A 144179-nucleotide genomic window follows, 5' to 3' on the forward strand; every position below is an offset into this window, starting at 1 on the left:
TCTATACTTTTTCTATACTTTTCCTATGTACTTGTATAATAAGAAACGAACATGTATTCCTTGAAATACAAGTTACTTTTACAAAATATGCTTATATTTGACGTTCATTATGTTGAATATTTAACACAGATAATTACACAATTACATATTTACACGTTTACACGTTTATTGTTCTAAAAATAAAAGAAAAAAAACTTTACATAAAAACAGCAAAAACTCACAAAAACGAGGCACTATCAGTTATCTATCATGTTTCGCGACAAGAAGACTGTGCATGCAGGATCGCGGCGTCAGTCGACAAGGACAAGCGCACAAACATCGTAAGTGCAAAGCAATTATGGGCTTGAAATAGACTTCTAATGGTCATCAAAAAACCTAAGCAGCACAAGCTCAGCAATGCTCGGGGAAATGGAGGAAAGTGAATTATACCGTCGGACCTCAGAGCCGTCTCTTTCGCGGTAAGCCAAATTCCAACTCACTGCACTCGACATATTATGTACAATTATGTACATCTGCTGTAAAATAGGGCTTATGCGAATTAAACTGCTGTTTTGTAAAGAGTTCCTTATGTCCGCTACCACAGATTGTGAATATGTTAAGAGCTTCTTTCTGATCTTTCCGCTAGAATTAATAAAATAATGGGCTGCTAGTTTTGTCAAAAGCAGCAGAATATGTTTTAACACATTTTTGTATAATTTTGATTGTTTAATATTTGTATAGCTGAAGTAGAAAGAAGAACGTTAACAGAGGACGAGTTTTGTATATAAGAACTACACGTATTTTATTAAAGTGCCAAAAAACAAATCCATGTTTGTTTATTGGTGTGTTTTTTTTTGGCTTCTAAAATTAAAAATCAATATGTAAATACTAATGCCTTGTGTTATCTTCAAAACAGCCTTTGACAGGGACAGTCGCTGATCAGTTAGCTCGTTGTAGAGCAGATTTTTCGAAATCAAACGTTTCTTTCAGTGCATTATAATTCAATGGAAATTATTGTTCATTTGAATATTTGTTTAGTTAAGCATTTTTATAGCCTGTACCCAAAGGGTGAAAGGCTATACTAGTTTTGTGCGCATGTATGTAACACACAGAAGGAGGCGTGGCAGACCCCACAAAGTATATATATTCTTGATCAGGATGAGAAGCCGAGTCGATATAGCCTTGTCCGTCCGTCCGTCTGTCCGTCTGTCTGTCCGTCTGTCCGTCTGTCCGTATGAACGCAAGGATCTCAGAAAGTATAAGAGCTAGAATAACCAAACTTGGTTTCCATATTCTCCTAAGACCGAGAAAGTACGAGTTTGAGTTTTTTTTCGATGCACCCCCCCACTCCCCCGCAATTCGTGTTTTTTCTTATAACTTCCGTAATTCTCGGAATTTTGAAATCAATTTTGGTAGGTACATCCAGTTAGTACTAATGTGTCCGTGTGACAAATTTCATCATGATAGGTCAATTCTGAAGAAAGTTATAGCCATAAGTAAAATCGCTGCTCATGCGCTGCCTCTGTCGGCAGCGCTGCCCGCAGCTGTTGTTGTTGTTGCTGCTTTGGTTCAACTTTGTGCTGCATACGTACACGCATATAAACACGCATAGGTACGTGATGTAAATGTATGCTGTTAAAACTAAACATAAACATATATTCTAATTTAATTTAATTAATTAATTCATTAATTTTTTTTAATAATTTAATTTTTTTAAAAAAATTTTTTTTTTTTAATTTTTCTTTTTTGTGGAGAGTACAGGCTATTTTACTGTCGGGCTTGCTCGACTGTAGCGTTCTATCTTGTTTACTATACATCTTTTGGACAGCGTTTCATTCGGAATAGTCACAAAATGTGTACTTTGGTTTTAATTTATTAATAAATTAAAAAAATAAAGCTAATTAACGTATACCGGAAATCTGTAAGAAGTTACGGTATTTGGGCAGCTGAGGAAATTTTAATAAGTAAAGAATATTTCACTGTCAGGTTGGCTTGACTATAACGTTCCATCCGGTTATTGAAGTACTGTGGTTTAGGAAAGGTATCTAATATGTAATATAAATACATATTATACATAAAATATATAATAAAAAAGTATGTAACCGTCATATACAGGCAGTATAATGTACAACTAATACTGTTTTTACACGGTCTTTTTTTACACGATTTTGATTTAATACTTTATTCCATTTACCAAGATTCAAAATAACATATGATCAATGTATTTTTTTGCACGGTTTTTCTTTTACACGTCTTTTTCTGAAACCAATCTACCGTGCAAAAACAGAATTGGTTGGCTAGCCATATATGGCTTTCTTAATCATGATGAGATATCGATCTATAAATCGCCCGTCCATCTGGAAGAATGCCTGGATTTCAATATCGCCTCAGTTCCTATTTACAAAAACTCACTATGTATACGGTCCTTGGACAACTTTTTAATATATTTGCTCTACTTTCCTTCCCTCACTGGAGAATTTTGTTAATATTGTTGTCAATTACTCATGCATATTTCGCCGCTAACAAAATCGCTTATGTGTGTACATTTCCACTTGAACTTACTCTCTCTCTCTCTCTCTCTGTATCTTTATCTCTATCTTTCTCAAAAACTGCTCCAAAACTACTCCTTCTTCAGCTTTAGAGGAGCTATGGAAGATTGCTTCTTAATCAGTTATGGATTGACTTTTTATAAACTTTTCAAAGATATATATAGGTCGGAGCCACTTCTTTTATTATCGTTAGAGCTATCGATCTGCGCAGATGAAGATTACTTTTTTACCAGTTATGAATTCACTTTTTATAAACTTTTCAAAGATATACAATATATAGGTCGGAGCCACTTCTTTCATTATCATTAGAGCTATCGATCTGCGCAGACGAAGATTGCTTCATTACTAGTTATGAATTGACTTTTTATAAAATTTGTAAAGATAGCTTACATAGTTTGGAGCCACTTCTTCCATTATCTTAGTTTCCCCATCTCCCCCAAATCATAGAACCGAGCTGCTACTCTTGGACTATAAACAGTTTTTAGCCGCCAGACGCATTCAGGCCCTCTTTCGAGGCTTCTATGCGCGCAAGCAGCGGAGGTCTCGGGAGAAGGCGGCCATTACCATCCAGCGCTGGTGGCGGGGATTCTACGTGCGCAAGAACTGGTTCGGCTATGTTGAGAACCTGTTGCAGCAACGCTGCGTCGAGCACTTCAATCGGTCGGCCACAAAGATTCAAGCTCTGTTCCGTGGCTGGCGCACGAGGCAGTTGCAGCACGATATGCACAGTCTGCGTCGCATTCAGGTGTGTGCTGCCGAGGACCTGCTCAATTGTGTGGCTTTCAAGCTGCACCATCTGCTGCGCACCTATTCCATACCTGGAGTGTATTCGCTACGCAACACACAGTAAGTTGTTTGTGTGGGAAGGGCCATCACATTGGGGCTTAAACACAATCGTTCAATACGCAGCTGCCTGTCACGAGTGGAGAGGTTGTTGGCCAGCATGAATTTTCGCTTCCACAATGAACGCGTACGCAGTGCAATGAATCGGCGAATCGCCCGGACTGAAGAAAATCGTAAGGAGTTCAGCAATGCCCGGTTCCATACAAAAGTTCCATATGGCGGACCGAATATGAAGCATCCGTGTCCGCCGCACTGCGATGAACTGTTGCGCATGTCCAAGGATATGGATCGTCGAATGTACAAGATTATAGAGATGTACGAAAAATCTCAACAAGAGATGGAAGCTACCGCAGAGGGGAAAAAGTCGCATTTGCGATTGTCCGAAAGTAAATAGTTCTTCTCTCATTGCTTCGCTTATCTTTAGTAGCCGCAGCTATCGTTTAACTCCTTCCTACAATCTGCGTTTTACCTTCACTATTAGCTTCTATTTTGCTTCCGTTTGACTTTTTTTATTGTCACTTAAGAACCGCTTGTTGATGTCCTTTTCAATAACAATCTCTGCCCACAGGACGGCGTTTATGGCGCCTAAAAGAAGTTCTTGCTCGTCAGGAGAGTAGCAAGCGCGACTTTTGTGGCGATGTTATTGCCAGTATGATGAAGTGGAAAATACTCGACAAAAGCAAAAACATCAATAACGATATATTCCGCAATCCCGCGAATCTGGAGAAATTCCTCGATGAAATTTCCCACGTCCTAGACGAAGTGAATGAGGCCTCGTGTCATTGTAAATTCGATCCCCGCGATCCGATTCTATGTCACTAAGTTCGCAACACAAGTTCTTAAACTCACTCAACTATTATAATACTTATTAGAGCCTGCTTCCAAAATTTAAGTAATAAAGAACAGAAAATTAATTTTTTTAAATACTAAGCAAAGATAAGGAAACATTTTGATTTAGGAATGAGTGTTGGCCCAATTCCTGTATATTTGTGACACGCCAGCAAAGCATGAAGGGGGAAAACACTAATTAAATGAATGCTACCATAAATTAATATTGATTGAAAACGGGAAATTAAAATCGAGCTTCGGGGCAGTGGCAGCAGGGGAGTGCCGCAGAACAACAGTAAACCAAAGCTGGCAACATGTGTATTTGATGGCTCACTAATTACTACTCATTTATTTGGCTTTGTTTTCTTCAATTTTTCTTGCACACACAAACACACACACATACGTACGTATGTATACTTGGGCAACAACAACAACAAGAACATGCCCCATTCAAGAATTTTGCCTTTGTTTTGGGCAACGGCATTTCATTTATCTTGCTGGCCAGGAAGAAAATTCATAGACAGCAACAACAACAACGCACACATGAGTAATTTTTGAGCTGAATTTTTTGCCTTGCGTAGTAAATCTTGGCATGCTTACCTATAAATATTTGGCATAGTCCACCTCGGGCAGGTAACACAATAAAACAAACCCAAACTCCTCCTCCATGTTGGTGAGTGTATGTGTGTGTGTCTCTTATATCACATATTTCTGCTAGGGATGGGGCAGTGATATTGAAGTTTCCATCGAAACATTACAGAAACCTTTTTTGGGTTCGTTTTATTTCAATAATTATATGTGATTTAAAATATGCTCGTTTTATTTTCAACTTGGACGTTTTTAAGGTGCGTGAAATAATTCAACAGGACAGTACGTTGCAAATTATAACAACTGAAACGTTTAATATAGTTCAAAAAAAAAGTTAAAAAATAGTCAATAGACTTCAAGCAAATAAAACTTAAGAGAATATAATAAAAAAATTAAACAAAATATATTCAAACAAAATAAATAACTAAGACAAATTCTTTGTTTGTATATTAAATTAAAAAAAAGAGCACAAAGAATTTTAAATGATGTTTAACACCTTTATCAAAGTTTTCCCATTCTCGAATAATGGATTCTCTAAACGCTTTTAGAGTTCCAAATTGTTTTCCGTTGGCGTAGAAATTATTGTGACAAGACTTAAGACATTTTTATAATCCCCAATGATTTTTAATTTAATAATAAATAATAACATAAATATCCACAAATGGGTAGAAATTTGAATTAAAAATAAATAATTAAATAAATTTACACAAATGTGTAGAATTTCATAATAATACACTTTTCATAAAAGTATACGTATACGTAATATATGATTGATCAAATAATTATTAGATTTTTCTGGTATATAAAAGAGCAGCATAGAATTGAGATACGATTTAAGACATTTTTATAATTCCCAGTGCTTTTTAATTAAATAATAGATAATTAAAAAAAGCAACAAATGTGTTGAAATTTGTGCAACATTTTTATCATTCCCAGTGCTTTCTAATCATACAACAAATAATTTAAAAATATACACAAATGTGTAGAATTTCATAAAAGTATACGTATACGTAATATATGATTGATCAAATACTTATTAGATTTTTCTGGTATATAAAAGAGCAGCATAGAACCCATTCAGATAAGACTTAAGACCTTTTTATCATCCCCAGTGCTTTCTAATAGTGCAATAAATAATTTAAGAAATATACACAAACGTGTAGAATTTCATAAACATATACGTATACGTAATATTTGTTTATTATGTCAAATATTTATTAGATTTTTCTGGTATATATTTTAAAACTCTAAATAGGAATAGGAAATAATCAATGCCGAGTCACGATGTCACCTCCAACTCGCACCTACATACTTACTTACTTACATGGGGCATAAGTATTTGAAGCGCCTGGCGAAAAGAGCAGCAATGACATTCAACTTGAGGCAAGGCAACGCGTGCCAGGAGTGTAGCCTCCGTTACGTGACTGCCACGCCTCCTTCCCGGTTACCATCCCAGGCCATAGCATACCATATTAGTGGGTGCTTGGGCGCATGTCTTCCGAAATTAGATTTACCCATAATTAATATGCACGATATGTGGCGTTAAGTTGTGTGAAAATTACTTCTGTGTTGACGTGACGTTCGTTCACATATAGAATAAATATATAGGGAGGGACTCGGGAGGGTGGTGTTTGTGGCAATAGAAAAACTGTCGGCGGCAATTGTAATTCGATTACGCGTTTTTCGTGCGAGCTCGCTAATTAGTTGTTGATGTTCAAAGAAATGTTTAGGTGGGGAGAACTAACAAATTCATGATTAAGAAGCAGAGAATGTTTGAGTAGGGCAAGCCCTCCTACCTTTGGCCCTTTGTACATGGATTGGGAAATATAGAGAAATGATGTCTTCCTTTTAGCAGAAGGTTACTAAGAACTTAGAACTGAGAAAATGCTGCCCAGCTAGATGCAACTTAAATAAATCCATTTCATAAGAAACATATACTATATAGTAGCTTATAAGCTGAATTAATTAAAAACAAATCGATTAGTTTAACATCCTTCAAGTTGTTTTGATTGATTAAGATTATAATTTACTGGATAAGGATTATGAATAATTGTCATTATCTGCTTTTTACGATCTATGTTTCCATTTCAATCATCGGATGCTTTATAGCTATAGAAAAAGTTATTATTTTTTCCTGAACCTGATTATGTTCATTTCTAAAAGAAGCTTTAGAACCATGAACTAGAAAACCCTAAAACTATAATACTAAAGTGAAGCTACCCTCTACAGAAACCACATATACCCTTACGCTACAAATACAAGTATAACATAATTATATCAACATTTTTAAAATAAATTAGTTTAGTTTTATCTGCGAAGGGTTTCGAAAATAAATTTGTAGTCGACTTGAGTGTAGTTACTGTGCACTAAGCTATAGAGAAGTTATTTGGCGCTATTCCCTTTTGAGAGCGTAAGACATTTATAAATAATTTTTCGTGCTTATACAAATAAATTTATTTAAAATTTTCGTGAAATTCAATCAATTTGTAATTAATTATTGTACAATTCGCCATGCTATTCAAAAATAAAGGCTGAATCTGAAACGAAAAAGTTATTTTATATGAACTGATAAATTGATAATAAACTACTCCAATTACTGGAGGAGTTTTTCCCAGATACTATAGACATTTGTTGATCGGACGTATCATCATGCGAACCAATCTGTAGGAGTAGGCAGTACTGCGCCACTGGTACCAGTAAATGCCCTTAGTTGTCAATTTACTGGCGTACTCGTAATTGCCATGCAAGTAGAGTCCGTTTAGATTACTGGAACAGGAAGAACACTGTAGTCAGTTGGAGAATTAATTGCATTTACTGACCTACCTACCTGTGCATGCAATTTTTGTACCACCAGCCGCCCATGTGGGAAATGGCGCAATTATCACTACTCTCGTCATTATCCCTATCGTAGGTGGTAAACCTTGTGTTCCGCGAATAGGCAAGCGCGTCCCCAGCATTTCCAGAGAAGGTGCCCAACTTCTTCAGCGCATATGACTCTGCTTCGCTGCCAATCTCAAACTCGTCATAGCTCGCATATCGGGTCTGGCCCTCAAAGTCCTCGAGGTGCACATAAAGCGCATGGGGCTGCGATGCAGTTATTGCATGCACATGGTCCAGACCCATGGAGAACTCACCGGCGAGATCACCAAAGCCCAGCTGGTGCTCTGTCCAGTTGCGGAAGAAGTTCAGTTGGCCATCAATGCGCTGATGAATTACCAACCAGCCGGCTCCCGCGATTTGCGCGTTGCACAAAACCTCGAATTGCTCCAAGTCGGACAGTTTTATGGTGTAGATGCCATCCGCACCGGCAAATCGGGGACACGAGGCGGGGAAGCTCTTCAGCAAACCGGTGGCATTAGTTTCGATTAGAGTGGAAATGACGTCAGCAATGTTGATATCCTGCAGTCTCTCACCAAATTTCTTCTCGACAATATAGTCAATCGCCACAGAATTCAATGCTGCCAGCTCCTCTTTCAGCCTTTCAAACAAATAGATGGCGATAAAAGCAGGGAAAAGATTTGCAATGCATACCTAGATATTGTCGGATCATTATGGGCGCCCTGCAGCTGTTTAGTGTTCTGCAAATGTGATATTTATTTTGGTATTTGCGCTTCCAAGTCAAGGCCTTGTCTTCATTACCCTTCGCTCAAACTTAGGCGTCTTCTTCCCCAGACAGCAGTGAAAACTAAGACCCACTAGCACACAAACGATCCAAAGAGCTCTCATCGCCGCGTTTTGTTTTATACTGTCCGTCTGGTGCGGGGCCCTAAGACTTTCTATAAGAATTTTTATACTTGTATTTCTGTGCCATGTATTTTTAGAGAATTGTGATGCACTTCAAGCTCTTCAACATAAGTACATTTGGATTAAATTGAAAAATACAAATTTGAATACGCTTTGAGTCTGATTAATTCTACCGTACAATTTCTGAATATAGCTATGGCCAATCAAAGCTTTCAATCAGCTTGTCTAACTCTCTATTAATATCTACTCTAGAAGTATAAAAGTTAATCAGAATTTAATTTCAAATTATTTTAGTTATTAATTTTCCATTTGAACTTGAGTGTTGGAATAGGCTTCATTCAGTTTTCTCATATTTTTTACTAAAGCAGCAGCAAGCAGCTTGTCTAATTTCCTATTAATATCTACTATATTGGAATAAAAGTTAATCAGAATTTAATTTCAAATAATATAACAATATTGTTATTAGCTTTCCATTTGAACTTGGCCATTAAAATAGGCCTAATTCACTTTTCTCATATTTTCTACCAAATCGATCTCGAAGAGTGTACAAAGTGCGAAGCTTGATGAAAACCATTTCTTCTCTTTTCGCAAAAAGTAAAAAATTTGCATTTGTGATCATCGCAGAGGAAACTAAAATTGTAAAGTGCGTTTTCAAGGTGTTTGTCGTATCTTTTATAATTAAATTCATAGCCAGATCGTAAAACGAAATATAATTTTCAGTCTAGAATCAATTGAACAACAAAGTTGCAAATATTTTTGAAAGAAATGAACTTTTTGTTCCGAACTATTCTTCCATTCGTCTCTTATGTCAATTAAAGTAAATTAATTAATAATTACTTCTAGCTGGCTATCAGGCTGCTCCTTTATTCTCCGAAACTCACAGGAAATTACGTGAAAAAAGAAAATTCATTATTAAACTGTCTTTTTGTTGTTACGTTGTTATGCTGTTCAAAGCCAAGGAGATAAATAATGAAAAAGAATAAAGTATAGTCAACAAAAATATCTGTTTATTAGGTTTTCAAATCCACTGCAAGGTTCAGTTTCATTTTAGCAAAATAATTATTTATTTATTTATTTTTCAATCATTTGCGAGACAATAGATTACAGATATGCTCTCATTATAAACCCTTCAAGATCTCTCAGTTAATTTGTGCTGCTTTGTCTTTAGATCACAGATAAATAAACAAATAAAGATTCTGTGGATCCTTTAATTTTTTAATTGCTGAGAAGAAAAATATATAAGTCGTGTGTGATAAGCAATTTTTTTTCGACTAAGTTGAAAGAAAAACAATTCAATATTTCGAGTTTCCCAGGCAATCGTTGAAATTATAGCAGAAGTATATTTGTATAGTGTATGTGTTGAAATTTATATTTCCTTTGTGGATATTAATTTTTTCCAACTCATATGTATACAGCTATGCGTCACAAATAATTTTATTCGACAACTAATATTATGTGCATTGATTAAGGTAGCGAAAAAGTTGATCTTGCATTAATGTTAAACCAATAATGATTAATGTTTTTCTCAATATGCTGAATACGCTTTGACCTAAATAAGTAACTGCCCACAAATGTTTAAACACTTTCTGAAACTCCACCCAAATCAATTGACAATCAGCTCTGCAACTCCAAGAAGCAGGCTTCACAAAAACTCAAACACAGCATTTTCAGCATTTTCAGCATTTCCTGTTCTTGGACAATCCGTCCTGGTCATTCTTAGAGAGACGACGCTCTTTACTTGAGGCAAACTTTTAAGTTTTTAATTAATTTGTTTTGCTGCGGCCCGCTTCGATCACCATCTTTTCCGCCTGGGCTCTGCTCATTTTTCTTTGACCACAAAAATAAGGTTAAGTGGTTTCATTTGGCAAACATTCCCCGCCCCTCTACCACCGCCACCACGACGCCTTCCCGATGCGCGGTTTTAATAGGCTTAATGGGTTTTAATAGGCTTTTGTGTGAAAAATAAATTGATGTGGTGCACCTGTAAAATTTTCAACCTGCCTGCAGCACAAACAGACCTTAAATGTATGGGCACGGTTCGGGTGAGGGGGCAGTGCCGGAGTATGTGTCTGAGTGTCTAAATGTGTGTGTGTTTTGGGGCGAACCGCATGCTAACCAACCGAACTACTGCCAACGAAAATTTCAGTTAATTTTGGGTAAATTGTTAGAAAATTGTCTGGTTAAAGACTCCGTGTGCGTGTGTGTGTGTGTGTGTGTGTGTGTGTGTGTGTGTGTGTGTGTGTGTGTGACCTTGAAGGAGATAGTGATGTGTAAGCATGTTTCGGCAATTTTTGGTGTGAATGGCTCTGCTCCATTTATTGTGAAGCGGAAGCATTTTAAGATTTATAAAACAGTTTGTCTGTTTGCGTATTAAATATTTAAAATGCCGCTGCACGCAAATCGCTTAAAATGCTGTCTGGTTGACCCTCATACAAGTATAATCAATAATTCACGATGATAAAGGCGCACGGAAAATATATAATGAAAATAAATCACTTATTTTCGACTAAAGAATATAATACCGAACTTAAATTAAGCAAGTGAAGGAAGACTTAGTTCAAGAATAAAATGGAAATTAGTTTTCTCTCATACGAGAGAAAAGAAAAAGAAGTAAATAAAATGAAGCCAAAAAAGGGAGGAAATTCTTGCCCTGAAGCAACAAAATGTATGAAATTATATTCATATTTAGAAATATAAGTAGAACCATCTATTTATCTATGAGTGTACTGTTGTTTTTAATGAGAGTTTGAATTTGAAGCTAATTTGAAATGCATCCACAATATTGCTTCAACTACATGTAACATTTTTATATTCATTGCCGCCCAGAGATAAAGCGGGTCTTAATTTGAAAAAAATAATGAATGACAGCTAATAACAGGGCTATGTTAAAAAATAATAAATAATAAATTGGTGCCCCATTTTCTATTCCAATAATTTGCAAAAGACTTTTGTAAAAACTCTGATGTTGTAATTAGTTTTACTTAAGAAGTTGTGGACTTTAGTTTCTGCTCGGAATGCTGTTTTTTCATAGTAAGTTTCTATCAAGAGTTCCGCTTAAAAAATGCTATAACTATTCCGATTGATAAACACCATGAATAAGCTTTCGATAATGTATGTTTGGATATGTTTGCTAACATAAATTCAATGGAAATTAGCCTTCCTGAACAAAATAAAATCCATAATCTATATGGCGTGCCAAGAATTTGGTAAAAATAAACCAAGAAATAATGACTGTAATTGCTGATATTATTTATAAAATCAAATAATTCAGTGAATTCGATATTCAATTAATTCCCAAGCCAACACAACTTTTTGGCGAATATTTTTAAAGCTGCATTTAAGTGTCAAGTGTGTTTTTCAAAACTCTCAGTTAACAGATAAAGCTCAGCCAAAGTTGGTAATTGTGCGCAAAATATGGGCCATAGCTGCCGGGTTGTCCTGCTGCACCAGATGTCCTGCTCGATAGACCCAGAACATGCTGAAGCGGCCGCCCTCCTTCTGATAACCCTCGAGCACGTCATTAATGCGAAAGGGCAGCCGAGGAGCTGTCATATATTTGTGCTTATTTCGCCACTGCATGCGATTGATCCAGTTCACGGTGCCGGGAGTGGCGCAAAGTAAGTCCAAAATTCCCGAATAGACGCCCACACGCAGTTGTGTCTCGTCGAGCAATTTTGTGACTGCAAGCAATAGAATAACAGTTGAGTTAGATATAATAAGTTTCATATATTCCTATCCGGAATCACATTCTTCATCCACGATAATTCACTAGAACTTGATTGCTTGATTGATTATCTAAAGTTTTTTAGAGTGCATATTTTTTTTACTTAATTGCTTTTTTACTCAATTTAGTCAGCACTTTCATCTTACAAGTAACTTTTCCAATATCTAATTTGAAGCCAAAATCCTTTCTCTTTCATGAACATAAAAGCTGTCCTTAGAAAGCCCCTTTTAAAATCGTATCGTTTTGGTGCAAAGTAGCTCCAAAACTGTGAGAGGTGTGGGAATTGACAGAAAACCGAAGAAATCGTGATTTCGACTCGACTCGACTAATCATATATGTAACTATAATTCTATCTTATTTAGAACGTTAAGGTTATTGCATAGCTCTTCAATTCAAATACGCTTTGCTGGACATTATGTTCAGATTATGTCTACATACGTGTTTGCCTGATATAGAGCGGCTTTTGCTTTGAACTGTGAAATGAAATTTCACATTATTTAAAGCATTTTTAAATAATGCATAATTTGCTTAATTTTCCTATTGCTTCAATATTTTCCACACAAAATACTGCCTTGCGTATTGGAGATTGGAATTGTATTATTTGTCTAGAACTTTGTTCTTGGCTGAGATCACTTATCTTTGCATTCTAAGCTAATCTTTTAGTTGAAAGTTTTCGACAAAGAGAATTCTTTGATCTATTTAAAGACAGTTGAAAATAGTTTATGGTCTAAGAATGCAATATTCATGAGCTATATTTTCACACTTCGCAATTGCAAGGAGCAACGAATTAAATTCTAAGTCATAACTTACTTATGTGGACTGCTGGCTTCAGTATTTCCCTGCCCAGTTTGATGAAGACCGTGGCATTCTGAGCCATCCAAACGGGCATATGCGTCAAGCCCAGGGCCTCTGTCACATTGCTGAGCATAAAGTCGCGCAACTGAGGATCCTCGCCATAACGATAGTCGTCGTCGAGGCGCACGGGCCGCTGTGTGTTGTACAGGAAAACGCCTCCAGTATATGTGGCAATGACTTCCTGCATCTTTGAGCTTTGTTCCATGGCATGCAGCCATTTGCCGGCATAGATGGAGGCAGCCAGCTCGGCTGCCACAGCCGCTATGCTGGCATAACCATCCTGATCCACAATGCCCAGCTGCAGCAGATAGGGCGCATAGGCCAGTGTCGTATCGAGTGGCGAGGTCCAGGGATTGCCAACGACCACGGAGCGCAGATTGCACCTGAGCTCGTGTCGCTCCTTCGCATAATGCAGTTCCAGAGCGAACTCGGGCGCCATTTTCCCACCATAACTCTCGGAGAATATGTGCAATGGTACGCTCTCGAACTTCTTGTGGCGGATTAGAAACGATTTCATAAACGTGACCAGATCCAAAGCTATTTGCGTATTATTCTCCACATAGCGGCCATGTGGCTCCACATAACTGTAGCCTGTGCCCACAGGACTGTCAATGAAGAGCACATTCACATGCTGCACCCAATTGCTCTCGCGACTCTTCCCGTCAATGTCTATGGCGCCCAACTGCTCAAAGCAACCGGTCCCCGTCGAAGCAATCCCAGGTCCGCCCTGCAGCCAGATCACCAGCGGCCGCTCCGCAAACGCACTCACATTGGCCGTAGTATAGTGCAGCCAATAGAACATCTGGGAGCCTTTGCGTACCTCCACATAGCCCCAGTCCTGTTCCCCAGGTCCCAAGCCACGACGAGCTGTTGATGATCAAAAACTTGCATGTTAACAGCGGGGGAAGGAAGAGTCTTACAAAAACTAGAATATTCAAGAAACTACTTTAAAACTTTGCATATAAATACTCGTAATATCCATTTAATCTTTGTGATGTCAACTAGATAGTTTTTTTATGAACTCAATAGACGATATTGATTTCATATTTTGCAGATGATTTTAAAATGTGTGGCTGAAATACAAATAAAATACTTCATCTTAAAGTTGAAGGATTAAAATGCTGCTGTTGTATACATCGGCTAGAAATTGTATTTGGAATATCTAGTTATTATCAATTATTGTTCTCAATTGAACCCGTTTTGGATGATTTCTGGCGCCCAAACAAAAATTAGACACTGATGCATGCATCCTCCATATAGCAGCGCTCTATATACTTTTATATATAAAGCAATTCGCTGAAGTATTTGATTTTCAAAACTAATATCTGCACACACATGGGTAAATCCTAATCTAAAACAGCTGTATCAATCAAATAGATCAATTAATAGTATTTATTTGAAACCACAGTCGATTGTGCATGAATATATAGAAGCACATCTTTAAACTTCTTCGATTAGTGTTTGTTAATTTGCCATTGATTTTCGATATAAATAAAAGCTACTACGATTTATCGCATTAATATTGATTATAATATTAACAATAATATTAACAATGCATTTTTGAAATACTTCAGTCCTGAATTACCTTCCATCCGATTGAGGAACTGCAGCAGAAGCAGGAAACAGCTTAATCCAATGCCGTGAAAATTGATTTCCATTGCCACGCCCACTTTTCGTATTAGCTAAGTCTTAAGCAATATACGAGTAGTTGGTTTCTTTGCCGCTAACAAATGCGCACTGAATTCGCGGGCAGCTTTCAATGCTGCTATTTATAAATGGAAAACAATTTGTATACAATTGGAAGAGTTTTTAAAAAGTTTTTGAAAAGCTTCACCAGCCATTATCTTGCGCAAATCCGAATGCAGAGTGCGCTACGACTATTGGTTTAGATAGTTCAACATGTGTGTATTTGATTTTAAATTAATTTTTGCATAATACTTTGTTGTTTCTTTGCTATTTACTTTTATTGTGACTTCTTAGAATTTTAGAAAGTGTCTAATTCACTCAAATTAAGTTTTCTAGTATCTGTGACTAAAATATTTTAAAACGTTATGTTATTTAAAAAAAAAATTGTTTATCAAAATTTGTTTAAGATTCAATTGAGTTTTAAAAGTATTATTGTTTTATGCCTTAAGATTAAACAATGTCTTCATTCTTCATTCTTAATCTTGTCTACATACAAGTATGTAGAGCATTTTTTGCATATGCCCACAATTCTAAAATACTTCTGTTTTCGATCATTTTGCCGGTGGTTTGCACATAAATACACGTATGTAGTGTACACGAGTACTACATACAAGTATATACAAGCAAAATTCCAATTGTGTTTACAGCATTTTCCAAAGCAGCGCACACTTCTTATGAATATATACACACGCCATGACGTCACACAAAGCACGTGTTTATTTTACAGTGAACTCAAGGCATCGCAATTGACTTAAAATGTTTAAATCTCAACGCCAATAAAACAAACAATGGCAAAACTTAAAAAAATAATGTAGAATTCGTGCGTCCCACAAATTTTCTACACAAGTGTAAACAATAATTAAATAAAAGTCAATTTGTAAAAATAAATAAATAAAAAAATAAATAATATTTTAAAGAAACATTTCTTAATATAATAATACTTTACAAAAAAACAATGTTGGATACTTGTGTCGTACCAAGTTTCTACAAATCTGTTACAAATAACAATAATTAAATAATAAAAATTTGTAAAAATTAATAAAATTAACTAAAACTTAAGAAAATAGAACTTTACAAACAAGAATGTTAGATTCGTGCGACCCACCAACTTTCTACTTTCTACACATGTATACAAATAACAATAATTAAATGAATGTAAATTTGTATAAATAAATACAAACTTAGATTCAACTTATGTTAGTAAAACAATTGGAAATTGTAGCATACATGCTATATAGATGTATATATTAATATATATGTTGTTACATACTTCTACATATATCTGTTGATCCCATAGATCCCGAATTATATTTGGTAGCATTTGTCTAAGTAAATTAAAAAATAATTGGTATAGTCTTAATGTCGAGAATTTTTTAAACCCACTAACCATTTACCTTTACTTTGTTGCACCAGCCGTGTACTAAAGGAGCCCCATTTCAATACACCTTTCAAAAGTTTATAATTCAGTGATATGACAAATATATAAACTAAAAAAATATATATTTATACAAAATAGATAAACATGGTTTTGTGTATAGATATAATCATACTGGATATCAAGTTTTATTTTCTTAGTTCTTTTCGAATGTTCGGTAATTCGTAGAGTATGAAACAACAATTTGTTATATTTAAGAAACATACAATACCTGCGTCTCAAATATATATAAATTCTTTAGGTCCCATAGTGCATAGTGATTCTATTTTAATTCCTGAAACTCTTGCTTTTCTACAGATTATGGAGCAATCGTACAGACAGGACGCCATGGCTATATCGGCTTATTTTGATCAAGGAAACATATAACTTGAATTGCACATTACATTCCTTTTTGGGTGTTACATACGTTCGCACTAAACCGCTTGGATTAAGGACATATACAGATGCTCAATTGAGTAAAGATTAATGGGCAAGTAATTAAACTATATAAAATATAAATATAGTAAATGTTGGGTTCTTTAATTGCATGCATCTCTGTAGTGTGTTAAGTTTGAAGTTATTTAATAATCAAGCAAAATTTATAAGAACTTAAAACGACTCTCCCTCAACTCATTCTTGACATTTATAGTAGTTGAATGTTTTCAATTGGATTATCGCCTTATCAGGTGTGCATCCGCGCTTATTTGTACAGTTCAGACTCTAAGCAAACAATAAACAGCAGCTTTTAGCTGAGCACAGACATATATGCATTAAGCAAATATTTTAGTTGTTTTCTGTTAATTTGTCGACTCCATCATTCCATCCTTTTTCAACAACAAATAGTGAACATGTAACGAATTAAACCACAATAACTTAACTGACGCTTAACGCAAGTTGTAGACAATTACGAACTCAGAAGGAAAACAAAAATCGTTTGGGCACAGCATAACAGAATAAATGAGAAATAAGAGGAATAATAGCGGCAGGAGCTTTTGGTCGGTCACCCATCGAGCTGGCTTGTCTGCTTTTCATGTTCAGCGCCGATGTTTTTATATCGTAATTGTCAAAGTTAAATTGCTTAATTTCAATTTCAACGCCCTGACAATGCCTGCCGTCCATGTGCCCCCAAAAATGGAGCCCCAACTCGTGCACTTGACTTGGCAGCAACACAAAAAATGTTAAATAACAAAAAAAAAAATCAAGACAAAATTTTGCGGCTACGTTGGCAGGCACACGCACACAGTTGAGAATGTGCGGCGAAAAGTAATTAACAAATGTTTTTATGCAACTCAAAAAGGGGGAAAAAGCAAGAAAAACAAAGAGGAGAAGAACAGAGGAAACACCAAAAGCAAAAGAAAAAAAAATAGCGACAGAAGAACAGCAGAACAGCACATTTGCATGTTTTTGACATATTTTCAGGCAGAGGCGTTCAAGTTGCGTCTTAATGACGATGACACCTGATGCGGGGAGGGTCGGGGAATCAATTTGCCACATACTAGGGAGGAGCACGCGCAGGATGTGGAGATGTCGGCGCCAATGGGTGAAGCCAAATTGCCAGTTGAATGCGTTTTCGATTGTCCATTAGGCGGGCATGGTGGCAACCTCGTGAGTCCGGGAGTCAGAGGGTCCGGGAGTCCAGGAGTCCCGGAGTCTGGGCGTCTGCTGTCGTTGCTTTTTGCACGCGCTGCTTGCCAAAAGTCATTTTCAAGCAATTGCCTCTTGCCACTCACACACATTGCCACACAATTGTGGCATAAATTTACAACAGTGCATGGCCACGCCCATGGTGCAGCTGCTTAGCAAGAAGTGCACATACACTCCCACATGCTTCCACACACACACACACACACAAGCACGCACGCACACAGCGACAGCGATAGTCATAGAAATGCATTCAACTGCGAAATTGCAAACAGAGCCGCGCTAAAAAGTATGCAATGGAAATGGAAAGCGTTGCAGCAGCCCTGCAAATGTTGCCTTATATGAAAAGGGGATTTGTTTGGAATGGGCCGAACAGGACACGGCAGGGCAGGGCAGGACAGGACAGGGCAGAACAGAAAAAAGGGCTTGCTATTTGTTGCCCTGCCGACAGCAGCATTCACATTTATGCTGTTTTTCGTGTAATTCTCGAATGTGTGGGTGCGAGTACATCGGAATGTCAGTGCCGGAGCCTGTCTGTGTGTGCGCATCTATCTGTGTTTTTATTTTGCTTTACCAACGTAAGCTGCAATATAAGTATATAAAAATAATATACAAATAAATATTCGCTGTTTATTCTAAACTAAACGCACCGTCAGAATTCTGAAAGACTTTACAAATTGACGACCACTCTGCAAGCTTCCAATACAGATTATACAAGTATGTGGTAACAGATACCAATAATTTATTTACTTATTTATTTACTTATTTTTTTAATAAATCAACAAGTAGTCCTTTCGATACATAAAAGAGCACTGACAATATTTGGCAGTTTGTCAAAACATTAATTAGATATTATTGTTAATTGATTAGATTTCTCCTTCTTAGACTTTTCTAGCTTAAAAGACGCCTTCTATAATTTATATATATTTTTCTCCTATGTGGACAGTCAATGTTTGTTGACATAAATAAATAAATAAAATAAAATAAATTAATGAAGTCTTCGATTAGAACAATGGCAGCTAATAATTTTCCATGCATTTTAAATATCAGAGCGAAATCAATGAAATATTGAACAACAAAGATTTCCAATTCAGCTTTGGATAATGGATGCAGACGGAATGACATGTCTAGATCGATGATGAGACGCATAATGCTGCTTAAGAATAAATATACTTTATTGGGTCTTAGGTGTTTCCTTCTGCTTGTTACATACTATACTTTGCACAAACCTAATATACAGGGTAATACAGGGTACACTTAAATACAAAACTCCTAGAGCTATACAAATTAAAAGCAATAGTGGAATATAGTATTTTTTTAAGAACCATTTTATTATTAATTAATTGTACAGCTTCTATTTAAAAATAAGCTTATGAAATTAACTGATTAATTTTATATACTTATAGTGCATACAAATCTAAGGACATAGTTTCATACACAATGCGTCGCGTTGAAGCATTTATTGGATTAATGCCAATGTGCTAGCGCTTTGCCCGCATTTCGAAGCCCTGCAGGCACTCCCGCTCTAAATCTGTGCATTTCTATAAGCACTTGTTTCTGGCCACGATGTCCTTGTCATCTGCGTATGTTGAGATGAGCACGGCCTTTGTATCTTCAATGGGGATCGTAGAGCCACTGGGCGTATCGTAAGTGAAGAGGGTATAGAGAATGGGTCGCAGTTTCAGAAGGGAACGAGATAGGAGCACTTACGCAGCTGCGCGCACCTCAAGGATAACTGCTATGCTGTTCTTATCCTTGTTTATCAGCTACACACTAAGTGTCTTGCAATGATGCTCCAAAAATAAATTTCTATTAATTAAATAAATAATTAAATAAGTTTTAAGTTATATGTAAATGTCTAATTAATTGTTATTTTAGTTTGTATACAAATAAGAAGTTTATTGATGTATATAAATAATTAATTAATTATTTAATTAAATAAGTTTTAAGTAATAAGAAATTAATTATTACTTTTATTATAAAATACGTAACTACAAAATTAATTGTTATTTTAAATTGTAAACAAATAAGAAATTTATTGATATTATTATAATAACATGCTAGTGTTCCTGTTCGTCTTCTTGTAAAAGGAGCTGTGTTTATCCTTTATCCTTAAAATTGTCACTTACCATAGGTAAAATAATTTATACTGTTTTATTAATTTAAAATAAAACACCTTTTAAAATCTAACAACGTTTCTCATTTGCTGCAGGAAGCAGAACCTAATCCTTTAGAAATCCTTCAACTTCAGGCAAACATAAATCAGCAGCAAGTCCTAAAAAGTGTCCTTTTTTATTTGCATTTGTATCTAGTTGTACCGCTGCAACTTATTTATTTATTTAATAATTAATTGGCTTGGAACCCGGTTTGAAACCTGCTGCCGTTAAAATAGTGTAGCATATCATACAGGGGCACAATTAAATTATTAATTTAAAAATTGGTTTGAAGACCGGCTGCAAAATGGTTTGAAACCTGGTTAAATTGGCCGAATTGGTTTGAGCCCCAGTTGCTAAAAGGTGTTAAGATCGGCTAGTGTAGCATCTTTTAGGCGTCCGAGTTTAATTTTAAATATAAAAAAAAATCATCTTCCTGCTGGTTTATGTTTGCCTGGTACTTCAGATTTTGGATTTTAGCTTTTGCAGGCGATTTTATAAATTTTAGGAAAGTCGCAGCCGCCCAGAACTTAGTTTGCAAACTGGCATCTTTGCTACGTACTAGGCGAACATAATGCAGCAGCAAGACGATTCTTTAAAAAATGTAAAATAAATGTGAGCCAGGCTTCAAACCATTTAGCAGCTGGGGCTCAAACCCGGTTGCCAAATAGGTTTGAGCCCCAGCTGCTAAAAGGTGTGAAGATTGGCTAACATTAGGAAGAGTGCATCATCTTTTAGGCGACCGAATTTAATTTAGAATTTAAAAAAAAAATCATCTTGCTGCTGGTTTATGTTCGCCTGGTACTTCAGATTTTGGATTTTAGCTTTTGCAGGCGATTTTATAAATTTTAGGAAAGTCGCAGCCGCCCAGAACTTAGTTTGCAAACTGGCATCTTTGCTACGTACTAGGCGAACATAATGCAGCAGCAAGACGATTCTTTAAAAAATGTAAAATAAATGTGAGCCAGGCTTCAAACCATTTAGCAGCTGGGGCTCAAACCTATTTGGCAACCGGGTTTGAGTCCCAGCTGCTAAAAGGTGCGAAGATCGGCTAACATTAAGAAAAGTGTGGCATCTTCTAGGCGGTCGAATTTAATTTTTAACTTTAAAAAAGAATTCATCTTGCTGCTGCTTTCTGTTCGCCTGGTACTTCAGATTTTGGCTGTTAGCAAACGCAGGCCAATTTGGCCATCGGTCAAACTGAATTTTGTTTACCTATGAGTCGGCCATGTGGGTACTTCGTATAACCACCCTCTTCACCCCCCCTAACCAACTGCAATAATAACAAATTCATTAAAAATTCATTCTCTTTCCTTTTATTTACAAATTTAAGAAATCGGCAATTATTATTAATGTAAATTTAATACACACATAGAACAAATTAAAGATAGGAAATAAAATATACACAAAAAAGGACAAAAAGGACATCAATATATTATTATTATACATTTTATTATTATTATAATACTTATAATCAATTTTTTCGTTTAAGCCACGAAGGCTTAAACTTTCGTTTGCCATTTTCACTTTTCTCATTTGGCGTGCGGGCGGAACTTCAAAAGGACATCCATTATCATGAATACATATACATATAAATAAATACATACATATACATTTTATTATTATTATTATTATTATTATTATAATTAATTTTACTTTTATTATAATATAAGCAATTCCTTCGTTTTACCATTCTAATCAAGCCGACTTCGGCTCGGATGATTGATTCTGCCGTTGGCTAATCGCAGGATTCGTCCTTGGCGACGAAATATCATACTCTTTTGAGTTATCTCCGGAGCCGCGACCACACACGGCTGTCAATCGGGGCATGGCTTGCAGGACAGGCTGTAATATACAATTTGAAATATGTAAACAAGTAAATATAAGAATATATTTTATTACAAGTATCGTTTATATTGAACAATTACTTCAACAAAAATTGAACCGCTTTTTTAAATATTTATAGAGTTTTTTTAAAATTATGAACTGTTTTATACAAACGCCAATGTTACAGAAATTCCAGAGAAGCTTTTAGTATTTTCAAAATCTCCAATTTAAGGATCACAGTTCGCTGGGGTCCGTCACGCCGGGTGGATGGTTCCTATAGACCATGAAGTCCTCCGCCATTATATTCTAGTTTGATTTTGAGGTGCAAATCATCTTGAAGGACATTTGCAGCGGCTGTAATTCCGGATGGCTTACCACACCCTGCTGGAGGATAATTAACCTTCAAAATATATTATATTATAATTTTGTTCTGCAAACTCTCTATTCTGTTCAATTCAATATTCAATTTGTATAACAGTTGCAGTATTTCAAATAAAAAACAAATACCTTTAAATGCCTACTCATACACTCTTTAAACTTATATATATCACTATTTCCGTTATATAAAAGAACAAAGATCAGTTTTCGGTTCAAATAAAACAACTTTTATTTGGCTTGCACAAATTACAGACACTTTCCATTAAAAATGTGAGAGTTGAGAACTGAAATTGAAACAGAAAAGTTTTACACTCAAAGAGTAACAGGGACTTAAAAAGGTTCTGAATCGTACGCCAATTTCAATTTATATATAAATGTATAGTATATGTATGTACGAGTGATGCTTAGCTTACGTTTAGTAGATGCTTAATGTTTATTTACATTCGACTTATGTAGTTACAAATATGTTATGTTGCTGCTAATACATAGATACAGATACAGATTCAGATGCAATTACAGTTACGGTTACGGTCAAGTAATTTCGTCTTTACAGTTCTTAGCATACAATTAGGTAGGTATGTACTTTGTGATACTAGTATATATGTATATAGCTTTGTGAAATAGTAATGTGCAGATAAAACACACTTTTCCCAACATGACATTCCAATTTGTGAATATATGTGTATATTTTTTTGAACTTTTTGTTTTGGATATTAGAATCTATGCGTAAATAGATTGCTCTGATTTGTATGCAGACCCTGTTTTGTAGATGTTCCTAAAGTTTTAAGGCTTCTTTGTGAGTTCTCGTTTAGAAACTTAAAACTTAGCAATTGATTTGAATGTTAAAAACATGTGCCTTTGTAAACTAGCATATATATATATTTTTTTTTTTTGGAATATTATCATAATATTGAGTAAGCGAGAGATATAGAGCTATAAGCAAAATGATCCACATAAATGTATAACTTTGTATATACATGGAAATATTTGGAATGCATGAGGTACTCTGACCTTTTTGGCTCCACAATTATCTGCCTGGAATTCAACTAATTTTATAACTATTGTTAAATATTGTTTCTGATAACATTATCTTTTCTCTCAACACTATTAAGAAACTGAACACTTCATTATTAGTCGGCTCAATGAATACAGTGGCTTACCAAAAAATAGACGAAACAAGAAAGACTCCATATTCGTTCGTTGGTATATCATCAAAGTACCATATATACTTGTATATGTATGTATATACATATATGTATTTGGTGCTCATGTGTCGGCATGCCTATTTCACAAAGCCATATACGTACGGGCAAGGGAGATGGCTGTCTATGACACTTAACAAACATTCATTATGACAATTTCCTAATTGATTTTCACTATATATATAGTATGTATATATGCTTGTATATGCCTTTATAGTTGCTGTAATAATTATTATAATGAGCTCATCTCTTTCCATTGCCAATGAAGTCTGAATCTCGCGTCCCGTCCCAATCAGCTCATCACCGTACACTCACAGATTGTCCTTCATCATAATCCTTACAGAAGCAGTTACTTCGTGGGGTGCTCGGCCACAGACTCCTCAGCTCTTTGCTGTGCACACCCTTAAGACGCTTAGTTCTCACACAATGGCGCTGTGAAGCATTTACCCGGCCATCCGGTCCCATTAACCTTAGCACAATAAGAAAGGTGCACAGATGTAGGGCCAATATCGAATTCAACTTCGCTATCGACAGTATGCTGGGGGCCGAGGAATCAGCGTCTGCAGTGGCGCGAGTACAATAGAGAGAAAGCATATGTGAGAAAGTGAGTGTGGGGCTGAGAAGGTGTTGGGTTTACTCAGAGAGCCCCCGCTGGTCAAATTAATCTTTGAATTAATTGCTTGTAACCTGGCGCTCACAGCATTAATAAATCGTTGCCCAACCCATGTGCAGTTTGGCTGGGCAGCTAATAATCTTTGTTCTTATCAGTATTAGCGCACAGTGGGTCCTTCTGATTGCCTAATAACGAGATTTCTTTATGTTTTCGGATGAAATATATTTTCTATATAATTATTAGACTATTCAATCAAATTTTTCTCATACAGAGAATAACCAATCACTCCAATTTAAATTCTAAAACAATTTCTTGCTTCCTAATTAAACAACGCTTTCCGAATAATTGAAGTCATTATCATATTTCAAAAATAATTACTTGAATTGTAATTTAAAAATCATCTTCTTTAAATTATTTTGAATTACAATTATTTTTAGACACAATTTAATGATGATTTTCATTTATTTTATTTTCATATGAACCGCATGAATTACAAGAAGAAATCCCGCAAATAAACTGGCCAGGTCCCTTTTCCTATACTTTAATGGAATAGTTTATCTCTCGGCCCTGTCTGCCTGAAACAAACTCATCCAAATAAGCAAACGAGCAATGACTTGAATTTGGCAAAGACGAATCACAGCAATCAGTTTGTTTCCCTAAGCTTAATTCAATGCTCTTTAATTTATCATTGTAATGGTGTCGATTGTACGGCCTCAACAACATTCCCCATTTAGCAGGGCGCTCCAGCAAAGGTGTCATTAGAAAAAGACAAGAAAATAACACACTTTGTTCGAAGCAGAGGCACATTGGAGTACCGCATTGAATCAGCATTTTGCCATCGTTACGAGCTGCCCGTTTAGCATTGGCCTAAATGCGATTAAAGCCTTCTATACTTGTATGTAAAAACTCACTGGGAGGAGATTTTCTGAAATATTTGTCTCTTTAGCACTAATCTAAAAATATATCTGCAGATTCATTAATTTTGAAATTTTTTCCAGCTCATTAATGTCAACAATTAAATAATCATTAGGCCTTTTTAATACTCACTTTTATGCGTCAAGAAGAGCTCGTTATGCTCATCAGCATCCCCAGGCTGATCGAATGGATACATATTCATATCGGGCGAGCGACCCGAAGCCAGAATGCGTGGACGATCCTCTTCAATTAGCTTCTCGCTCTCCTGCGCATAAATATCGTGTATGCGTGCAGAACATTTCAGCTGCAATGCAATGAAGTTAAGGCTTCCAAATGCATCTGGGTGGCGAATCAGCATATATTTACCTTTAAACGCCCCTTGATGAAATGGTGCAGAGTTACAACAAAGTTCAGTTCCAAGACAGACGACTCGAGGTGTTCAGCAACGTGGCGTTGTATGTCATAGACGCGCAAAAAGTTTGGAGGTACCTGACAACAAATGAAATATAAACATATACTTGAAAACGGTTTCTAAAAGAACTGCAACAAAATTATTATTAAGCAATTATATATGGATAAAGTGATCAACAAATTATAGTAAAAAGGAATACAATCTCTTAAAAACTTCAGCCAGGTGAGTTTCGGAATTATTCCATATTGACATACCCTTACCTGTATGTCATTGATCCACCAGGTTAGATTGGCGGCCGGTTTTGAATAGTCCGATGAGCAGTTGCCATTAATAACATCGCCGAGGCGATAACGCGAATGAATGCCCGTTATGATTGGACGTTGAGTGGGCAGCTCTATTCGAATGAAATGCGATGTCAGTCACTATTTGCATGCCACGGCGGCGTCGGCGGCGGCATTCGTTACTCACCCACAACTTCCATATCGGCAGCCACAATCGATGTGTCAAATGTGGGGGCGTCAGCGGACACTTCACAGGCGAATTTACCAGATATTGAGGTGGGAACGTTTCGCAGCAGCACGTGGCTGGCATTCGATTTAGTGGTCTGCAAGTGAATGCCAAAAACGTAAGCACATTTCGTGTTAGTATTAAGTGCAGCCTAAAAGTATACACCACTTATTTGCAAGCAGCTTCAATTGAAACACCATAGTTTTAGAGCATGACACACATTTCTAGCTGTGGCATTAACTATACATAACTCTTCCGGTTAAAGAACTGAACAATTTTAATTTGAAGCACAGGACTGCCTAGAAACACATTATCTCCCTGCATCATATCAATTGCTGTGCTTATGCCAGCACGATAGCAACGAAAAGAAATTTTTGATTTGAACCCAAAAGCTTGATTTCGAGCTGCAAACAAAAGTTGACTCTCCTTGAAGGCTTGACTTTCTACTTCTTTGTCATTAAAACATTCAAAATTCATGCATTAAAGATGTAGCAGTTGAGCTATTTTTTGGTAAATGACTAATATATTCAAACAGCAGAATTAAATATATAGTATTGTGCCTTGTGTGCTCGTTTTTCAATTCATTATAAGATGCTGGTAGTTACAAATTGTGTTTGTTTAACAATACGTACATACTTTGGCATTTAGCTGCAGTTTTGAGCTTTTAAGTCTGCTTTTCTACTTCTTTATTATACAAGCTTAGATCGCCATTCGCAAACATTCGTTAAAAATCTGTATTCAACTAAGTCCTTCATTATCTTAGCTCCCTTACTCTATCGACTTGAATGAATAAATGAACATTTAATTAAAAAGACGATAATTTTTGAGAGATCTGAATAATATAGTTTCCACATTTACTAGCTGTTTTCTTTATTTTACAAATTCAGATCGCAATTCACACACATTCTTTAAATATCAATATTACATTAAGTCCTTCTCTAGATCTCTCACTCTATTAGTTTGGATGAATAAATGAACATTTAATTAAATAGCCGATTATTTTTGAAAGATGTGAATAATAGTTGTATAATGTTGACATTTACTAGCTATTTTAAGATTTTAAGCCTGCATTTCTATTTCTTTATTTTACCAGTTAAGATCGCAATTCGGACACATTCTTTCAAAATCTGTATTAAACTAGGTCCTTCATTACAAAAGAAGCGTATGTCCTTGTCCTAGGTCCCCTCTCTGGATGGATAAATAAACATTTAATTTAAAGGCCCATATTTTTTGAAAGATCTGAATAACATTATTTTGACATTTACTAGCTATTTTACAATTTTAAGTCTGCATTTCTATTTCTTTATTTTACAAGTTAAGATCACTATTCACGCACATTATTAAAAAATCAGTCTTAGACTCAGTCCTTTACTTCAAAAAAAGCGTATGTCATTGTTTTATGTCCCTCATAATTGAATATTTAATTGAGAAGCCCATATTTTTTGAAAGGCCTATGCATTTCTGTTACTCTGAGTAGAAGACTATGTCTTAGATCTTTCACTCTATTGGTTTGGCTGAATAAATGAACATTTAATTAATAAGCCTTTTTTTTAAGATGTGAGTAATTTAAAGAATGTGAATGTAAAGAAAGCTGACTTTTCTACCTTCATTTTAAATTTGACTTCGCACTCGGCTTTAATTGTTGCTGTTGCAGCAAAGGTAATTGCATTAATATTTGTTTTGCATTTCGAACTTTTTGAAATGTTTCTGGTTTTCGGTTCAGTGTTGCTCAGCGAGCGCGAACTTGCACCGCAATCCATTAACATTAACAATGTCCATCATCAAACGCATTGTTCTTAATAATTACGCGGCATTAATTTTCAGCGCGCATATACGATATAGCGCTTAACAGACACTTATGTACATAAGACCCATATGTAGGCATACAATATATCGTGTATGACTGTATACAAACATGCTGCTTGTATATAAGTATACTATGTACATACATGTTCGTATGTGCTTACACTCTCGTATTTGTGTGCATTATCAATGCATGATTGCGTGAATGTCAAGTAAAATTGAGAAAATTAAACTGCGGCCTGCCAGGCAAAAAGTTAAACAAATTTTGCATTGCAGCTGAAACGAAGTGTGTCGTTTTTTATTTTTTATTTATGCATAATGTCAGCAAAAGTCAACATCGAATGCGCGACAGCCACTGGAAGTGCAGTGAAAGCAGCAGCAGCAGCAACAGCAGCAACAGCAGCAGTAGGCGGCCCAAGTGAAAAGTCAAAATTGTTAATTAAAACTTTTTAACATGCATAAAATAAACATTGATACAAACACGCACACCCACACCCACAACCCCAACACCAACACACACGCACTCGCATACTCGTATGATATGCGACGAGTGGTTTACACTTGTGTTTGCGGTAATTGTTGTTGCTGTTACTGCCGTTAATGCCACCAACAACAACAACAACAACAACAGCAACAGCAACAAAAACAACATGCGCCTCATCATAGCAACATTAAACAATATTCATGAACATTATGCGAGCACTCACCTCGACGTCGATTTCATTGGTTTTCGTAAATATTTTCCAGGCCGGATTCTCCTTGGGCGTATACCTGTAGAACTCCCGGCGTCCCCGATACCACTTCACCGCATAGAGCGTATCGTTCTCGATGTCATAATTGCAGATTAAGAGCGCATTATCGCCACGTTTCACAGCCGATGGAATGCGCACGTTGACATTTCGCAAAGCCACAGCGAGCTCTGTAAAGAAGGCGTGTTCGGGGGCAGAGAAAGACAATGAGAAAAAGAGAGAGACAGAGAGAGAGAGAGAGACAGCGATGAGATATATATGTACATAAGTATGTAGCTAAGTTAAGCTACATGGGAGCAAGGTACTTATACCTCGTAAGTAAAAGCGAATGTCGCTTCTGGGCTTAAAACTGACGCGTTATTGCGTTTTAATTATGACAATGGCGCTTACACTCGATTTCCCAACTCCAGACAAAAGCTAGTTATGGCAGACACGAGATTAACGATTATAGGTTTAATTTGTATGGAGGTTAAACATTTTAAATACAAACTAAAAGCTGCATTTGCGCATGCTATCCAACACGAATAAAAATAGATATTAAGCCCGCAGTGTAAAAGGAGAAATTGTTAATATTGTTAAACTATAAACTTTTTTTGTTTAAGTTTTCCCGCTTTACACTGTCGATTGTTGTTAACCATTTTCATTTCTCAATTTTGTACAATTTAGTATAAAGGCTAAGCTGTCTGTACTCTTAACATTAAGATATCCTTACCTCACTTGTTAATTCATAATGTTTTTTAAGAAATGTGAATAAATGGAAATTTAAATATACATCCATAAAATGTTACATACATAATACGTGTATACTATAGATTTGAAGTTCAACATTTTGATAGAGAAAGGTCGTCAAATAGGAATACTATACTTCATATGTATGTTAAGTGCTGCTGCTTACTACACGTCTATTTTGGTCAATTTATTTATAAATTAAAGGTTTAATATGATAGCCTTTAAGTCTGCTTTCTACCGCCCCCTGTTTCAAGATCAAGCTAGAAACCTAATTATGCTGGAAGCTTAATTATTTCTAAATTAAGCTTAAATAAAAATTTTTAGTAGAGTTTTGAGCCACCTTTCTGCTCCTTTCTCCCCAGCATTCGATATGCTCGTTACCTTGCCTTGATGCCACATTTGTTATGCGATTTAACAATCATCGTCGTATGTATAATTAAAAAACCTTAATCTTCATTGATTCATAATATCATTGTTCTTTAAAAAGTTAGTCTCTTGTCGAAGGAGTCGTTAAGTTCACTTCAATGGCAATTTTGGTCAAATGCAAATTCATTTTTCAACAAATCGAGAATGGTGACAAACAAATTTATGTAATGAATTTAATTATAATTTAAGGAAATAATAACATACTATTGTACTAACTATACAAATCGCCCATTTAAATGCATCACATTGTCGTATGAAATGGAAGCGAAGTTTGGAAAACATAGATTTTGAACTATACTCGCTATACTTATTAGATCAGAAAGCTTAATTACATTCCTACTGGGCCGTCGCCTTCGCCTATTACCATTCGAAGGAGGGCAGTTTATTCCAAATGCAGGATGTAAAGCCCAAGCGGATAGCCGTTAAAAAAAAAAATACTTCGTATTAACTTTTTGGTACTAAAAAGGTAAATACTCTCGATAGACTGAAATGGATTTGTTTTTTGATTTGCAAAGTCGTTGGAAAGAGTCAAGAATCAATTGTTTATTATCTTTGGCTGTTATTTCGGAAGCAGCATTATAAGAAGTATCACTGTACTCAGCACGATATATGTTTGTATGTATTTTGTAAACAGACGCAGCAAAGAGAAATTTGTACCAAAAAATAAAAACGAGGTCACAGCTTTGCTGCGACCATGAAAGGCAGCGCAAGTTCAAAAAAACCCAGAGAAACTGTTAAATGCGAGATCGTTACACACACACACACACACACACACACACAAGCGAATGAAAGAGACAACAGTAGCCCTGGAAAGATCGGTGGCGTCGGTTGAAAATTATACTTATACTTATGTACATAAATATATGTATATGAAGTGTGTATGTTGGAGCTCTTTTGAGTGGGGCCCTTTGCTGCGGATCGCTGTACGCCTGTTCGAAATTATAAAAACTTCCTAGTACATTTAAAAATCGAAAGTGACTTTTGTGAGGGCCTGACTGGCCAGACACTTAAGCCATAACTCATAACAGCCAGCACATAGTAGCTAGGAAATCATGTTGTGGCAAGGGCACAGGGGCCCAGCAGTGTCTGGAGAACAACTTGTTCCTCATATTTCTAGCTGGCAAGAGCGTTGGTCCGGGTTCGTTGAACTTCTTGGTGCCATTCAACATGAATACAAAGAAAAGCAGGAAGAACGCGAAACAGAAAACAAAAAACAACATATCATTAAAAACAAAAAAAAACTATTATTATATGAGGAAGTAAGTAATTAGGGAGTAGATTAAGCTTTAGCCACAAAGTGAAGAAACTCTTATGCGTGTTTTTGCTTTTTTTGTGAAACTGCTGTTAATAAAAATAAAAATTACATTTAATATATTAATGTGTATCAGCTCTCCAGTGTAAATAGAGAATATAGTTATGTATACTTGTACATATGTATGTATATAAATGAGAAACAACATTAACATATTAATAGTGTTGCAGGCTGTGGACCAGTTGATTAAACACAGATATGACGTCAAGCCCACAACATCAATTAAACGAACTATAGATCTTTTTAGCACAAACTTTGTTTAAATTCTGCAATGTTTAAACAGAAAACTAGTATACCCCTTTACCCTTTGCGTACAGGATATAAGCAGTATGTTTTAAAAATGAGAAAACTTTTTAAGATATTTGTAATGTATTGTAGAGTCCATTAGACGACATATCCATGCCCGTTGAGAAATGCGTTTCATAGCTTTTAATGAGATGGGTATGTGAACCATGAGTCGCGCCATTACTCATGCGAAAATATTTATAAACAACTTTCGGAGAGTTAATATTTAAAATAAGAGAGAAACACACGTTTCGATGAGTCATCCTTTCGGTAGAGAGTATTGAAAGAATTGCAGAATTTGTTCTCTATTATGAATACTTTCTAATAAAGTAATATAGTAATATATGTAGTAATATAGTAATATAGTAATATATGTATGTAGTAATATAGTAATATATGTATGTAGTAATATAGTAATAATATAGTAATTAACTGTGATACAGTTTATATTTTACATCTACTATCACTTATGGACACCACTTTAGCATATAGAACGTAGAATCGTGAAAAATTTTACAACAAATTCCGCTCATATTCGTGAACGTCGCTTCCACAATGGATTTTAAAGAAATAAGAAAACTAAAAGTTATTTTGGATAAAACTTTGGAGCTCTGTCAGTCAGCCAGTTGAATATTTACTTGGCCGCTTCACTAAATAAGTTTATGCTTTTGCTCGATATGCTTAGTGCACGATCAACCGGTTGTTGCTGCTTTGGTTAGTGAGAAGCTATGGCCAGAAGGTAAAACAATTGCTCGGTATCTGTATCTGTATCTTGGCTGTATGGCGAGCCTCTGTTGTCAACGCGTCGTGCGTCGCGCGTCGCTCGTTTTACGATTATTTCTGGTTAACCTTGAATGCTAATTGTTGTTTCACGTATGCACGAGGCTTCGGCCCCCGCCCCTACCCCTGCTCATGCCCCGGCATGCGAGTGTATTTCTGTTGATATAGCATTGTAGCAATGTAGCATTGTTCATTGCTGTTGTTTTCATATCAACATAAAAATTTCATGCTACCGCAGGCACACCTCACACGCCTCCTCGAAGCTGTGCGCCGGTTCAAAATAGTACGAAAAAACTAAGCACGCGCAGTTGCCGGCGAGTCTAGCAGACCAAAAATTTGCGTAAACAGAAACTATTTGTTTTGCCGAATACTAAAAAATTGGTTGCCGGCAAGAGGCCAAGAGCAACACGTTGAGGCAACGAATCCCCACGACTCTGCCGTCCAGGTACAGAAATGATTTAGAAACCGTTTTCGTTCTATTTTGGCCAGGCCAACAGAAGACGCATACAGTTGATATCATATACTTATTTTTGTTGCTGTTTTTGTTTCAAGCGAACCTTGAAATTGTTGCCGACGCAACGCACAACTGGCTGATAATGTACAATAAAACGTGAAAACCTTGGAAAACCTTCAACTGTACAAAAACAAAAATAAAAACCGAAACAAAAAATAACGAAGCATTCGCAATAAATACAAAAACATACAAACATTGGTATGTCTCGTATACTATACTATACTATACTATACTCGTACATACATACATACATACATACATACATATGTACGTGGAGGTAACAATTTTAATTAAAAAAGTTCATAAATATGTACAAGTATATGAGAAATAAACATGTGTGCGTATTAATAATGCAATGAAGAAGTTTGAGCAAATTTTAACTGGACATACTTGTAGTGCTCCTACATTTTTTTACCACATCGCGTCTCAAAGTCGAATATTTTTGTCTAAGCACCACCTGCGAAAGGGGCTATGCGTAGATTTGTGATTTGTGATAAGACTCTTGATATATGTGTTCTCTGATACATATGTTCTCATCGATTAAAGGTCGAGAGTGCTTGATATTTCTTTAAATTTAAAAACGGAAATAGATTTCGAAAAAGGCCCGTCCTTATCACTTTTCTAGACAACAACAAAGAACACACGTGCTATTCATCTTATGAATGATATAAAGATTTATATACAAGTATAAATAAAGTAAAGTATAAATAATTAAATAAAACGAAACTCCTAGTTTAGCTGTATTTGTATTTTTCTATAAGTTTAATGTAAGTTATTGTAAATACCAGCAGTACAATAAAGTTTTACATTGATAAAAAATAAAATATGAATGATTTAATATTGGCTTTAAAACTATGCGGGAAAAATGAAAAAATTAAAAAAAATAAACAATATTGGAAGAAAAAACAAACGAAATTTTAATAAAACACATTGTTGTTGATTGATTATACATTGTTTTAAAGGGTATATGTATGTCTGCACATTTACAACGGAATTGTACATATGTAGTAGAGAGTTAAGCCACAGCAACAACAACAACAAAAACAGCAGCTACGGACAGAGATTTGGCAGAGATTCTGCTTTTACACTTATGACTATAACTTTTTTCAAAATTGGCCTATCAAGTTGAAACTTGACATAGGGATAAAATTTAAAAAATTCCGAGAAAAGGGAAAAACGAAACCGTTGCGATGAATTAAATATAAAGAAAATGCATTTTAGCAATTGTGGAAACATATATATAATTATAAAGCGCGAAAAGGATGAGAAAAAAGAAGGGTAAAACGAAAAGTCCCAGAAAAAACAAATTTGTTTATAATATCGATGAAAAAATAATTGTTCTTAGCACTAAGAGAGATTTTTCGACTTTTTGATGTTGAAAAATTGTATGAGTGCTTGCTTTTGGTGTACGATCTCTGTACTCTTCGGACAAAAGGTATAAAAATAATTAGTTTCAAATGTTATTTGAAACCATAGGAAGTGGAATGAATATATGTTACGCTCTCAAACTATGTAAATACCCCTATACTATGTACATATACACCTAATTCTGTTTTTAATTCTGTGATTACTAAAAATGTCGTGTAAAAAAACCTTTTAAAAGAAGATATTGAACATATGCAAAATGAATCGTGCTAAATGGAATAAATAATCAAATCAAATCAAGTATAAAACTTTTAAAACTCAAACCATTTTAGATGAAAACCGTGTAAAAGCAGAATTGGTTGTATATATAAATTTTACCACGTATATGTAAGTACATAGTTTAAATATACTTATTTGATTGTAAGTAAGCAAATTTGGTGTATCTAGCTCTTAACGTCTCTGATATTCAAGTGTTCATGTGGGGTCTGTCACGCCACCTTCTGCCAGTTATATTTTTCACTTTGCACAAACCTTTGATTTTATCAATTGAGCTACCCATATTAGCGTTATGTATGGGTGCGGGAAATAGTAAATCAAAGTTAACCAAAAAGAACAACTTTAAATTAATTTCACCAGCACAGTTTCTTAGAACTCTATCGTCAGAACATCTTACTCTCGGTGGGTTTTTTTTTTTTTTTTTGTAAACTGGACACTTTAAAAAACTTGATAAGAGTGGCTATAAAAACCCTAATATTGGTCGTATCAAATCAACAGTACTAACTATTAGCTTACCATGAGAACTCTTTGGATCGTTTGTGCACTAGTGTGTATATATTTTCAAATCAGTCCTGCACTCCCCATATCACCCAATACGGGATGTGACGGCTGGATGGTGATCCATCAACGTATTGACGGTCATCTGAACTTTTTCCGAAACTGGTCTGAGTACAAAAAAGGTTTTGGAAGTCCGTACAGTGAGTTCTTCATTGGCCTGGACAATTTGTATGCGACGACCGTTTCGCAGCCACATGAGCTTTATGTGCAGCTGGAGGACTTTGATGGGCAATGGCGATATGCGCTATATGATGAGTTCCAGATTGGCAGCGAAGCCGAATTCTTCTCCTTAAAAAAGTTGGGCAATTATTCGGGCAATGCTGGAGACTCACTGAGGTATTCAAAGCACATGAAGTTTTCAACCTACGATCTGGACAACGATGATAGCTACGAGAATTGTGCATTGAGTGAAAATGGTGCCTGGTGGTACGACGATTGTTCGAATGGGTATGCAAATGCAAATAATCCTTATCGTGTGTGTTACTCTATTTTGTATTTTTAGCAATCTGAACGGACTCTACCTAAATGGCAACTATGAATATTCAAAAGAGTTTGACAGAAAGGGCATGTACTGGATGGGCTGGCGGGGCAACTATTATTCCTATAAATCTGCACGCATGATGATACGCCCCAAATACAACTGCCCCTAATTTAAAGAAATTCACATTATTTCAAGAACTCGAAATAACAAATATTAATAAAATAACAAATATAATAAAATATTCCTAATGTAGCGTACTTTTAATAATTTAAGAACAATGTAGTGCTAAGAAACGTCCTCTCTTGTGTTGATTGCAATTGTTTGGAAAGAATAATCGGAAAGACCGTTGTTTTGAATGAAATTTAAAGAAAATTCTGTTCTGAAATTTTCGAAACATAACACATAGTTTCAGAACCATCAAATTTTCGATAAAAACAGAAATGTTTTTAGTACTAAGAGTGAATCAGTTGTGAGATATGTATAGTGAGTCGATTATCTATGTCGATAATTTGTATGGCTGCTGTATAAAATAATAAGGCAGAGGCTTATAATTAAGTTACTTGCTGTATGGGGTATAAATATTTTCAAATGTCATTATAAACATCCCGACAGCCATAAGGGAAATGAACATGTACATACATGTACTTAATAGATAAACAAGTACAGTCGCACAAATATTTAGATTTAACTTTTCTAGTGCAAAAATATTTGATTGTAAGCTGTAAAATCCATTTATCGCTTTGTCCCCTTTACCTGAATCCGGCATACGTCCATGGATAGTTATAAAAACGTACATTCAACATGCAACTGCCCTTCAAGTTGTTAAAAATTTGAAGCTTTCAACGAACGGTATTTGCTTGTGTGTCTGCATTCCTGTTACTTAAGCAAAGCAATCGATTTCTACATAAAAAACGAAAGTGACTGTCACACCACGCCACATGGCGGCCTCTCTGTCACGCTCCGTACGCTCGAATCTCGCTCGTTGTGGGCCTGTCATCAACTTGACCCAGATACCCAAGACTCTACCAATGACCCCGCGCCAGGTTCAATGCGCCCTTGTGCAGTTGAATGGCCGCCAACCATGTCATGTCCACGGACCCGCCCATGACCCAGCCATGCGATCGCACATTGATTGAAAGAAAAATCAGATTCCTGTTGTTCGTAACAGGCGCGCAGAGAAAATAAGCAGCGAATTTTTAACAAAACTGGTGACTGCTGCGGTTGAGTGTTGATACCCTTTCATCGGAAAAAACGGGAAGCATATTGAACTTCTGATGCTACATGCTACATGCAAAGGCAAACAATTTTACAACTTTGTTATGATAGAAAAAGCATTCTACTTATACAAATACATGCATAGGTCCGATATTCGATGATTTATAAATGCATACAAATAATCGTTATTTCGTATATTTAATTATTTTTCGATTTCTTTACCTACCCATCTAAGTACATATTTCTTCATAATAAAAATAATGTGCATTTGACTTTATAATAAGTACTTTTAGTGGGATAACCTACAAGTTTTAAATATAATCTAGATGTACAAAATGTTTTTACAAATACACAACTTTTAAAATAATCCACATTAAAAGCATATGTATAGTATGTATTTAGCAACAAAAATCGAATATTCCCAAAATCAGAATATTGAAGAGCACCTCTTTTTTTTTTTGGAATATTTAGCTAAAACTCATGTCTGGCCCAAACCAGTATTCCTACATGACAGTCTCTGTTTGGTTTTATCTTAAGCAAATAATATGTCATACTAATATTATTATTTTCGAGTCGGCTCAGTGTATTCCACAGTCGGCTCAACGTGCGCTTCTCAGTCTCGGTTGTTTCATTTTTTGGTGGTTCAATGAACTTTGTTCGCCTTACCATTTTTCGGGGATCGTTGACCGATCGCAGCGAAGCGTGCGAGTGAACGAAACGGCAGCACAAAAGAGAAACTCTGATAGGCGCTCGTGTGCTGACGTCAGCGCCACAACAGCAACAACAACAACAGCAGCAGCAGATCGAATGTCGGCAGCGTGCTCCGTAGCCGTAAGCGAGTGGGCTGTTGTTGTGTATGTACATACATACGTGTATATACATATATACAGTATGTATTTATGTTTGCATGCACGTAAATACTATTTTATCTCGCACGTAGACAAGAAATAATACAATTATATATATGTACATACATACATACTTGCTAATATGTATGTACAAGGGGCCTTATAGCGACACCAAAACACAAAATGCCATCCAGTTAAATAAACTTTTCTTTGATGCTCGCTATAAAACATTAATTTTTTTGTTTAATACAAAATTATAAACTTTTTGTAACAAGCGCCCAGCAATCGTTTGAAAGTCGTTTGTCGTGTGCACTTTACACGTGACGAGCGTCGAGCGCCGACCGCCGAGCAGCGAGCTGCCGACGATCGCAGTCGCTGCGTGCTGCTGAATAGATAAGCTGCGCTAGCGTTGACGCTGACGTCACACGAAAAGTGGGTGGAGCTTTTCTACAATACAAGGTACATAATACTCGTACTATACATACTGCTATAAATAGTTATGAATCAGACAATAACTATTAAACTTATTTAGCAGCTGTGTTTAGTTTGTGTCTAGGTATATATGAATGTACACACATATATAGTGTGTATGTATTATAATTAGTTTAAATCATTAATAAATAAATGCAATCTTTGTATATATGTATGTATGTATTCATGTACAATTGTATGTACATACATATATGTACATATGTGTATAGCAGATCACACTTGAACTTGAAATCGTGAAAAATAACTCAAACAAACACTCTTGCTTTCGTTGAAATTTATGGCAACTCACGATGTTAAACATTTATCCAAAATCACAGGCGTGCAGTAGCTACGTGGATGTGTTTATTATCCGTTGCTCTGCTATCGAGTTTTGGATAAATTGTGCCCATACACTTGTAAAAAACAAATGACTTCGCAATATGCAATACATAAAGTTCGCATTGAATCCGTTCAAAACAATTGCTTTTGTTTGGAGTAGAATTAAGATCAAGTAGAAATTAGATTAAGAATAAAATATTTGAAATATTTTAATCACTACTACATTTTAAAGAATTATTGTAAATAATTTAAACATTTTTTCATTGTTTTTTAAATTTGAATGAATAATTATTATTTTTGTATGTTTTCATGTCTTCAAATTGACAGTTCTCTATCAGAAATTAATAAATAAAAAAATAAATAAATGTTTACTGCTAATTTAATGAATGGTGAACGGTGGGATTTCTATTAATTGGTAGGGCAGGGATTAACAATATTGTCAAAAAGTTATAGCTGTAATATTATTATGTTATATTATCCAAACTTTTGAAAGCCAACTGATCACTTTTTGACTCGGCTTTGATTTTTCAAATGAATTTCAGAAGTCAGTTTAATTAAAAAATAATTATTTGAAAATAAAAAATATTGTTTCTGCTACAATATACTTAATGGGCCACTAAAATACTATTGAAGTTGGCTCATGCAAGATCTGACTAGATCTTTATTCAATAATATTTAATATTTAATTAAGAAAATGCAGGTTTTGCAGTGTATTTATTTTTTAATGCTCAAACAAATGTCGCGTGAGCTTTGCGAGCATTTCAATATACATATGTATGTAAGTAAGTATGAAAGCGCAGAGGCAAATTAGCCGATGACCCTTTCAATATCACACATACATACATACGAGTATATGTAGATACATATGAGTGTATGTATGTATAAAAGCAAAAGCAACAACCAGCGACTTATCAATGCCAGCAACTGACGTCAAGGTCTCACCAGAAATATCGAAGTGAATGCGACGCCTTCTCTTCAAAGCTGTCCGCCTATTCGAATTAGTACAAAATAATACCGTATTTCCTAGAGTTTTACGGATTTACCGTTACGCCGTAGCGGTGCGGTGCACAAAATAAAAGCAACAACACCATCGGTATACGCGTAAATGCTGCGGAGTAGGGCGAGTGCCACACATTCCATCAAAATATCAGCAGTCCGTGAGCGAGCACTTGAGAGAAGGTGTGTTGTTTGTGTTTATTTTATTGTTGGATGGGGGTGGGTGGAGGTGGGAGAGTGAAGCAGACAACAAGCAACTGTTTTTGTATGGCAACACTTGCCCGCTCGCTCGCTCGTCAGCACAATAAAAACATTCACACATGCATACACACATACATACATATGTACGTATACTTGCTTGGCAGATATGTAAGAGTGTATATGAGTAAGCATGTAGTACGTATTTTTATTTTGTTTATAAATTTAACAACACGAAGCGTAAAAAAGTTTAAAACATTTTAAATAGTTTGCTAATTGAACAGGCGCTCAGCTTCTCCAACAACTGCTCTGGCCGTTCAAGTTTTGGACGCTTGCCCAAGCTTGGACAGCGATAAAAATACAACACACCAAAATCAGCAGCAACAACAACAACAACGTTTTTCGGCAAAAGCTACGCGTCGCTGAAAACGCTCACTGATAAGCGCTATTGACGCCGATCGTCAAAATGTTGTATTGTTGTTGTTGTTATTGTTGTGTTGGTGCTGCCGTCGCGTAAGATCGCGCGGCGTTCATGCGTACGCATGATTGTTTGAGGCATTAAGTGGGTCAAGCACACAGCAGTGGATGCATATGTATGTATGTACATACATACATATATAGAGTGTATAAATATATATGTACATACCATGTACAAACGTACGCATGTATGTATGTACTATGTATATACAATAAGCGAACGTTCGTGTGTGTTTATGCAGCGCACATACCTTTGATTACAGTACATCCTCAGTATGTTGGTTATTTACCAACTAAACAAATGCATATTTAAATTCATATACCCCTAATTCTGTGTTTACACGATCTTTTTTACACGTTCTTGATTTAACACGGTTTGAAAATTAAACATTTTGTATATGGATGCACGACTTTTTCCATTTAGAACGATTCAATATATTACAGCTGGTAACAACTAATTAACAACGACTGGAATTGGAGGGATTTTTCGACTCTCAAAATAACTACAGTTGATCTAACGGTACCTAATCACCACTTATTTCTTCCTTAGGTATTCCTTTTTATAAATGTGTCGCAGTTTTAATACGAACAGCAACGTTCAATTATTAATTTGTATTTTTAAGTTGAGTTGTGTGATTTTTCCGTGCCACGATTTCAAAAAAGGGTCAAATTGATCAATGTCTTTTTTTGCACGGTTTTTTGTGGAAAAACAGAATTAAGCGTACATACATAGATCTAATGAACATACATACTTAATATGTGAGGTGATTTAGTATTGGCAAAAAATCCCCGCCAGCGAGTGGGATTTGTTATTGGATATTTTTGTAATTTCTAAAGGCTTTTTTATTCTTTAGTTATATTTAGTTCAAGTTCTCTATTGTTTTAATTTTTTTAAAGCTTTGTTTGTCGAAAAAATAAATAAAATAAATAATAATACATACTATACTACATACATATGTGTGAATAAAGTGTCAATTAAAATTTTTATAAACGTACTTAAAGCGTGTAAAATCAGTATTAAAGCCGGATTCTTTCACACCCTGTAACTCTCCATATCTCTTTTTCCACAGCGCAAAAAAAAAAAATAGTAGAGACTGTATTTATATCTTCAGTTTTGGACACACATAATTTCCACTTTCCGATTTATTTGTTTTTTCGCTTATACAGAGAAACAGGTAGATAGATATCTGTATTAGTTAGTTTCCTGAAGCCTGTGAACCGATTATGGATTATACAAATAGGAAAAGTGATCTCTAACAAAGGCTGGCCAGTTATTTACAAATATCTGGAAATTCAATTTAACTACAATTGGCAAACATACATATGTACACCAGCGCCGTCTATAGTGCTTATTGGCAAACGTACAGCCCATTTTACAAATCAGTTAAATTCTTTCGTTTGTAATAATCATAATATTGTCTGTTTCCCCTCAAATATTCCCTCCTTTTCTTTTGCTCTTGCCTTGCGAATATCGAGTAATCGATAGTTTTTATAATGGAGAGCTAAATTCGACCATGAATTATTAATTACCGAAACAGATCAATTCGAAGCGGAGAGTGTTTTCTTCTAATGCTCAGAACAGAGAAAACAGCCAGTCTTAGCCATTGCGTTGACATGAAGGTTCTTTGGGTTTGTTTTGTACTGATCGGTGTGAATTGTTATTGCTGCCTAGCTAAGAAAAGTTCCCCTCAGACTAAAACAAAGGTAATTAGGAAAACGGCGTATTAATAAAGCAGTAATCCAACTAAAATTAAGTTATTACAGGTACTGAAGTAATGATATAGCTCATTATTGGACACATTTAAAGACATTCATTTGTTTTATACAGAGCGGCACTAATTCTTCAGACAAAGGTGTCGAGGCGGCATCCGCCAGGTACGTATTTATGTGTCATTTGTTCGTTGTATGCCACTTTCTATTTGTCAGATTGAGGAAGGAGCTGGAGGAATTAAGTTCAATGGCAATCAGTTATATTTCGATAAACAAGTTCGGCAAAGCGGTAGAAAATATAAGCATTGCGGAAATACTTTCCAAAATCATAGACACCAATGTCACAGGAGTATTGAAAAGATTTCCACCGACTTGTCCAAATTTTTCGGGGGCAGATGGAGTTCGTACCATTAAAGTGTCCGACTTGGAGCCATTCGAGGTGCTTTGTGGCTCCAATTTGTTTGGTGCCGGCTGGATGGTGATCCAAAAACGCATTGATGGAAATTTGAATTTCTTTCGAAATTGGACAGAGTATACCTTGGGCTTTGGCAATATATCCCACGAGTTCTTTATTGGATTGAAAAAGTTGCATTCCATCACTTTGTTGCAACAACATGAGCTCTTCGTATACATGGAGGATTTCGAAGGGGGTTGGCGATATGCGCTTTATGATGATTTTGAGATTGGCAACGAAGGGGAATTTTATGCTTTAAAAAAGTTGGGACATTATTCGGGCAATGCTGGCGACTCCTTGGTATATTCCAGGACTGCAAAGTTCTCCACATACGATAAGGACAACGATGACTACACCGAGAGTTGTGCGATTAAATTTATGGGGGCCGGCTGGTTCAAGAAGTGTATGCAGACGTATGTGTGCAATTAATTCCTCTTAGATCTCATTGTTTATTGATTTCTTCTGTGTTGCCAGCAATCTCAATGGACTGTATTTAAACGGCAATTATTCGAGTGAAAGCGGTATGAAGGCGAAAGGCGTGTATTGGCATCACTGGCATGGTTCATACTACTCTTTAAAAACGCTTAGCATGATGATACGTCCAAAAAAAACATGCCCATTTTTCGATGGACAACCCTAATTGATAACGCCAATAGAAACAAGTCCATTCTTTAATTGTCAATGTTTTGTAATTTCTCAATATTCAATATATATTATTGTTGATGCTATAATTCTGACTCCATTTAATTGTGTTATTAAGAAAACCAAGCAAAGAAAGTAAGGAAACTTGAAAATAAAATGAAGTAAGCTCATTCTGCCTAGGAAGTAGAAGAAGTAGATACCAAGTAAGCTAGGCGTTTAAACAAGCGGACATGTCTGATTGCTGTCCGATTTGTCCCACCTTGCTGATTAACAATATAAACAGAAGCTTCTTTCTGCCTTTACACGACCTCAATATACTCTTATCACCCTTTATGTACAGGCTATAAAAAGCAACAAACTAAATCCTCGCACAATGTTGCTGGCTGGTCGCTAACCGGCCGATCTATCACAGCCACTAATCTGAAAAAAGTCCTTGTCTCTTAGGCAAGGCTTATTAACTATCATTAGCCACTACAAAAGAGAAGCCTTGATGGCGCAACAATAAACTTAAAAAAAAGTGGCCAACAGACTAGGGAAGGGGCAAAGGACAGAGCGGAAATAAAAAATCACATGTGAGCTCAGCTGCCAACTGTCAGCAAAGGTGAGTTGATGCTGCAGCTGCTTCGCGCTCCTCCTCAGCATCCATTGCTAAAGGGCTACTTCACGGCACTGTGCACAATCACACACACACACAAACACACATGGAGGGTAGGGGCAGGAGCATTGGGATTGTCGCTGGCTGCTTGTTGCACTTTTACACATAATCATGTCATATGAAAGGACGACAGGACAGGATGTCAACAGCAGCAAGGAAAGCGGTTGTAATTCTCTGCTGAAGATATAATACTCTTCAATCGTACACTGTTAAGTACAAATAAGAATAAATGGCTATCATGCTACTGCACACAGAGAAGCAAAGTAATTTTAAATGTCTTTAAGAAAGTATTTAAAACAAAATGGGAGAGATTTTTCAACAACTCTTCTGTGAATAAACAAAATGAGTTCCCCTTAATATATTTCATAATTATTATAATACTTACTTGTATATTCAATACAATATTCAAATAAGATAATGTAATCATATTTAATATTTAAAAGTCAACTTTTCGAGACCTGCTGTTAGAATTACATTAATTAAGTATTAATTAATATATCATTTGAAAAGTGTTTAGTAGAATATAATGCTACATATGAATAGCGATTAGTTATCTGATTAAGATATGGCCAGATAGTTCCAAAAGCCAAACAGAAATGCCCAAAAAAGCACTTGGCATGCGTATTTTAATCCAGGCTGATATTTTGTTAACTTATGTATAAATAATTATAAAATATAGACTATTGGAATGCCTGGTTTTTATACATCACCTACAACTTCTTCCTAATCCGTAGATTCCTAAAAATATTTGTCTTTCTAACATTTTTGTATTTGAAACCACCCTTTATTCTTCATTATAGTATCTGAAAAAGAAAAACAGTGACATCTGAAGGGGTCCTATACTATATACATGTACTGGTAAACTCGTTAGACAGTTTGTTGAGAAGCGGTTGTGCAGGGCAAAGGAGCCTCGGAGTCGGAACAATTGCCGGCTCGGTCGGGCGACGACGTGTGACGCTTGACTTTAGATGACTTGGGGCATTGCTGACTGTGCTTGTTTCCCTTTTGCATTTTTGTTGCTGTTGCTTTTATTATTATTTTTTTTTAACTTTCCACTTCATGTTTATGTTGTATGTTGTGGGCTGTGACATTGGCCACTGACATGTTACGCTGTCGCCTGTCTCGCACTTGCGAAAAGGATATGACCAACAAGGACCACGACAACGGCAACGATGTCGACGATGACGACAGAAACGGTAACGTTAAAGGTAATGGTGACGGCGACGGTGACGACGATGGCAGCTAACGGGGCACATGGCGTTGGCGTTGGCGTTGGCACCTGCCTGACACATGGGTGTTAAAATAACAGCCCCTCGAACATATTGACTTTTAAAATAAGCATTATGGCTGTAAATTTTTATGAAACCTTCGCTTGTCCAACCCAATGCCGGAGGCTGAAGCAGCAGTTGCCCGAATGGAGACAGCTGAGTGATTTATATATATTGTTTAATATTATTATGGCTGGCAGGTGACTGGATAGCTGGCAAACACACTTGCTGTCTTTCTGTCTTGCCGTCTTCCTGTCTGTTCCGCCCGCTGGCTGTGCAAAATGCGAAAAATTGAGAACATTACATGTGCGAGATGTGGAGATGGAGGATGGTGGATGGAGAAATGTATCCCTGTCCAAATGCATGCACATGTCCTGATGTCCCAGTATGTGGCTGGCAATAATTGTTAAAATGTGTGGCTGGTTGGCCGTTCATCGGTCGACTGCTTGCTTGCATGTCCGTAACTGGTGATGGTAATGATGAAGCGGTTGATGGCAGCTAAGGGTTAATTTTAAGTAAAATCTGTTGTAGGCAGCTCATGTTATATATAAACTTTTTACATATACCAAAGAAACCAACATATCAAGATAAAAAGATCACGAAACATACTATACTTATATTCACTAGACTCGCTGTCACACATACTTACTATACTTTTAACGGGCATATAGGGATAGCATTCTGAAGTATGGATTTGTATTGCAATTGCTTATTAATTTAGCAGATGATTCTCAGACAGAAAGATGCTATAAAATTCCCTGACATTCAGCGACATTGTATTTAAAACATGCTAATTAAAATCCATACAAGTCATTAAACTTTGATCAATACATTTTCAAACGAGTTCTTTTTTTGTTGTGGCCCCGTAATTAAATCTCAATCACAGGCATTTTCCGCACAAGAGAACGTGCGTTTATTTATAGCCATTACGTGTATATACTTTTTGCAATTAATCAAGCCACGAATTTGTGCTGCTGGCATTGCCATTGTTTCACTTTTAATGCATTGAAATGGCTTTTGTTGTTTCTGTTGTGCCTTTTACTTAAATAAACCCGCCAAAAGCAAATTAATATTCAATTAATCGAAAACAGGCGCGAAATGTGCGCATAAAAAAAGATAAAAACAAAATGAAAAACAAGAATTGAATACGAAAAAAAATTACGCTAAAATATTTATTAAAATATTGTGTGCATCTACATATATGCATGTACATATGTATAGTGTATGTGCATTCATAAAACAAGAATAATTTTTAAGCGCAATAATTAATTTCGATTTTGCGCTTCCACGCGTTTTTGTTTGCTGTGTTGAGTTCGCTTGATTGATTACATTTTAAATGTATTTGTTATCGCGATGAGCGGCAATTTATGCACCGGCCTAAAAGTATGCTACGCATTTTTTAAACAGCGATATAAATAAATACTGCATTAAGGCAGTAGTGAACGGTAAGTGCCTTTGTTGAAAGCTAATGTGCATTGACTGTCTGGCATAAATCTTAAAGTTATATATGAAACTACCCTAGATACACACTATAAATAAATATAAAAAAAGCCATTAGAAAATATCTCTCACGCTATTTCTATTTCTCTAAAAATAGCAAAACAATCTACGCCTACTCTTAGATCGTATTATGAACATTGGGTATCCATTGTCTTATTTGTTTGCCTTTCCAATTTGATGTTTGACTCATTGTTCACGGGATTTGGCTTAAGCTGATTGTTGTAAGCTTAGTAGGTGCGATGTGTGGGTAATTTGTAATTACAAATTTGTAATTACAAATGGTGCATCCATGGCAGGAATTTATTTATATTTCAAGCAGAAATGTATTTATTTCTCTACAAAATTTGATTGTTGTTGACCAAAAATTGGTTCAAAGTGTTTTATGACAAGCTTGTACTATAATGTGTGAAATATGCATAATGTGGCAGTTACAAAGGTCTTAATTTTTGTTTTACTTGTAAATTCAAGTATTTTACAACAATTTCGATTGGTTTGGGAAATTGAAATTAAAACAACACTGACAGCATACAAATTAAATTATTTTAACAATATTTTTTTACATATATATAAATAAATCAGCTTTTTTTAAAGAAGCCACAAAATTTTCGTATAAGGTTGAGGCATTGTGGTAAGAAGCTCGCAGTTGGATGTAATTTCAAAATTTTCACCAAATTAAATTAAAAATTATGAAAGTTAGGGAGCTATATACAGAATATATAGTATGAAACCGTGACAAGCACTGATTTATTTTACATTTCTTAAATTTAAGTGCATTGGAGTCTGCATTTGGTTGCTGGCATAAATTTGTAATACCTCGTTTCCCATTCAACTGTGGCATGCAGCTCATTAATTTTCTATCGAGCTTAAATTACTGTGTAAAATTTTGTTGCTGCCAGGTGCTTATACTACTCCAAACTATATCTAACAAAATTCGCGAGGGGTTGAGAAACTATTCCATTTTCAAATTAGCAACGTTTTCCCAAAAATCGAGTTAATTAGTGCAAGCAGTGAACACCGACGGCAACAACAGTTATGGAAAGCGCAAACTTTTAGCGAACAGTGAAAATAGTTGAAAACTACATTGCAAACATGCCGCCCAACGCCCAGCAGTCAACTGACAATTCTAACTAAAAGTATGCGCCCTGAAGGTATGTAACACATTTCGCTGAAATCCAAAAGCCCTGCCAAACATTTCCATGAATCAAGTAATTAACAAGCTATGTATGTATATCGGAATGGTAGTGGGCTAATAGTAGAGATGAGATGGATGAACAAATTATAGAGCTGAGCCGTTGGGGAATATCTACATATAACCATAACAAATGATGCTTGACTGTCAGTAGAAGAACAAGCTAAAATATTTATGGATTTTCCGATTACATTGCTGTCTTTGTTTAAAATGTGCAATGAAAATTCCATCAATTTTTGAAAATAAGTGTATACTTAAATTGCAAAAAGTAATCAAATCAACGCTCAAATGGAAACAATCCCGTATGACAATATTTAGGGTCTTTCAGAAAGCCTTATTTTCTTTACCAAGTCTTAGAGGTTAAATTAAAAAATTAAAAACTGAAACAGGACGAAAAACAAAGGGCAGGCTGATAAGAAATCCCTGCTTTTTGAAGTGCTCCCTTCTTTGCAATAATCATTCACATATTTGATGAAAGATATTTAGAAAGAAATATAAATTGCAATATATTAAACCGAAAAACGTATTTAAAAACATATCGATTTGAAAATATTTCTAAGTATTAATATGTCCTTTTTTTATAGTATTTATATTTGATTCTTTAATAAGCAACCAAATGAATAATTGAAAGTTTGAATATATCATTAGTTGTAGGTTGTTGTTATGGTTAAATGAAGTATATGATCAGCATAACAATTGAATCGAAATGGCAATGTCTGTTGGTCGAACCGTTTGCTTGTTTCAATTCTTATTTCAGTCTCAATATCACATCAAAACTTTCCACCAATGCTTCTTTTTGACAGATGCCGGTACATCATATTGTTTAAAAATGAAAGATTTGTTTTAAGAAGGGATTCTGCTAGGAAGGGAAGGGACTCTGTAATAACAATAAAACTATTTGAGTGAAACTGCATATCCTTATGACCCTTTCAATCAACTCAAACGACCATCTCTAATAATTGCATTCTACTACGCTTTCGTTGCTGTCCTATTTGTTAAGGGTGTTGTAGTTGTTGACTTGAAATTGGGAGAAAATTTTGTGCGATTTAAAGCCAAATACCGTCGCATGATTCGCATCAAAATTGCGTAATTTGTGTGCCAGGGCTAATTGATACGAAAACTCGTATCATCGACAAGGTCTTTGGCATGATAATTGCAAATGGCTGCACAGTATGGTACATAAATATGGCCAATAAACGAAATTTATCGTACAAGTCCTTACCCCATCCCCTCGACTGCTTTTTGGTACATTGCTTATTGATTATTTTTACTAATTTATGTGCTAATAAAATTGTCAATTTGTATGCGTGCTCTGCTATGCACAGGCATGAGGATGTGCGATAGCAGGAGGAGGTAGGACAAGCAGCTACCAAAGGAAGGCGATGGGCGTGGCTGACAAAACCATTAGCCTTAAGTGTTTGGCCAGGCCACGTTTGTTTCTTCGGTTTCCCCTACTGTTGGCTTTGGTTTTTTGGTTTTTGTCGCAAGGGCAGAACGCCAACGGCTTTTACAAATTGACGCTGCAGGACATTTCTGGTAATGATTTCTCGTTGAAAGCATTAAAGGACCTTTCGGCACTGCCTGTTGGAGCCGCTTTAACGAGCGTGAGAGTGCGATTCTTAGAAACTTATTATGCAGGACTAAAGCTTAAATATGAAACGAAAGAAGATATGGAATTGTGGGAAGAAGCAGACGCAAATTTTAAAGTAGGTTTTTAAAGAAGAAGCAGATTTAAAATGCTACTAGCCAAGGTCAATACTGCAGGGAAAGCGGTGGTCCTTATCTTCATGTTGCCTCAGGAGCTAGAAAATCAATTGCGTATAAATAAAACTTGATGGGATGATTAAGTATATCTATTGCTAGATTTGTGGAGAAAACTTGCTTGATTTTTATCAAGAAAAAAAAGAATAATATTATATTAATATAGCAAAAAATCTTGTTTTATTTCTACTAGATTCGTCAGATTTGAGCAGGAAACTTGCTTGATTTTTACCAAGAAACATAATTAATATAGCAAAGAGACATGTTTTATTTTGGAAAGTTACTTGGCTTAATGTTTTGAAAACTTATATTTGGATCTCTTTGGTATAACACTATTATTTGTTATTCAATAATGATCTTGTAATGTTTATTTAAGTTGTGTTCAGAAACGGTAAAAAGTTTAATCAGAAATGTATCAAATGGCATACGTATTCTGATTTTGATACTAAAATTTTAAGGTTTTCTATAACAACAACTCTCTAGGGGACTTTGGTTCCATGACTTTTCCACATAGCTTGTTTTTTCGCTTCAATTAGAACGTCCGACCAAAGCTTAATCATTGAACACACTGGCAAGTTGAGGAGCAAAGCAATTTACTTTGCTTGTCGTCTGCCTACGACGTGTCCGCCCACAGATTTCACGCTTTTTGCCAACGCATATAGTATATGTATCTATATTCATGGCATACTCGCACTCCTTTCGTTTCTTTTTCTGCAAGCAGTTGACACAATTCGACTTTTGACATCGTACATCAATGAACTTTGCACTAATCTATTTGTGTTTGTTTAACTTTGTAACGATTAACTTGGAGGCGTGTGTGCTGAGCAACATTTCCACACACGCTCTATGACTGTCGCAGAACATGGCCGGGGCAGCTACCTTCACCCCCGAAACTTGTTGTTTGCCCTTATTGGGAATAGGGCGACCTTCGGCCAGGTGATGTGGGTTTCAATTCAGCAGCTGACAAGCTCCTGATGTTCTAGCATTTCATTTCTGTTTGTGTGCCGCCTTTGTTTACTTTTGCTTGGAGGGTGTAGTTCAAAAAGTAAAGCAAGCAATATGGCCAGCAATAAGCAAAACATTTGAACATATTGTAGCTTGTCAAAGATTTGACCAGCATTTCGAAATGCGCTCTGGAAGGAGTATGGTTTCTTAGTCAAAAAAATTGCCAAAAGCTTGGGTGGTTTTCTAATCTCCTGTAATGAATAATTAATTTTTTATCAGCCCAATACAATCCATTTTTAGTAAAGTGTTTAATAAACAATTCTTCTTTTAACTAACTTCTAACCTAAAGAATAGCTTTGGAGTAAAGTATTCAAATTTTTGTCTTATTTTCTATATATCTCTCTTTATCTTTATTTGTCAATTTACTTGTAAGACTACCGTTTTTCAAATATGAAGCCTGCTCACAAAAATTAAGCTCCCTGGACATTAAAAATGTAATATTTAAACTATGGTTTTTAACTTTAGGAACAACGTCTGAATAAGGTATTCTAAATTCAGTCTCTTTCTACAAATCCCTCTTTATATATATCTGCCAATATAATTGTATGACTAACGTTTTTCAAATATGAAGCCTGCTCACAAAAATTAAGCTGCCTGGACATTAAAAAAGTAAATTTTCAACTATTTCCTCAATGATAATAAAATTCAGTGCCATTTTTTCTGTTCAATTCCCGTCTTGGCTTGGCGTTGATCGTTTTGCCTCCGAGAGGCGTTTTATTTGACACCTCTGTCCTTGACCCGCACAAATACTAGTGGTGTTGCAGGAACGTGCCGTTGATGCTGCCTCAACCTATCGTGCGCCTCATCGCCTGCCAATTATGAGCCGATTTCATGCTACTCGGTAGCTGGCCATTAATACCGCAAATTAGCGAACTATGTTTGCCAGCTAATAACTTCTAGTTCCATGGATACGGTGCTCGGCTCGGACTGGCTCGACTCGGTTATGGCTTGATTAGTGTGCACACCAATGCACAGGGCCTTGGCGCTGATTAAACGATTATAATGTTGAGTTTGAATCGTGTGGTGTGGTATCGCGTCGCATCCATTTGAGTTAAAGGCAATGCGAAACTGAGACCGAGAGATTTGTTAATTATGCACGTTATAATTAATGCCGTTGGTCTCGATGGGCATGCTCAGCAAATCGCCAATAAATTTGCTTGCTGCAAATATTAGTTTGCTCTCCCACCTCCAATATTCCTTTAGTCCATGGCGACAACACAACACTTCATCTGTCAGACTGTCCGCCCGCCCGCCTGCCTGCCTGCCTGCCAGTTGATTTTAATGCTTAAACGAAATCTAATCACGTTCTAATTTCAGTTAAATGTGACAGCAATTTGTGTCATGTTGCTACTCGTATTTGCTTTGGTATATCATTTCCATTTCCTGAATTTGAGTGTTTTGCTGGATATTTGGTTTGCTCTGATTTATTGAAGAGATAATTAACTGCGGTATTGGGCTAGCTCTTAGGTGTGAGAAGGTAGAGAACCATTTCTTGTCAAAAAATGCCGAATATTTAAGTTACAGTTGAAGGCATACACTTTAAGCTTTTTAGCATTTTGAAACTTCCTTTATAATCCTTTTGTAGAGTAATGTTGCGTTGCTACTAACCAGCTGCAGGAAGAAGGGAAAAATTAGGTTTTCCTAAAGACAGCGGACACTCAACCAGATTAGAATTATTGAGTGGTTAAGGAAGTTTTTTCGAAATCATGTGCTCTTTATTTCTTAATAATCAACTAATGCTGTGCATAATTTGTTATTTCTACATTGAGATTGAGACACCATTGATCACATCAAGAACTAATCTACATCTACATCTTAAAACACTATGTCTTCCATGAAGAGCCAACAATCAATTTGAGACAAAAGAGTTTCTGTTTGTTTGGAAAAACTTGTAATATCGCAGGTTGGTTAATTCTGATTGGTACTCAAGCATTTGTTTGCCAGAAATTTTGGGAGAACCGAGAAAAAACTATCGCGAAGAAAGCCTTTTAAAAACTTGCATCCGAGCGAACAAAGTGATTCCAGCAATAAGCATTTCAGAAGAAATATCGTTGTTTTTGTTCGCTATAGCAGTTCATTAACAGAGCAGAGGTTTTGGAAAAAATTAAGATGCCTTTACAAAAGTGGTCTGCATACTTTAAAAGAAGGTGTAGACTCTTCTCATCAACAGAAAAATTAAAGCTTTTGTTTTGTATACACGCACTTCAAAAAAATAGGCAGAAGGCCCCGTTCTGCCCAGAGTATTGTGACATTAATTGCTTATTATACTTATCACGTGGAAAATGAAGGCCTCATCAACATCAGAATCAGCATCACTACCACCACTGCCACTGCCATCGCCATTGCCATCGCCATCATCATCTTTATAATCTACATCGTCAACGTCAACTGTCAGACACCGATTGCTGTTTATCAAAATAGCAACGTTCAGTTCTTTAGCCATTATTTTGTATTTATACAGGAACCTAATTAGCTTACAGACATTGTTACATTTCATTTAACAAATGCTCCCTCGTGTCTAATTTTAAGTCGCAATTACAAGCATTTCAGCGCCACTCAATTGTCTGATAGTCAGGAGTGCCTCCCCCCCTTCCCACTCCTTGAGCCTGTCCCCATCAACACAAGCCACGCACAGGGCTCCTAAGCCAAGGCAATAAATTTCATTTGACGATGCTCATTTTGAGCTGCTTGGTTACCTTGATTTTGTTGTGCCAGCATTTGAAATGCGAAGCCAGTCGTTGCACGGTTGCCTAGTAGCAGGAAGCCAGTAGCTGGGGAGCTGGAGAGCTGGGGAGGGGGTATGGTTTTAAATTATTTGATAATTTATGCGAAAATTATGTGACAATTGAGCGAGAAAGCAGCTCTGTTCTGTGTTGTTTACTGCTATTTGTTGCCTGGCAACCGATAACCACCCACAAAAGCCCCGTAGTCTTAGGCCAATATCGAGAATGTTCTTTATTGCAAGCTGCAATGGAACCATCAATCAATTAGTTGCCATGTCAAATCTCTTGCCAAAGATTACGCCGCTCCTCTATCTGCCTCATTTGCTCCGGCTCCGACCCGAATATGCGAAAGAGGCGCACTGGGCATATAAATCGGTAGAAACGCCAGAACACAAAGTACAGAGTGCTGCCGAACATGGCGACGCAAGTGAAGATAATGTGGCCAGACGACAGAAGTCGCACAGATTGCAGTGAGAACAGTAGCCTATATAGTGGGGATTGAAGCCGTCAATGGTGTGTGTCCGATGTAGCGGACAAGCTGCTGGACTGCCCAAATATGCGAAGCTCTTGCCGATGGCTGTGTGTTGGAGTAAACGTAATAATTGCTATTGAGCGAAATGCCACCTTGGCCCACTCACCACTGGATATGAGCTGGAGGACACGCCTAATTGATTTGAATGGCTTGATTTGTTTCTGATACTTGAATTTCATTATAATTGCTCACAAAATAAACTGACAACGAATTTTACAGACAGCCTGCTTGTATTTTAGTTGAGGCCCAATTAAAAGTACAAAATTATTAATTAATACCACAGCAATTCAAATTAAAAATAGTCATCATATTGCAATGGCCATCTCACAAATTCATTGTAAACTGTGTAATTGTGGAGCATTCAGACCAGGGTAAGCAATGCTCTGCTTGTTAACGCCATTTTGATTTCCACAAACATACCAGATAAATTTGCTTAAAATAGTTCCAAGAAGAGAGCTTCTTAGTTCGAATTTATTGTAAGGCCAACCTCTACTATTCTCTATTTTATTTAATAACAGATTATCTTTCTCATAATGATCAATTTTATTTGCTACATTAGATTTCGGATGTAAGAACAACGCCAAAAATATCACAAATTAAATAAAACCCCCACTCCATGAACTCTAATTTGAATACCCTGTAACCAATGGGTAAAAAGCTATACTTTTACGTTCATTAAACATGTAGAACCCCACAAAGTATACAGACATGTTCCTAATCAGCATAGAAATAAAACGCGACTATGTAGAAATGTCCATGTGTCCGTCCGTTCAAACATCTGTCTGTATGAACGCAAGGATTTCAGAAACCATAACAGCTAGAATAACCCAACTTGGTATACAGATAAATCTGAAAAAGGACTAGTTTATGGTTTATTCTGATAAATTTCCCAGATGCCCTTGTAAAAGTAATTTTTCATAACTGCCTTAATTCCTGAAATTGAAATTATTGTTCTAAAATTCGACAATTACAATTAGTTCGATTAGATTATGGATTAGTTCGCTATACAGAATAATAAATTGTGTGGTCGTTAATAATTTTTTAAATAATTTGGATTTGTCCCTTAAGGAAATAGAACGGGAAGTAGAAGTAGAAAGGCAAAGTGTTGAATAAAACATATTTAGGGACTCTACATACAATTATAATTCGTTCGATTAGATAAAAGATTATTTAAACTATTGGAACATTTCTAAAAAATTGTGAGCTGGTTGATAATTTTAAAAACAATAGAATTTGAATAAAACCTATTTATTGACTCTACACATATAATTAGTTCGATTAGATCAAAGATTAGTAAACTACCCAGCATTTGTGCTGAAACTATTCGCACATTTCTAATAAATTGTGTGGTCGTTGATAATTTTGAAAATATTATGGATTCGTCCCTAAAGAAAACAGAAGGGGAAAAATCATGTTACAGTGTGTAGTCAGCCGGTTTAGAGCCCTTCCAAAAAACTTTACCTATAAACAACTTTGCTTTCTGGCGCAGGCTGGCAACTTAAGCCCAACAGCACATTCAAGGATGCTGTTCCAACCTGACATCAACCCTCGCATAAACAACACTTAAGCGCTCACCCACATAGTCTCGCCCATTTTCACTTAGAAAAACCTTTTGGCAGCACAAACAAGCGTCAAGCTTTTACGCCATTTGCACCGTATATAACGTTACCGTTAGCGTTACAGTTACCGTTGGAGCATAGCATAACCATAGCCATGGCTAAAGCCGAAGCCGAAGCCAAAGCCACTTGATGATGAAGACATTTTTCTTGCTAAAAATTGTATTTACAACATCATTTACGCTTAAACATTTTGCCTGCCTGGTCGGATCGCGACCGTGCCACAAAAACCCATTCAAAGTGCCGCCACTCAAGTGCCACTTTTTTCTTTGGGTTTTTCTTTATTTTCCATCTTTTTTTTTTTCTTCATAAAGCAGCAGACGACGTCATAGAGTGGCAGCATCTTATGCCGTTTTATGGCAACTTTAGTGGTCAATGCAATAACAACAACTACAACTACAGCAACAACGGCAACAGCAATAGGAACAGCAAAAAGCCCATGAAGTAGCCCCATGAAGAAAATTGCAGACGGCTCACTGACCGAGCTAAGCGCGCCGTGACGAACGCTTCTAGCCTTCCAAGTCCCAGTCCCAGTCCCAGGCCCACTCCCAGTCCCGGAACCGTTTTGCTCTTTCCTCATCTTGTTAAATTATGTAAAAATGTAATTTTCATAAAAAAGAACTGCGATCCGATTGTGTGGGCGAGTGGGTGTGTGGCTATGTCTTGGCGGTACTTATAAATTGTATTACAAGTGGTCGAGTGTTTGCCGTGGTCCGCTGCTGTTTGATGTTGCCGGCAAATTGAATCGAAATAAAATTGTAATGCGTTCAAACTGTTACTGGGTCAGTGTTTTCCTCTTTTCTTCCACTCCTGTTACTCGAATTTTGTGGCTGCTGATGCGCAGCTAAGACAATTTCGGCTTAAGCTGAGCAATGAGTTTAATTTAAAACGCATTTTCAGGCTTCCTTTGCAACTAAAGTATAATTTTGGAACGAGAGGAACAGATTAAAGAAATCTCAGTTAGGCTCTGTTCTGTAAGTTAAGCTACAAATTGTAATAATTATTTGGTTTCTCAACTGAACTATAATGAACCAAAGTGCAATAATACAATCGAAGAAAATTTAGGTGATTGCTAATATTAGAAAAGTGTGTTTTCAAATACATATGTATATGTAAAAGTATGTATATTTTAGCTCTTAATTAGGATAAACAAACTCTTGCTTAGCTTTTTTAAGCCTTGGGTATTCTTTCCAACACGCTACGGCTCATAGAAATGATAATCTTTTAAATGTGCCAAGAATGAATTCGGTTGGAAAATGATGTCAGTTTTAGAAGTGATGGGGTTTGTCAAGAAAATGTTGTTTAGAAATCGTGAAAGTAGTATTCGAATAAGAGTTAATTGCTAAATATTAGAAAAATGTGTCTTTTCAAAAACATATACATTTAAGCACCTAATTGGGTTAAAAACACTCTTTTTATATAAAATAAAAGTTTAGTTAATTGCTAAATATTAGAAACATGTGTCTTTTCAAAAACATATACATTTAAGCACCTAATTGGGTTAAAAAAAATTTTTTATAAAATAAAAATTTATTTAATTGCTAAATATTAGAAACATGTGTCTTTTCAAAAACATATACATTTAAGCACCTAATTGGGTTAAAAGAACTCTTTTTACATAAAATAAAAATTGAGTTAATTGCTAAATATTAGAAACATGTGTCTTTTCAAAAACATATACATTTAAGCACCTAATTGGGTTAAAAGAACTCTTGCGTGGAACTGGAAGAGTTTTTTAAATCCGTGTAAAGATTACGGCTACGTTCCAATACGCAGAAAGAATAAATTCGTTTGGAAAATGCCTGTCAGTTTCAAAGGTGATAAATACAGCTTACATAATGTATAGATATGTCACTATTTCGAAATCTTAAGAGCCATATTCGAATGTGAACATTTGATTTCTGTATAAAATGTGAGCTCAAAAAATTGCATCTAGCTTAAAGTCTCGGCCCTTGTTCGAACCTTAAGCAGCAGCATCTCAATCAAAACACTATTAGTGCCTGTTTTTTAGCTTTTATGTACACATGTATTTTGCATATTTGTCTTGGCTGTCTGCCCGTCTGCTAGTCCACTCGTATGCAGTATATTTTTCGACCCTTGTATTAGCACTACTTTTGTGTTTATGTTCGAGTATCTATCGCTACCTGTCCTTGATGTCTACGGTTCTTCATTAGGCTCTTTATTGAGCCACACGCACAAAAATTGCCTTTTGGTCTTAGCACTTGGACAAATGTGGGTCGCATTTGAACCTTATTGCTTTTAGCCAGCTTGTTTGTGTGTTTGTTTGTTTGTTTGACTGATTTGCTGTTGTTTATTTTGATTTCCGGCTCGAATACTCGAACGAGGGCGGCGTCGTGTATCCACATTGATTGCGTTGTCGTTGTCGTTCCCGTTGTCATTGCCATTGTCCTTGTTGTAGTCATAGTCGTTGTCATCGGAGTCGTGTGTCCTTTGCCTTAAGTGCGGGGTACACGGCAGCCAGATTAGTGTTGACAAACAGCAAAAGGCAAGCACGTGCTATCCGGATACAGACATCTAGGTAATCCCATAAACACCCGCCCACACACATCCATGACATTTGCGGACTATTGAATTGAATGAAACTTTCCCTTTGTTTGGTTCAACAGCAAACTTCAAAGACTTAATGTTTACACTCGTATACTATATACAAGTATACATAATCATTTGGTTTTTTTTTTTTTTGCGGGTCAAACTGATATTTCAATTGGCCAATAAACAGTTCATAATGCCTTTTTATGATTCAATTGAATTCAATTGAATTGGAATTCAAATTTGAACATTATTATTTAACATAAAAAATGCATTTATAACGAATTTATGTTTTTGTTTTTTCGCCCGCGTATTTATGCGTTTATTATTAGCATTAATGTTGTGTAAAGTCATAATTCCCAATTTATCCATCAAATGCTAAAAAATACATAATGAAAGCTCGCAAATATTCTGCCATAAAAGGCAAGCAAAAAAGCTCGCTCGTTCTGCGGCTGACACGAAACAACTTTTAGCGTCGTCATAAAAATGCTTGTTATATTTTCATTCTACACACATTTAATATTTGTTTTGAGTTGTGTTTTTCCCATTTTTTCCTCATTGCTTGTATTGTACATACGAAAAGAGAATTTACGATTTGTGATGCGCATTTAAGTGCTGTGATTAATTTGTATAATTGCGGCTTGAAGCAATTAAACTCTATGTCAGCAAGTTAAAGGTCCTCTACAGGAATTACGCGTAAGTGGAAAAAAATGTATAACATTTTTGTGCACCTTTAATATTAATATTAATAAGTATTAGCTGGCTTTTTCTCATGAGTTAGCAATTATGCGTATTTTTTGTGTAGCTATTGTTCCTATATTCTTCTAAATGTTCTTAACGAGAATTCAGGGCGTATCTTCCATTTTATTTTCTTTAAAATTAGAACTTTGTACCCAAAAAATTGAAAATAGTTACTGCGAGGAGTGTGGCTGACCCCACGAAATATATTTTTTATAAGTTAGCATGGATATAGCCATGTCTGGATGTATTATCCCACATTGTGTGTAGTACAGAAGTAAACCATAAAAGAGAGTAGAAATACGGAAATTAGGAAAAACATAAATTGCGAAAGCCACAAAGACGGATCACAAACTGTCCCGTTTAATGGCTTAGTAGATTCTGGCTGTTCATTAGTCAGTTAGTCATAAGGAGGCGCATATATGAGATGGATGGTTTTTTTCCGATTTTCAAACAGTACCACGAAATAAAGGGTTCTTTTAAAAGTATGCAATAGGCAAATGGAAGTGTCCCTACACCCATAGAATAACTCTAATATTGATCTGCTTCATGTGACAAGTCATTTACCTTCTGCCTGACCATCTGCCTGGCTGTCTGTGTGGGTAAAGGTTTTCCAAATGTGTAAGTGTTGGATTCACGGATTCAGTACGGATGAAGGCAAGTTTATTTGCTTGTTTTTAATGCTCTCTCTACCCTAAGACACACTCAAACGTAATTGTTTTCACATTAATTACAATTGAGATATAATGGTGTGCTTATAACAATTAGTCTGCTACGCCAGCCGAGCTGCAACAGTCCTTTGCAAGAATAAGAAAATATGTTGAAAGGAGTGCCCGAATTTAACATTCGAGCCCTTGCCGAATTATGTTTTTGTCAAAAATTTTTATTAAATAATTTGCTTGACGATACGAATAATGACCTTTTAACAGTAACACGAATTCGTTCACACTTGTAATTTTCCAAGAGTAGAATGTGAATAAAAAAAACAATAATGCTGCAGCACTTAATGAGAAATTTGAGTAATAAAGCATAATAACAATGCAACTTAATGAAAACTTGTGCGCGCTGCAAAAATAAAATAACAAATTAAAGAAAATGAAGCACAAGAAGACGAATAAGCGAGTGAGAAATTATGGGAAAATGCATGCCCATTTTTGGACCGCACTTGCAGCATTTCAGTATTTTCTGCCCCTCCACCCCTCTACCAAACACTTTCAGCCAAAAGCGAATGAAATTAAATTTTAATCACTTTTATCGTGCATGTGGTTGCCGCGACCACAGCGGCCAGTGTTGCTGCTGCCTCCGAAGACGCGTCCCGGTGGCTATTAAAATGTTAATGCCGCTGAAATTATGTTGCAGACTGTTGTATTTTTAAGGAGCATTCCACTTACATTTCTACTGTGTACATACTCAGTAGAGTATATATATGGAGCGATGCAAGGTGTTGGCTATGGGATTGAGTTAAAGAAAGCAAGCAATGCTGGTTCTATTAAATTAGGTAGAAAATTAATTAGAAAAAAGGTGTAACCAGTTTCTGGTTCAAGAAAATTCACCTTTCAAAATAAATATTGAACATTGTTGTTGTCTAAAACAGCTCTCGCATAATTTCATTTCACCTTACTGGGTTGCGTCTTGATTTAAAATTTGTTCGCACCAATGCATCCATAATAAATCGGACGATTTGGAAGAGCAAATTAAAATAATGCACGAAAACTTTTTCAAACAATTACAAAAGTTCACATTTCAAAATGGCAGACAAGCAAAGTTGTCAAAAACTGTAAAAACCGCAGAAAATGTCGCCATGTGTGCGAGTGTGTGTGTGTGTGTACGTGTTGCTATTGGAGCGTGGCTTCCCCCTAGCCACAGACAATTGCAACTGGAACTGCAAGTGAGCATTACTGGTTTTGGCTGTCAAACCTTAAGCTGTGTGGCATGTTTTAACTGTTGGCCTTGCCTCTACTTCTTAACAACTCTTTGCGCCCTCTTATTAAATGCAAAACACCCTCAGCATAAACTTGGCTGCCAGTTGCGGTAAGGTTGCTGTCAAAAGTTTCTCATTGGGAGCAAAGTGTGCAACTGTTGTTGAAGACTTGTTAAGTGCAACAAGAATACTTTTGTCGTTATACTAGCTGGGCGAAATAGCTGACGGGCTCGTTACAGCTGCGGCAATACTCCGATTAAAATTTATAAGTTCATTCGTAATACAATTAAAATATGCTAATACATACATATTTCTAAAATCTTAACAAGCAAACACGATTCTGTGAATTTGAATGAAGTCAATAGCTGCTCGCAGAAACCCATGTATAAAAGCTTCTAGCAGATTGTGTCAAGCCTGCGTATGCGCCATTTATTAAATATTTTGTAGCATACTCTTGGGCGCATGATGAAAAATCCTTCTAGTTGTGGAACTTGACCGGAAAGCTGTTGAAAGCCGACAGCAGAGTTAAGAACAAAAGAGAGAGTAGTTTAAACAATTGACGCAAATTAATTAGCCATCTTCCTCATGTACTCTATTAACCAGATAAATAAATAAATTTCCAAATCAAAAAATACTTCTATTATAATCTGTGTTCTTCTGTAAACCATTCAATTCATTCGTCAATTGCATGCTACATTTTTTTTAGCCTTCTGCAGCCAAATGGTAAAATGTTCAACCAATTTTGTTCGAAAGTACTTATGCTCCACATACTTAGCCCTCTGCGTGACAGATCACACAAATGAGCGCTTAGTGAAATTTAATGAAAGGCAACTGTATATATGCATTTGCAGCTTTTTTTTTTTTTTTTAATATTTTTATAAAACTGCATTTTTTTTCGTATTCCATTGGCGCTTTCTATTAGTGCGAGAGCTTAGGACCAACTTGTAGATTACACAGCAATTTTATATATACATACATATATTTTTTTGCCATTTCCTACCTCTAACCGAAGCACATATATCCCCAGGGACACTCCGTGCAGCCAAGTGGAATCAATTAATCTTTTCTCCGTAAACATTTGCCAGTTCCAACAGGCCACCACGCCACCAAACCTAACAAAATATCAGAATGTCTAAGCAGCCAAAAATATGATGTTGCTCAACTCGTGGTGCGCCATTTTCCACCTCCCTCCTCCCACCTGCCACCCATTTGCCCAACATTGCCTGCTGCTGAGTAAAATGTTTCAGAAAGTGCAGCTTGCAGCTATGAAAAATGATAAATTTCACTTTGTAGCCGTAGTAACCCAACGCTCTGCGCTTGCTTTCCAGCGCAACTTTACTTACTTGCACTCTTTTATTATTTATCAAGCTTATTACAAAAGCAGCAGGACCAGCAGCAGGAGTAGTAGTAGTTGTAGAAGCTGAAGTAGCAGCCACCAAAAGTACAGTGGCACGTTTTGCTCATGGCTGGATATAAAATTTCGACTTATTTTTAATGGCAGAAGTAAAGAATTTTGCGAATTTTTGATAAAAATGCCTGTTTTTTTGAAGCAAAATAAAAAAGAAACTGAAAATTTCGACCTATTTTTAAAGTCAGATGTTAAGAATTTTGCGAATTCTTGATCGAAATGCCCATTTTTAGAAGCAAATATAAAAAAAACTGAAAATCCGACTTATTATTAAAGTCAGAAGTTGAGACTTTTGCGAATTCTTGATCGAAATGCCAATTTTTTCAACATAACTAAAAAAATAACTGTAAAATGCAGTTATATTTGGAAGGTTAAGTTTGAAAACGTTTAAGGAATTGTTTCTGAAAGTGTTTGTTTTTTAATTAGAATATATTAAATGCTTTTTAAGCAACTACTTTTTAGTAAAATCTAAATTTTATTAAACAGCTGAACGTCTTAGCTTGTTCCCCTCTCTTACTCACTGCAATAACTTTCGCTTTAGGTTAAGTAATTAATTAAAGTTTTTGATAATATATGTAGCTTTGAAACTCTGTACAGAATAACAAAGAATGCAGGAGATAAAGACTAGGAGAGCTTAGCTCAGCCAGCTCCATCCAGATGTTGGATAGCTGGGCAAAAATTGCCACCCAAATTACAAATATAAATATCGTAAAATGGTAGAGTGCTTCACGCATCATGTAGTAAAAAATTAATAGAACTAAGGTATATACTTTTATGCAACTAAAGTGCCAAAATGTCCCACTGTTCAACAGTCAACAGCCTTCAACTGCAACTGTGCGAACGCTGTCACCCCTTTTGCTTGCTTTGCCGCTTCGTTTGATATTGAAAAATTATTGCTTTTTATGAAATAATGCCATAAATTATTCGTAATACATTAACAATTATTTAGTAGTTGTTTTTCGGAGTCGCCATCGTCTGACCAACTGTGTGTGATATATTGAATGTACTTACTCACATAGATACAAGTTAATTTCATTTTGCAATCAATTACCTAAAACGAGAGCAAAGAGAAAAAGTAAAATGTAATTGATAATGACTGGCAAGTGGATGATATTTTTTAATAAGAGTCCTCTACCGACTTTTAATTATTTCAAAAGTAGGAAACCAGAATTGAATGCCAAATTAATGGCGGCCCGATTCTTGCAGCCACTTTCAACCAAACATATATGAGCGTTTTGTAAATAACATTTTTTAATTAGTAATTTATAACAGCTGTTAATATGCATACATTTTTCTGGGAGTATATATAGTATTTAGTAGGGACTTAAACGAAATCAGTTGCCTGCAGGGCATGGACAGAGATTACATTTATGGCTGCCACTTGTAGCGTGCAGCCTATGTGGCTATGCAGCGGATCGTCCAGATCTATTTTCAACGCTCAGATGTTAATAATCATGAATTTTGTTGAACGAAACGAACTACATATATTGTCCAAAGGTTCGGGGTGTGCACCTCTAGCTATGCTCTAACTAGCTCGCCGGATTGTCGGGGTTCTTCCTACACTTTAGACACATACACTCTCGCACAATATTTTAGGTGCACTAAACGGTAAAAAGCAATATCAATAAAACCAACTAAAACCTACTGTACTACCCGACAGAATAGATCGCCTAATCAGATCAATTACTTGTTGTTTGGGAACCAAGGTGTTGTCTGTTCCCTTTCTTTACCCACCCAACCAATGCAATTCATCTACCGGAACATCACAAGCCGCTCTAATTTCGGCTGCTAAAGTGTTGTTTGTGAACGTTAGCTGTCCAGTATTACAAGCTGTCTTACAAATAGGACAATTTGGAGAGGCTTGTAAAGCGTCACACGCGCATTGACTATGGAATTTGTGCTGGCAAGGTGTGGTTGCTATTAATTGGTCTTTTCGCATAACTTCATGACAAACAGCACAAAAGGGATCTTGTGTGTTAATTGCAAGAGAGATATCTTCTGTACTTCGCCGTACAGCCATTGTCACAGAATTTGTTTTCAAAATTATAATTACGTTTGTCCTTTTGAAGCATGAATCCGTCTACTAAACATCTAACAACAAGAATATTTTGATCTGTTAAGCACAATATGAATTACCATTCTATTGCAATTTAGCTAGAGAAAAAAAAATCAAATTTGGACAACCACCAAATGAAATTATCTAGATGATTGTAGTTCCGAAACCTGAACTAATTCTCATCTAAATTGATAATTAAAAGCAAATCCCCAAAAATCTGGTTAAACCAAGTATGCGATTTATATTTCGGTCGGCAAACCAAGAAATCCTCGATTATCATCCGCTTATTCCAGAAATAACCATTGCAACTGGCCAAACTGAATTGAAGAAAATACTAATAATTTGATTTGGGAAGTATTCCTAATAGAATTCATATCCAGATATCATTATCGGCTTTACTGAATATATTCCGGTCGACATATCCAACGTTTGTGAATAATATCGCAAATTCCGCAAATAACATCAATAACCGACACTAACATCCAAAGTCATTCACTAGGAATATTACTATTTCGCTATTTGGATGGAATAAAGCCAGAGCTTACGTGGAGGAACATGCATAGGGTGATCTTATGCATAACTTTTTGGTGTTCTGGTTTTAATGTCGAGGCCCCACGTTGGGCGCCAATTGTGTAGCGTGCACCCTATGTGGCTATGCAGCGGATCGTCCAGATCTATTTTCAACGCTCAGATGTTAATAATCATGAATTTTGTTGAACGAAACGAACTACATATATTGTCCAAAGGTTCGGGGCGTGCACCTCTAGCTATGCTCTAACTAGCTCGCCTGATTGTCGGGGTTCTTCCTACACTTTAGACACATACACTCTCGCACAATATTTTAGGTGCACTAAACGGTAAAAAGCAATATCAATAAAACCAACTAAAACCTACTGTACTACCCGACAGAATAGATCGCCTAATCAGATCAATTACTTGTTGTTTGGGAACCAAGGTGTTGTCTGTTCCCTTTCTTTACCCACCCAACCAATGCAATTCAATCATGTATATATATCGATTGTGAATTGACCCTAATACAACTAAAAGCTTTCTTGTCTAGTAGAGCTTCATCATGCTTCAGTAAGGACACTTCAAAGGGTTTAAGTCATCATTTCTTATTTAACTTCATTTATTAAACATTTTCATAGTATTTGGCCAAGCCACTAAAAGAAAATTATTTCGAATGTTCCAAAGGAGGCAAAGAAAATAATTAAAATTACGTATACAGAATGGAGATTACTTAGAATAGAAATAAACAGATCTAATGGTCGTTTCTAATTGGCCAAAAATTCGCTATTTAATATAATAATCTTCTGTTCAGTGTTGTATCCAAAGTAACAACCCAATATTAAATAATTAATTTCAATATAAAAATTATAGAAAATATAAATGCACTTCGGTATTAGTTTTCATGACATACTCACTGCGGCGTGGTGTTCGTTGAGCTCAATGAAGACGCAGCACGTTGATTATATATGCTAGATCATAAGTATTAAATATATATATATAGCCATACAAAAGTGCAAGTACCGAAGTTGGTATACAAATTAAGGTGATACTAATATTAATTTTAAATGAACAGGAGATTATCATATTAAATAGCGAATTTTTGGCCAATTAGAAACGACCATTAGATCTGTTTATTTCTATTCTAAGTAATCTCCATTCTGTATACGTAATTTTAATTATTTTCTTTGCCTCCTTTGGAACATTCGAAATAATTTTCTTTTAGTGGCTTGGCCAAATACTATGAAAATGTTTAATAAATGAAGTTAAATAAGAAATGATGACTTAAACCCTTTGAAGTGTCCTTACTGAAGCATGATGAAGCTCTACTAGACAAGAAAGCTTTTAGTTGTATTAGGGTCAATTCACAATCGATATATATACATGATTGAATTGCATTGGTTGGGTGGGTAAAGAAAGGGAACAGACAACACCTTGGTTCCCAAACAACAAGTAATTGATCTGATTAGGCGATCTATTCTGTCGGGTAGTACAGTAGGTTTTAGTTGGTTTTATTGATATTGCTTTTTACCGTTTAGTGCACCTAAAATATTGTGCGAGAGTGTATGTGTCTAAAGTGTAGGAAGAACCCCGACAATCAGGCGAGCTAGTTAGAGCATAGCTAGAGGTGCACGCCCCGAACCTTTGGACAATATATGTAGTTCGTTTCGTTCAACAAAATTCATGATTATTAACATCTGAGCGTTGAAAATAGATCTGGACGATCCGCTGCATAGCCACATAGGGTGCACGCTACACACTTTATTTGAATTCAGAACGACATGACGTAATTATCGACATGTGTTCAATGAAAACATATCAGACGGATACCATGATGAAGAATATACTCGTATGTAATTTATGGGATCAGTCACTAGTGTTAAAAGCATTACCATTTATAAATAGGTTCTACGGTTAATCTACTTTAGTTTTACCTTTTCGATAAGCTCATCAATATCTTAATGCCAAAATATATCATGAAACTATTTACTTTTTTCCTAAAATACTTTGCATAGATTGAGTTGATAAATTGCGTCGGGAAGACCGATATACATAATTAGATTTATGTACGACAATAAATACATAAATGAGCCTTTTCTGGTCTGACTGCCTGCTCCTCAGCTCCTTGGCTCCTGTCGCTCATCAGCAAGATTTATAACGCCTTTGCTTTCTGGTACTGCTGTTGACATTGTTGTTGTTCCTGTTGTTGCTGCTCTAATGGTTGCTGCCTCTGTTGCTGTCAGCACTAACGGGACTTAAAGCCTTTCGCTTGCCACGCTTTCTAGTGCAAATTATGTGATTAGCTGCGAAATTGTAATTATAATTGACGCTTTATGCGTGCGCGTGTCTGACAAAATTTTGATATGCCTTTCCAAGTGATTTTCAAGAGATTTATTTGGCAAGTAGACTCCTCTCGCTGCGCGCTTCAACGCTGTAACGTCAACTGTCTTAAGTAGTCTTAAATTTATTAATTATGTGTAATTAATTTCTTCATCTAATGTGCGAGCCGGATGGAACAGAGCTGCTTAAGCAGGGGATTTACAATGGCGCCTGGTTTAATTACACGAAATGATTGCATGAACTTGCCAATTATATTTTCTGCAAAACACAAAGCTAAAGTGCCCGAGGCAGATATTTATTGCTCCATATTCGCTTTGAAAGAACCTCATGTATATAGTACAGGGAATATAGGAAGTCATATATAGATAAAAACAGGTTTGGGTGGTAAAGGTATTAAAATTAATGTTGCCTTAGTTTTAAAAGGGGTTGTACAGATTTTCCCATATGCTTGTATATGCCAGATTTTGAATTACAGATTGTGAACTTAATTTATCTGCTTTTCTTTTATAAATACTCTTATTACAGCACTGAATAAGAGAAATAAGTGAACACACATTGAAATAATTGAATTTAAAGGACTCATGATTTTTGCTCTTTGCAGGTTGGACAATTTTTTGGGAATATTTGTTTGTGACACAATTTACAATTTAAAAAAAAACACTTGCAGTGAAATTGAAAAGTGTAAGCAAATTATTTGTAATCATGCTGCTGGCACCTAAATAAACAAATAAACAAAAACGCCCAAAACATTGTTTATGTCCAGGCGCAGTGCACAGTGTGAAACATTTAGTTAGCAATGCCTTAGTAACATTTTATAAAATTTTCCACAAAATGTGCATATGCTTGAAATAAATAATGAAAAGACGATTCAAATTATTGATACTTTAGCTTCCTTTGCATAAAGAATCAGCACAAGGAGATGAATCGATATCGCAATGTATGTATGTCTGTCAGTGTTGTGTAATTTTAGTCTTTTAAAAGGATATCAATATTGGCTTTAACTTCTTTGTTTTCAGGACATCCTAACCAGATTTCATATGCTAAAACACATATTTGAATTTCGAGAAATCGGATAATCATATATTGTAGCTGTTATTAAAATAAACGGGTCTTAAACAAAATATTTAATTAATTTAAATGAACAATAAACATATTCGAGTATACATATCTATATGTTTTAGGAAAGCGAAGAAAATATTTGGCTGTATAAGCTTTAATGTAAGACAACTTCCAATGAATGATAAATAAATATTGAATGATTGGTTGTAAAAAATGTGTTAACTTTCTATTATTTGTAGAGCTGTATAGGATGTCTTCCGTCTTTCTGTATAACGTTATTTGAATTTCATCACAGTGTGCAAGACCGGACAATTTGCAATGTATCTGGATGGCGCGTACAGATACCTTTAAAAAAAAATAAAAATAATGCTGGCGCAGAAAAATGCCAACGGTACATAAACAAAACCATTTTGTCGCAAACACGGCTGTAAAACTAAAAACAATGAAGCGCTGCCACCCCGATATGGTTATAGCGGAGCATCACCGTACATTCAATACCTTAGGAAAAAAAAATCATGGTTTGGTGGAGGACGTCATTTGTATGTATATATATTCAGAAGAATTGTAGGGGAATGGATACATGCCGAAGTGTGTGGGCATTGCTATGTCATCTGTTCTCAACAAACTGATCAAAGCCTTTGAAGACTCTTTTCCGTTGAATTCTGAGTGTAACATAAAACGCCAACAGTCCAGCATACTTTTCCGTGCTTTGGGTGTAGCGTATAACAAAGCACCAATAGAAAGCCGTTGACAAAGCGCCGAACGAGGATGAGAATGAGTCACCAATGACCCTTCAATTTAATTGTTTGGTATTTTCATTTCATTTTCCCAACGCCGCATTGCCAATGAACATATCAAAAATAACAAAGTGCTGCCTAAAAAACAAAAATAAATAACCTTAAAAAGGCAAAAAAAAAAATAAGACCCCAAAAGGCCATGTCATGACGGCTGTCGTCATTTTGATTTGTTTGCTGGCTGTCTGGCTGGCACCGTTAAAGGTTTTGGCGACCCAATCAAACGTCTATCTATACTCACAATCTGTAGCAAGCTTTTTTCAGTTTATTTTCCATTTTCAACTCATATATGAACACACAAATACTCATGTATTCATTTTCTCATACAGTCGGGCATCAAACGTTGTTGGCGGCAAATTAAATTTAAATGAGTCTTTGTTATTTGTCGCCGCCTTTGACCATCAAAATTTGTGCGATTTTAAACAAATATTTTGCTCACATTGTTCTACATTTAATTTTATACACGAGTATATTTTTATATGTGGATATTGTGCTGTGTACTTGACTTTTTACGGTTTATTGTGATTTCGTTTTGGGGTAACGCGTCGCTGTGGTCATTTATTTTGTTTACTTTATTTTCCACCCATTTCTTTATGGCGGACTCATAAAATTTTATAAAAAGCTAACAATTCATAAATATTTATGAGCTACAGTTGCCCTCATGTACATGCACAGGACCTTGAGCTGCGTTGATTTTAAAGCTGCATATCCTTCTAGTTAGTACTTTGTAATATTATTAAAGGATATGGAGTAGATTTTTTTCTGAATTATTGGTAGTGCTTGGCTAGCATTTAAAATTGAATTATTTTCGAGTGAATACTTAAAGAATTATAAAAAACCTATTTTTAATTACCGCAGTTGTGCATAGGATATTCCAATGAATTCAATGAGTAATGAAGTGCAATAAAATTGTACAAAATATAACAAAGTGGAACGAAATTTAAAGTGAAATTAAACTTAATAGACTGCTCTTTTATCACTAATTTGTTTGTGCATTAAATACCAAAGACTAATTTCGATGGGATTCTTATGCATTTACATACACATGTACATACAGATATACACACACACACACACACACACACACACACACACACACACACAGATACACAAAACACACACAGACAAAAACTGGCTGGCAGTTTTAACGCTTATCAAGGCACATTTACAGGCAGTCGGGCAATGGCAACACTATTACCAGTAATATTACACACATTTCCTTAACATTTCCACACACACACACACACACACACACACACACACATACGCACATGTACGTGTATAATGGCCGACACACATTCACAGGCAACTACACTTCAAAGCGTGTAGTCGTATGGCAAAAGGCGAAACCGGAAGTTGCCAACCAACCGGCCGCACATATGTTTATAATGGCGTTTCGTAACTGCCAACGATGCTCGAGTAACCAACTGAGGCCGTTATTGTTGCTCTTGTTTTAGCTGTAGTTGTTGTTGCTGTTGTTGTTGTCATTGTCATTTGTGCTGTTGTTTTTGCTGTTGTTGCTGCCGTCGCGTCGCTGCTGTGCGCCTGTCGTGTACTTTAATTGCGCCTTTGGTGCAAATGTTGTTACCACACGTTATTTTTTTAACACTCACACATTCATAGACCAACAGTGGCGGCCATAAAAATATAGACGAATGAAAAAGAAAAGCGTGACACATAAAAATGGAATGAAGTGGGAAAGGTTTTAGGTTTTAGGCAGTTACATTCGTTTTGTTGCGATGGCCAAAAGGTAGAAGAAGCTAGGACTGGTATTTTGTTTAGGTTATCATTTTTGTTGTGATAATAAAAATAAAGTGAACATAGTAAATATCATTTATATTCATATCATCATTTATCGTAAAAAGTAATAAAATAAACATAAAAAGTATGATGGAACAAAATTTTATTTATTTATTTATTTATAAAAAAATGTGAAAATTGTTCGCCTTGAAAGCGACTTCTGTTTTTGTGGTATGTGTGTGAATGCCTCAGTTTTTTGCAACTATCTTGAAAACGAACAATTACCCAAAATCAACTTTAGCACCAATTATAATGCCAATCAAGGTTTTGTTAAACTAAATAATTTTTGGTATATTTTTTCCCCTTGAATGCATACGAATGTCTAAAGTAATCGATCAGTATAAAAATGTATTCTACTTAATCGATAGGAAATGTATGCACACAATAATTATAGAAATAAATAGGAGAGCGGAAAAAGTCCACAAAATTCTGCTAGTTTCTCAAATGCAGTTAATTTTTTCAAAGTTGTTCTTAAATTTCCGCCCCAAATTGTTCATGGTACAGGAAGTCATTGACTTGGCGCCCAGAGTGTGGCATTTTGTATAAATGGAGATGTTAGTATGTAATATGCAGTAGTTTTAGTGGTGGTTGTTGCTATTGTTTTAATTATGATGCGACTTCTGGCACTTTTGTGGCAACGCATTGGCCAACACGCAACTCAACTCAACAATGCTGGTGGTATCGGGGAGACCTCAGTGCCCGGCATTAAGTCATTTAGTTTTATTAGTTACACCATGGAGACTTGTTGGCTGCTTGCAATTAAGGGTTAAGCATTTGGGCTTAATTGTTAAAATTAAAGCGCGCCTGCCAAGGCATTGTGTACAGATGGGTCGGTCGTTGGAGGAGGGTGAACTGAGGGGTTAAGCTTTGAGCTCGATGCTCAACACTTGAATTATTGCAGTTACGTGGCACAGAAGCGAGCTTATAAATCATTGTTGGCATTTTTAAATTGGCTTTCATGGCAACACATTCCACGCGGGCCGAGCTTAAGCGGCAGCACCACGCCCTTGGCCGCCCCCCACACCACTATGTCAATATGCTGCTGAGGTATGCACGTAATGCTTTAAGCAAACAGTAAACCTTCCCTACCCTACCCATCAGTCGGGCCTAGCATGTTGTTGCCTGGAATATGCAGACATCCATACATGTGAACACAAATACATGCACTGCAAATATTTTGGAGCAACTAAATGACTTGACTTCTTGTTAATGTAAATAAAAACCCTACTAATCTTTTTACGTATTCTTGAACGATTTATGCACCGAGTCTATGCTTATTTATTCGCATTTTTTATTATTCTATGCAGATACATATTGTACTTTGAAGCTTATTTGTATTTTTGCAAGTGTATCCCCATACTCCAATACATTGGTATATGCATAAGCATGTCTGGGCGTATAAATATATGGCGCACTGTGTAAGCGAAGTGCATGCCAACGGAAATTTAACAAAAATTGAGTCAATTTGAATAAACTATGGGCAGGGGCGGATGGCTGGGGGAGATGAGAGGAGCGAGTGAGTGGTAAAGGCAACATACGACGGTGACAACGACAACAACGACGAAATAATAATAAAGAAAGCGAAATAAAAGGAAAATTGAAAGGAAGTTGAGTTAAAGTGAAAAAGAAATTTACTGCACCCATACCTGGATGGATTTATCTTTTTATCTACGTAGATTTTTGTAGGTTTGTGGTAATTGTTTTAAATTCACGCCATGCATAAATCCATTTATTTGGCTACGTGATATTTGATTGCAGTTTTGATACGATTTCTAAACAGTGCTCTAATCAAAGGACAGGTTAAGGCAAATGAATTCGTTTTTAAAAAAAATGTACATGCATTGTTATAATAGCTGATGAATTTATTTAAAGAAAGGAGTTTTAATATCTCGATCCAAAGATATATGTATAAACAAACTATAAACAATTTTGGGTTTCACAATTAATATTCACAATTGAGGCGTTCAGGGAGTATTCTGTGGTCTGTTAAAGTATTGCTTATTAGGACGATTACGTTTTTGTGATGAGAAAAGTATCAGTTGTTGGGAAAAAAGATTAAAAATCTCATTGTTTTGGTTTAGTTTACCAAGTTTATGAATGTAGTAATAAGAAGCTTTAATTAATCGAACTAAAATGTAATAAAATTTCATATTACTGTTGAATATTACAGACTTTAACATCAATTCCAACGAAGCGGCATCAAAATCGAATTATAATAAAACTCAATCAACTGTCGGCTTGCTTGACACACACATGAACACACTTCACACACCCACATGCTCATGGATAAAGTTTTTCTGTTGTGTACAATTTAAGTTTCGGAAGCATTTCGACAACATCAGAAACACACCCCCAAACTCACATACTAAGTATGTACGAGTGTACTACATCGACGACGCAAAGGCAATTGCTGTCAATTGTAGCGTAGAAATGTTCGTGCGCAGCAAAGTATGCAACATAAAATTATGAGCAATTCGAAAAGTTTTATTTATTGAACGAGTGAAGAGCAGCAAGCACCACAGCAGCTGCAGCAGGAGGAAGAACAAAAACAACAACAACAACAAGGACAACTATTTCTACATACAACTGCCATGCTGGCCAGTCAGTCTGACAACAAGGTCTTGGCTAAAGTTTTTGACTGAACTGCTGTTGTGGCTGCACTGCCAAGCCCCACTCCCAGTCCCTCACACTCCCCCACACCCCCACCACACATTGCATACTCGTACAGTGCCATCAAAGCCACCAACGACCTAACAACGAGGGAACGCCCACAAAATTCTATTGCTCAAACTTGCCGCCCCACTCTTGACAGCGTTGAGTTGTCTAATACATTGATTGATGAGCATGTCATGAACTTATGACATTGATAGTTATAAATTATTATTATTTTGACATTGCAAACAAAGAAATGTACAATAATAGCCACATCAAAAACAAAAAAAGTCAAATATGGGCAAGTTCTTGCCCAGCTTGTGCACTTTTTGCGGTATTTGTGCTACACATTTTTCAATAGTCGTCCCCCATAACATCTAACAATTCATTGACATGTAAACTGTGTCTGGAAAGATATTTTTCTAAAAATTTTAATGTTGCATGATCACAAGAAAGCAGAAATGAGGGGAAATTATTAACAATTGTTATTAGAAACAACCCAATCTATTGAATTTCACTTTACAGGTTTCTTTGAGAATTACAAAATATTTTCTAAAAATATGCTAAAAACCTGCTACTTAGTCATCAATGCAATTAAAAAGGAGTTATAGAATAGAATACCTAAAATAAAAAACTTGAATATAGGCTACATTTTAAATTATTTATTTTATAGTTAATATAAGCTTTTGATATTCTATTCTAAACATTGAAAATGAACACTCCGTTAAACAAAATTTTGATGCCATTGCCATTATATAGAATTAAACATAATTAAGCTACATGCATAATTACATTGCAATAAACAAGTCAAAATTTCAATCTCATTGGGCCACATTTTAGCAAGTATAGTATTTAAGCTTCCATAAATATGTGCATTCAGAATCCGATCACGAGTTTTATTTGTAATCCACAAGCGCATTAAGACTTAATAGATAAATTATGAAGTAGACCAAGGAAAATAATAAAAACTCCAACAAACAGGTACTACGTTTTTTTCCCGAATAAAATTGTGTCCAACTGAACAATTCTCTTCAATAATTTATTGTGATTTTTCAAAACTTATTGGAAGCTGATCCATATTTTATGAAATGACAGTTGCAAGTAAAAAAAGAAAAAGAGGGAGAGAGAGCGCAAAGTAAACCGAATAATGAGTAAAGAATTGAACCACTGGGGAGTCATGTCTCAGTTGTTGACGAAATCATACATAACAGAAAAAAAAACCGTTCAAAAAGTAAACTAACCTAATTTTAATTAAACAAAGTATTTATAAGTGAAGCATCTGGGAACAAAGACTGCTCAAGCCTCGCTTTACTATCTTGGGGCTCAACCACCCTACATATATTAGCTGATTAGGGCTCCAATTTAGTGAATAGTTTTAAAAAACAAATAAGATAACAAACAAAATCAGTGTTTACTCATATGTTTAATTGACATGCGCCCAATTGGTATAACCATTCTTTAAAGAATACCCATGAATCAGAAAACAGGGGTTTTATCCTTACACACCAAATACTTATTAAAGTATGGCCAACAAATGTCTAACTGAAAGTTCTTTAAGCACATGCCGAACTGTTAAACAAATGATGACAAAGAGTAGCCTGCCACTTGCTGTTGACTTTCATCGTGCCTTGCTGACAACAAAGGGCCCCCTGCTGCGAGCGGGACGAACAATTGGCGGAAAACTCCAGTTAAATGGTATGCCATTTTGTTGTTGCTATTTTGCTGCTATTTTTATTGTTATCAATAAGGCAGTTTTCTATGAGTGGCCTGGCAAGCGTGCTGCTCATTAAACAGACGATGACGAGGAGAAAAATCAGAGCAGCCACCCACTAAAGCAGCAGCAGCATTGGCAACAACAATTGTAGAGGCAGACAAAGAAACAATAAGCGAGAAATGTAAATGGGAATGCTTGAAAACAAGTCAAGAAATAAACATATATCATTTGAATTCTATGTGAGGCAATTCTTGATGAAATGAATGTTTGGCAACAATGGGGCATGTTGATGTAACAAAAATGAATTCCGGAAAGCATGTGTATTATGTAAGTGGCTCACAAATAATGGTGGCTACTAAAACAGCATTGAGTTTCAAAATAATCTGTCTGGCTTGTGGTTATTATTTTTTCGCATTTCAAAAACGTTTTCTCTTGTTAAGCAGAAACACCTATGTATACGAAAATCGAAAAGCTCTAAGTCCTTTCTTCATTCAAAAGCTATTAGTGGAGAATAAAGGTATGTGAAAAAAAATACACACACATACAATGGTCAGGCAATGCCACTTTAAAATGCCCCACACCATCAACTGACCGTTTTATAGACTATTGCAAATGGCCAGAATGTAAACGCAAAATGGCCAACCAACACATTTTCTCCGTTCGTTTTGTTTTGTTTTGGTTTCTTCTTTCTTTCTTGTACCTACTCGTATACTACTCGCACTTTGGCCATTTTGTTTTTGTTGCTGTGGGCACTTTCCCAGCGTTTGTTGTTTATCATTTTGGCATCTTCATTGCTGTCATTAAGCGCACATTATGTTGCATGCCCACCTGCCGTTTTATAAATGTTTCAAAATGCTCTCCCTCTCTGCCACACACACACACACACACGCACACTACTATGTAGTCTTAGTCAACGTTTGGCTGGCAATATTTATATAGAAAAATTTGATAAATGCTTCTTGGGGTTTATTTAATGTGCGCCAAGTGCGTTCATTGTGCAATATAATAAGAAAAAAAGGAAGGTAGAAGCAGCAAGTAAACCAAAAAACCGCAAAGAAAAGAAAGAAAGCAGGCACAAATAAACACACACACTCGCACAAGAGTCAGCCATTTTTTATTTTGCATCGCAAGGAGTATTTTGTGGTGCTACGAAATGTTGTACAAGAAGTGTGCGGCGTCGATTTTTTAAGTGATTTTAATGTGGCAAGACTTTTTACATTTTCGCATTTTTCTGGTTTTGAAATATTGGAAAAGTTTCAGGGTGATTTTTATGCACGATAGTGGGGTTAGAAAAAGTTTTTGACAGCCCAAGCCAAAGCACATTTGTTTATAACGGAAAACATACACTTAATACCCTTTTAGCTACTTAAGTATGTTTCAAATCGACTTTTCGTAATGCAATATAAATAACAATTTGCAATATTCTTACTAAAATTATAGCACAATGGCATTTCTACTGCAAGATTTAAGAAAAGGTGTAGTTTTGAAGAAAATAAGAAAGTTAAGTTCCTGTGGGAAAGAGCTGACTTTGATTCAGGCATGCTGTAGAGTTGTCTTTTGTGGATGCTTAGACAATCATGGAGTGCAGTGACGCTACCTCATTTTAAAATCTTGGCATTTATATGTCGTGAAAACAAACATTTTCAAACGAACTCTGTCAGTCTTACACAATTTTCTAGCACCTTTTCAAATTCAGATGGCAATCTAGCAGAAGCATTGCACCTAAATTAACCATCGCTAGCGTTAACATTACTTAATTAATTGATTCACTATTTTCATTAGTTTTTCCTCAATCACATCAAATGAATATTCCAAGAACCTTACCTTATTGTGTTATTACCAACCTCGGGGTCATTTAGCCTCCCTGTTACGCCAGACTTCACGCAATATTATGCACATGTGGCTTTGTGTGTTTGTCTGTCTATACAATAAATTAAATTAGCATTATTCACAACTTCTCGACAGCCATGAATACGCAATGGCCGGCACATATGTAGCGCACGGCAAGCGTCAGCCCTCAACCTTCAATTCGACCTACAATCTACAACCAACAACCAACAAGCGACAGTCGACAGCCGGCGCGCAAACTGCAAACTCATACATCAATATATTAATTTTCATGCGTCACGTGGAGTCCGTTGATGTGCGTGATGATGGCGACTTCGTCACCCCCTTCGTCGTCCTCTGATGATGATAGGCCTTGAGTGGAGGCATCGGTATCCCAGCGGGAGCGTTTACTACACGTCAGCCAAAAGTTTGCCCACACCCCTTCTCTCCGGCCCTTCTGGGGCCACTTGAGACGCACATGCAGAACTACCCACTAAATATGTATATATATTTATATATACAATATATACAAACAATATATATATATATATATATACATACAATAATTTTCTGCATATTCATCATAATTTTTGGGGCTGCCTGACGAACTTCGCTTTCTTTCCTCTTGTTTATTCCTCTTCTTTTTTTTGGTACAAGTGGATTTGTATTTTTGCTTTTTGTTTGCTTATATCGTGCTTTATTTTTATTTAATTTTTATTGCTTTATTTTGGTTGCTGCTTTGCCTTTTTATGTCGTAATATGCGGAAGTGCTTACACGGCATCATTTTGTTTTTGCTTTGTATTTTTATCGAATTTTGTGTATCTCGGTTTTGCACGGCCAGAATAACACAAAAACAAAAAAACCACTACTTAAAAGTTTCAAGTAGCCATTTATCTGCATGCTCTTTTGAAGAAAGGAAATAGTAATAATATCAACGTATATATGTTGTATTAATTGGGTTTCAATTTGTTAGATAACTCTTCCAAGTCAGGTATTAAATAATTTTAAAATGGCTTACATAATTAATTTACGTATTAATAAAAACAACAATGTTGATAAATGTTCCTACTTAAAATAATGATACGAACCATAATAATGGCAATATCCTTTTTAGATTTGATCAAACGCATTTTAATATATTTATTAGCTAAATTGCGTTTTAATAAGTGCATAACTATTTTCACTTTCCGATTAATATATATGATCCAGTATAATATTCTCCTGTTTTTGTGACACATTCATTAATGTTTATCTATTTTATAGTTAAGTAGCTATTCTTATCTATTTCTCTCTATCTTTCTCTGAGTCCTAGATTAATGAGGAGCTGTGTGAAGTAAAGATGGGATAGAAACTTTTCCAGGTGGGAACAAAAATAAAAAGGTTGACCTAAAAACTAATTAACAGTATATATAATAGACATCAAATACCAATCACTCTAAACTCGCAGAGGCCAACATTATTTGTTACTCTTTTATATTAAAAGAGGTGCATCCTCTGCATTTATGTGTATACAAAAGAAATAATATTTAGCGTATTTTGATAAGATGTCGATCAGAAATCTCTTTAAATCCCGAAGCGATCGGAGAATGTTATTTATAGTCTGATTTACTTAGCATGAAATGATTGATTTTGACTTTTAAAACAGGTAGTTGAAGTCCATTGTCTGCAAGAAAAGTTGCATTTACTTTAAACCTTGGTAACTCCACCTGATTAAACGTTGTTTTTCTACCCATTACTTAGCTGGAAACATTTAATTTATTTGCTAAAATCTCCTTGTGATATATTGCTGTGCGAAAATGAATTTTTGCTATTTTCTAATAATTTACAAGACATTATTTTTACTGAAAACTTAATTAAACTTTAGAACTTATATAGCTCACCGCATATGAAATGAAAACAAAACGACATCAACAATAAACAAATTGAAAAGCAAACCGCAAAATGTTGGTTTACATGAGCGTACAAGAGCACACAAATATGCACATGCACAGGCACCCACACATGTGAACGCCCCAGCCATCAGCACAGTGCAAATAATAGGCAGCAACAACAACATTAACGACCACGACGATGGCCAACCAACAACTTACATTGAGGATACGAACACAATAATTATTTTAAATTGCGAGCAAAAATATTTGCACATTTGTAATTGGCAGCAGCAACAACGCACACTACACACATCGACAATGTAGATTTTTATTTTAATTTTGAAGCTTGGTAGTAGAAAACTAGTTTAATAAATTGTATATATGTAAAAAAAAAAAAAAAATTTTGAAGCGCCCTGAAATGTATGCTATAATTTTTTGTATACTCTAACAGCGACATTACAACCAGTTGTTTGTTATTTTCTTTCAACAGAATTCGCTACGGTGGAGAACACGGCCATTTCACAGTTTTGTGGCATCGAAACTTTCCTATATTAAACATTTATTTGCAGTACATTACATGTTAATCTAAATTACCCTCGCGCAATCATAGACTTATAGATATATAGTAGATAGATAGTGCATTATTAAAACGGCCATAAATAAGTTCAAACTTTCTAATACAAAATAAATATGTTTTATTTAATTTTTTTTAAATACTGTAGGTGAAATTTGAGAATACTCGTATAATCGGTTGATAAATCTGCTTGTCCCGATTTCTGGTTTGATAGTTGTTATTTTTTTTATTTTTCATACGTATATACAATTTATTAAACCAGTATTCTGCTACCAATATGGCAGCTTAAGCTAGTTGAAAATGAGCACACGTATATCTAATTGATAGTGATGATTTTAGAAAGTTAAAAAAACTTATATCTATATTTCCCAGTGCAAGCTTTAATTAATGCACACGCCAACAAGAAAATTCAAAATCTGGCAGATCCAAGCTAAAGTTCACGTCCGTTCTAAGATGCATTTAGTCCACCGGGTAGACTGCTTAAAAAATATGGCAACACAATGGGCCAATTCAGCTAGCCCATACAATCTCAAGCTAACCTACATAAAAAGAAAATCAAAATATGCGAATATATGAATGCATTTATTGTCTAGATTTTCGAATTCAATTGAACGTCTAATTACTGCAGAAAACTGCAGTGGGATTAGTTTTCTTCAGGAAAAACATTTCGATTGTTTCAACTAGAATATGCAAGCAATTCTATTAAAGAAAAATCAAATTTCTCATAAAGTCAAAGGATAAAAATGATTGTAGAAGCCTCTCTTCAGCCTTTAATTTATAACTTTACAGATTAAAACCTTCAGTAGAAAAGTAATAATTAAAAGGAAATTAAAATTAAAATATACACTTGTTGACTTTTTCAGGGTATGTAGATGTCGAGCATTTGCTTGGCTACTCGTCTATTGTAAACGCGCATTAGCACTTGCCAGCTAGCGACCACCTGACTTGGAAAACAACAACAAAAGCTTTTCCACTTCCTGAGCCGTCGCCTAATGATAAAGAGCTTGGCTGCGGGCGCTGCAGACTTAATGAAAATAAAACGGGACCGAAACAACGCAGGCAACGGGCACAGGTAACTGGGCGCAGGTGTGTCCTGTGTTGATGACGTATTCAACAGCGCGTAAGTAATGAACATACACAATACATACACATATACAAGCCTTTTTATGTATGTGTGGGTGCCTGCAACAAAACCCAATGGCGGTGGCTGTGTTTGTAAGCAAGAAGCAGGAGAGGAAACGGGAAATGCTTGTTGCCGTTTGTTGTAAATATTCTAAAGCGAAGTTGACTTTATAAATTTACACTTGTCTCATAGTTTGGCAGTATTTGTGACTTGAATGTATCTGTCTATTAAAGCTGTGCTGGCATCAATCGGGGAAAATGACAATTTAGTTTTCTACCCACGTTCTAGCCAGTATGACTTTCTTTTAAGTCAGATGTAGTTTAAATGTTACGAAGGAATCAATTTCTTTTGAATTCAAACACATCGGCAATGTTTAATAAATTGAAGCTAAAGCCGATTTTTATGTCACCTAGGTATTGCTATTTTACAAAACTTCATCAAACGGCTCAAATGAAATGCCTTTAAATGGAACATGACAAAGAACTATCGAATTACATGTAGCTTGGACAGAATTCAGCAGCGAAAAAAGAGTAAAAGAGCGAAATAGGCTTAGATGTTTTCAAATTATGGTTTCAGAAGTATAGTTTTGAAAGTATTGTATCAAAACTAATTTTATAGTTAGGCTTCTACGAATTTTAAATTCAAATAAAAACGACATCGTAGCATCAAATTTCTAGTTTTCTTACTCTGCTTTTGATCTTAAAAAGGTTTTGCTTTAATAACTGAGTTTTTTTTTTTTTTGTCAATTTCGAAGTGAAAATATATAAGAATAATAAAAGAGATAGCCTCAAAACTGAACATGCTTCTAATTGAAATATTGGCCATTAATCAAAAGAGAATGTGGCTGTAAATGCATTATTTTCAATTGTTAGAATACAAAAGTCTGCTAATCAACTGGCAACGGAAGTTTAAGAATGTGTTCGCCCCGAAAGTAAACACTGATGTTTTCTGCAAATGCAGTTTTTTTTTTTAAAAATGCCCTCACGCAAGTTTTTAAATCAATTACACATTTGCCCCACTCAAAATGTTTCAATCAATCATAAGCACATATTTTGTGCCCTGGCTGCTGTTTGTTGTGGTGTCCTTTATATTGAATGCCATCAATAACAATAATTTTCCATAAATCACAATGTGGGGACGAAGACCTGGATACAGGCATTAGAGATGAGCACAGTCGATATAAGTAAGAGACTCAATTTGATGTGTCTAACCAAGTTTCTTAATAACTTAATATTTGAATAAAGTTCTGGCATTTACAAAATTTTGATACAGATTAAAAGTAAGATATGAAACATATTGCTTGAAAAACACTGGACTTGGGATGTGCTCTGGAAATATAATTTGGAATTGCAGAGCAGTCTAGATATACTTGTAAGAAGAGTGCGGCAACAGTTGGAAACTTCTGAGCTACTTAATATTTGAATAAGGATACTTAAATTCTGGCATCCAGAAACGTCTCACATACGAAAAAAAGGAGTTACAAGCAGAATAATTCTCAAATAACACTATAATTGGATGATCGCTTGAATGTGGAATTTCAAAACAGTCTAGCTGTAATGAAAAACTTGCAACTGTTGGTGCCTTTTGAAGGAGTAGCTGATGACTGATATCTTCATGATTTCTCGCTGTTTTTCGCAAGCAAGTTAAACTTGAAGACGTAAGTCAAATTTGTGTTCTTGTTCTTTTGCCAACGAAAAAAGACAGCTTGTAACTGTCACGTAATGCTCTCATCTCTAACGGCAAGCCTCGAAGTGGTGTCAGACGCGGCTCACTTGGACATGCGAGGCACGCGCGCATTTCAGACGAGTGAAGAGCGAGGCGCTGCCTAAGTAGCCCTCCTCTCCGCCCACAGGACGAGAAGGGACGGGTGGAGGGGTGACGCGTGGGATGCGACGTTGGCGTCACGCGGCGCTGTCATGGCGTAATAAAAATAAAAATCTAATTAGTATGCCGTTGACAGTTTAATCGTGATTACGCTGGCAAAAATGTGAGCGTCAACATGCCAACAGTTGATTTTATTTTTTTTTCTGCTGCTGCTGCTGCTCTGCTCTGCTCGTCGCTGTTGCTGTTGTTTTTGGACGTTGTGCTTGGCATTTCCGGCAGGCGCGCAGCGGTCGCGTCGAGCATGACGTGCGTGCCACAAGTGGGAAACACATACTAAGTACGAGTATGTACTATATATAGTATGGTGTTGTGTGGCAAAAGTTTCGCTTTGAAAATTCAAACCATGGCCTCAGTTGAGAAAAAAAACGAAATAAAAATATCAAAAAATAATAAGCAGCAGTGGACGAGCTTTGAAAAAGTGGTGCGATTTATGAAAACATCAACCATTTTTAAAATATATAATAAATTTTAAAATGAATGCAAGGAAACGACATATTTGCAATATTTAAATTAGTGCAGTCAAAATATATCTGAGAAAGAATACTATATGTAGAACAATAATTATTTTAATTTTAGTTTCTGTGTTTTCAAATCACTTTTGAAACAATTTAATCTGTAATTTATTTAAGCTTTTTAAATTTAAATATTTTAAAAGGTATAGCAATGGATTTTATGGACTTTAGTCTGCATTTAGGTCTGCTATGAATATAATGCAACCTAACTGTAGACTTTAGGTATATTTGGTCTGGCTTGACTTAAAAAAATTGTATTGCAATGCAAATCAATAAGAATCCCAAATCATTTTGTTGGTGGTAACCAATTAATCTGATCTGACTTGTTTATTAATTTAGTTTTAGAAATTAAATGATATTAGTTGTCAAGGAGAAATATCTTGTAATACATTATTTGGCAGTATCATTTTTTTTAATACTCACTTTTGCACCTCGAGTTGTTGACCTGCAGACAATTTATTAGATTTATTTAATTGATCCCAAACTTGTATATATGTATGTATTACTTTTTTCATATGCTATCTATAAGGGTGTCTCTTTTAAATCTAAGATAGTTGCAATCTAGTTACAAATTATGGAATGTAAACGGGTTCAAGTGGTTTGCTGGAAATGGGCTCTTTTATAATTCTTTGAAATTGAATTCGAAGTAGTTCTGTTACAGATCTCGTCTTTGCTTACGTAGAAGTGAAATATGTATATGTGTGTGTGAGTACGTGTGACATACGTACATACATACATACGTAGACACTTACGCCCGCAATGTCTGCCAGTCAACCATTGAAATGCGTGTCTAGTGAAGGATACGTGCGACGTGATTGAAATTTTTGAAATGGCGTGGCTGGCCTTTGTTTCAAAGCACAATCGTCTATTTCATGTGGCTATATGTATATATAAACATGACTATATAGATGTGTGTGCATGTTCGTGTGTGTAGATGTCTGAAATATGACTAACTTGCCGCACGTCACTTGGCCTCATGCCAGCTGAAAATCAAGCCATGTGTTGTATGCAGTTTTGGGCGACAGCACCTCGGCCGGAAACGGAAGTTACTTTGATGAATTGCCCAACATGGCGTGTAACGATCAAACTGAAGCACACTTTAAGTACACAAAACGGGCATAGAATATAAGAGCCGAATGGCCTGACTCCTAAAAACCCAGCAGCCAAACCAAAATATGGCTTAGAGAAATATGAATACCAAGTGAGGCAATTCAAGTTCATTTAAAATTGAAATCAAAAAACCAAACTCCTAATATTAAAAGCGTCTTTTCTGAATTTTTGGACTCTAATAATTCAACAAAATTAAACTGGGTAGGTCAAGAAGGAATATTGAAATAGATGACTATATAAGTAGTGCTGTTGATCCAAATAAGTGAACGAGTTCATTTCACTTCTGGAAAAATTTTAAGTGAGATATGAACTAGGATTCTAAACTCCAAAAAAAAAAGAAGGAAAATCTTTCTTTATAAGAAACTCAAGAGTTTAATTTGGATATATTTTTATATATTTTATATTTGCTTTTTTTTTTATATATATTTCTCGCAATATATCGGCTTCATACCCATCAGTAATATACTATAATATACTTTGTAGGCTGTGCCACGCCTTCTTATTGGCATAACGTACATTCGCACTGAACTATTATGCTATTCTATGTTATATAAGTTGCCGTACTTGGCTGCCACTTCAAGTTTCGACTTAACGCAAAGTTGAAGGTGTAGCTAAAAAAAATTGCACAAATTTTAATATAGAAATGTAAAAAAAGACCACAAAAAACATTGGATTTATGTGCGCCTCTTTTACAGCTTTATAAGGCAGATGTCGTGAATGAAAAGATGGCGGTGTCGAGTGGAAATATGAAATGAAATTAAAGCTGCCGGAAATGCAGACAAAGCGACAAGTCATTGCAGCCATTTTGCCTAAAGTGTCAGACGGCTCCGACGATGATGACGACAAAGGCGATGGCGATGGCAATGGCGAGGCGACAACAAAAAATGAAATGAAATGAAATAAAATCATACTGCACTGGCAAAGCGATGGCCAAGCAGCTGGTGTAGTAGGGAGTGGAACAAACAGCAGCCGCACGTAGCATCAAATTTCAATGACCAGCAATGGCAAAAATGGCTGAAAATATTAAAAATTGCTGAAAATAATGAAAATGTTGCTGAAGGCTGTGAGTGGAAATAGTGGGGCTACTGTTGATTTCAAGCATAAAAAACGTTCAAATGTCGTGTGACAGCTGAAAGGCAGCTGAATATTTAATTCAGGACTGGCCAGTGCCACAAAAACTCAAACTTTGACAATCAGTTCTGGATCGAGGCTCACAGGCTGTTTATTTTTGTCATTCAAGGTAATGCACTGAAAACTTTGAAGCTCTAGAATGGAGATTTTCAGCAAGGAAGCTGCATACATTTTCATATTTCTTTGTCTACAATTTAAGTTAAAAAATTTCGATTGTAAACCGAATTTGAGTTGTTGAAGGCTATGTCCGATTAATTGTAGAACCATTAGCATCTGTACTATATGTAATTGAAGAACATGAAGCCTAACAATATAGTTCTACTTCCCCATATTCAGCAAAATCATTTCAGTAATTGCAAACACACTGAGCAGACTCGGAATAGTGTTGTTGAATAGTGCTATTAAAACTAAGCTGCCTGAAGATATTTAATTGCGTATCAAGATATATATTGTAAATATTTGTTGCAACAAAATTATTCATTTTCATACATCATGATATGGCCAGTATACGTATATAAAAAAATTGCACATTTTGTTCATTTTCAGCTTTTCAGAAAAAAAGAGAAATTAAAACCATCGACCATAGAATAATTCCACTTGCAGAGTGGAACTCAAGCATACTAGTGTATGAGTAGTAGCTTGAAATTGAAATAAGCGCGGCCCTTTTGGGCGTTAAACATACAAATGCAATAGTTGATAGTTCAATTGGCTTTATAAAGAATTAAATTTTATAATACTTTCTATTTTTTCAACAGGCTTTAGAATATACACGTATGTATATTACTTATTTATATTCTTACTGATTTGTTATTGCAATAAGATCGTATACAAATTTTTAAAATAAAATGTAATTCTGATCAAATTTGTTGTAAATCCACTCACCTGGCCAAGTTGTTAAGCAGCCGATTGTGATTATTAAAAATCTGCACAGTCGCAACATTGTTAGCAAATCATTTATTTAAGCAATAAATTGAATATTCAATGAAAAAATGCCGTGTTAGGAGTAATAAGAGCGCGTGCGATTGGGAGAATTATATCCGTTCGTTAACCCACTAAAATCAATTTTCACAATTGAAATAATTCTTCTAGTTATTTTTTTTGTTGTCGTCGCAATTTCCTTTCGTTTAATATTTTGTGGTTAGATTTAATGCATTTTTGAAATGATTTTTATTTCATCCTTCGCTCGAGTTTTCTAGTCACAATTAGTTGATTCCACACTCCGCTCACCAACAGATATACGAACATATATGTACATATGTAGATGTAGATGTGGGGAATTGGGCAAATATGTTTGGCTAGCAAAAATTTCACATTGAACTCGTTTTCGTTATTTGCATTTTTCATATCCTTTCTTTTGCATATTCATTTCCTGTTCGCTTCCACTTGCACTTTATTTTGCTGCTATTTTTTATTGCCCATATTTTGCATGTTTTTTCGCTCGCCTTCTGCTAGTTTGTTGCTTTTTTGTTGGTTTACAGCTGCAATGAAATAATTTTAGTGGACGAGCATTAGTATGTTTTTATCTTTATCAGCCATGCCCCATGACTAAATAGGTTTGGAAAAAATGCAGACAACAAAATGGTAATGAGTTTCTCAAATTCGTTGAGTAAGTTGAGCTTCAATTGAAATTCAGGATTTTCTTAGATACTGTACGTGCTTTATATAAAACATACTTGTGGAATAAAACTTAGAGTTCTACAGTTATTTACTGTATTGTTATATTGTTTATCAAAAAAGGCTCCCAACTAGTTCGATTCCCTTGGGAATCTCGGTAGCCACAAGTTTTGGAATTGAAATATTTTTAATATATGAAAGGAAGTTATACGGAAAGATGTGGCAACAAGATTCAAGATTTATGTCCACACACTCAATTCAATCATCAAGCAATCTTTTATTACAGCTGGACAAAATAATAAGTACATTGTTTTTCTAAAAGTTTGGCTTTCATATATATTTGAATGGTTCTCTAATAACAAGTTAGCTTTCGACATAACCATACTTTATCGTCACAACAATTAATAAAAAGCTTTACTAACTATCAAAAAAAAAACCGTAGCTTTAAGTTAATTCATAAAATACAAATGTTTTCGGTTGGTCAGAATAATAGATGTGCCCAACAAGCTTAGTATTAAATATTGAAATTTTGTTTTTTGTGGTATGTTACTGAACGGATTAGGGCGTACTTAATAACCTAAATATCCGCCATTATTCCTGATAACTTTTTTGATTCTAGCAGACAAGTCTCTACAGGAACGTTAAGCCAAACTTTTTGAATATTTTTTTAAAGACTATTAATTTAAAAGTAACCTAATACTTGTAACGCTAGGAAGGATATCACAAATAAATAAATAAATAACTAAATACATAAAAATAACTGCGCCTTGTTTAAGTTGTTCCAAAAGTTTTCAATGGAAATAAGGTCTGGGGACTGACTTAGTCTTTAAAATTAATTTTGAAAAGGTCGTTTTCTACTTTAGAGCTGAGTTAGTTATTACTTTAATTCATGTCTCAACTTTTTCATCAAAGCGCTTTTAACAAAACTTCGCTAGGTATCATTGTAGTTGATCGATATCGACGAATTCACTTGCGCAGCTTTCAAAATCGAATAAGAGTAACCAATTCCTTTGAATCACATCGAATTTGACACGTCTACTCGTACCAGCAGCAACAAACTTTCAACAATGCCAATGGAATTGTGAAATCAGCCAAAAGCCACTGGTACTTCTCAGCTCGGCAGTACATACCCACACACATGCAAGCCTCGTGTGTGCGTGTGTGTGCGTGAGTGTGTCTCGCAAGCGCATTTTCAGCTTAAAGGATTTACATTGAATACTGAATGTTGATACTTCATATCAGTTTAGTTTTTGGCGTGGCAGTGCCGGCAAGGACAACTCATTCGACTCCTTTTTTTTTGCCTGCCGCAACACCAAAACAAACTCTTCGATTTCCATAAGTGAATTTCCCACATGCACAGGCACACACACACACACACACACACACACACATGCAAAGTAGGCAGCGCATTCGAGCACTCTTGGGCGCCATAAGCATATATGTATGTATGCGAGTATAGAAAAAAAAAACTTCAGTATATCAGCACCAAATGGTGTCATGTACGAAATGTGGAAATCGTGTTGTACAATATCATGGCATGGCTTTTGCCAATTTCAAATGTAAAGTCAGTCAGCAGTCGAAGCTTTGAGGCATCCTACGTGCCTGGGAGCAAAGCTTAGTGCGCTGTCGCCTTCTTCGTCCTCATCCATACACATTTTGGTTCCCGTTCTTGTCGCCACAATGAGTTGTGCGTATTTGGTTTGCTAATGGCAGCATTTGGATTTTCAAATCAGTTGGAAAATGCATTGAGGGATTATTCGCACTCACTTTTGGGCTTGTAAGGACAATGCAACTTAAAGCGCGTCCATGATTTAAAAGCATTACCATCCAAATCACTTGGCCCAGATAAAGCAGCCTTGAAGGAAGCAAATTATAATGAGGTGTTAACTCAAAGTACTAAAGATAGCTGAAAATGTTCAAACTATCGATATAAACTTAAAACTTTCTGAAATATTGGACAAATGCTTCACTAGAAAAGTTGTCTATGCTACTATTTGGCTTATGTTTGTAAGCCTTTACTGTAAACTTTACAGTGTAAAGCATATTTATTCTTCGGCTCAGACACACAGTTGAAGCAATAAACCGGAGAAGGCAGCTCAAGTCAATAATACTATTTAGGCACACATATCTACATATTGAAGAAAAGAAAATATATTTTTTGTAGCATCATTGGAAGAGGAAATGGGTTTGAAAATTACAAAATATTTGACAATCTTTTCTCTGTATTTGAAGCGGCACTAGTACGATCAATAGGAATGGAAAAATATAATGATAGTTAAAACTCGTTATTCAACACCTACAGGAAAATCAAATAAACATGGAACAGAACTAATTGGACTGAGTAGAAACCTATCCAAAACATGCACTAAGATATAGGGAGCTGATACAGCTTAAAGTTTTTTAAATTTAAAAAAAGTAAAGAAATAATAAATATAAATATAATAGAATATAATAAATAAATCTTCTATATATATAAATGGGAGAATGTATGTATGTTTACATGCATATTCGCTATAGACTCTGAAACCGCTTAACCTATTTTAATCATATTTTGTGCCAGTATTGAAAATAGTCCCGTGGGCGTACCTGTGAAGTTTCATAGCGATTGTTCAAAGCGATTAACCATCGTTTTCTGTCTTTTTTCTGCTCATTTGTTTGGTGCGGAAACGCTAGTTAATTATAATTATTGATTAATTCTATTATAAGAACAACATCTTATCCGAACATTACGGCCAGATACCAGATCGTTGGTATCTAGGGAAGATCCAGGCAGACTGGTGTAGTAATCTATGTAGTTCAAGGTTAAAACCAAGTCGATATATTTAAAATACAGCTTTATTTTAGCTTAGCTATACAATTAAAAATCGTTTTCTTAACATCCACTTTCTACAACTACTACTCCTTATTCGTTTTTCAAATTAAACCATGATCTGTCTAAAAAATTTTTGTTGCCAAATTGAAATTGTGTCTAAAATCTGCAGAGTCTTACTTTGATTAAACTGCCAGCTTTTTGTCTGTCTTGGCAATACAAAATGTTGAAGTGAAGGGCCAAGTGAAAGTTGCTTTAAAGCTAAAACGCATTGCAAAGCATAAGAGAAGTCAATGAAAGGTTTTAGCAAAAAAGTGTTTGCCAAAGATTGAAGTCTTTGTAGCGGTAGGACAAGCACATGGTGTCGATACACTACACACACACACACACACACACACACACACACACACACACACACACACACACACACACACACACACACACACACACACACACACACACACACACACACACACACACACACACACACACACACACACACAAACATGCAACGACACTGTGAAGCCAGCCATTGCCTTCTAGATAGCATCTACAGCAAAAGGCAAACGCAAAATATTTAAGCAACCGTTCAACTGCATAATGCCCAGCAGCTTAATTGCGTATATATATGTGTGTACACGTATGTGTGAGCACACAGATTTACACACCAGCACACACACTCACACTTGCGCACATACGTACGGGTATCGAGCTTACATAAGAGCCTTAGACAAGCAGGCGATGCAACAAAACTGACTAAAAAGGCAAATAAACAAGCGAAATGTGAAGGAAAATTCATTATGTATTTTACGCCTCTGACACCGTGCCTGTGCCTGTTCCTGTGCGAGGGCCAAGTGGAATCGGAGTAGCATCAGCCATTTGCCATGTAACTAACTCTGGAAATTACAGATACCATCTCACGCACACAGCAACACGTACTTAGAGAATGTACACTGGTATGCAATTCATTATCAACGTAAATCGTCAGAAATTCTGTCTTTAATATTCCTAAGCATGTTACAATTCCTAATCAGTCTAATGAGTCTAATTCTCTCTGATTTTTAGACTAGCGTCAAAGGGCCATAGACTTCAACAAATTTACTTTTAGTCCAATTGGTTTACTTCGAGGCTTCCTTGTATTACTTTAATGTTGATAATTCATCGATAATATCGACTAAAATAAAAGCGTTACTAGAAAATGAATAGAAAATGCATATTGTAGCGTTTTAAAATCATGTTTGTTCATTTAAAGCGATAAACGATCAATAATATTGATGCTATCTGTTTAAATCTGAGCAGAGTACGCAAAAAATTAATAACAAAACAAAAATTGCATTAAAAATCATTTGTTACTAGTCAATAGAATTAGTGAAACGAATTCATGGGCATTTTAATAGTTGATTCCCCTGGCAGATGTGGCTAACCTTTTCCTAGAAGTAAACCTATTTTTGTTAAGATATAGCCTAAACCTGGATATAGCTGTGACTCGGTTTGCTTCATTCTTCGACAGCCTGGAATGTTTGTCGGTTTCTGTTGTTTAATATAGATGGTGTTTAATAAATGTTAACCCCAAAGGGTATTAATATTTTATTAAAAAAATGCAACTATTCCAAGGCCGGGAAATGTAATCTATAAAAATGCAGTATGGTTTGCTTTGGTCTTCGACTGCCTGAAGATATTGTCTCATGAAACCTTAGAAAGTGCTTCGATAAATGTTTAGCTTAGAATATATATAATTTATTGTAGGAATGCTTAAAAGCCGGGAACAGAACAACAAAACAGTAATAATTGGGGTTGTGCAGCTCTAATTCTTCTCCGTTTCAACTGTTTGAAACTGTGAGAGATGTGCTGTTATTTATTAGATGATTTACCAATCAAGTCCAGTTCTCGCCTGCAAATGGAAGTCAAATTAATAGCAACAATTTCCATCAAACGTGCGAATATTGTACATATACATAAGCAACATCAATGTATTCATAACATCATTTATATATTAATTACTATTTGTGATTTTTGCCTTGTGTTCGAGCCATTTATTCCAATGTACAACTGCTTGAAGACGTTGCCATTTGCCATTGGCGTGGCAAGTTGTCTGTTGCGGTTTGGCGCTTGTTAATTTTGCAATAAAATTGCTTTGGTATTTACAGTGCACTCAGGCGAAGGCGCATTACAAACACACATGCACAAGGCGGCCTCCTACTCCTCCCTCCTTCAACCCACAAACCATATATACATAGTAGAGCTCTCTGATCGCATCTACGCTCATTCTACGTGTATACTCGTATATTTGGTATTGCACTAATCCCATGTGAGTTTGCCTTGGCTTATTTGCGATGCATTCTATCGACAGCTGTTAACCATTTTCACGTGTCTGCCGCTTGATTGTGTTTGCTTTTGGACGCCCGCTTGCCACACCAACATCTACCCCAGCTGCCACGTGTCGAGAGTCTTTTGGGCGCACCAATTGCTAATCAAGCCATAGCACATGGCGCTCGGCGCTCGGCGCATTATTCAAACAGAAGTGCTTGGCTTGTTATGCCCGAAACTGTATGCTACACAAAATTGTAACTTGCTTATCTTTAAACTAATTTGTTTCGACAGAGAGACAGAGAGAGAGAGAGAAAGGGACGGATAGAGAGAGAATCAGTCGTCTAACGAGCGGCAAAGTCTTTTGCATTTCATTCTTTACTCACTTTTTACTTGCGGTTGCCTTATCAAGTCTGTAGGGCGTTTCATTACAGCGACCATAAAACAATGCAGGCAGCATAGTAAAAATTGCCAACATAAGGCATACGACTGGGCGGGGAATTACGAGGAACAAGCAAAAGTACTTTGGGAATAAAACAAAGTAACTATAATAAATGTTAGCAAATAAATTGTGCTGCAGCATAAAAAGTTTAAGCACTTTCTGTTGCCTCTTCCCGCCACTCTGCCAACCCACCTTTTGCTTGACTATGACAAAATATGTTTTATGTTGCGGAATTTGTTAATTTTTGTTCGTCAAGGAGCGGGGGGAAGCTCATGACTGCGTAGTAGCTGGAATTGGTCAGAAAATTTCATGGGTCATTGCAGAAAATATAAAATTAGCATTGAATGAGAGTGGCTTGAATTTATGTAAACAATACTTCTACGTCTAACTATCCGCTTGTCTAATGTCAAATATGTATATTAACATATCTACAACATATTCATTTCCTTTTATTTATTTATTTATTTATGACAAAGAACTGTCAATTTAAAAACATACAAAAATAATAATAATAAGTATTCATTCAAATATAAAAAAGAAAATGAAAAAGTAAAAGTTTAAAATTACAATAATTCTTTAAAAAAGTAGAGATTAAAATATTTCAAATATTTTTTTCAGTATGCTTGATCTAATCAAATCACATCAGAGCTGTCAGAGCCAAAGGGATAACTAAATTGATTGTATTGAATTCACTCTAAACTAATATACACTTTTGCCCTTTGACTATAAAAGGCTATTAAAACCGGCCTGTAAATGAAACGAGCTGGCAATTGATGGAAACCTCAGTGTGGAAAGTTTCCAGCTGAGTTCAGTTTCAAAACGAGTGGCATAAACAAAAGCACTTAAGTGCCCGTTTGGACATATTGGACATTCAATCGCTTGAAGCATTTGGCTTCAGGGTGTGCCCAATACATTCGAAAACTGAAATTTGCTAATAAATTTGGCAATACAAGTAGATAGAAAAAAACTGAGAAAAAAGGCGTCATTTACTTGGCACTGCAAACTAAACTGAACTAAACGCCAAATAGAATTAAAATTCAAAGCACTTAATGGATGTGTGCGTGTATGTGTGTGTGTGTGCGCGCCATTGTCAGCGCTTTTGTTGCCAAAAAGCGATGGCCAGCCCTCGCTGCTGTAGCAAAAGCAGTTCGACGTACTCAAAGTCGAAGCATTTTTCAATAAACTAAACAATTTACGAAAATTGGAGTTTATCTCAATTGTGCAGCTGTTGTTGACAACATTTTGCTGTCAGCGCTGACAGCACATGTACACCCACCCGCACATACACACACACACACACTATGGCAACAACTAACAAAAGCTTTTGTGGGTGGCACCCTCCAACATTTGTGTGACTTAAAACTCAATTTGGCAATAAACTCGCATGCCATATTCTCTCAGTGCCAACCCTTTGACCAAGTGAGTGTATCTGTGTGTATCACTGTGTGTGTGTTTGTGTGTTGGTGAGTGTGTTTGCTTGCTTGTGGGTATGGGTGAGTGAAGTGCGCACAAATGCGCTTAGTTGCTTTATTGGTCAAGCTGTTGTGCGTGGATAAAACCCTTTTAGTGTACAATTGCTATAAATTCGCTTGACCATTAGATGGCTGCTAGCACAAACGACAGTCACTGCCTTTCAATATTTGGCCATTGTCATGTGTGTGTATGTGTGTGCGTGCGTGTGTGTGTATGTGTGCGCGCGTTTGACAAAAGGGCCAGCAGTCGGGGATGTGTGCGTGATGATCCACAAAAAATCTCATCTGTTGGTAGCAAAAAAATGGTAATTTTTTGAGAGGCTGAACCATTTCCTTCCTTTCAAAGTCTTGCTTTACTTAAAGTTCGAAAGACCTTGTTGAATTGAATTTTGGGAAACGCCTTGGAGGCAACTGCTTTGTAGACCAAGAAAAAGAAGATTGAAAAAGTATCCCCCACAGAATCTCCATGCTTTGGTTACATCATAAACTTTAAGTATATTTTATATTCTTTAGTAATTTGATAATATGTAAATTTTTTGTATTTTGAATAGTTAATAGATTTAAAAGCAATCCTATAGATGTATCCTATGGACAATTGTTGTATTCCGCTTTAATCTACACTTTTTTAATAAAATATAGTGCAAATTTATAAAGAACAAATATTTGAGTTTTATAAGAAATAAGATTAATAAAGAAAATAATTCTTTCTCAGACAGCATTATAACATGGTTTTCCATTTGCATATTCTTCATTCTTTCTCAGCACTTTTGAATGAAATGGATTAATCATTCATTTAGTTTTGTGAGCATTCTTTTGTCACGCAACCATCCCTATGAGTAGCATTCTGTGACCGACGTCAGTTCGAAGTCGATTGACGAAAGAGCTTATTTTAATCTCGTTTGACAGGCAACAGCATTCGGAGCTGGCCGCTGGTTGCTGCTTGCTGGCTGCTAGTTCCCTTGAATCCAGTCCAAAACTATTGCCGCACAGCTGTTGTTGCTTCGAATTTGATAAATGAACATTTGCGGTGTGGCGGAGAGGAGTATGGGACTTCTGCCACTGCTGCGGCTGTTATATAATTTTGCATGATTAAGTTTAAAATTTGCATGGCACAGCTGCAGCATTGACCCCTTAAACAAGGCGAAGAAAGAGCACCCGAAACTGGGCCCAGCCCCAAACATAATCATGGACATGGGGCTGGGCTGTTCATTTTGATGACCCAAGCATTAAAATGCTCAGCATTTTGTGTTAGTTTATTGTTGAGTGCTTTCCCAACTCCTAACAGTTGCCTTTTCTTGGGCAGGTCGTCGTTGGGCTAATTTTGTAATTTTCGCACATGGTATCCTTTTCCTTTTCATCAATTTTTTTCTTTCTGTTGTTCCTTCTACTGCATAATAAAGATTATGCCTGGTCTTTGGGCATTTTATTTGTTGACCTTTAATTGTTTTCTGTGTGGGCGGGATGGGGAATATGGTTTATGTGGTTTCCCAGTCGCTTGGCTCATCTCAAGGCTTAAGATATTTAAGGGAACACCAAATTTGATCGGTAGTTTAGAACATGGCCACAGAATATTAGAGCTGTGAACAAGTTTTGTGTTACATGACAAATAAATTGCAACTCATTTCTGCCATAATTTCTGTGCGATTTATTATTCTATTTCTTATTCTATTATTTATTCTTACTATTTAACAGAGCTTTTAGGTAATTTAGCAAATTGGTCGTTTTTAAAAAAGTTTTGCAGCTAGAAAAAGAAAACCTAATAAGGAAATGTCTAAAGAAAGTCCAATGAAAAGACTAATAAAATATTTATATTTAATATATATTTGAGAAAAACATATTTAAAATATGCAGCTTGGTGTTGCAATTTTAATGTGTTTCCTGTATTTTTATTTACTTTTTATTTTATTTATTTATGCCTATTGTGAGTTTAACAGTTTTCTTAACTAGTAGAAGTTTAAGTTGTGCCAGACTGTACCTATTATGATATAGTGAACTGGTTTTAACTAAGACTAAATACAATTTGTTGGAGATATTGTGAAATGCAAAAAGTTATTGGGTTGGACAGGATAATGTAAATCCTAATCAGATATATGTATAGTATATCTATTGCTGCCTTTCTTTTAATATTAAATTGTGTTTTGTAATGTCTTAAGATATTCTTTGCTATCTAATTTTCAAAATAAATAAACAAATAAATACCTATAGCATGGAATTAACCACGATTCCTGCTGTCTTTTACATACAATTGGCTTTCAGTTATTCTGGTAAGATCTTTCTGTCTTACGATATTCTTTGCTATTGATTTTCAAAATACATCAACAAATAAATTCCTATAGCTTAGAATAAACCACGATTCCTGCTTTCTTTTACATACAATTGGCCTTCAGGTTTTCTGGAAAATATTCGTCTAGCACTCGGCTTGAACACACAACTCTAATTCTATTATTGGCTGCATCGATTGCGATGGGCGGTATATTAATAAAAGTAATTTGCTCAATTCGTGTTCAACCATACAGCGTTTTCGAAATATGAAGGACTTCTAAGAAATGCTCTGTTTGATCTATAAATAATTGTGTGTGGGTAGTCAGTTTGTGTTTGTTTGTTTACTTCTTGAAGCATTATTATATGCCCTGAGTATGAAATACTTAACTACATGTTTCACTGCCTGCCTGCTAGATTCGTAGAAATACATAATAGAATGACTGTTAGTCATATTTACAAATATAACACACAGAAAGCATCGAAATATTCCAGATTGATGTGTTATTTGATGAGTTCTATAAATATTTGGTTCAGCGCGGCAAACGGATAACTTTTTCACGCATTTCAAACGTTTTTTTAAATGCTGGCAATTTCGATGTGCTATCACACATTTAAATGCTAACGCACACACACTCACATTCTGTTAATCGGTGTTGCCTATTTCCCACCAGATACATGTACTATAAATGAACATAAAAAAAATAAAAAATGATGCCCTCGCTGTTGATACTTTGTTATGTGCTGAACGATTTTCGGTTCGCTTCGATGTGCCGCCAAATGCAAAGGTGGCCCCAAACCATTCGCAAAAAAAGAAGAGAAGTATATTTGGCGCAAAACTTTTCGTATAAAAGAGCGCAAGATAAATTGTTAATGCGTCTATGGGGAAGCGATTAGTGTAAATGTGGCGAGTTTATTTTGTTTTGCGTGGTCCTGCAGCCCTCACAGCGTACACATATGCCATTTAAGAATGTAATTTTGTAGAATGAATCGAAAAATTGTAAATATATAAAAGTTGGAAAATTGGCGAGGGGCAATAATTTAGCTTGCTGCTCGATTCTCGGAAAATGTGAAAAATATGCAAGAGTGCAGCTTCCATTCGACCGTTCCATGGACTTCTAGTCTAACAAGGACTCGATCTTGCTTGCATCTGAAGCGGAAATGTTTGCGTTCCTATTATTGGAAATGTGCTTAAATAAAATACAATATATACTATGTATGTATGTACTATTTGTGTGTGTGCGTATGCATGTGTTATGTTTGTCCGTAACCGTTGACCGAGCTACGGAAAATTGTCTCAGTTACATACAAGCAGCTTAAGTTAGTTGCTGTTGCAATTTATTTTGTTGCTGCTTCACAATTTCTTCGGCGCCATTTCTTCACAGGTTGTGCATCATGGCTGTGCGAGTAGGTGTGTATATATATATAGGATTTTTCCCAGTTGTTCCCACTCAAATGGTTACTTATTGGTCCACAATTGGCATTTACTGTTAGGGAAGCGAAAAGCATTCAGGTGTACAACTGGCAACAAGCAGCTCATGATATATCGTTATTTATAATTTGTGCTACATACTATATATATAATAGTATTTCTACTTCCGTTTACCAAACAGTAGACAGGTGGTGCAGGTAGTGAAGCCATTGTTGCAAGAAATTTAAGAATACAGTCACACCCTCTTAAAGCATAGCAGGACAACACTAGAAAATAAAGCAGGAAGATTATAAAATATATACCTAATTGATTAAACTAACGCTGTGCCAGAGATAAGCTTACTAGCGTGCAGAATATTTTTAGTTTGAGAAATGTTATTCTAAATTTATAAAAAAGTAATTCCTCAATCTTTCAAAAAACTAAATTCTGCTTAAACATTGTCTTCTTTATCGCGAAGGGAAATTTTGTACGTTGGTGCTTCTAAACCTATAAGCTATAAGCGAACTCAATTTAGTTATAGGCACGTGAATTGAAAATATATAATTGTATAGATCGACGACAATTACAAATGTACAAACAAGTGTTATATACTTGTAAGAAGTCTTATGTAAATGCAATTGGTATTCCGAGAATTAAATGAAGATGAAATAGATGAAGTGCCAATAATTAAGATTAGTGATGATAAATGCACGGAGGAAATTCGAACTAGTTATTTTTAATTTGATAGGCACGCCATTGTCCAGAAAGAACCTTTTTAAAGGACCTTTTGGGGCTTCCAAGAATCGAGATTGTGAGCATTGCTAAATTCATGAACCGTACCAGATGGCTAAAGGTGGACCTATTAAAAGAAATAGAGATTATATGGCAGCACAACAAGCCTTTCGCCTCAGTCATTAAAACCTAATCTAATATATAGACCTGTCTTATATGTACATGCTCCGATTAGGTTTATTGCAACCCCTAATATATAGCCACATTGTTTAATAAAAGCCTCACAGAACGGTGTGAAAATCTCTAACTAAAATGACTTTTTTGGCTTATCAGACACATTTAACAAATTAAGTATTTTGTAAGCTTTTTAGCATGCCTCATTGAAATCGATTATTGCAGCAATGCTTACAATAGTTAACAATACTTAAGTAGAGAGTGAGAGAGAGAGAGATGCGGAAACGTGACGAAGATAACATAACTTTTGGAGAATTACAGATTTCCTAAATACAAACTTGGTTGAAGCTTTTTGGCGAATATTTAAAATAAGTTGAAAAGTTCGGAAGTGTCACAAAGCCAACTGTCAGCCGTGGTAGAAGAAGAAAAGAAGCGCGAGTAATAGCCAAGACTTGTTAGCCACGGAGGTTTCTGTGTGTATGTGTGTGTGAGTGGCATTTTATTTAGCTCTCGACTGCATCATGGCTTGGAAACATATTGTGCCCACAGACTGTTGCACAGTCCTGTGCACTTTGCTGCGCTTGAGTGATTCTCAGCACACAGGCGACCATCGACCATTTGCGGGCGGACGAGAACAATGGCACTTTTTGCCTGCTTGAGAAATTACCTAGTCCTTGCGGAGCACACCGGATCAGGCGTAAAGCAGACAAAGAGAAGTAGCTGCCAGTAACTGACAGATATTATTATTTATGTGGCTGGCTTTTAGAATAGCCAGCTGTAGAATTTTTCTCCCAGCTTTTGAGCTAATGTGTAATTCAAGTCAAGGCTCACGTACTAGCACATTACTCACAAGTGGAATGGAGTAACCCATTCAGCGTTGAAGGCCACATTACAAACAATTGCTAAATACTTGATTCATTTATGGTATTTCAACAATTTATATGATTTTTACACATAAATTATAATTATGAAAATACTTTTGAAAATTGTTATGAAACATAATGTAATAAAAGAAATAATTCTCTTTTACTATAAATATTTAAATTAGTGGAGCCTAATGTGTTTGTTTTCTGAAAATGTCGTCCCAATTGCGGTTTATGCTCGTGGTTTTTGTTTCAATATCAGCTATGTATAGTTTGAAAAAAGTCGACTTGCATATAAATACGAGAAGCCAACATGCTCAGCTTATTGTATCTAGCAGTTATTGTTTAGTATAGAGAGCCGGATGGAAATGGACTGATGAATACCTTGACGGACGTGTCTACATCGATTTAAATTGCAATTTTCCAATTTTTGTATGAATTTTTTAACATTGAAAATTCTCCACGTCTGTTTGCTTCTGTAAGATATACTCGTATATATGTATGGAATTACTTATTACAAGGCATATATATTTAAATACAGAAAGTTAATATTTAAATGTAGTTAACAGATAACCTACATGGTATCCCTTGAATATTAAGAGACATCTGGTACATGTTTAAAAGAATATCGGCAATAAAGAGTATGTTTGCAGATTTTAAGTTTAGCAGCGTTCGAAACCAGACAAGTTGTATAAAAGTGTAAAGACAAGACCTTTGATTAAATTAAAGCATATCCCTATTCAAAAGACACTGTTTAATATACATATATATTGTATTGGCAGCTCCTGACAACCATTTATATTGCCTTCTGCTATCTACATACATTTCAAGTATTGAAATGAACATTTTGTTCAAATTTACTCAACAAATATTCTTCTTATTCTAACTAACCAGAATTGAAACAGAGTGGTGCTTGAAACTGTACATTTAAACATATACGGGTATTATGTATAAATTGTCTATTCTATTATCCTATTCCAGCAACATTTTAAATAACAAGCATCCACCTGCACTTACAAGTATGTACTTATAAAAATTTATATTAACACACACCTACTCATATGCTCAGATTTCAATACCTGGGTGCATTTTTAAGATGGTAAATAAAAGAATAAATGTAAATACTCGTATATACAATCTAAAGCGTTTGCCGAAAAAGTGAAAAGCGGAATATCTTACAAACAGGAAAGTAAAAAACAACAATATTGGAGTATATATGATACTCGTGTGTATAAAAAAAACATTTGTGCATGCAGCCGCGCCCCAAAAGATGAGCAACAACAACAGCAACAGCAACATTTGTGTAAAAGGCATAACGTATACGCTACGTGGCACCGCAAGCGAGACTTACATGGGGAGTTACCCAGAGCCGCAAAAAATGTATATAGTATAACAAAAATAAAATGAAAAGCATACAACTAACAAAAGCGGTAGTAAGGCGCAACTTCTGGCAACACATACTTAGTCACACACACACACACACATATGTATATATATATATACGCACACTTGTATTCATGTGCATTGGCACAGAGGCAGGAAGAAAGTTTAAATCAACTTGTGGGAATTTAGACAATTTTATAAACATGCATGAGTCGAGTCGAGTCTCGATCTGGGAGAAGGCAGCATTCACATGTTATACATAAATATTTACATACTCGTACACCTACATAGGAATGTGTGTTTGTATAAACACATATAATACAAATTTAAAAGTAAACTGAGACGCGACGCGCTATCTGCCCAACGGTTCTTGTTGTTGTTGTTACTGGCGCTTCTTTTGTAGTTGGTGTTTATGCAAATGTCCGCTGTTGTGCTGTTGGGCCAAAGGGCAGATATATGCATACGTATATATGCATATAGCAATGCATATATTCATGTCTGTATGAGTATCTGGTCGGTATAAGAATAAGCAGCAAGCAAGTCTGCTACCATTGGAGCAGTTGAAATGCTAAATTGCTCTTAAATATCCAAATGCAATTTCCAATATTCAAGTCGAGCTTCGGAAAGCATAGGCGCAGCTTTTGGCAAATTCAAAATGAAAACAATTGATTCAAGTAATATATTTTCTTCTGAATATAACTTCTTCTGTGCGCTTATTTATTATTTATTTTATTTATTTATTTTCAACTGGTCTGATTGCCACAAAATGATACGAGCTGGTCATTTTCCATGTGGCAGACATGCTGCAGGACTAGGCTTTCCTTATAAAAATATTTCTAAAACTTAAAAAAACAAATGCTTGAATGAATAAACGAAAATCGGCCAAATAGCAGGTGAAAATGTTACTAGAAAAGTCAGCTCTGCTCCGCAGCCAAACATATTGATTTGCTGTTTTGTACATCGTTCATTTGGTTGCTGGCACTGCTGGCAGACTTCCATGCAGGTCAGCCATTTTGTATTTGCTGTCGCCGCCATTCTGTTGCACATTCAAGCGTGAAACTTGTGCGCTTGTCACAAAAATACTTTCTGTCAGATTTTGTTGCGGTCGTGCCGGCATTATAGCCCCATACTGGCGAACTATGTGGAGTAGCTGTCGGAGGCGGCTAACATAAATTACACGAACCACGAACCACCCCCCACCCCCGATGCCCGCAATCGAGTTTAGTTGGCTGCCAAGCGATTGCATTTCACCTTTTGCTCTCGCACTATTTATGTCTTTACGTCTGTTTCCTTTTGCATTACCATTTGGTCGCGCCACTTGCCACTTGCTGCTTGCCACTTGTCTCATTTATATGCTGTCAACTTAAAAGTAACCGAGACTGAAACTGAAACTAAAACTAAGACTCAACGCACCTTCCCACTTCTGACAACTGCCATTGGAATTTTTTCATTCGGCTTCGGCAAGGAGTGGCTATGGCTCTGCACTATTGCTCTATTTATTCTATGGGACGGTTGTTTTGCTTTAGTTTTCAAATTAATTACGCAGTACTGTGGCACGAATCAAAATTTGCAAGTAAGAAAACCGATATATTTAAAAGTAAATTTAATTTAATGATATAATTAAACACAGGTTTATAAAAATATTGTGGGTCAGGGCGACAAACAATAGAAGTGAAACTTAATGGTTGTATTGGAATTATTGAATTTGAGTTATATTTTGTTTTGATTGGAATTTGAATTATAATTGAAATTTTTGCTTGAAAAGAATGGCTACAAAATGGTTATCGGTACGGCTATCAAGCTAGAAAACCGCTACAAAACGGCATGAAAAACAATTATAAGCAGCTAGAGAACAGGTTGAAAATCTGCTAAAAATCCTCCAGAAAATGTCTAGAAAACCCACTAAAAATAGACAGAATGGTCGACTTGCTGTTCATTTATGTTTGCCTTATACTTTGCTATTGGTTTCGTCACTGTAAGGATTGTCCAACCAGCATTCAAACCCCTCACATAAGAAGTTTCATTTCAAAAACAAAAACTGCAAACCTAAATACAAATATTTCTAAGACAATAATAAACGTACCTTAAACGATATATTCTCTAGTATTTCAAGTGTAAAAAAAAAACTCCTTAAGCATTAGTCCTTGCTGAGATGTTTGCACTTTAAAATTGTTATTATTATTGTTATATAAATGTATAGTGAAGAGCTGTATTTTTTCAAAAAGTTGGATAAAACCATTTACTATATTCCCTTTTTTTATTCCTTTTTTTATTCCTTTTTACTTTACTTGGGAGCTTAGGGCTTCTACAATAACATTTTTTCCATCTAACTCTCTATTTCCAGCCGTCTGCTGTCTTGGCTTTCAACTTATTCTCCTTTATTTATTGATGTCGACGGCTAAACTTAGCAAACCTCAATATAATCTTTCACTGGAATAACTAGGAGTTTTCAGTAATTACCGATATTGTTTGTGGCCTTTTTCGATCGGATTGTTCCCATTGTCCACGCTAAGGAATGGCTGTCCGTTCTTTTGCCGCCGTGCCTTTGCTTTGCTTTTGTTTCCCGTCTGCTATTTTCATAGTTCATTAGTGCGTTGTCTTTCTTTAGAGTTGTTGTTGTTATTGGTGTCCTTTTTGTAACATTTAACAGCTGCCGTCAGACATTAGAAAAATATTTGCACTTTTTTCCGTGTGCTTCCGCTGCTTGTGTTTTGTTTTGTTTTGTGCAATTTTTACGCTTGAGCGCTGCCGCTGTCAGGCTATTTATTTGACATCAGTGCGCGCCATTTTGTTGCATTGTCTGGGGTTGATGTTGCACAATTCAGTGAACTTTGTGCAGCTGACATTGATATCAATTTTTTGCTCGTTTGCTCGTTTGCAGAGCGCACTTTAACTTTAGCCCAAGTTGCTGCTTAAAGAGCACAGCAGCAACATCATAAACACTAATGACTTTAAATGTCTACAGATAAGCAGCTAAGACGGCAGTCAAGTGGCATGTGCACAGGCATACACATGTGGCAGCAACAACAACAACAACCAGAACAACAGAGACAACGCGTTTGATGACGATGCCAAAGATGAGAGAAATTTGTTTTGCGCAAAGTCTTCAGTTATGTTGGGTTGCATGCATTCCCTTACCCGCCTTTCTTGTTCTTCCTGCTTGCTCTGTAAAATAAACGACAGCTAATAATGCGCACAACAAGCGAGGCAAGCATGCCGCATAAGTGGCAGAGTGGCAGTGGCAAGCAGCGGCGCCCGAAAGTAGACTATGCAGTCAGCGCATGGATCTGCGCTCCTTTATGCCTGCCACCCGACCGCCTGACAACCTGACTGCCTGTCGGATTGTCGAGTTGCCGCGAGCATCTTAAAGTGGCACACATGGCCGCGAAGTAAATATGGGAGCGTGATTTCGCAGAAGGACCCCCAAATTACTTTTTGGTTTTAGAGGAAACCTGGCAGCTTAGGGTATCACAGCCTAAGAAAATGTTTCGCTGGTTTTGGTAAACTTTAAGTCGGGTCCAGCCCGATTGATAGTCACAATTAAAAATCAGAAATAAATTCGCCACCGTTTGGAACTTTAATCGAAATATACTAAAGAAGATCAATATCTGAAAAGATTTATAATGGAAAATCAATAGAATTCTAACAATATTCTGACTGCAATAATTTCTGTTCAGTCTAAAGCATTTTGCAAAATATTTTTGTTTTTTTTTTTATAAAATTCTTTACCGTTTGGAACTTTTTTCGAAATATTCTAAAGAAAATCAATAGAATTCTAAAAATATTCTGACTGCAATGCTTTTATAGAATATTTGCTGCTTAAACTAAATGATTTTTCAAAATAATTTGATGTTTTTTTTTTTGATATTTTATATTTTTAAAATAAACGCAAGATACATTTTTTATTCACTTAAGAGAGCAAGAGAGGTTGGAACTTTAGAAACAAATTCCAAAACCATTAATTAAAATATAAATTAAACAAAATATAAATAAAGCATATTTAAATGGTTTTATAGTTTAGGAAAGTTTAATTTGAAATTGGTAGTCGTACCAGGGAGCTTGAATCTTAAGCAAATAACTGTTATCCATGAATTTTATTGTAATTTATAAAAGAGGTAGATAGTTAGTGGATTTACAATAAACTTTTTGATGTTGTTCAAGTACTTAGGATAATTGATTTCGTTTGCAAAAGAGGATACCTAATCGTTGCTTTTAAAATTCTATCCCATCCTGGATCTTTGATTAAAAAGCAATTACTTTTCTATTTATTTATATACTATTGCCAATATATGTATTCCATGAAATACAGCAGAAATAAGTTTGGGTTTTCTACTTGCAGTAGTTCATTCTTCTATCTGACAATTTTATAATATGCTGCCATTTCAGGAAACTGTTAAACAAATATTCTATTATTCATTTTTAGAAATTTTATTTGTTTATCTTGTATTGTAAGTTAGACGACATTTTAATTCTCTAATGTCATCTTCCATTGGGGAAAGACACTCAACAAATCGTCGATAAAGATGGACCATCCTTTCGCCAACACTCCTTGGTCTCAAAGCACTTGCAGATATTCACGAGCTCCCTTTCTCGCCTCTAAGTCCTGGTGACACAGTTAGCGGCGGTGAGATGACGACAAAGTTTCACTCTCATATGCATAGACATATAGGCACATTCACATGCTGCCAACAATATGTCCCTGGTTGATCTTTTGCGTGGAAGGCAGTCAGGCAGGCAGGCTGGCTGGCAACTTAACCCGCCTCCTTGCTCCATACAAATGACGTCACATGTGTGCGCTATCACGTGGCCAACAACAACATGCCAACAATGCTAAGTGCTAGCGCCAACAAAAGCTCAAGTGTTAAGGGTCGCAGCTTAAGTTTAATTAGACGCAAGGCGAGTGATTTATTTAATTTCTTGGTATAGTATGTAGGTAAGTTTTTCTTTTTTGGGTCAACTGAAAAGTTTGCCGAAGCTCGAATCAATAAATCTGGATTCCTTCTGACTACAAGATACTGCTAGCTCTTCAGTAACAAATGGCTGAAGTTTGAGGGAATATGAAATGCGCCTCAAACTTTGAGCGCAGATGTGGTTCACTGGTTGGCATTATTTATGGTTACGCCTAAAACTTCATTAGTCGATTCGTGAGCAATGCATGAATAGCTACGCAGAGGTACTAGGGCTTCATTAAAAATGGAAACCAGTCGAAAAAGTAAGCACAGCATATTGTTCATTTCAGAAAATGTGATTGTACGTTTTATTCGTTAAAAAAACAGAGAGTAGTTCTTATGCTGAAATGGTTTGTTCTGATGAAGCACTCCAATGTTATTTAAAATTAAATACCTGCAGTGAAAGTGACAATATTTACTGCCATGAGTACGCACAAATAATTACCTGAGTTATTTATTGTATAATCGCCTGCTACATGGCTGTATTTAAATATATTTAAATATTTAGTAAATAATTTCGACTTGTGTGAGACAACGAATGTGCTTTATTGATTTTTCAACTTTCTTGTTATTTCTGTTAAAAGTTTTGAATTTAACCAGTTAAGCAGTTAACAAGCTGTTGGGAAGACTACGATGAAGCTGGTCATAATTTATAACTGGCCTAGCTGGCTGTTAGATAAATAAAGTCCATCCGCCGAGTTTTTCTATTCAGCTCAAGTTATTTATTTGATTGTATTTATATTACATCGCCAGCTTTGTTTCATGTGCGTTCGTCCCTCTTGTGAGGTATTTAATACATTTAGCAATTGCTTTAAGTATGTTTATTTAGTAGACTAATACAAATCTTACTAAGCACGTACACATGCAAATGTATATATATATATATATATATATATGTCTATTTACATAAAGTATGCAAACTTAAAACCCAGCCAGACAGACAGCAAAGGTTTCATAAACAAACAAAAAATTTTGTTTAAATACCACAAAGGCATGTCCTTGTGGCAAGTTAAGACCACTTAATGCATGGAAAAAGCAGCCTCGTGTACAAATATATATAAACGTACAGACATATACACACACACACACATACATACATACATACATACATACGCTGAGGTCATAAATATAACCAGACAGACAAAAACACACACCCACACACACACAGACAGACATACATGCAAGGGCAACGACACATGTTTTAGCTGCTGATCCTGCCGGCGGGCATAGTTTCGACTATGATGTGTGTGTGGGTGTGCGGGTGCGTGTGGGTAAGTGTGTGCCTCTAGGTGGGTGCGTGTGCGTGTGTGTATGGTGTTAATAATGCTTTTGATGTGTGTTAAAGACAGCTCAGCAGTACATGCAAGCAGGCTGTTTGTGTTCTTGCTGATATGGTGGTTGTTGTTGTTGCTGTTGTTGTTCGAATTTTGAGTAGTTGTAGTTGATAGTTGCTTTTGTTGTTGGTATTGTTGCTGCCGTTGACTGAGTTAGGTGCCGCCCGAAGCAGTTGCTGTGTCGGCAGCACAATGCAAACGACAAGCGTATTTTTCAAATGCCGTTAAATATTACGGCACAACATTTCAAGAACGTTTTGATTCAAACCCACAAGATCATTCAATTAATATTAAACAAATAGCACCAAGAAGCTCTATTTAGTTAATTTAATTTGAAATTCGTTTATCAATATGAAAATTACTGCTTTATGTGTCCAAAAAAGGATTATAGAAGCGTTTGTTTAAATTACATTGCTTTATAAAAAACAAAAATTCCACTTTTTTTAAAATTTACTCACCGCTTGTATATTTTTACATTTGTTGCTAAATATTAGCTGTGTTTATAGAGACTCTGTTCTAACCAAACATTTAATTGAACATACATACATTTAATTGTATAATACTTGTAAATATATTAATGAAATTTTGTATTAAAAAAATATATTATACGAAACTTTGGAATTCGTTGAAATCAGGCATAAATTCCGATGATACTTGCAAATCTTTATTTCTAAATAGTTACATCCGATATCTATCGGTTGCAGCTCAGGCTATCAACTTATGTCGACTCCGGCGTCCACAGTATTATTTAATAAGTAAAAGTTGAAAAAACATTATGTTTATGTTTTTAAGCGCAATTATTTAATCAATTATATATATAAATATATTTTTTAATACTCTTGTTCCATTATAAGCCGGAGCACAGCTTAATATTTATCATTGATATTCAGGGTCAAATATTACGCATACGCTCTGTGATACACATCCATTATGATAAACAATTTAGGGCGTAGCAGGTGTAAAAACAAAAGTGAAACAACGTTAACAGCTTAACAGCGCCCACACAACAAAAGCGGTTGACCACAGCACGGCCGGCAGAAGTAAAGTCTATTAACGGCAATGACAACGCGCTAAAAGCTAATAGAGACAGTCTGGGAGCAGAAGTAGTTTCTGGTTCAGTTCATAAAAATGTATTAACGTGTCAGCCAGCCCACCAACCAGCCAGTCAGGCAGTTCGCACAGTGGCTCAAGTCTGAACAAAGCAATGTAGCACCACCACGAAAGCAAGGTATTCATGGAGACATGAGTAGGGATGTTTCCTGCTGGTTATTACATACGTATGCGGAAATTCGTACTATAGATACATTTTTGACATTTTGCGAACCAGAAAAAGCAAAGTATATGAAAATTTCTATTTTATTGAATTGTTTTTAAATTTATAATGTATTCTAGTACCTCTGCTCAACGGGTAATTGCTTTAAAAACTGTAAAGAAGTGCTGTGTGCTTGAACAAACTAAACTTTTTGCAAATAAAATATATAAATAAATAAAATGAATATATATTTTTTGAAAACAAAAAATAAAATACATTCATATCTTTTTAAATAAGAAAATTAAATAAATAAAATAAATATATACTTTTTGAAAATAAAATGAATAAATAAAATAAATATATATTTTTTGAAAATAAAATGAATAAATAAAATATAAATGTTTTGAAAATAAAATGAATAAATATTTGAAATAAATATTTAGTTTCATCTTGTGCTAATATTTGATTAAATTCTTGTATATTTACTATCAGATCCGGCACCACTGTCCAGAAGCAGCTTTAATACTGCCCTGAAAACACAAATATTAAGTTTAACAGCAACAACAACAATGCACATTCACACACAACGACTATATTATGATAATCATTGTTAGCGCGGACAAGGCGTGTGAAAAGTGGGAGTGTAAGTGGGCGTGACCTTGCGCAAAACAAACGTATGTAAACAGACGTCGTCTGTCCGCTGGCCTAGGCCCAGGCCTAGCAGAGGCCTAGGTCTTCCATTTGCCGTAGGCCGCAAAAGTAAATCCATTAACCCCTTATGATGCATGAGTACAAATAAAGTGAGTAAAAGCCAGGCAATAAAAGTGGCAGTAGCATCAGGCGCGCTAAAGGGCAACATATACTCCTATATAGTATAGTATATGTATGTATGTACAAGTATCGCATGTGAAAAGAAGGGCACAACAAAAAATGGCGCAAAGAGAAAAGAAAACGGTAACTAAGCAAGTGCGAAAAAGGGCAATGAGAGGGCCAGTTAGAGGCGTATATGTGTGGACCACAAAGTGAGCAAACACTTGAGCCCGGCGCTTAGGTGGTCTGAGGACCAAGTAAGTGTCTGTCTTCTTTTCTGCGTCTGTCTCTGCGTGTTGGGGGAAATCGAAAGCACCGTTAAGTGTGCCAAGCAAGACACAAAGCACAGACATAACCGTTAAGTGAGGCGTAACATGCGAGTGGGTCAGGAAAATTAGGCAATGGCACTACGAGTAAGTTGGCTTGCCCTGAAGTGTACTTTGATGTGATTAAACTAATTGATTTCGGCCTTAGGAATCATATTGTGGGTCAACAGCAATGAGAGGTGATGTCGCTGAAAAATAATACCGATATAATCATTTGAGTTTCAATTACTTTATGGGCAGAGGGAAATAGGGGTTAAAAGGATCTGCAACCTATGAGCAACATAAGTGGAACAATAATATTACTTACTAGTAATTCCAAAAGTATTGGCGAAGAAACAAATATTTTATTTAAAGCTGCTTTAGCTTGATTAAAATTGCATTAGGAACCTAATACGTTCTTCAAATCTATAACTTTTGAGCATTAAATGTCTTCAAATTATCAAATTGATTGTTTGCTTATACCCTGCAATCGATGGATGGAAAGGTGTAAGCATCAGAAAGTTATTAGAGAGTTCAAGCTCAGGAAATGACGATAAATGTGGACAGGATGTAGATAAGTTTGTGTGTTGAAGGACCCAGTGTGTGCTACCGCGTAAAGTTCATTTTAGTTGCTTAAAAGTTGAAAAATACAAAATTGTTACATTTTGTTAAAAATGATCGAATAAAAATGCACATTAATTTAAATTATATTTTGATAGAGTCTGCATTTTGGGAAATTATTGTAGCTCACTGCGATCATAGAAATATTTTTCTTCGCCAATCAATTGCTTCATTACCCATTTCTCCGAGTCCACAATTGGATATAAGGTTCGGCACAGGATGTTTGAGAGTGCTTATTTTCATAACCATAATCCCATAAATAAACTAAGTTCGTCGAGCACTTATGACGTATAAAATTCGTATGGCTGCCGAATTATGTAGCTGTTCCCAATTCCCTGACAACAAGTTCATTAAAGAGCCCCCGGCAACCCAACTCAAATACGAAACATATATTTGAAAATTCGTTTTTTAATAATAAACTAAATAATTTGGGATTGGTGAGCAGTAACGTTCAAAGAGTAAGACGTTTCTTAATTCATGCTTTTTTCTATCGTTACTAAACATGTATATTTGATTTTCCGATTAACCTGCAACTTCAAACAAAGAAGAGGAGATGATCGCACCTTATTGATTTTTCCAACAGGCAACTCTAGTATTTATTTTTTAATAACCCCGTCAATTGTTTTAAGTTAATTGTATTTGTTTTAAACACATTAAAGCAAGTTTTAGTAAAACTATTATAGAAAAGAACAAAATATCAATTCTTCTAAGCATTTTGTAAACTTAAACAACGTGAATATAAAGTTGATAAGTTTGAAAATAAAAACGCAGTCTACATAGCTATTGTTGCTTCCCAACAAAACCTCAGTGATCATATTTCCCAAGGACAGCAAAATGTTGTTGGGCACTCTTTTCGAGAACCTTTGGAAATCTTCATTAATTAGTGAAAGCGCAATTAGCATACAACGTCTAACAAACACTGAATTTATTATACTCGCAGCAAGAGCAACAGCGGGAACAACAACAATGCCAACACCTCAAAAGTTGAGCGACAAAAACTTTTCAGTTTGATAAATTGAAAATTGAGTTGGCTATAGCTGTGTTTGTTGTTTTTCTTGTTTTTGTTGTAGTTGTAGTTGTTGCTGTTGCCGGTTCCACGGCGGCACGGTAGCTGTTCCCAGCGTAGCACTTGAAACTGTCACTCGTTCGTTAGTTTGCTTTGGCACTTGGCCTGATGATCGTCTGCCACACTTCAAAGTTCGCGTCTTGCATCAACGTGGGCGCTGAAAACTTTTTGAGTAATGAAAACGCGCAAAACTTGAGTGGGCGGGCGGGCAGCGGCCGAGCCTTCTTCTCAATAGTCGATGATGGGCAGGGAGGTGTGTGCGTTGCATTCAAATTAAATTGGGATTCCATGAATATTGATTGATTGGTTTTACCTTGAAGACAAATTAGAGCACACACAACCGAGTTGGAACGAATTGTGTCAAGTTGTCTGCAATGTGGTGGGCAGAGGCGTTGAGTGGCAGTGTGCAGAGCACAACAACAACAATAATTGATGTGCAGTTAACTGACATGGATATAGGAAGCAGGGCCATTTGTATTTTCATATGTGTGTGTGTATATTAGTGTGTGTGTGTGCCACATCAACAACACGCAGTCATACGTCATATAAAACTAATTAATTGTCGTCATTAAGACAAGTCTGGTTAGCAGCCAAGTTTAACAAATGATTGCATTTAACTATTTAAAGCTCGAAAGTGTAAAAAGAAAGCTCCGTTTGTGTAAATTCTAAATGCTCGAGATTTTCGTACCTATTGTTCTCTCGACTGCTGCTACATTATTTAATTTTAATTTAATTTAATTTTACTTTGAATTAAAGAACGAAATCACATACGTACTCACATATATATTTGCTCGACCCTACCTTGTTTTGACATTAAGAAAACCCATAATGTTATGGGTCATAAAATTATAAAATATAAAATTAATATTAATATATATATATATATATATATATATGTATATATATATATATATAATATTGCCTTCAAAATTGCTTATTTTATATGAAATCCCTAACACTTGGCCGGCTCTTCACCTTTTTAATGCAAACCTGTAGTTATCTTTTCGTGCTCAAAAGAATTCTGAACAAACTGAGAAAAGAAAGATAGCTGTAATATGATAAGTTATTTGAGATTATTTACATTCTGAAAGAATATACTCTTTCAGGTACTTTTTTTTTAGAAATTTGGAAGAGCCTTAGCAGCAACATTTGCTGGATCTTATCTGTTTTCATATATTTTCCATGAGATTATTGTATTTATTTTGTGAAAGTGCCAGTAACGATTTCTTCTTTTTGCGCTTTATACGCAAACTTAAAGCATGCATGCAACTACAATCGATGTATGGGAAGCTTTTAAAGCATTATGCAATAAGAGAAGGGCCATGCACAATGCAAACTGCAAACCGGAAATGAGTAAACAAGCGTCAAATAGTAAAGAACACAATACAACTTTCGGTAGCAGAGAGGACGCCCACAGCTTGCCCCGTTCCCGGGCAGCACGAAAATATAAATAAATGAAACATTAAACAAAACTGTAGTCGGGAATACCAAGCAGAAGCACAAGCACAAGCAGAAACAGTAGTTAAAGAAGTAGGAGAAGTAGAAGTAGAAGATGAAGCGAGCGACGACTATGGCGCGTGCATAAGGACGCACTGAGTTGGCGAAAAATGAGCGCGAACGCTGAAGACAACAACCGGATATCCGGCAACTTTATAAGCAGTAGCGCCACAAAGGACAACAGTCGCCGCCGACACCAACAACAACAACAACAACAACAGAGACAACGACAACGATGACAACAACGAGTAAGAACGAAATGAACGAGGACACCAACGACAACGTAGTTTATTTTAACTTTTGATTTCCTCGCATTTTTTTGCCCTTTTCTGTCCCACTGTCTTGTTTTTTGTTGCAACTGTTGTCTTCTTGCTGTTGTTGTTATTATTGTTGTTATTGTTGTTGCACTCGCATTTGAAATGCAACGTTTCGAGTGCAGCAAAAAAGTTGTGCCCGAGCATTGAGCAGCTCCAAGATGACGACAAGTGCAGCAAACGCATTAAAAATGTATTAAACCTGCAACTGGGCGTTGCAACGAGTCCTCGTATTGTCCTTGTTGCTGCTCTCTGGATTCGGGAGTCGGGTTGAGCAACGGCAAGGTGCCGCTATTTGCAAAGGAAGTCACGACTTCAGCTTGAAGAGCACACGCACATTCCTACAGACATACCTACAGACATACCTACAGACACACGTCTTCACGGTAAGTTTCGCAAAATATATATTCATTTTTCCATAATACTATTAAATTAAACATTATATTCAGTTGAAATTCAAATGCTTTTATTTAACTAAATAAGTTAAGCAACATGCACGTAATAATATAAGCAATATACTCACAAAATTAATGCCAAATGGTTTTACTTTACCTGAAATTGTATCTACCATTAAATGACCGTAGTTTTCCCTTTCATACATACATATGTATATGAGTATTTTAATATGTATACATTCTTCATATTAACATATCGACTGTAAGAAAAACTTCTAAATGGTTAAAAAACAACTCGAAAGCCTTTGCCGTTGCAATTCTGTGGCTCAAACAAGTGTTCAAAACTGATCCGAAACTAATGGAAAATACACATAAAGATACAAAAAATAGACAACAATTTCTCAAAGTGAAAAATTGCTTAAAATAAAGCTTCGAAATTTCTGCATTATATACATTTTTGTTCTGGAGCGCTTAAAAGATGTAGTTTTTTTGTTGAAGTATCTAACATTTTCTAGCTCTTCACTAAAGCTTGAGCTTGAGCAGCACATGGTTCTTCAAAGTTGTGCAATATTTTTCAGATATATGTCGAAGGAGCTACAGAAGTATTAGGACGCTTATGGATGGAGAGTTTCTGGACAAATGCTTTCGAATATAAGACCAAATTTGTGAGACATATTAAACTGAAATGCAATCAATGAAAAGAAAAGTCTTTAAAGTCAGGCAAGTCTAACTCTAGTTTTTGTGGCTTATTTGAGGACGAACTAAGCATTTGATGTATGAAAAATGATCACTTGCACTTGAAATTTAAATCAAAACCACATATATTTCACTATAGCTGTCAAGCTGACAAAGGAAATACAAATATTTACATGAATATTGCCAGACAACTTTACAAAATGATACATCCAGTTCACCCGAAAGTAATTTTTTCGCCATACCGCGCTTACTATCCCGGACACAACAGCTTAAATAAACCAGCCTCCGATCCGTATAGTGTGTACGATTTTAGTGAAGACTTTCACGAGTACCCGGAGGAAGAAGACCAATGCGTGACTCAAGTAGCGCGCCCTTTGTCACGGTAAGAAAAACAAAAAGAACAAAGTCTTTTTTTGTTGACATTTTTAAGCTCAAGACATTCTTTAATTTCGTGTTGAATCGTTCAATGTCCACTATCTTCAGCATTGAACTCTTGATTCTGGACTATAAGCAATTCAAGGCGGCACGAACTATTCAACGATATGTTCGAGGATTCCTGGTGCGTCAACTTATTTTGCGACGCGAATGGGCTGCGATCACAATACAGAAATGGTGGCGTCGGTTCGCCAAGCAGCGATATTTCTTCGAATTGTGCCAGACTATATTGCAAGAGAGATTGCTGCGACATTATAATGAGAATGCCATTAAGATTCAGGCGCTATTTAGAGGTTGGTGGGTACGGAAACATGTCACCGACATGAACCTCCTGAAGAGAGTGCAGACAAACAGTTTAGAGGATCTTCTGCTATGCCTATGCTTTAAGATGCACACGATTAATCGGGAAGGGAAATTGCCAGGCGTATATAGCCTGAGAAATTCAAAGTAAGTATTCCATGGTTTTCAAAGTTTTCCATGGTAGTTTTATTTGAAAGTTTTAGACTGTTGGAAGAAAGATTAAAGTATAAAAAAACACGTTTTGAAATTATGAGAAAATATATGAAATATTTAGTATATAAGAACTTTATTTCCCAAAGATAAAAAGCTATGTGGAAAGAATGCAGATGAAAAAAATGTAAAATAAGGGGGATATATTTAGTATATAAGAACTTTGAAAAAGGTTGCCTAAGAGAAACAGCTATGTGGAAAGAATGCAGATCAACAAATTTTAAAATAAAATATATATGATAGACACTTGTCAATTATTTATTGCATTTTTATTGAAAGCTGTTTGTTTTACACACCATTTGAAATACATTTTTTGTCTACTTTAAAGGTGCCTGGAGGAAGTGGAGCAATTCATAACCACGATGTCGTATCGTTTTTATAACAACAATGTGAGAACTCATGGTCAGGAACGGCTGGCACGTTTGAATACGATGCGTATTAAGTTCATGAAGGCGACTCAGTACACCACGGTGCCCTACCCAGGTCATAATATATTTGGACTATGCCAGCAGCAGGACGACGATGAAATGGCGTGCACTCAGAAAGAAGGGGATCCGCGCCTAGCCGATGTCAATCGAATATTCACCAATGGTCGTCGGCCTATTGTGCACACAAATATTCTGAAAAAACGCGGAACTTGTAAGTGACTAATGCTTCTCTAGTCGTTTGCTAATTAAATAATTTAATTACAGTTGAAAGGGAGTTGTTCATGACGATGCGCAGGCAAAATAGGAAGCAGTTTTGCAAACATGTCATAAATAGTATGCGGAAATGGCGATTGGAAAATGGTGAGAAGCTGATTCTGCCGAAGAACATATTTGACGATCCTAACAAGCTGGAGGAGTTTCTCATAAACGTTGCAGAAGAAGTGAGGGAAAATGAAGTCAGTTGTTATTGCCAGCTGGATTGAAGCTGCTGTTTTCTTAAATTAGCACTTTATTAATTGGTATATTTTTTTATATAAAACACAAAAATATGGTGAAGTCAACTAATTGAAACTTTGTTAATACAAATACGACAATTATAGTAGGTTTCCAAAATAAGTGAATAACAAAATATAATAAAATGCTCAGTAACCCCAAAATATACAGATTTTAATATTAGCTTAAGAATTTTTAAGGTTGTTTTACAGCAGGAATTTTTATCTTAATGCCCAGCTGAAGGTAACAAACATTGTCAATCAATTAGATTTAAACAAAAAAATTGGCTTTTTGCCATTATTCCGTTTAGACTGCTTCTTCCTTTTTTAAGATATACCAACGCATGTTGCAAATAAAGTAGGGCGGAGGTTAAATAAATTAAATAAAACAAAATATATAAAAAACTCTTAAATTCGTATTAATTGCGGCATGCGGGAAAGAAAGATCGCAATCATTCATTATTATGACGGACTATTTCGCCTTAAAAAAAAGCTGAGTTGGATTTCTTGAAGTGCTTCTGTTAATCATTTACATAAATTATTATTTTAATCAAAATTGCAATTTTTGGTCGCCTTAAGTATGTGCCAAGGTGAAGTTTTTCAAAATAATCAATAAAATTACGATTTAAATAGAATAAGCAGAATACAGTTTGCGCTAAAGAAAGCTCTTCAGTTATATTTAAGTCCTATTATTATTGTTAATAATTGTTGATGCATAAATGTTGTACATTTACAAGTAAATACTTTTTCCAATCAATTTTCGTATGGCTCTGATATTTGCTGAAGCTGTGCAGCTTAGAAAAATGCTAAGCCCGAACATAATCAATTTCTCACGAATTTCGGTGGCTGGCCTAGAGTTCGGGATGGTCAAACAATAGCAGCACATGCACGCTCACATAAATAAGTTCAATATTGGCAACAAATTAAATTTAATGATGTTTGTTGCTTCGAGCAACATAAAGTAGCCCAGCCAAGTCAAGCAAGCCAAGCCCAGTCAAGGCAAGAAAGTACAAATTGCTAGCGATGGTAAATATTTGCTAACTGACGCTAATGAACTTGAGCATACAAGCACAGACGACTGGCGGAATAGAGGGGGAGGGGAGGATGGTCCAGGAGCATATTCCCGAAAGCTCCCCCTGCTCGTTGTCGCCAACAAGGCTGCCTTGATTAAAGAGTTTGCAGCGAGTTTTCTTTCGTACGCTCACAGATTTTTCTATGAAATTTTTCCAACTGGGGGCGAAACGAACGAAAGTCGGTTCACATACATATATACTCGTATATAGTGCACAGCAGAGCGAACATGTTTACCCAAAAAATTGTTCCTATTGATTGTGCGAGTGAGTAGTGTTTGTATCTGTGTATGTGTGTGTGCGTGCGTGTTTGTTAGTTTGTTTGTCTGTATGTCTTTGGATATTTACACACACATATGTATGTATATACAAGTATGTATGTCTGTTTCCGCACTGTGGACGCGTGTGTGTGTGCTTCATTGTAAAGTCAACAACTCTTTGTGTAGACAGTTGATTTTTTCCATGCTAGTTGTTTGTTGAATGGGTAACGTGTGGGCCACAAGCAGATATTGAAAGCACATTGAAATCTGTTGCCTTGATTAGATCAGTTGCGAAGAGGAAAAGCGCCTATGGGGACTCAATGAATGCAACAAATGATTAATTTTAGGTGTTTTTAATTCAAAACGTAAAGGAAATCATTGATGAATCCAATTCTGGAAGTTATAATCAGCACTAGCTTTAGTTTGTTGTGGCTTTCAATTTCTTTTTCTGCAAATTGTTTTTATTATTTTGTAATTAAATTTTGTCTTACAAAATTGTGCATTCATTGGTTTCTCCTTTAAGTGCGTAAATCAATGCTTCCAATGAATGCAAAAAATGATTGTTTTAGGTAATTTTAATTCAAAAGGGAAAATCTAATCAGCACTCGTGTTAGCTTGTTGTGGCTTTCAAATTTTATTTTCTGCAGATTGCTTTATTATTGTGTGATTTAATTATTTCTTACATAACTTTTAATCCACTCTTTGCACTTTCTTCAAAATATCCTCTTTTTTCTAATGCAATTAATACTTTACATTATTATAATTTATAATAATTGGGTGTACGTTAGATTTTTACACTGAAAAACTATGCGTATTTCTAAAACAAATGGCATAACAACAATAGCAGCGATAGGTTTTCAAAGTACAATGAGTTCGAGTTAGAATATTACAGAAGTTGGATGCTAAATAGAAATGATATTAGAATTTATTAAACACAATTCTCATTTTTGATTTCTCTCGACAAATAAGTCGACCTTGTGGCCTGCCTTAAGGTAAACACATACTTTTCAAGCTCATTAAATTTAATATAATTTTAATTTTCTACATTTGTAGCTTAACTTCAACTCTGCACTGATGCGAGCACACACAATGACAAATGACAAAACATGTTAATTAAAGTCAAAGCCAAGTAGGTCAAAGCGGCTTATGGCAGATGCTAAAAAAAGGAGAGAGGGTGAGAGAACGAAACGAAAAGGAAATACAAGCTGGCGCTAAAAATAAATCCCAGTCACACAAAAATAAGGCAACAAAATTAACCCAAATATGCAAATAAATTACACTAACGTTGAAAAACAAGTCAAGCCGAGCTGCACATTAACTTCCGCAGCTCATTAAGTCGCTGTCAGAGAATGGCGCTCACTTGGGGCGCAAAGAGGGAACAGCTAGCGGAAAATATATAAAAATTTATGCGACGCCAACTGGACGCAAAAAAAAAACCAAATAGGAAAGAAAAAAAAATCGGTGACCCCGCAGACTCATTTTGGCAAAAGTTCTGTAACATTTGCCATGCGGAGACACTGTGCGAAAACAAAAATAAAACATTCGCCGCTTGTAAATTATGAGGTCGGTGTGAGCGAAATATATACGAAAATTAGCAAAATAAAAAAAAAAAACAATAACAACAACACCAATACAGTTGAGGGCATGGGCGAAAGCATTAAAAAATTGTTGTTGTTGATGTTGTGGTCCTGTCTGGCCAAAGGACCCAAAAAGGCTAAATGAAAATGTTGGCACAACAATAACACAATTTTTAAAGTATGTTAACGCCTCGGCCGAAGTTAAATTTGGGTCTGACGCCTTGAGTTGTGGGGAGCATATACTACAGGGTTTTCAAAATACTGCTGGTTCTTAACCCCCCCCCCCCCCCAACATGGTTGAAGGTCAAGTTTAGCGGCAGTTTGCAAAAGTTTCGCACGACTAATTAGTGGGCGTTTAGCGGGCATTGCCATTTAATGAAATTTTAATACGAATTTAATTGAAAGGCGCCATAACTTGTGGCTCCTGCGGTAAACATTGAAAAAATTGCCTGAAAACAGAGTGTGGACAAAAAATTGGCCTAATTATTGGCAGTGTTTAATTAAACCAACGCGAGCGCGTACATATTAGGCGAATTATTTAAAAACAAGACAAAAGGCGGCAAAGCAGCACACTTTGAAGAATGCAAAGGTTTCTTCTGATGCCCAATTTTCGTTTAAAATTGCTTTATTTCAGTTAATTATTGCCTTGGAGTTCACGACTGCTTTTTTAGCTTCAGGAATAATACTTTTGTCTTTTTGCCATTAAAGGAATGCTACAAAGTGCACCTAAAATGTGATGAAAGAGAATGTGAAGGCATAAAAAAAATTACTTATATATCATCTCCCACCTCATAACTTATATCACACTGCCTTTAGGTAACAGTCTTAAAATTGAAATACTTTCTATCTTAAATAATGCTGATTTGTCAAAAAAAAACCTAATCTTCTATATAAGTATGTATTGCTACTATTGTTTATTTATTTACGCCGTTCAAAATTGCACAATTAAAGTCCAGCTTCTCAATTATTCATTATTTAATGTATGTGTCATCCGTTTTAATTAATATCACAAAGGATAAGTAATTCATCCATGTTTTTTCATAATTATAAAGATTCTGCTTACACTATTTAATACTTCTTTATATGTTTTCCTTATAGTTTTTACACAATGTTCTCAATATTATTGTTATTTAAATACTATGTAAGTTCTTTACATGTCCTAATAATGAATAAATAAAGCTTAGTCTGCAGATGAGTTCAGAATATAATTTTGCTAAATACTGTAGCATTTGACTTCTAACCAAAAAGGAGCTCATCTTACCCATAAATATTGTTTTCTCAATCGCTTGCAAAGCCTAAAAATTTTCATTTTCATTTAACACAGCTCATTAATTTGCGCCATAAATATTTATTGTCTTCATCCTCCAAGCAATTCAACGTTGAATGAGCAAACTAGTCTTATTAGTGTCAATGTTATTAGGCAATAGCAATGAAAACTTACTCAGAGTACTTAGATTTAATGCAGCTCAGCTCTCCTAGCACGTCGCATAAATGTGCATTATAATTGTTTGCAAATTGCGGCAAAATCGTTTTAATTCACTTGCACAACTCACAGATTCCCGTTAGTCAACACCAAACTCAACTAATTAGCCACAAAACAAATTGTTCAGCGGACGCAAATTTTAGCGCAACGAGCGAATGCCTTCTGGCCACTGCAGCGTGCTGAGCGTAAAAACAATGCCAAGCATAACAACAAAAACAACATCAACAGCAACAGCAACGAGAAGAAATTTAATTTAATTTCATTTCAACTTGTCTGCGCTCTTCCTCTTTTGTTTTCATTTACGTTTACGTTTGTTCTTATTGTTCTTGTTGTTTTAAGGCATTATCCTGCATTCGGATGCGGCTATAATTAAACACACACGCGAACGAACGACAGAATGACTGAACGCCCAAACGACTGAACGACTGAACGACTGAAGGACTGAAAGAACGACCAAACCCAACGCCCGACCGACCAAAAACTTCCTCAAGTTGAAACGTATGGGACCGGCAATGCCCAGAATTTATTAAAAATGCATGACCAGCATCACTCATACGCAACGTGTGCCGCACAGCGCATTAGCCGCTAGCCAGCGCAGTGTCCAAGTTTTTGCACAATTTTCTCGTGTTGCTTTCTAGCTGCTATAGTTATAGTTTTTGTTGTTGTCGTTGTTGTTGTTGTTGCTGCTGCTGTTCCTCTGCGACTCGTGTATGTGCAATTTTCCACAATTGGCGGCAGCTGGCGACAGTCGTGCCTGCGTGGACCCAATTCGGTACGCGTTATCAATGTAACTGCTGATTTTTCTCGTCATCGTGACGAGCATCGCCCCAAAAAGGACATTTTTCCACAGGCGCTTCGTCGTTCGCTGTTGTGCTCTCGCAAGCCAGGCACTTCGTGTTCAGCTACGAAGGCTGGCTCTCAACTTAACGAAGGTCCATCAAGCTATACATTCTGAGCGAATTACAAACACAGAGGGAGAGACAGAGAGAGAGAGAGAGAGCGAGCAAGTGACGAGAGAGATAAAGGCCAAAGCAAATGCGGGCAATTTATTTTAAAATTAGCAGAAGTACCAGATGTGTGGAAATTCTGTTAAAAGTTACATCCGGCAAGCAACTATTATTTTCATGTATCTAATATTTTGATATTAAGTAAGAGCTCTTTGACAATTTTTATTTTTTAATTTAAAACATAAAAACAACAGTATGCAAAAACAATAACATAAGGTATAACTGCTATTCATTTTTCACTGAACATGTGAGCTAGCCAGATTATCCTAAAAAATATCGGGAAATTTTCTGACCCAAAGTTAAAAGCTTTATGTTTTCAAAAGCAACCGAATTCTTTAAAAAACATTGATTATTGGCTACATAATTTATAGTAAATCATAGTAAGGAGCTAGGAACAACAACATTAAAATATAACGAATCCATTTAATTTAATTTATTTTACTGTTGAAAGAAAACAGTTGCTTGTATATTAATTATTAAGTGGTTGCCTGCGAGTCACTTGATTTAGATATTCCATTTAAGCGCTACATTTTTGATATTTTGATATTTTATGCTGAAAGGAAAATAAATTTCCTTAATTATATAATGCTTGGTTATAGGTGCTTCCATTTAGTGATAAACAGAAGCTTTCCTATCAGTTCTTAGTAAAATTATATATTTAAAAAATAATAATATTGCGCCTCATTTGTAGTCATGGATTTGTCATTCATGGTCATACTCTCATCCATGTGTGGGTATATATTTGTTATCTGATTATATTATGATTATAGCAATTTTTGTATTAAACACTTTTTTGTTTATGAAGAATTTGGACACAAATGCATCTCTTCCCGGTTTGTAAATAGTTACCAAGGTGAACCAAATGTAAACTAATTTTAAGAAAGCATAGAATGAACACAACAAATTACTTTAAATATAAATTGCAAAGCAGTTATTTTATTTGTAATTCTGTGTAATTCTTGTTGAGTCTGGTGCTCTTATTTTATAAATGTTCTCTACTACTACTTATGTGCCAAGTCACTTGCATAAAAGATCGGCTAAAAGTCCACAATATGGGCAATGAAACAAGTATGTATTTGTATTTTAAAATAACAAAAAATTTACTTGCATCCCATTTCACTAGCCTTATGGTGGCTCATAGATCAAGGCCGCTTATTTATATACACACATTATACAGACCATATTTTTCTTTTGCTGCCTTCTTAAGTCTTTAAAAGCTGACTTTGGCGCTAATGTGAATGGCAGGCGCAGCGAAGCGGCAAATGCTTTGGAAATTTTAGAGAAACAACAAGTGGTGCGTCGGTGGCACCACTCATGCATACATACATGCACACATACATATGTTCTTGTGTGGTAGATGTACGTAAATCCGCACATACCTACGCACTTGCTTGACTGCCTACAAACATAAATATTTGCCAGATAAACATCAAGTTGGCGACTGGCGGCTGTTTCGGCTGCTGCTTCTACATACTTATTAAGCAATAAATTTCAATTGAGTTATGAATATGAAGAGAGGGGGCTTTTCTTTGTATGCGAAATGGATGTTGTTGCCGTTTTCAGCTTCCGAATAAGTTTGAAAAGTAGACACGTGTGCCTAAGACGCAGAATATAAATGTAAGCCCAAAAGCATGCAACAATAAATTTAAAAAAATGCCATTGTCCAAAATATTTGCTAATTGTTGCTAAAGATGCAATGGGCCTGTTGAAAAGCGGTTGGAGATGGGTGGTCGGTCCCCGACTTAGGTATAACAGCTACTTTATAATTTTCTAAGAAAATACACAAAACAAAGATAGTAGTCCTGCAATTCAAAATGTAAGCTTCGTCGTGGACCCATTCTATTGAAAATATGTTCAAATAAGTTCAAATAAACTGGTCATTGAACTAAACTACAAAGCTCTTTCATGGACTAATTAAAATTAGATAATTGTTGAAATTGCTGCTGGTTTCATAAACAAAGCGATAGACAAGATAATAAGATCGTAAGCTACATTAAGTATTTACAAGTAAACATTTACAAGTAAACAATATTTGAGGAAACATAACTTGCCAGACTGGCAATCAAATTTTCACCCATCGGGTTGGATATTTTCCTTTCGCTTTTTCTGTACCTTACTTTATCTAATTACCTCTTAAGTATAACTGAGTTTTCTCCTCTACTTACTATTTTTTCAGTTTGTTAGGTATATAATTTTTCTGAATACATACCACATACAATCCATCTGAATAGCTGGCCAAATGGCAAATAAAATTCCCGCAACGTGTCAGAAGCAATTTTAGACATTATTGTACATTTATCTGAAGCTTTCTTATCCTTCAAGTCGAAATTATAGCGTAATATTATTCTATATCCATATTGAAAAATATTATGTTATAATATAATGTAAAAAATCTTTATTGTAATATGTATGTAAAGCAGAAATTGTTGATTTTTTAAAATGAAAAAATAAAATAAAAATAAATATTCAATGGACTGCAATTTCTGACTGAACAAACGTGGTAGTTGAATATACTTTATAATTCTGGACAGGATTGAATGTGAGATAAAACATATAAACGGTTATTAAAATATCGAAACGTGGCCAAAAATTAATAAAGGTTTGAAATAGTGATAGTGGTGACAATCTTTTTATTGATATACTATTTTTAGTTAGTTCGTTTGTTACTTAGTTAAAGTCATGATGTTATCTTTTTTAAAAAGTTGCGTTTTATTTTATGCTCAAACTATCCTTGTTTGTATTCACTTATAAATTGTATTTGAATTTCTATGTCGGCAATAAAACAATATCAATAATAATATGTCCGATAAGAAAACTTATTTGTCGAGTATTTTATGCCAAAGCTGTTTCAAAATTCTATTTAACATTAAAATGGGGAGGCTCATTCCTTCAACGAAATGCGTTACCTATTGCTTACATTGTTCTTGATTACACACTTTTTCTAGAATCCTATTTGTATGCTCTTAAAAGAGTTGTAAGGCAATGTGGCATGGATGTGTGTATGTATAAATGTATATATGTATTCACTTATGAATTATGTTTTCATTTGTATGCAGGCAGCTTCAACTTTGCGGTTGCGAACGCTTCTCGTAATTACATTAAGCATATTAAAGCTTGTTGTGCTTATCGTGGGGCAAGCTTTTGTTTCTGTGTCTGTGTGTATGTGCGTGTGCGTGTGGCACTTTACTGTTAAGCCGCGCGGAAACGAACTAACAACGTGTCATAAAAGATTTTCAGCGTTTTAACTGCGATGTTTATGAAGCGTCTTTGTGTCCTGAAATGAGAGCAAGTCAAGAGAGGCGAGCAGGCAGGCAGGCAGGAAGGCTGGCGTAGTCAGTCAGGCAGACAGCCAACAACGTGCACTTACACACTCAAATGTGGTTGTGTGTGTATGTGTGCGTGTTCGTGCGCTGGCATTGTTTTAACAGCGTGCCTCATAATGCTGCGTGTTAACGCTAAATGCATAATTTGTAATTAATGGCAATTAATTGGTCTACACTGGCTATGTGTGCGCTTGTGTTTGAACACGTAAATGTATTTTGTGGCAAAAACAATTTAGACAAGCTGCAGAGTATATTGTTTTATTCCATAGCCTTTTGTGGTGCGCAATTGGGCTTTAAAAGTGAATTTAAAAAATGGGATTATATAAAAAAATAACTATTCATTGACTCTTCTAAAAGATAAAGTAAAATAAATGTTCTATTCTTATATATTATTCAGATACAAAATAAGGTCCATAAACTTGGGATTTAAAAAGGAAACAACCATTTATTAAACTACCAATTATAACAAGATTTTTGAACTGTTTCGAATACAAAATTCTTTAAAACAAAAATGTCTTCAATATGCTGGAGAAAACCAGCAATACTTTGCCACAAATATTAAAAAGTAATGCCTCACCATTGTGACAATTTCAAAGTCCTAACAAAAGCAATGCATCATTTTTATGTCGAAAACTTTCCAACTGCCTAGCGAGGCATTCAGCTTCAGTTCACTGGGACACACACACGCACATACAATCGCACCGAGCACAACACCCCAAAGGATATTAACAATAATCTAACCAAATTAACCCAAAGCACTAAAGTGTAAGTGACATTAAGTTAATTTTCCAACGCCCCAAAAATGCCGCCCAAGTGACAGCCAAAAGGCATAGCCGTTAAAGACACAGCGGGAATATAATCGGAGTGGGGAAAACAAAGAAACAAAACAAAATAAATAAATAGAAAAAATTATGGTGAGAGCAAAAAAAAAGTTGCGTTTTATTTTACTTTTTGTTGTCCTTGCTCCTGCAACTGTGCAAAATTTCCCACGAGATCAATCAGCGACAGCAGCTTCTATTATTGTTGTTGTTGTTGCTATGTTATTACTATTTTTTGCAACTTTTTCCTTTTCTTTCGTACAAGTTGAGTGCGCGTCTGACGCTTTTGTTATTCTCTCTATGAGCAGCTTACGCGTATACTCGTACTTCATCTCCTTTTTCTCCTTCCTGTTGGCCCCCTTGCAGCATATTGTGGCACACCTTTGCAGCTGTCATAGGTGGTGGCTGGCTCGGTCTGTCAAGTGCGGCTAATGAAGCGATGAGGCTGAGCCACAGTCCCAGAGGCGGAAGCTTGGGGGTTTTGACATGCGGGCCTGAATTCTTTAGAGGAGTACTTATTGGAATGAAATGGTTTGGACACTTCTGTCAACCACACAATAAGTTGGTTCGTTATTCTGTAAACTATACTCGTATATACTTACAAGTAGTGGAGGAATCGTTCTAACGTCCATCTTCAAAGCAATTCTAACCCAAATACCATTTCTAGGTTTTCGCTCTAACTTAAAACTAAATATTCTTTCTGATTAGGCATAGCTGTTTCTATGCATTTCCTTTTACTATAATGAATCTAATAGGAACTATTATAATAAAGGAACTAGATAAATGTATTAATACAAGTATAATAGTTCTTGTAATTTTCTAATGTAACAAATTTTTTAAAGCAATTAAATACAGATTTTGTTTTACGGCTAGAATTGGATTGTATCGATAAGTAGAAAACAATATATTTCTTGCAACTCGCTTGAATCGAAATCAGTTTAAATATTTTTGGATCATTTTTGGGATTTTACATAAATAAAAAGCTATATTGCGGCAATAATTCTGAGGGTACACCTCAAATGCTCAATTTGTTTTAATGCACAAATAAAAAGAAAGCAAAACAAAATGCTTTTAATTCTGATTATGGGAATTATCCTCTTCTTCCTACATAATTAAACAATTTAAATACAATATTTCAATAACAAAATTGATTAATTGGAAGAATTCTCCGGTTTGTGTGGTGGACGACTGATAAAGAAACTAAAAACTATTAACTAAGTAAGTAAAGCCTTTGAATGTGTAACAAAATACCCGCCACTGTCTTTGCCTTATCTCCAAAAAAAAGACATCTGTGTAAGAGTATTCACCCAATTCATGGTCAGCTCATTAATATGACTAAGCTGTGCATATGCCGACAGCAGCACCAACAACAACAACGAGCGCCAATGGGAATGACAACTACAGCAACAACTTGACGCTAATTGTCTCATTGAGGCTAAAAAAAAGAAGAGAAGAAGGCAGCTGAGGCCATAACGCGCAGCAGTAAGTCGAGAGTAGTCGTCTATTCCCTTCCCATTTTGATTGATTAATGATGTCAACGTCAGCGAGGTGACAAGTGGCTAGCAAGTCGAACAGGGATTTGGCCATTCAACGTCTATGGCCAGCCTAAATGATCTGCCAAATTAAACGGACGGCGCAAAAAAAGAAAGCCAAAGTAGCGAGCCAGAGCACATTGGCCTAATCCGTCATTTAGTAGCACAAAATATTGCTGGAGGGGCATGATTATTTCATTTAACATCTTTAAGCACCTTTAATAATTATCCAATATTTGTATAGAAACAAATATCATATAAGCTGTACATATGTGTAATTCAGAAGAAGGAAAGAAGGAAAGCTAACATCGAAAATGTGCGAACACCAATGGAATAGATTTAGGAGTACAAGTAAAAAAGGTATTGAATAACCCATACTAATGGATTCTTCGAAGGTGAGACTGGCTGTTAACGCATATTTATTACTTTTCTTTTAGGACATTAATTTATAAAAAAGACATAATACATATTTGAAGCCATGATTGTTTAATTAATTAATCATTTTACAGCATCGTTGACAATTAACCAATATTTGTGTAGAAATAAATAACTTTAAAATGAAATATTATCATTGTAATATTCGTTTCTTTGTATATTTTGGATTGATTCTGAGTTACAATAATGTACAATAAACTAAAATATTAACTAACAAGTATAATATTAAAAAAACATAAAACCAATTAAAAAAAACATACAAGAGGAACTTCTGATGTATTGAGACTATTAATTTTCTTTAATTTTTGGTCATACTACAATTTTTGTGTTTTTGTTTTTAGATTAGGAAATAATATGAACTCACAAAAGCTGCTATAGCTTTATTTTTAATATTTTTTGACAGATTTAAATTAAATGTTTACCATTTTGGAATCGTATTTGGAAGCATATCAAGCATGATTTTCAAATAAAATCAGATTCTAATCAGTCGTCAAATTTATTATTAATATTTTCAATTATGTTTTAATACTTTTATTTTGAAAATATGGAAATTAACTTCCAAGACTTTGAATTCAAATATGTATTAAAAAGATTGCTCAATACACGTTACAAATTAGTAGTCAAAATTGCTGAAACAAATTTAAATGCACGCATTTTTAAATAGTTTTTTTTTTATCGAATGCGAATAAGAAATTATGTTCTCCAGAAGGAATTATTCCTTATCTGGCAGTAACAACGCTCTACAAACTTGTCTACAATTACAAATATATATACTATATATACGTATTAGTGTGAAAATATTGACGAGCTCGTTTGGGTGAATTGATTTCGTTACACTGTGCACGTGGCCAAGCCTTGTGCCAAAAAAGAAGCATGCAATAAAATGCCAAAATAGCGCCGGCAAATGACAAGAAAATTGTTTGAAGTTGACGCCGCCTTTTGTGTATGCGGAAACATTTAATTTTGCGCCTCGATTTGGCCAACAGAAGAAGGCAACTGCAAAAGAATAAGAACAAGTAATGGAACAACTACGGCAAGTAGCAAGTAAATAGAGTTTCTTGCACAACTTGCACTTCCGTCTACTTTTGCATTTCCGCAATGAACCAACATGCAGTCCGTGCCGGACATCCGCGTGGCAATTTTAATGCAATTTTTATGCGCCCGTTTTGAGCTTCCTCTTTGGTTGCTTCTTGTCGTGCTATAATAGTGGCCGCTATATGGGTTTATATGTACGTGTATGTGTGCACGTACATACAAGTATGTATGTATGTATGAGGTTTACCTTCATTTTCTCTGGTTTCTTTTTGGTGGCTTTTTTTGATAATTTTAGTTACCATTTTTTGTGGTAGGTGGAAAAGTGAGTTAAGAAATATGGTTTAAGGTTGCAATATGTATGGCAATATTTATTTAAATTTGTTTAAGTAAAATTGAGAACACCTAACTAAATATCTAAAATTGATGGACTTCGTAGATTAAGTTATGGTTTAGTTCCTAAAGCAGCTGTACTATATAATTGAGATTCATAAAATATATGTGTACAATTTCGGCTTAGAAGTTATGTAATAGCCCTTATAAATAGAGTCTTCTTTATTTTTTTTTTGTATATCTATTTGATATGTATTTAACAAAATCTTCAACAAGTTCCACCACGTGCCCCATCATCTGCGTTTTTCCCATACTTTCTTCTACATTCAACATCACATATTGTTTTTAATAGGAGTTGGTTATTTAGTTAGGGGCTCCAGATTCCCGCTTTGGTGGATTTTAAATCAAATTTTAATTTTAATAAAAAAAAATGGTCTCAGTGGAGATTATAACTGAACTGAACTGATAATATCGAAGTAAACCTGAAAGCCCCGATCTCAATATAATCTAGCATGTGTGGGCTTATATAAAAAGAAAATGAAGCTCCGACTTATCAAAAATGCCCAAGGGGACGATTGCTGAAGTTTCAAGACTTTGGTAGGATATTTCATTGGACACATTAAAAAATTTGGTAAAATCAAAGGTCATTAATGTCAATGAAGGGTTACCTTTAGATTCATATTTTTGTTATTATCACCAACCTAACATAACTTTTTCTTTCATTTGATTAAGCTACATTGACTTGTCAAAATACTTTTGTCCACCAACAGTTATGAGGGATTGACTTTTGTTTCGAAATTGAAATATATTTTTGTTATATTATATCTTTTGACTTTAAAAGTTGTTAAAATCGCCGCAACAATCTTTTCTCATCTCAAAATTCTTTTGTCCACCGTTGAATGTGCTAGCTTTGGAAATCTTAATGATGTATTATCAAGGTGGGAAGGAACTTAAAAAAAAAAACAGGCATGTCTTGGTATAAAGTAGTTTATTTCATTTTGTGTTGTCGATTTAGAATCAAATATGAATGCAAAAACTGCAACGGAAGCAATACTTGTATACTAGCAAATAAATACGCCTTTGCTGAGTAGAAACCAAACCAATTAGTATTTGTTACGCCCTCTAATGCTGTCGCAAAGTAATAGATTAATAACTCATAATTACATTGTCTACCATTTCATCGCTCGGAAGCATGGCACAGCAATTATGCATACATTAAGCACAAATCCGCGAAAACAAACAGCACAGAAAACGCTCAATGTCGAGTCCCCTGAGGGCCATCCAACAACAACAACAACAACACCAACAGAAAGCGAGGCCAACCAGCTGCCACTGTCTTTGAAAATCGACGTTTGCCACTGCCTCCGCTTATCAACTTGTCACCTTTGGTGGACTGCCAAGTGGCGAGGGGGCGATGGGGGCGAAGGGGGCGAGTGGGGAAGCGAACGACAAGGGGCTGCTAGCTAAACGCATATATTTTCAGCTAATAAAATATTGATTTATTAAATTATGCCAACCAGGCGGCCTGTCAATATTTTCAAATTGCCAGCAGGACGCGCCCTGACACACGAATACACACATACAACCACACACACAACCATACACACAACCACACACACACACAGACCCTCGCATTTCAATAACGCGCCTCGACGCCTGCATAAAGCATCGCAGATACTTGTACAAAAATATTAGCGATGGGAAACTCTCAGACTCACTTTTTATTATTCAAATAATTAACTTGATAATGTCATGTACACATTTAAATATAAATTAGGGTAATTTAAATTGATTTAATTGACGCTGCTGTCAGGTTTCGGATCCGAATGCAGCATCGCCCCAGAGGACTCGTTCTCAGGCCTATAAAGAGCTGCTCGGTTATCATTTTATTGCTCACGAAATGATCTTTGAAATCTTGTAAAATTTTAATAAAATATTTGCCACAGATTTTATATGCGATATTAGAACTGCTGGAGTGGATTTCAAATTATATTACATATCACGATATAATCTTTGAAGTCGTTTAAAATTTTAATGAAAACTGTAGAATGAACTTCTGGAATAGATTTTGCACAAATGCTGGCGTCTAAATATAATGATTTATTTAACAAATCGAGTAAAAAATCAAATCTAGAAATAAATTTTAGCGAATAAAAGCTTTTAAAAAATTAAGAATAAAACTAAATAAATTACTAATATAAACATTAGATAATCACGGTAGCTGCGAAAATGTTCAAGTAAAATATAACGAGCTTTTTGATGTCAGTCTAAAATATATATTTTAAATTAATGATATTTGAGGGCTACTAGTTATATAGTTAGTTACGCTAGCTTTGCTAATGTATTAGTGAATGCTTTATTATTTCTTATTTTTTATTTATTTATAAAATAATTCCTAGCGTTATATACAAGTTCCAAATTGCTTTTAAAGTATAAAGATAGTCATTACATATTTATTTCTAATTTAATTAAATTTAATTGAATTACAAATTTAATTTATTTTGGTTTATTTTCTTTCTTTTTTTATACTTTTCTTAGTTTTTATTATTATTATTATAATAATTAATTTATGATTATTTTATATAAGTATTATAATCAGACTGGAGTTCATGGATTTATGAATAATGATCTTTGTTTTTCTGAGCTGATTTGTTTGCTGAGCGTCAAAAACTAGCAATAGGTGGCTGACGTGCACATAGTCCCTGCTCTCATCTTTATTATACGCCCAAAACGTACACACACACACACACAGATAATCACGCACACATCGATACACATAGCCCTGCACAGTAAGTGCTTTTTAAAATCCAGCCCCAGGCGTTCTGTTTGTCTGCAATGGAGCAGCAGTTGTTGCCGCTGCCGGTCGGTTTTCAGTCTATAAAACCGAAGGCCGACTGCTGTTTGGTCCGAAGGGGGATGGGGGTTGGGGGAGGGGTAGGGGTGACGGAGATGTGGCGGATGTGGCTCTTGCTGAGCTGCCGCTTGGGCTTAAGTAACCACAGAACTTTAAAATTGTTTGCCCTCCCCGTACGCTCCCTCCCGATCACCTAAAGCAATTGTACCCCTTCTTAAAAAATATAGAGGGAACTACACTACGACAAAAGCTTTGTTTGTTTCACTCCACGCGCACACACATACATACATACTCGTATATAGTATATAGTAAAGCATCTTTGACGTATGTTTTATGCTCTGGCCCGATAAAAATATGAACGACCAGTAAATGGCCGGAAGCTTAATGCCAATGCTGATGCTGTGTTCCTCATGCTGAGGCTGAGGCTGAGGTTGACGCCGACCCGAAACCTCCAAGTCCCCGAACGTTGGTTCGTTCTTTCAACTTGAACTCGATGTCGACTGTCTTCTACACTGTTTATTGATGCCTTGGCAAGTTTGTTGTTCGTCTTCTTCTTGTTTTTGCTGTTTTTGTTGTTGTTGTTGTTGTTGGGGTAGTAGTCGTTTTTGTTGTTTTTGAAGCTTTTGTTATTGCTGCCCTGCTGCAGACATTGCTGACGTCTTTGATGCCTTTTTATAGAATTTTCTTGGGTTTTCAGCAATGGCGGTGGCAGCGGTGGTGGCTATTGATGCTGCTACTATTTTTGTTGTTGTTGTTGTTGCTGTTGTTGTTGTCGTTGCTGGTCTTAGTTTACAACATTGTCTTGTGGTTTGCGCATGTAAAATGGTTTTATGCAAAATTTCAACAGAGTTTTGTGCGATGCTTAAAAGTTTTCGACAATCTTTTGGTTAGTACAAAAATAAACGGTAATAAAATACTCGAACTTGAAATGCTTTTCTTTTTTAATTCTCCACTAACAAATGTTTGTGGAAAATACCCGAATAATATAACTTTCAATAAACATTCTATACACTTAATAATGTGGGTAAGTATTTACTTATTTGCCTGCCAAACCCTAACATTCTTAATAGCCAACGTCTAGTGGGCTCCCAGCAGATTTATATAAATTATAAATGTCAAATTGTAATTAAGACTTAACACCTAGTTTAAGTTGTATTTGTAATTAACTATAAGTTTAAGTTAAGTTATAAATATAACAGTATAATTAAAAAAGCGTCTACTGGGCAGAAGTTATTCTATTCTTGGCTAAAATATGTCAATCCTGCTTTGTGGGGGTAAGCTAAAGATATCCTGATATTACACTTTTTTCCTGCCGGTTCTTTAAGTTGAATTTATACTCAAATGGGGGCGTTTATTCCCGAACATTTAAGAGCACTATAAGAAACTTTAGTGCAGCAGCTCTTGTATTTCTTCAGATGTTTTTTTTACATTATTTTTTTGGAAAAGGCAATTCTTATTCAAAATAAATTAATGCATACTTTTTAGGCCATCACAGAAACTATTTAAAAGATTATGCTATTCTACAAATAACAATTAAATAAAATAAAATATAAATTTGTTTTTCTTATGTATATGCTATATCTGTATAGAGTCTTTAGCTTTGTATTTAGTTTATAAAACATTAAGAACAGCTTGAAATGTTTTTTTGAAATGTGTAAGTCGTTCGTTCATTCGGCATATCACATTTTTAGGAAAGCTTCTTACATGTGTGTAAACATTAGAAAAATACAAGTGGAGTGCCTCCAAAATTTTGGAATTGAAAAAAGTAACAAAATTTAATATTACAAAAAACCATAAATGTGGCTATAACTTCCTTTTCAATTGACATATCATGATGAAATTTAGCATACGGAGCTATTATTCAAACAATTACAAAAGTTATGGAATATCATTCATTTCGACGGAAAGGAGGTAGGGTGGGAAATTCCGAAATACACATTTTCCGCATATTAATATAAAACATTTTGGACTAAAATTAAGTGTGTCTAGCCCTTATAGTCTCTTAAATATAGATGATTATACGAACGGAATTCCGAATTATATCACTTATATTATATGGACTTCCTTGAGTCACCTGTAGATCATTTAAGAAAAATCAACACATTCATAGTAACTTATAATGATAAACAACTTACTTGTAATTGCCATTGTCCACATCTGTGCCGTACTATACAATTTCTACTCTACCAATTTATAATATTTAGATGGTTTCTTTTTGAATCTCAAGCTTAAATTATCGCTCATTGAGTTTGCGATTCGTTTAGTTAGACTTCCTGTAGTGTATCCCTTCATTTATATATAAACGCAACTGCACATGTCTGGCTTAGTTTCAATGTTTAACTTTAGCATTCAGAGAAGCTTCTTCAGGGCAGTAATAATTCTTAATATTTCCATTGTCAGATCAGATCAAAAGATTCTCCGACTCGAAGACAAATTCAGAATGCAATGTCTAAGGCACAGGACTAGGTCAACATCAACTCATACTCGTACATGCTACATAAGCATGGATGTAGGTATGGCCTTTGGGCACATTTTGCCACAGTCAACTGCGTGCAATGCCTGCCAAATGAGTCCTGCAGATATCGCCGAGAAAAAGTTTCAGTCCGCGTTGTATTTCTTGTTGTTATTGTTGTTGTTGTTTTCGTTACTGCTGCTGCCGCTTTACGCACTCAGCAGAAATTTCAACGTTGCAGCTTTTTTTTCATTACTTATTTCTTTATGACGCTAATGTCCTTAATTCGTCAGTGTTAACCTAATTTCGAGAGGGAAACACTACGAGGAGCGGCAGAGCAACGATGAGCAACGAAACTAACTCAAGCAACTTCGATGGCATTCTGCGAGCTGAGCTGCGGCGGCGACAGCAAAGAAAATAGAAAGAATTATGCCAAGAAAGTTTTCTATTTTGTCGCAACGGCAGCAAAACTTTTGCAGGGCACAGACAGACAGACAGAGAGACACAAACACAAATATGAGTACGCCAAGCACACACACACACACGCACACCATGCAGGCATGTCCTTTGTGTGATACTCCTTGTTTGTCTGCATTAGAGATGGGCGTGCGATATGAAAATTATGCGTGCATTGGCATTTAAATAAAGGTGATGTCTAAGATCGTTCGAGCTAGCCTTAGAACTACTATATTTAAACTATGTTTAAGATCGTTTTAGCTAACCTTAGAACTATTTCTTTCGGGTTAGCCTAATGCGCTGATTTATGGCAATACAACAACAACAACAGTGTTTTGGTGAGATTTAAGAGCTCTCGGTTAAAGTTCTTTAAAACATTTAAATGAAATACAACTAGCGTTCCTAGAAAACCTCATGTTAAGCGAAAAAATTGTTAAACAAGACATGGACTCCAAACAAATGTTCCTAGATTTCGAAAAATTCGCAAAAAACCGGTTTTTGTTTAAATTTCCGTTGTTTTTAAGGTCTGATCATATTCAAAATGAACAAAAACTTGCTCCAGATGTTTAATATTTATCATTAATAGATTAATGTGTTTACAAAGGAAAATATTTTCAAGCTTTAAAAATGTTAAAGCAGCTTCATATAAAATTTAAATTTATTGGCTTTTAACGGATATTATTATTAAGGAATTTTGCAACTCTCTTATCAACTGTAGTGGTCTTTCCAAGCTGCTAGCATTCTTCGAATTCTTCTTAAAGTTTTTCTATCGTCTTAGAACAAGGGTTTTAATGTGTTAAAAGGGGGAAAGGAGTTAAAAGTTAAGCCGCACTTAATGCAGACTCCTTTACTGAAACAGTTAAAGTGTCCAAATATTTAAGACAAATAATAAGTATGTATTATAGGTAGATCAGAGATAAGTTAAGTTTGAAATCGTAACAGAATATTTATATTTATCACGCGTTCCTCTTCATTCCGTTGATCTCTATCTATTCCAATCCGTATAAATGTGTGTTTGTATGTGTGTGTGTGTGTTAGTGCGCATCCCCAAAGGCTATATAAATCATAATAATTTTGCAATGTAGCAATGGGAAAAGAGCATCATCGTCGTCGGTCGTTGGTGGCTGGGTCGCAAATCGCGCGCACACTCACACACACAAACACACACACTTTGTGGCATGTCCTTTATTTGCTACGTGTTGATGTCCTTTTGATGGTTCTTACACAACTTCTTTTGCGCAGCCAGGCTGTTGGCAACGTCCACTAGTACATAGAAAAGCCTCCAGGGCACATGACAGGGCACACCATCACCACAACCACACCAGAAACGTCTCGACTCGACTCACCTCGCCTCGCCTCAACCCAATCTAATGCCTTTGTCAGTATGTGTTTGTATGTGTGTGTCCATTTGTCTGTCCGTGAGACGTTCTGTGCGTGCGCGCCTGTCTCTTGTATTTGTAATTCCTGGCAGCATGTCCAGCATAAAAATATACTTAAGTGATTTCTCTTGATTCACTTACATAGATTTGGGTTACATTTCTTTTCTATTTCGGTTCTTCAAAGTAAATAAATAATTTCCTTGAATTGATATGCTGTTCTGAATACATGCATACGTACATAGGTCCTTATATACATAACTATGCTCGTATATCTTTGCTGGCCTTCATTTAATATCGCTTAAAAGCGTCAAAAGTTAAGCTGTAATCATTTAAATGATTTATTCTGCTGATTTCATATTTGTGGCTGCACAGTTTCCTTTTCTTCTTCTTCATCTTCTTCTTATTATTATTATCACAATTTGTGTTCCGTGTGTATCGTTTTGGGCTTTTGGCATCCCCAGAGATTTGTTCGGGCATCCTCAATCATAATTTGTTGGTGTCACAATGATTATAATAGATTTATATGCATATTTTGCGCAAAAAGGTACAATTTATATTTTGAAGCTGAGCGTTCGGAATGAGAAATGTTCAGTTCAGAATTGTTCAGTTTATCAGAAAATTAATGGGATGGGTGGACTGGCTGTGATCTGCTGAAGTGCATTGCTTTTTCAACAGACTTTAAATAAATTACAGGTAAAGGAATTAGCTTTCAGTATTTTCATTTCATTTAAAAATATCAAAATATTATAATAAATTACATAAGTAGGTGGTAGATGAGTGTTTGATGTTTGCATATTTATTGTTCTTGCAGGCTGCCTCTGAAGTTCTTTTTTATGTCTTCAATATGAAGCCATTTATTTATATATAAAACAATTGATTCTTCATTTGATGTTGGGATATTTTCGTGGTTAATAGTAGATAGACAGATAGTTAATTCTTTCAATTATTTCTTTGTTTACTGCAGTTTTTGCAAACTAAGTAAAGCCCGTGAATTTTCTTTCATGCATACAAAAAGTGTCCATCGAAACAAAAAAAAAACAATAATAATAAGTAAACAATAAATAAACAATTAAACGCACACAAATGCCACGGAACTTTATTTCTGATAGGCAGCAATTCACATATAACGAGCAAAAGATCGAGAGTGAGGTTTATTGTCATAATAGCAGAGACTTTGTTTTGGTTAAAAACCCAATTTTTATTTAAATAATTTTATTTAAGTATCTCACAAATTTTTTGTCTACAAATTCAGTTTTTAAAGGGGATCTCAACATAGCTCACAATAGCCTGCAAAATAAATACATATATGTATGTATCTATTAAAATAATCAGGTAAATTAATTTTTAAAATAACTGTTCCACTAAGTACTTTGTTCAATAGTTAACCAACAATGTCTTATTTATTTTGAGAAACACCTTATATTTATAAGAAAACCATATTAAAGCTTATTCGTGATTTAATATGGTTTTATTATTATTACATAGTATGCTACATATTATTACATATTTAATCAATTTTAATGCTAATTGTTCTTTTATAAAACGTTAAATTTCAAAGAAATTTCATTGAAAGGCTTTTAAAGCATGCAGTTTCAGAAATGCTTCAGGTAGTTAGTGTCTGCTTCTAAAAATATGCTTTTATTTAAAGGCTGTGACACAATTCAAGATGTACAAATATATATAGTCGAATGGTGTGTCCTTGTGTCAAAGTTTTTGTAATTATGAAACGAAAACCTTTATAAAAAGAGAAAACTGCACTTATCCTTGAACTCAGTAAAAGTCATTAGAAAATTGTTGTGTTGCATATACTCGTTTATTTTTAATTGTTGTTTCCATTTTTATTTCAGTCCGAATAAGCTAAAGGGAAGGAGAGCCGCCTTCGGCAACAGCAACAGCAACAGCAACAACAAGAATAACGCTAATGACCAACTTTTGCAATAAAACAAAAAAAATTGCATTGCAGCACAGTTATTGCTATCGTTGTTGTTGTAGTTGTGGCTTGTTTTTTGTCATCGTACCCGTAGTCGTCGAAAACACTCAAAACCCATTAGGCAACACTTTATGCTTAGTTTGAAGTTTTCCACGCACACACACACACACACAAACAACGAGTATATTTTTGCATATTAGTAAAATTCTCAGAGAGCCAAAGTAAAGAATGTTATACCAAAAAAAAAGTAAAAAAAAACCCTGAAAGGCCATACAGTAACAGTTGCAGTTACAGGCGACAAGGCAAGCCGCCTACTTAGCAGCGGGCGGGGGCGTGGCATTTAAATGCAATTGCGATGCGGCCTTCGCACAATGCAAATGCTTTCCACGCCCACCGCATGGCCCTCATGATGCAGCGACACAGTGCGAAAGTTTGCGGCAAGTTTGGCGCAGCAGGCGGCAAACTAAAACAAAAACAACAACTGCAACTACAACGACAACAATGAGGCCTGTAGGCGTTACGTTTACATTGAAAATTACCCCACTTTGTGTCGCCATCCTGCTGAGATGTGAACGGAGCGAGGAACCTGAGCAGCGGGATACAAAATGCCTGAATTTAAGCCAGCTTAGTGCCGTGGGAAAATTATGAATAATCTTGAAAATATGGCTTAACTGAAACTGAACTATATTTTATAAATTGTAGTTTACGAAAATATTCAGATCTGTAGTTTATTCAGCAAAGCAAATGAGATTGATTAGCCAGCGAAATGTTAGTATTAAGGGTTTGATTTGATTTGAAATTGGTGATTTGATAAGTCCGCTAATTTTTGTGATTTTGCTTAATTATTTGATTTAAAATTATCTTAGCATTTAGCATCTAAAATTGGCAATCACATCTGCCAAGTTTTATCGTAAAGGCACAACTCTAAAAGAAAGCAAATCCCTGAAATCAAATCTCCGCACTCAGAAAACAAAGATCAATTATTTTCTTTCTAGAACCTTGTTCGATAAATGTGAAATGTAGAAAATCTTAGAATGAAGTACGCTTTTTAATTATTCATATTCCTAAAAAAATACCGATTTAAAATCAATAAATTTATAATTATTACATTTATTAATTTTACTTTTAATTTACTTATAATTTGAAGAAGGTCTTTGAAAAGCTATGACTGCAAGACCCTGGCACTTCATTATTCCTATACCTGATTTATTTGATTCTACGACTTAAATAATAAAATTAATATAAATGCCAACATTGGCTGCTTTCAATAAATTGAAAACGTAATAAAGGCCGATCTGAAAATGAACCTGAAAATGCTTATTAAAGCCATCTGATTTTCCATTTTCTTACTTCAGCGTGTCACTTCAAGAAAAATCAACAAATTAGTTGTAAAAAATTTTACTAGTAAATAAATTTTAGAAACGAGTCACAGCTTAGAGTTTAAACTGATTCGTATAAATAATTAAAACATAGAATTATATACAAAATGCTTTATATTTCTGCCATTGTTTGCAACTTTGTTTCTATTTATTTTAAAGTAATCTGATTTCCATTTAGTTTGTAAGCTTAGTTTGCATACTGATTATGAAATTTTAAAATTAATATCACAATTAAAAATTAAATTTATTGTTGACTACAGGGTTTTAAGAGTCGAGTACAACTTAAACTTATTGATTTATGAAGGCACGAATACTGGGACGGACTAAAAATGGCTGAAAGTTAGGTCTCGTCGGACAGACGTGTTGTTCTGAGTAGATATTAGATATACAGGGTGCTCCATCTTTTATGTCGGTATGTAAAGACTGAATATCTTTGAAAATAAACAACCGATTTTCAAGTATGAGATATTTTTATTTAATTTGGTTCTGTACAATTTCTTGAACTGAGGCTTTCAACACTGGTCTACTCAAGTCAATCGGTTCACTAATGACAAAGCCATTCAATATCTACACACCGACATAAAAGATGGCGCACCCTGTATATCCAAAAATATATTATAATTATACATACATTTTCGAAAAATGTATATATCGATAGACATACGTGTCGATATTTAGAGTTATCCTAGATAATGTACATAAAATAGACTTCCAAATTGGGTTGCATTTGGGTTGAGTATCCCCCATTTATCAGATGGTTTTTGCCCACTGTGCCAGCGCCCAGCTGTCAACTTTAAGTACTTGAGCCACAACGCTTTGCGGTGGCCGTAGCCGTGGCACGCGTATTAACATAAATCGAATGTGACGTTGACGCTTCCGCTCAAGCTGACGGCGACAGTGGTGAGCGGGAGATGGGTGAAGACGACGCTGCTGAGAGCGTTGAGAGCGACTCCTGTGACACTCGCAAATCACTCAACAACATGATAGATGCTGCTGCAGCAGAACGATGCGACTGGGACAGGGGGGGGAGAGACGTGAGAGACGGCAGCTACCCGCAGCGTCATTTAACGCAATAGCGCCAACTATAAATTTTAAATTAATTTTGAAGTGCTTGTGCGCATTGGTGTGAGTGTGAGCGTGAGTCTCAGTGTGAGGCAGAGCTCCATGACGTCGACGTCGACGTCAAAGTCTACAACGAACCACAGTCAGATGTCGGAGGAGGGGCAGCGGCAGCGGCAGAGATGGCTGCACTCTTGTGGGAGACTTCCGCTTGCACACACACACGTACACATGACACGCATTTTATTGCACGTATGTCTGTCTGTCTGTCCGTTCATCTGTCTTTCTCTCCATTTGTCTGCTGTCTGTCTGTCAACACAAAGCCCAAATGCAGTGGCAGCTCCAGACCAAGCATTTCCGCGTCATTGCTATAGCTGTTCCTGTTCTTTAACGCTTTGTTGTCTGTCATTACAAGTGCATAAATTATTGTAACCACATTTGGCGGCTGCAGCGGCTCCAGCGGCGGCGGCGGCAGCAATGGCAGCCCCTGAAATTGTATTGAAATGACGGCGATGGTGATGGCGACGCTTTCGACTGCACTGCTGGCGACTATCAACTATGAAAAGGGCGAATGCCGCTCTGATGACATGACAAAATATTTGCCCAAACGACATTCCCACACACGTTCTGACTACATCTCTCACAACAGACAGTCGTCGCACTCTTTCTGCCAACTGCTTCTCGCATTAGAGTGACCGACATTTTTGCCGTGAAAAATAAAAGAGGAATACAATTTGAAATACTCATAAGCTTATTAAAAGCATAAACTTATTTAGACAAAAGCTAGAATCTTAAATTCCAAATAGCCCATTATTTATTTAATTAATTTTGTTTATTTTATTTTTTTTGATTTATTTTATTTATTTTATTTTTTTTACTTTATTTATTTTATTTATTTTATTTTATTTTTTTATTTTATTTATTTTATTTATTTTATTTTTATTTTATTAAGCAGCATCTAAGTTATTATTGATCAAAGCTTCCTTAATGAATGATTATTGAAATTTGCTGTCCTAGGTATTGTATATTGTAATACTTCTCTTTTCTACTTCTACATTGTTACATTTATTTTCCATCAAAAATTAAAAGCGGAGTATTTCTGTAGTAGTATATTAACAATTTGTATTAAAATGAATCAGAGTAGTACTTAAGGAAAAATAGTAAGAAATGAACATATATGAAATGGCACTATAAATTTCTTTCTTCTGTCTATGACTTGCAATTTTTCTGAGTATATTCATTGTGGTTCTTTTAAGTATTGCCTGAGTTGATTAGAAATGGTCACTCGAGTGGGCTTCCGAAAAAAGTTTCTCTTGACTTTGATGGCACATCAGATCTGTTCGCGTCTGTCCCGCCCCTTCCCCCGATATCAACTCCAGACCAATCCCAACTCTTGCAACTCTCACAACTCTCGCAACTCTTGTTGCCGTTTTGCTTTACGACCTTTTATGCAGTTGCATTCTGCGGCCATGTGTCGTTGTTGTCACATGTGTGTGTGTGTGTGTGTGTGTGTGTGTGTGTGTGTGTGTGTGTGTGTGTGTGTGTGTGTGTGTGTGTGTGTGTGTGTGTGTGTGTGATTGTATGTTTGTATGTATGTGCGCGCGCATTTTCACTTTACGCATTTTTAGCTGGCGCTTTCTTCATCTTCCTTTAACCCCTCCACACCCCACACCCCACACTCGTACTCGTACTATACTCGTACATTGCAATTTTTCGTGGGTTTTGCGCTTCTGCCGTTGATGGAGTTTTTGTGCATTTCATTGTAGATTCTATCATTTTCTACTCTCATGCTTCGGCAATTTTTGGAATTTTCAATTTGTTCAGAAATTTTCCCCAACACAATTTATTGAGAGTGCGCCCGTCTGTGTGTGTACGACTTTCTGTGTTCGTGTTCGTATGCGTTCATTTGTGTGTGTGTGTGAGCTTGTGAGTGCGGCAGTATTTGTTTTTATGGTTTAAGCTTGCATTTCGTTGTTTACTTATTTTTCGCTCATATTTTCACATATTTTTCAATAAATAAGTAAAAAGGCAAATGCATTTTCGTAGCAGCATCGTCATAACTTTTTAATGAGTTTCTCATGGATTTGATCATGTAGTTGGGCATTGGCATGTGGTCGTTATTTTCTCGACAGTAGCTTATAATAATGCACCACACTAAAGAAAGTTATAATTGTTAGTCTACTTGGGTGATGAACAAAACAGTTTTAAAAACAACAAGAAACTCAGCAGGTATCTGCTAAGCAGAAGTAATTAAGAACAACAATTATTAATACGATAATTAAAGTGAAAACTCCCTTAAAATTTTAGAAATAAGTAGATTATGATTTAATTTAAATTTTGTTTGCATAAGAGTTGAATTTATATTTTAACTTTAATAAAGCTTTGGATTTTATTCGCATGTTTATATTTCTAACAAATTGTGTTCCATTCATTCTTCACTAATTTATTTTATATAAAAGTTTTAAACCAAATATATTTGGGATATACTTTTTGTAAACTTGTTTTAAATGTAATTTTTGATTGGTTATGTTGACCCTTAACGGACTTGCAATTCGTAAACGATCTGTGTCGCAAAACAGGAGGCGACCAAAATATGGCACTGGTAATCCGAATAGCTTGGCATAAGGGCTTGTGACATTTGAAATTAAGCACGGCACGTATCGTGCTGTCAACATGCTGTGTCAGCTGAATCGATATGGGCTTTATGGCTTCAAATTCTGCCTTTAGGTTATTGATTGCTTTCAAGATTTTTACTTAGTATAAGTACTAAGCAAATGGCCCCCCTAAGAGCTACCCCGAATATTGTGGCTCGGGGTTAGTATATATTTATGAGTTCGAAGCACACTTAACACTTTACTGAAAAACAATGAATAAATAATACTTAGCAGCGGGACAAAATATAAATTTACAAATAATTGCAACTCTTTTTTCGTCACAAATCAAGTTGGAATCATTGAATGTATTGCTTTTCACTGACTTCTTTACAACTGAACTAAACAAATAACAGTCCATGATTGATCAAATAAATACAATTTCAAACGTACAAAATTCAAATTAAACTACAGAATAAGTTTTCTGCTACAACAATTTTCAATTGCAATAACTTATAAATAAATAAATGCATTGCAACAAATTATAAATTGGCTGGGGTTCATTTATTGATTAATATAATGTTAAAGTTGTTAAAAATCGATCCCAATCCCGCCCTGTTACATCCTCATATATACATACTATATTAAACAATTGAGTAGTGTCGCGAGAACATAAAATGGGCAACGCGGCTTTAAATATTTAATTGCGACTTCAAAATCTAGTTAGGAAATAATATTTTAAAAATTGAATGGTATATGCCAAATAAATAAATGTTTATTAGCAGTTAACTTAGCCTTGTATAAAAGCAGTTGCAGTTCTGCTGTCGAGCCTATCTCTGCTTTATGTCAAACAGGTATTTATTTAATTTATGTTCGCAAATATTAATTATACTGTCTTTTTTATTATATTCTGTTCGAAACGTTGGCGGTTATAGTAAAGCAAAAAACCATCCATCCCGCATCCAGAATAAAAACCATTTTAATTTCCTTATTGGGCGAATTTCAATATTAATTGCTGCACGCGTCAAACATGAAGCCACAGTTAATATAAGTTTGTGCTTTTATTGATTTATTACAAAACGTCTATGCTTTCTTTTCTTTTCGTTTTGTTTTGAACTTTTTACAGTTATATTTTCTTTTTCCATCGGCCACTCTGCTTGTCAATAATGGAGCTTGATAAATGCTTGGAAAATTAAGGAAATGTTTTACATGCGAATTAACGCAATAAATTCTCGTAGCTGGGCATAAAACAATGGTCTACGAAACCACAAAAGGTGTGGCACACACACATACACAAACAAAGAACCCAAAAAGTTTTTGGGCAACATTCACATTGATTACGAAACACATTTGTGATTTATTTGCGCACACATTCAACAAATTACAAGCGAAATATATTTATTTATGCGAGGGCTACTTAAGCCATTAACCAAACAGGCATCCAAGCGGCTCAGTTGGATGTTTGGTTATTCGAATGGCGAGGCGGTGGTCAGAGGCTTGGGCAAATAACTTGATTAAAAAACCGCAAAAACCTATTGAGTGCCCACACATTACATATACGCCCATACCGCACACACACACATACATACATACGACGTGTACGTTATGGCCGCCGCAATCCGATTCAATGTGTAATTTAACACGAAATGGAAAGCGATTGAGTCAACACCGAACAGTGGCCAGCGCAGGATGTTGTTGCTACCAAATATCTATAAATGTAAAATACTTGACTACTTGATCTATTTAGTAATATTTTCAATCTTAATATTTGAGCGATTTATGTGAATGTTCTTCTCTAAACATGTTGTTGCTACTAAATATCTAGAAATGTGAAATCCATTTCATATACTTGACTACTTGAAAAATTCTATCTGCATGTTCTTACTATTCTGCCGCTGTTTTTGACCGAGCTACAAGATTTACTGGAAGGAAGATTTAGAGGAAACCTTTATTATTTTTATCTAATCTAACGCAGATTGTTGAATGCTTTTTTATTGCTATTTGCAAACAATTTGACAAAAAAATTTTAGTAAACAAAGTGTACATTTTGAAAAACTTGAGATCATTTTTTTTCATTGCATTGGTACTTTTTTTGTCTGATTAAAATTTTATTTTATTTCCCTGCCAGATCGTAACTTATAAAGTATTATTAAAATTTTACAACAAAAATGTAAATTTCCAGGGAAAGGCTAACTTTTATGAAACGATGTATACAATTTCTTGCTTAAAATGATTATTTTCAAACCACTGTGCATTGTGCATCATGCGTATTGGCGTATTTTGGGGACTGGTCATCTGAGTCTAGGTCCCGCGACCATAGGTTCGCCATTGTG

At 35.6% G+C, this 144179-nt stretch overlaps 6 protein-coding genes across 7 annotated transcripts; 3 read left to right on the forward strand and 3 right to left on the reverse strand.

The window, feature by feature from the left end:
- The first annotated feature begins 164 nt into the window (after window positions 1–164).
- LOC115624492 lies at window positions 165–4301 on the forward strand. Of its 2 annotated transcripts, none has more exons than XM_030519195.1 (5): window positions 165–320; window positions 381–458; window positions 2976–3374; window positions 3438–3757; window positions 3940–4301. In XM_030519195.1, the coding sequence occupies exons 1-5, from the start codon at window positions 250–252 to the stop codon at window positions 4191–4193; spliced, it is 1122 nt and encodes a 373-aa protein (XP_030375055.1). In that variant the 5' UTR covers window positions 165–249; the 3' UTR covers window positions 4194–4301. The 2 variants fall into 2 exon arrangements, with proteins under 2 accessions (XP_030375055.1, XP_030375056.1); XM_030519196.1 differs by having other exon boundaries at window positions 384–458.
- Window positions 4302–11832: 7531 nt separating this feature from the next.
- Window positions 11833–14823, reverse strand: LOC115624491 (retinoid-inducible serine carboxypeptidase-like). Its single transcript, XM_030519194.1, has 3 exons — window positions 14696–14823; window positions 13066–13977; window positions 11833–12211 (listed from the first exon to the last, which is right to left on the reverse strand). Exons 1-3 carry the CDS (start codon window positions 14766–14768, stop codon window positions 11916–11918), a joined length of 1281 nt encoding a protein of 426 aa, XP_030375054.1. The 5' UTR covers window positions 14769–14823; the 3' UTR covers window positions 11833–11915.
- Window positions 14824–22885: 8062 nt separating this feature from the next.
- On the reverse strand, window positions 22886–119321 carry LOC115624494. Its single transcript, XM_030519197.1, has 8 exons — window positions 119225–119321; window positions 85190–85785; window positions 28369–28580; window positions 25820–25955; window positions 25612–25745; window positions 25306–25428; window positions 25072–25243; window positions 22886–23971 (listed from the first exon to the last, which is right to left on the reverse strand). Exons 2-8 carry the CDS (start codon window positions 85245–85247, stop codon window positions 23712–23714), a joined length of 1095 nt encoding a protein of 364 aa, XP_030375057.1. The 5' UTR covers window positions 85248–85785; window positions 119225–119321; the 3' UTR covers window positions 22886–23711.
- LOC115624495 (microfibril-associated glycoprotein 4-like) lies at window positions 41376–42537 on the forward strand. Its single transcript, XM_030519198.1, has 4 exons — window positions 41376–41444; window positions 41509–41555; window positions 41607–42257; window positions 42319–42537. Exons 3-4 carry the CDS (start codon window positions 41638–41640, stop codon window positions 42482–42484), a joined length of 786 nt encoding a protein of 261 aa, XP_030375058.1. The 5' UTR covers window positions 41376–41444; window positions 41509–41555; window positions 41607–41637; the 3' UTR covers window positions 42485–42537.
- Window positions 52796–53318, reverse strand: LOC115624496. The gene is made up of 2 exons (XM_030519200.1): window positions 53226–53318; window positions 52796–53164 (listed from the first exon to the last, which is right to left on the reverse strand). The coding sequence occupies exons 1-2, from the start codon at window positions 53296–53298 to the stop codon at window positions 52905–52907; spliced, it is 333 nt and encodes a 110-aa protein (XP_030375060.1). The 5' UTR covers window positions 53299–53318; the 3' UTR covers window positions 52796–52904.
- LOC115624488 lies at window positions 113213–114933 on the forward strand. Its single transcript, XM_030519191.1, has 4 exons — window positions 113213–113394; window positions 113496–113894; window positions 114286–114596; window positions 114650–114933. The coding sequence occupies exons 1-4, from the start codon at window positions 113213–113215 to the stop codon at window positions 114865–114867; spliced, it is 1110 nt and encodes a 369-aa protein (XP_030375051.1). The 3' UTR covers window positions 114868–114933.
- Window positions 119322–144179: the final 24858 nt, after the last annotated feature.

Source organism: Scaptodrosophila lebanonensis, unplaced genomic scaffold (genome assembly GCF_003285725.1).
Source record: "Scaptodrosophila lebanonensis strain 11010-0011.00,11010-0021.00 unplaced genomic scaffold, SlebRS2 tig00000059-arrow-arrow-pilon, whole genome shotgun sequence".
Classification (NCBI taxonomy): Eukaryota; Metazoa; Arthropoda; class Insecta; order Diptera; family Drosophilidae; genus Scaptodrosophila; species Scaptodrosophila lebanonensis.

Excerpts from the sequence above, each read along its gene's own strand:
- LOC115624492 (XM_030519195.1), top strand. The coding sequence starts at position 250 with ATGTTTCGCGACAAGAAGACTGTGCATGCAGGATCGCGGCGTCAGTCG. Across the intron at positions 459-2,975 it reads TCAGAGCCGTCTCTTTCGCG|AACCGAGCTGCTACTCTTGG; the intron begins GTAAGCCAAATT and ends CCCAAATCATAG. Across the intron at positions 3,375-3,437 it reads TATTCGCTACGCAACACACA|CTGCCTGTCACGAGTGGAGA; the intron begins GTAAGTTGTTTG and ends TTCAATACGCAG.
- LOC115624491 (XM_030519194.1), bottom strand. The coding sequence starts at position 14,768 with ATGGAAATCAATTTTCACGGCATTGGATTAAGCTGTTTCCTGCTTCTG. Across the intron at positions 13,978-14,695 it reads GTTCCTCAATCGGATGGAAG|CTCGTCGTGGCTTGGGACCT; the intron begins GTAATTCAGGAC and ends GATCATCAACAG. Across the intron at positions 12,212-13,065 it reads GAAGCCAGCAGTCCACATAA|TCACAAAATTGCTCGACGAG; the intron begins GTAAGTTATGAC and ends TATTGCTTGCAG.
- LOC115624495 (XM_030519198.1), top strand. The coding sequence starts at position 41,638 with ATGGCAATCAGTTATATTTCGATAAACAAGTTCGGCAAAGCGGTAGAA. Across the intron at positions 42,258-42,318 it reads TTCAAGAAGTGTATGCAGAC|CAATCTCAATGGACTGTATT; the intron begins GTATGTGTGCAA and ends CTGTGTTGCCAG.
- LOC115624496 (XM_030519200.1), bottom strand. The coding sequence starts at position 53,298 with ATGAAATTCAAGTATCAGAAACAAATCAAGCCATTCAAATCAATTAGG. Across the intron at positions 53,165-53,225 it reads CCTCCAGCTCATATCCAGTG|CCATCGGCAAGAGCTTCGCA; the intron begins GTGAGTGGGCCA and ends TCCAACACACAG.
- LOC115624494 (XM_030519197.1), bottom strand. The coding sequence starts at position 85,247 with ATGTTGCGACTGTGCAGATTTTTAATAATCACAATCGGCTGCTTAACA. Across the intron at positions 25,956-28,368 it reads CCAATGAAATCGACGTCGAG|ACCACTAAATCGAATGCCAG; the intron begins GTGAGTGCTCGC and ends ATTCACTTGCAG. Across the intron at positions 23,972-25,071 it reads GCTCTTCTTGACGCATAAAA|ACGCTGATTCCTCGGCCCCC; the intron begins GTGAGTATTAAA and ends GCGCCACTGCAG.
- LOC115624488 (XM_030519191.1), top strand. The coding sequence starts at position 113,213 with ATGATACATCCAGTTCACCCGAAAGTAATTTTTTCGCCATACCGCGCT. Across the intron at positions 113,895-114,285 it reads TATAGCCTGAGAAATTCAAA|GTGCCTGGAGGAAGTGGAGC; the intron begins GTAAGTATTCCA and ends TCTACTTTAAAG. Across the intron at positions 114,597-114,649 it reads TCTGAAAAAACGCGGAACTT|TTGAAAGGGAGTTGTTCATG; the intron begins GTAAGTGACTAA and ends ATTTAATTACAG.